General features: G+C 38.9%; 1 protein-coding gene across 1 annotated transcript; it reads left to right on the top strand.

Moving 5' to 3' along the window:
• Window positions 1–2,145: 2,145 nt before the first annotated feature.
• On the top strand, window positions 2,146–97,946 carry HOMER1 (homer scaffold protein 1). The gene is made up of 9 exons (XM_074813238.1): window positions 2,146–2,176; window positions 28,145–28,301; window positions 36,231–36,362; window positions 40,875–40,967; window positions 50,335–50,477; window positions 74,442–74,598; window positions 88,070–88,180; window positions 89,881–89,961; window positions 95,341–97,946. The coding sequence occupies exons 1-9, from the start codon at window positions 2,172–2,174 to the stop codon at window positions 95,527–95,529; spliced, it is 1,068 nt and encodes a 355-aa protein (XP_074669339.1). The 5' UTR covers window positions 2,146–2,171; the 3' UTR covers window positions 95,530–97,946.
• Window positions 97,947–102,442: the final 4,496 nt, after the last annotated feature.

Raw genomic sequence — 102,442 nt, forward strand, 5'->3', positions numbered from 1 at the left:
ATTGACACCTAGTATCTTACTGATATCTCCCTCTTACGCTCATTATAGTTTAAGATGCCTCTGGTGGCTGCAGCATCGCTTAAGCAGGAAAATACCACGAAAATATTGAAATGGGTCCTAGAAGAGGCAAGGAGCTAGGATGCATGCTGCACCTGGGGTATCCCAATGCCAGTGGCATTGTCTAGAAGCAGTTACATCTAACGTTTATAAACTCAGGAAATCTTGGAGAGTTAATGGAAGGGTTTGCTGAACCTAAGATGAGGTAGGTGCCCAACAAGGTGGTAAGTGGTGCTGGAGCTTGAGCTACTCTGTTGAGTTAGAAGGAGCAACACATGCTATCTGTTTGCACGGCACCACTGAGGGACCGAGCCCAAAATAGGGTGTGGCAAGCTCGCGGTGCTGGCAGTTTGTCTGCGATAGTACTAGCACGGATGTGCTGGAATCTACTTTTCTGGGGCAGTTTTGGAATGGCTGCCGTGCTTCCTTCCCGCATAGCCGGTAACGCTGTCGGGCTTGAAGCGTTTGCAAAGCAGAGGTTGCAGGCATGCGTTTCGGACAGGGGACCGGCTGCTTTTGGCGCGGGGCGCCCTGCCGCTCCCACCGCCGGGGCAGAACGCTCGGAAGTTGCCGCGGCCGCGTTCCGGAGCGGGCTCCGCACCGACTGCCGCCCGTGGCGCACGGCGCCGGCTCTCGCGGCTGGGCCGCATCACCGGGGGAGGGCGCGGGGCGCGTCCGGCGGGCGCGCGCGGCGTTGCCGTGGAGACGGCGCCGCAGGGGGCGGGGGCGGGAGGAGGCGATCCGGCCGCCGCCAGCGCCCCGCGGAGGCGCACGGAGGCGGCCGCGGCGCGGCGGTGCCCCAGCCCGAGCCCCCCCGCCCGCACCCGCTCTCCCCCCGCCGCCATTCCCTATTATAGAAGAGCTTCCGGCGGCCTGGACCACTCTGACATCATCCCCCGCACCCCGGTGACGTCAGCGCCGGGAGCGGTGCGTGACGTCGGTGCGTAGGGGAGCGCGGTGACGTATGGTATTTAAAGCTCTCCGGGCGGAGGATGGAGGCAGAGCGACCAGGTGCCGCGGCGGGCAGGAGCGGGCTAGCCGCGTGCGGCGGCGTGTGCGGGGCACCGTAGGGTCCGGCCCGGCCCGGCCCGGCCCGGCCCTTCCCTTCCCGCCCCTTCCCCCGGGAGGAGCGGGACGGAGGTGCGGGCTGCGCGCGGCGGCTGCGCCTGCCCACCGCGAGGGGACGGGCGGGCGGTGGCGGAGGTGTGAGGCGGGGGATGCGAGTGGGCAGAGGCAGCGTCTCGGGAGCGCTGGAGCAGCCGGGCACCGCGTGACGCGGCGATCGCTCCCTCCGTCCCACCGGCGGGGCTGAGCCCGCGGCCCCCGCCGCAGAGGAGCGTGGGCTCGGCGGCGGCAGCCCCTCCCGCCGCCCGCCGGCAGTGACCGACCCGCCGCGCCCCAGGACGATGGCCGCCCGCTCGCCGCAGAAGAAGGCGTGACGGCGAGGAGCGGACCCGCCGCCGCGGGAAGGAGGAGCGGCGCCCCGTATCTCCGCAGCCGGGGGTGGGCGGGCGGATCGGGGGAGCGCGGCGCCAGCCTGCCTCTAGCCGCCGCACGCCGGGAGCCCGATGCCAGCGCCGGTGCTGCGGCTCGCTCTGCCTCCTTGGGAAAATGCATCGGTGTCCGCCGCGCTGCCGGCGGGGGTGCTAGGGGGAGCGGCGGCGTGGAGCCCTGCGCGCACCGCCTGCCCCATCCCGCTCCGCCTCTGAGGCGCACGGAGCCCTCGGCGGCCGCTCACGTCCCGGCGACAAGCGCCGCAGCCGCCGCCAGCCCCTCGTGGAGAAGGCGAGCACCGCCGCGCCCGCCCGCAGGAGGGGACCCGTCTGCCTCCGGAGCCGCCGCCGCCCGCCTGGAGGCCGGAGCCGCTGCCTGCGGGCGCCTGGCACGGCCGGCGGCCATGGGAGCCCGGCCCGCGGGGGGCGCTCCCTAGGGCGCGGGCGGCCCGGCGAGCTGCGAGCCGGCGCGTGTGTGTGTCCCCCCCCCCCTCCCTCCGCCCCGGGCCTGCGCGGCGAGCCCAGAGCAGCGGCCCGCCGCCACGGGGCTGCGGAGCTGCCGGCGCGGCGAGGAGCGCCCCGGGGACGCGGCACCGCCGGTGCCCGGCGCCGCCGGCCGCCATGGGGTAAGGATCTCGCGGGGGCCGCCGAGGCGGGGGGCGGGAGCGGCTGTCGCGGAGCTGCCATTGCTCCCGCGGGCGCTGCCGGCCGCGCACGGGGGAGGGGGGCGGTACGGGCGGGGGTCCGGCCGCGACCGATGCCGAGCGTCAGCCCGGCGCGCCCCACCGGGGGCACCGCCGTCTGCGGAGGTTCGCCTCCGCCGCAGCCGCGTCGGGCGGCGGGAAGAGCCGTCCTGGCTGCCGGATCCCGTCGTGAGGACCTCCCCGGGGTCGTGAAGGGGTGGTCTGCCCTGAAGACGGCTGTTTTAAGCTCAGGGTAACTAGGTGAAACTTCAGAGCAGCGGAGGCTCGTTTTGGCTCGTCGGGAGTCGTGAAGAAGGCTCCAAGGAGATCTGCTTTACAGCAGGTGCCTAGTAAACTGGGACATCCACTAGAGGTTTTAAGGAAACGAGAAGCAATAAAATCTTTAAAGTGAATCCCATCGCATCTAATTAGTAGGTAAAAAAGTGACATAGGTACCTGTGAAAACTTTCCACAGCTGTATCCTTAGTAATTTGTATAGTGAGATGAAAAAATAATCCCTACTACTGGGCTTCTCTGATAGTGGAATGGGAACTCATCCATGTTCAAGAGCAACAGAAACCTGCAATGATTTGGTTAACTGCAAGGTGGAGGCAGATTTATAATGCATTAACAAGTTTTCTTGGTTTTATGAGACTTTATGATATAGTTCAGAGTACAGAAGTTACAAATCATGTCCTCTTGTCATTCAGGAATTTGAATGTGAAATTGGTATATTAATGTGGAAGTTAAAAGCACCTCTTTCCTCAAGCTGTTAAGGACACTTCGAATTCTCCAATCTATTAACTTCCTTGCATGCAGTGTGTTAACAACTGAGTCCTTGGCTCTGTCCTAGTCACTGGTGTTCATGGTTAAAGATGTAGGAAGGAATGACTTCTTAGGCTAGCTTTTATTTTCCTGTTGTCTTCTCTTACATTAAAAAAAGAAAATCCCAAACAGAATAAACCCAAGCTTGCAGCTATCTACATATTCAAGAAAGTGATAACATATTTCAAAAACCTGCCAAATGGCTAAATGATAGTGTAATGATATATTCTTAAAACTGCTAAGCAGACACAATTATGCAGCTTTTTGAATTCAAATAATGGAAAACCTCTTATTTAAAATCAGTATTGCGTTTGTAGATACATTAGTTAAGTGTATCATATTACAAATACAGAGAACTGTTGAAGAGGAGTAAATGTGCTTTCTTCAGAATTAAACAGAGCATTTCTGAAAACAGAAACCTGATTTAAGAAAAGACACTCCCCCATTTCATCAGCTCCAGTACTGCTGGTGTTTTAGTGTCGTAGCTTCTTAATGAACAGTTCAAATCCATATCTGCAGAGGGAGTTGAAATAATCCTAAGTACTAAGTAATGTTGTTGGTGTGATAACTCAAGTAGTACCTTGTCACATTGAGGTCAAGAAGGCAAAACTTGCTGGCAGATATTTTGAAGACTCTTTACGCATTGGGGTATTGCAGTATAGAGTTCCTTTGCAGACAACTTCTAACAAGGTGGACAAAATCAGAAATATAGTTATGTGTTGCTGGTAAGCTCCCTGCTCTCTAAAAGCGAGCAGGCGCATCAGAGCCAGGGCCAGCACCAACTCTGTGGATCTGCAGTTAAGTATCAAGACGTTTGCTAGTGTTCAGAGCAAAGGTCTTGATTCAGCAGCTGTTTTGTATTAATGTCTAAATGCAGTTGCCTGTGGATTCTGGAGTATTTCTAGACCAAGGTGTACTGGACTCTTAACACTGCTGTTGTAAAAATAGTCTTCTGATACTCTACTAAGGTCTTAAAATGGAGTGCTCTAGAAGCAAGTTGTAAAATGGTAGATAATCCATGTACCTGGCCACATGAGGGTCTACGTGCTATATTCAGTATTTAATGGATACTGCTATTCTGCGTAAGCTTGTACAGTGAGCTTGTAGTACCTGGCTGGTGGAGAGTTTACCTGTTCCAATGGTCAGAACACAGAAAACTTGAGATGGGGGAGAGGAATTGGCTTGCCAAACCAGCAGTGGCTTTCTAAGTCTCATTCGTTACAGTGAGGAATTCACTGTTCTGGCAGTGTAGTTCAGTCAGCTTGGTGCACTGAATGCCATCAGGCAAGACAGGTAATTAGGTATATGTGGTGGGTACCAAGCTGTGAGTGACTGGTCTCTGGACCAGTGCTGCTATTAAATACTTGTGTTGACAAACCTGAAACTAGAGAATAGTCTCTAGGGTGCAGTGCTTCAGGAGATACTCTTCTTAGTGCTGTATCCCGTATGTCTGTGGGTGTCTCTCATCTTATAGAAGGTAAACAAATCAAGCCCTGGGGATTGTATAGGCCAGGCACATAGGATGTCCTCTCTTGATTTTCTGATAGTGGCACTACCTGCCACTCTGTACCTCCTCTCCTATTTCTCCATCCCTGTTGCATGAAGACAAGTTCTTATCAATAGTCAGTACTGAGGGATATAACCATTTATTTGTGCAGGCTCTTCTTTTGGGTTGGACCACACAGAATATAGCATTTTCTAATAGGAAAACATGGGTTTTTATGTAAATAAGATGACCTCAGTATGTTGTGTCCTAGTTCATAACACATCTCTCTTGTATTCCCAGTATTGAGAAATACAGAATATGTCAGTATTGTGCAGTCAGTCTTCGAGCAGAGGTTTGATTACATTAAATGCCCTCAAGAAATAGATCTTAAGTAAACATACTCAGGATGTAAATTGGTAGCCTAGATTATTGTATACATTGACCAGGTAAATTCTGTGTTAAAGCTGCAGATTTTACTGGTCCTTGGTATTGCTTTTACTTTTAGCTGTGGGCAGGGGAGTTAGAGATTTGTATTTGTGAACTGTGATACAGTCATTGCTTAGGCTGAAACGAACATACTTCATGCTAGATATGGAAGCTGCACAGCCATGAAGTCTGGTGGAGTTGAGAAGTTGGTGTCCTGTTAAATTTAAATGATGAGTTAATCCAAGAGATTATTAGTGGGTAATCTCTCCATAACTACTGTATTGCCTTCTGTTTTGTGGACAAGCACCCAAATTTTTTACTAGCTTTCCCTTCGTCCTTGCTGAATGATAAGGAATGCAAGGTAAAAGCTTCTGTAACGTGTGCTTGTCTCTGTCATGTCATGTTAATCAAGGTGTCTTTATAAAGACTTAAACTTCTCTTTTGTTGGACTATGTTTAGTATGTTATCTTCATAAAGGTGGTTATGATATATGTCAGTTGGAGATGACAGAATTAGAATACTAGGGTTCTTAAACTGGATGGAGAATATTGTGGAAAATGAGCATTTTAGGATATAGTTATTAGCACTGTAGTTGCCTAGAAATAAGTATTGAATTTTAATTTTTGGCAGTCAACAAAAAGTCTGTTGCTGGTTGATCCACTCCTAGCTCTTACACTTTTTGAAGGATGGGGAGTTAGTCAAATTCATTTCTTTAAAGCACTCAGGATGCAGGGTCCCATTTTGAAGAGAGAATACGAGAATTATAGGGGAATTGACAAATTATGCAGATTCTAGACTGTAGGATGTATTCATTTTTACAGATCCTGTTTGACGCTTTAAAATCTAAAAAATATGTGAAAGTCTATACTGTTTGAACATATGGGATAGACAAACCTTGCTGTGGAAATTGGTTTTGGTTGACTGCATGTTGACTTGCTTTTTCAGGTGTTTCCAAAGCATGGTCTTGCCATTAAACTTTTCAGTTTCCTTTCTCTAGCTGTGTAGCAAGACGTGAATACTGTAAAGCTGTTAGGAGCCAGAAGCATTGTTGACCACTGAATTTGACCTGACTCAAGTTCTTTAACCTTTTACCCCCCCACAAGGGTTAACAATAGCTTTCCCAAAACTTTGTCTTAGCAACAGTTCCATCAGCTGTGCTTCTCTGACACAGAAATATTGCATGCAATAAAGCAGAAGGTACAGCTTCTTGGCAGTAGTTCCGTGTTACTGCAATTCCTGGCCATCTTGCTGTCTCAGGGTAAAATGAGAATGCTTATTGTGTGAAAGCAATGGCAGCAAAATAGTTTATACTATCTTTGGTAGCAGCATGGAGAGTGTAACAGAAACAGATCAGCATCACTTATTATAGATAACACCCACAAAACTTGATTATCTGAAAAAAATTAATAAGGTATAAATACACAAACAGATGGACAGTATGTAAATCAGCTTGAAATGGTTAATGAACTACTTTGTCAGGCAGCAGTGTGTGGAGACCTCTACCATGCTTAAATTATCTTCTGTCACAGTAGTTTTATGACCATGAAATAAGCATGAGATCTAAACCAGTTCTGGCCTGGCAACACATAAACAAGTGTCCTGAACACTGTAGGGGATGATTTCCATGCTGATCTAGTGAAGGTATTTGTAATGCCTTAAGGTTACGATTGATCTGTTTCAGTTATTTATATGCATTGTAAAGATTATATAGACCATCTCTTTGGGTGAAATCTTGGTTCTACTGAAAATAAACATTTAAGTCCCTCACATTCATCATGCTGAGATTATTTTTATTCTCACAGAATCACAGAATCGTCTAGGTTGGAAAAGACCTTGAAGATCATCCAGTCCAACCATTAACCTAGCACTGACAGTTCCCAACTATACCATATCCCTAAACGCTATGTCAACCCTACTCTTAAACACCTCTAGGGATGGGGTCTCCACCACCTCCCTGGGCAGCCCATTCCAATGCCTAACAACCCGTTCTGTAAAGAAATGCTTCCTAGTACCTAGTCTAAACTTTCCCTGGTGCAACTTGAGGCCATTATCTCTTGTCCTAAACTTGAGACACTTCTCAGTGTCTCAAGGCAAACATCAGATGAACGCTTGTGTGTGTGTGTTTTTGTGATTTCTCTCTCCCAAACACTGCCCTACCACAATTCTCGTTATCTTTGCAGGACTCATAACCAGATGTCAAGCCAATGCTTGAGGATATGCAGTCTCGAAGCCATAGAGATTGCAATAGCTTGAAATACTGCAGCAGTGCACCGTTTCTAATTGGGGGAGGCAGTGACACCTAACTGTCATTAGAGTGTTTCTGCCTGCTAGTTAGTAAAAGTAGTAAGTAGAATTCGGATATCGCTTTTATGGGAATTTTGTTGGAAAACATTTATTCTTTATGATTGTCTCTCAAGGCTGTAATTTGATTTCAAGCCCTTAGCTGATCAGTCTTTAAATCACAGCTTTCCAAATCTATGTCTATGCATTAGCATACTACAAAGAGAAGAGCATTATCTTGTAATGTAACACTGATTTACTAGTAGTTTCTCAGTAGTATATGTGCCTGGAACATCATTTTAGCTGAGCCTATGGTTTTCCAGTGTATTCCAGATCAGTGACCATCTAAACAGTGCAAATACTTCATACAGGTTAGAAACTTAGTTCTTCTGCTCTTTTAGATGTCTCTAATTTTGAAGCTGTTGAGTCCTAAAGTAATTACTAAGAGTTGATATGCCTTCTTGTCCAGAAGTTACAGTGAAAGAGGCCCTTAGCAAGGGAGCAAGTGTGGTGTAGAGATACCCAATGAGACTGAGACCAGAACTGGGACAGAACTCATGTGAGTATATGTATATATATGCACACAGGAATTAAGTGTGCGTGTGTTTTAGCAGTGCGCCTTTTGTATCTGAGACAGTCCTGCACTCGAGAAAAATCTCAGGCTTCCCCATGTGTGTGGTTATAGTCTTGGTAAAAGGAAACTGTAACAATGAGCAAAGGGTCAAGGTATTCCGTATTATTTAAAGTAAAAACAAAGATTGGAGTTCTCAGTCCATCTCTTTTTTTTTTTTAAGGATACTGTGTTAGGTTGAAATGTGTATTTAGAAGCCCTACTTAGGTGAAAGCCTTCTGTAGAAAAGATTGCAAGAGCATGCTTTCTAGTTCAGGGTTTCATGCTGTTCTCCCTGCGAGGCTTTTTCAGGTGTATTGAGTCTTAAAGGTAAGGTGCAATGGGTGTGGAAGCATTGCACTATGAAGAACCTGCTTTTAGATACAATTTTGACAATAGGTTTCTTTTCCCCATTCTGTTGCAAGTGTTTAGTTTTTATGTTTTCCAAAGCTAAGCTGTGTGAGATCCACCAAAATTAGTACTGTGTTCAGGACAGTGAGGTTAGAGGGCAGACGAGGCTAGAGGGAGCTGTGGTTTTATTCCACCTGGACCTTGCACCCCGTGGTGTTGGGCTCTGTTGTATCTACACAGAGCCCTAGTGGTTGTATTAATGTCATCAGCTCCATTCTGCAAACTAATGGAACTGTGTTTGAATGCTGTGTTGATTTTCTGGAACTGCATCACAAATATGCTTCTGGCAACACACTGCATTCTGACACACTTCTCTGGTGGCAAGTAGTGTTGAATGCCAGTCATCATTAAAAAAATTAGTCTAGAGAGACAGCATTTAAACATGCAATAGAAGATGCTGGATTGTCAGATGCAAGCATACATTTCCACTATCTAGTCATGATTTAATTTTCTTTTCAGCCAAAGATATAAAATTAGCTAACTTAAGCAGTTCGTATCACTCGTTTTGACTAACAGCTTTTACCTGAATAAAGAGGGAAGAACTTGAAATACATGGTTCCTCTTAGGCTTTTCTTCTTCCTCCATATGCATGCAAATGATTCAGAGGCACAGTTCTGTCGATCTTTGTGGTTGTATTCTTTGTCAGCGTCTTGATTGTTAAGTTTTCACTGAGCTTGCCACCAAAAAGTGGGAACAACAGAAGACAGGGGTGCTTTTTCCTGTTGTCTACTGCAGCACAAACATTTATGCAGTGAGCCACATCAGTGCTGTGACCGAGCTGACTGTATAGCTGTACAAATACAGGGGTTGGCACAAGGAAGGTAACATTACAGATAGGGATAGACATACCTTTTGCTACAGCAGTGTCTGTTTATTCTGGCAGGAAGTGTTCACAAAGATCCAAACTCAGGGCTATGCCCATCTGAGTTTGCTCCTCAGTTTTGAAGCTCAAGTCTGGAAAGGTTTTTTTGAGATTGTCCGCTAGGTCGAGTCTCAGCTTGTTGAGAATGGCATTTTTTCCCCTTTCCATAGTGTCTTTCATAGTGAAAAACATAATAGGTAATATTGCTGGGCTTCAGAATTTGTGCTTTTTAAATGCTTCTAAATTACTTGTTTTGTAAATAGTATGCTGTAGTTTTGAATCCATAGTTAATCTTGAAGCTATTCCTGTAACAGGACATATAATGAGATCTTCGTTCAGTTTTGAAAACTGAAGAATGAGCTTTTAAATGGTCAACACTTTACAGTGAAGTGTTGGTGAAATAAATCATCTTTGACATGTATTCTTGCAATTCCTACTTCTTGTGCCTGTTCGTTTCCAACAGTCTGCTAGCCCTGGCTTGTTTGTACAAAAAGGTAAAATAATGTACTGTCTGATACTGGAGAATGCAGTGTTTTCTCCAACACATAAGTTACTGTGGAGTGTGCAGCCATGTCAGGGCTTCTTGGGGTATGAAGTGTTTTCCATGCCAACAAAAATAAGCATATGGAATAATATATGCTGTGTAGCTCTGTTGTCAAATCATTGGATGCAGTAACTGAAGTCCTAAGCAGCTATTTGGCCAATTGACTGGAACACCTGTGTTTTTGCACCTGTATTTTTCACTGACTTGTGTCTGACTAAAAGAGTTAACCTGCAGTTAGACAAGAACAATTTCTCTTGGATTAATTTACTTTCAGCTTCTGGATATTGATTTCCAAGTGCTTTTTCAACATCAAAGTATATGTCCCTCCCATGTCAATATATGTTCTTTTACAAAACATAGAAGGATTTCCTGTGTCTGCTTTACCAAGCCTACTTACTACCCAGGCATCCTGAGCTGTCTGCATCTAGATGTACATAGGAACAGGGTTCCTACCAGGAAGTGGTTGGCAGTGCTTGGGAATCGGTGGTGTCCTGCTGATTTGAGTCTAGGTAGACTTGGTGCTTCAGAAGCACTGCACAGCTCAGATGGCACCATGTCTGGCTATACACAATAGTAAAACTCCCAGGATCTTTGGGAAGTTTTCTGGAAAAAGACACAGGCACTGAAGCACGTGGTTAAGTTATGATCCATTTTGATGGGATATCTGTGTAATGTGAGTACTAAACTCTAGATGCCCCTAAGTTACCTCACATCTGAGTGCAAATACTGCCCATGTCTCCTACAACAGATCTTAATGGGCCACTCAAGATCTGAGATAACTTTTACTGATAATTATATATTTGGTGACCTTAAATGTGAGATAGATCTTTTAATGAAATCCTTTTTGTCCACATTAATTATGAATTTTTAAAATCAAGTTGGAGCAAAGCTGGAATAGTTCTATTACTGGCATGGATTGAAGGGCATTATAGGGGCCTGTAACATCTGTGACTACTTTTATAGTTAGCAGGATTTGGAAATTAATACTATTCTGGAGTGAAGAAGTTCTTAGACAAAGGAAAACAAGCTGCTACTTCCCCGGTTCTTACAAAGAACAATTTTACTTAGCATGAAAATATATTTAAAGAGTCCTCTTCTGCTTCTTAGTAACAACCTTAAATTTTAGATTTAAAGAATACTGCTGCTCTTGAGTGCTCATATGGACATGGTAATCTTCAAATCACTTGCACTAACTCAGCCTTTACAGGTAGGACCCAAGTCTAGATCTTGCAAAGGTTACCTTCTCTTCCACCTGGCTTGTCTTGTTGTCTCGCTACTTCTGCCACTGGCTATTGTTTTTATAAAACTCAAGACTTTGCTGATTCAGAGGACTTTGTTGTCACTCAGAGCAACATGTGTAGCATGTTGCATATGTCTCTGGAATAATTTGGAAAAGAATAGTTGAACACCCTGGTGGGAGGATTCTGTCAAGGAAGAATATTAGCTGTCAATACCATGTTCAAGTTCAAGGCGGTTTTACAAAATCCAACCATCCAAACAGTTCTGCAACCTTGGAAAATGCTATTTATTTAGTGGGAACCTGGAACAGTGGTTTGATTTGATGTCCTATATGGCTCTGGACAAATCCTAATGAGTCTGTTTAGACTCTAAAAATTGCTGGCTTAATGATCGGGCAGCTTGCATATGACAGTAGTTTTCTGAAGTCCCTCGGGAAGAATATGGGTGGAATTTACCCAATTATTTATATATATACTTTTGTCTTCACCCTGTACAAGTCTGGCTAGTTTCCTCATTGTAGAGGAGAAATATTGGGAGGGATAGAATGATGATTTCAGACTGTTGGTACGTTAACTGATTTTTGGCAAACCAGATCATTGAATGCTGCCTCATATGAATATCAGTTTTGCAGCAAAGTACATGACTGTGTGCTGCTATTAAGAACTTTATGATAACACACAGTTTATGATTAGCATTGCTGATTGTGATCACAAAGTGAAATTTCATCTTTCACATTTGAATAATGCAGCTAGTATTTTTCTATGAGAAGCTTGTATTGAGCAAGAAATATCCCTAATCAGGGTGGTACAATAGCAGTTCACCTTCTTCATTGAAACTTGACAGTCATGGTGACCTGCTTATGTCACCTGGCACATTAATGAAGGCCATTAGAAAAAATACAAGGATTCTGGTTTCAGATACCAAGCCCATAATTTAAACTAATATGCTTGTATGCTAGAGGTTTGGGAAATTAGTGGTCATGATCAAACTTCACACAGAGCCAATTATGTAATGATTGAAACTGATGCTTTAAGTTTTAACTGGCAGATACAAGATTTTGCTCTAAATCATCTTGTTTTATATGTACGCTGTTCATCTTCCTGAAGAACCGTTCTTTTTCCTTTGCTTGTAAACACAGATTTTTTTGCAGTTCAGTATTAGTACTTCCTACTCATAGCATTCTATTTATTAGGTTAAACAATCCTATATCATAGTACGTATTCTGTTTCTAAATTCAAAACCTGTTAGAGTGGGAAATGGCAGTTTCTGCTACATGGACTTGTATTTGATGCTTCAGATAAGCCTCTTTCGGAAGGAAACTTGAGCACGTAAGTGCTTCAGTTTGGGACACTATACCAGGTTCAGCATACATGAGTAAAATGTTTTTAAATACAGCTTTCTTTAAAACTGACTTTACAATGCAAGCATTCTGTAAGTAGCTAATAAACCTGCTTGTTTCTGGCCACTTTATTTCATGGATACAGAAATACTAGGACTTGGCTGCTTACATTCAGTGTCTATTCTGATATTTATGCAAAGGAGTGGTGAGGGGGGCTTTTCTAGTTCTTGGTTCGTACATAGGTTTTGAATGCATTGAACTCTACCAGTTCACTCAGGTACCATGTAAGGAAAACCACTCCTGTTCATAAAAAAAGGTCATACTGAAATAACTGACTAGCTCTTAACAAGCACTGGATCCTGGTCTGTGATTACACGCTTCCTAACTGTGGTAGCATGTATTTATTGCTTGAATATTTTTATTGGACTATTAAGCATAGGTCTCGTAACGTAGGCAATTCCAATTCCATGTGAAATAGGTAAGAAAATTCCAGTTTTATCTGTCGCAGGCACTTGAGCCAACACTTCTGCACAAACTGTATGGTGTGCATTTTGTTGCTCAGTTTGTAAAAGTGCCGAGTAGTTTCCCGAGATCTGATTTTTTTTTCCTATAATTACACTTCCAACAAGTAAAGTAACTTCCATCTGGATAAAGCCCTGATACCTATGTGCTATCTTTGTCTTAGAACTACTGTCGTAGGTGCCTTTCTGAAGTATAGATATATTTTGAAGTATGCTTTGCAAAGTAGTTAATAATGTAGTTCCAGTACAACTTTGTCTTTACCAGCCTCCACCAGCACAATCAAAGCAAGCACATGAGCTGTCAGTGAAGAAATGTTTCTTTACATTATTTAGATAGCAATACACAAGGGTAGTGCTGATGCTGGCATTGTGTTTCCAGCATGGTTGTCTTCCCTATGAGTGAGACAGTTGAGACATCAGTTTATCAGTGAGACAGCCTAGTCCAGGTATGGCCATTCCTCTCCAGCTGTTGGGGCTCATCCCTGCAGCACAGCACTTGGCACAGTCCCTTGGCTGACATTTACTGTGCAGACCAGTGTACCTGTTCCTATGTCAGCCTCTGTAGCAGGCTGTGCAGGGCACCGTTTGCTCCATGCACAGTGTGTGGTCATACTGGTATATTTAAAAACAGCTTGTGCCCTGTATGCTTGTTGTGAATTTCACGATTATGATGGGAAGTTGCCTGACAATGCAAGGTATGTCACTGGGGGAAACAGGATTTGGAGCCATCCTAGGAATGCCTTCAGTGATCTGACAAGCAAACTGCTCTGGAGGCCTGTCAGCAGCAGTATTTGGGTGTCCTACCTTAGGAGGAGTCTCAGAACTTAGCATATGTGTGGTGTGAACGGTCAGGTAAACAGATCTGTCACTTCCAGTTACAGCTCAATATAGATGCAACCACTGCTTCCAAATTTCAATAATGTTTACTAGGCTGTAAGTTATCAGAAGGGAGGGACTTGCTGGCATAGTAATGGCATGCTCAAAGTGAATTAAAGAAGCTTTATAGTTCCTGCAGTGCTCAGTGGGATGATTCAAATTGATTTGTTACTTATGAATATAAAATTAATTTGTTTACCTTTCTAGGAGTCTAACTCAGTTCCTTGATACAGATGGAATAATCCAATTCTCATCTTGTGATGTGGACCAGTGATTCTTTTTGAAATTTAGCATGCAGCTGTAGCAGTCTGGATGGGCTTGCAAATTGTTTGAAGATCAGTTGATGGTGATTAAATGCATGTTTATTCAGCCTGGTTTGTTCTGTTCACTCCATATGGAAGTTCTGATACTGGTGCTGGTGAAAGCATGACTTCAGCTTTGAGGTGTCTGTGGTCAACATGCAGGTTGTGCTAATGATTTATTTCAAGGTGTTTATTTCAGAGGGTTAAGTATAAAAACTCTCAAAACTTAGTGTTAGCTGACAACTTCTTAATGTTAAATAAGGGGTTTGTGGGTTTTAAGATGGAAATGAAAGGAATGACAAGTGCCAGGCCCACTAAAATAAAAAGTATTTTCACGTGTAGAAGGCATGTCAAAATTAGTAACTTGGACATGTGGAAAAAGGTGAGGTGGATGTGGTTGATGGGGTGGAAAGTGATAAGGAGGTGTGATCATTTCTGTATGAAGACCTACAAACCAAGGAGGTGTGATCATTTCTGTATGAAGACCTACAAGGAAGCAAAATGGAAATTTAAAGTCAATATGGAGGGTGATGAAGACTGGAAAGAAACATTACAAGGAGGGGTTGATAAAGATTGTGGTGCCAAGTGAGGAAACCTTATTTTGCTACAGAAGTATGTTTGAGAGAAATTCTAAGTGTCTTACAATAAACAAAGAAGATAAGTATTCCTTGGTTTTTCTGTTATGAACAGGTTGCTGAGAGATCTAGTCTTCAGTATAGCAAAATTATGACTAGTGTTAGTTGAGTGTTCTCTCTCAAAGTCAAAGACAATTGGAAAAACGGCAGTTAAGCTTAACAATATCTCAAAATACTAATTTTTAAATACTGTCTCTATTTACCATATAATTGCTGATTGTCTTGGTGGAAACACATGGTGAATGGATTCTATGATTTTGTCCTCATTCTATTCCTCTTTAGGTGGCAAAATTCTCATCTGTCTCTATTGTCTAATGCTCCAGCTTTGTCTCTATTGCTTCATACCTGTGAAATACACCTATCAGAACAAATTCTTGTCATAGGCAATGATGAGACTTGGAGTGCACAAAATCACACTGAACATAAAATTAGAAAATACTGCATTTACATTATTGAACTCTGCCATGTTTTATGAAAGTTAAGCTAATGTAGGATTGCCACCGTGTTATTTCAGTGCTCTGCATGACTCTATGTACTAGTGCCAATCATCTGTTCTCAGTTCCTTCTTGCTGTGCTAGTTGTGCACAGTGACGCTTGTCAATGCTGCTGAAGGATTTCATTAAGCAGTTAAATTCATCTAATAGAGGTTGCTGATTTTTTGGAAAGTCTTGTGCTTTCATGTCAGGTCAAAGCAAGGAGTTTCAGTCTGTCAGTTGTTTGAATGTGCTTATCTGAGTGGTACTTTTACCAGTACTGTATTACGACCCTTATATCCCACCAAATAGTATGATTAACATCAGAGAGTCTTTATGCGCTTTCAGGGTGCTGTGTTTCCTCATCTGTGCCTCAGCAACAGCACCTAAGTGACCCCATCTAATTTGTCTTAATTCTCACCTTGTTTAGACAGCATCAATCAGTTTAGTTATTGTGAGTGAGTGGCATTAACAGCCCTCTCCCAAACTGAAAATTGTTTTGCAAAGAAAACTGCTGAATTTAGATCTCAAAGGGTCCATAAACTAATTTGAGGGTGTCTCTGAAATGTGGCAAGGAAAACATGCTGGATGGGAATAGGTTTGCCTTCTGGAGATTGCAGTAGATTGAAAATCGTGTCCCATCTGGAGCCTTCCTCATCCTCCTCCTCCTCCATGCCCCTGGAAGAGAAAGTGCTCCTGGGCCTGCTTGTAAAGCAGAGCATGGAGTCCTGGCTCACCAGCAGCACCTCTGGATCCCAAAGCAACTTTGTGCTGTCACCCTCTCTGCTTCTGTATTTGGAGAGCTGTGCTTGTTCTGCTGGTATAGGGGTTTTCTTCCTGACTTTTATCTTCTTTTTTTTCCTTAAAACTGTAAGTCTTGTAATGGTTCTGAAGACTATAGGTATTGTCCCTGAGGACCATGTCTAGAAAGTCTGTTTAAACTCTAGAAAACTGGTGGTGCAGAGGGCAGGAAACTGTAACTTACTCATTATATGACTGTGTTAAAGTGCTGTGCTAAGTAGCAGTAGAAGTTCAAGTTGAACAGTTAAGCTGCTTTATGTTCTCCTTAAAATATCTGCATGAGTTCTGTAAGAGTAATTTGACTGACACACAACTCAATTGCATGGAAGATTTTATGTGTAGATTTCAAAGGAAAGATTGCTTCTGTACAGAGATTATCAAGGAACGGGGGAATTAAAAAGAAAACCTGGTTATCAATTGCTTTGGACCTTTCTAAACTTTTTTTCCTAACAGGTGTGAATGACATTATTTCTTCCTTCACTACGCTGTGCTGTGTAGGCTTCATTCCTCTAATTTCTGTTTGTGTTGCAAGTGTGGGAAAGTTGCTTTTCCATGCTGTAGAATGAAGGGAAATGAGTGTTTCATTACCTGTTTCTTTTCCAGATGCAGCTTAGTTTAGTTTACTGCATGTAAGGGCTGTTGCAGGAATGTTAACATCTAGACTACTTCCAGAAATGCCTAGTTAGCCTAATTCCAGGGTTCTTTGTTCACAGAATAGAACCTGACATTAGGTTGTTTTTCTGTTTGCTTCTGGTTAACACTTTCAGTGACTAGGTGTGGAAGATAGCTATACATCTTGAACTTAACTGATGAGTTGGAAAGATAGAACAACTCCTCTCTTGATTTCCTTGACAAGAATTTTTGTACAGAGTAAAATCCAGGAATAAAATACAGCTTTGGATCAATTTTTGCTATCATGATTACTTAGTATTTTCACTATAGGTAAATATCTATCCTAAAATTCAACCTAACGTACTTTAGCTGCTCTTAAGTCACTAGAAGCTGATGATTAGTTTGCTCCAATCTTGTAATTTAAAAACAAATTTAAGATAAAAGTTAATTCAGAGGTACCTTTGTCCACATGCATGATTTAGAGGAATAATTGCTTAGGTACCTATAAAAATTTGGAATATGCCTATATCCCTGAAATAATTTAATAAAATGAAGTGAAAAGCATGAAGATAAAACTGAGTACTTGTCCATGGTAATAAACTTTCTGTTATCTCATCTGACTTTCAAAGCTCTCATTTGATTCATGGTGTGAAAATGAGCTTTTGAAGGTTGTGTGGAAGGACAACAAAAGGAAAACCTTAGAGATGGACCTTCATGCAGCTGTTGGAGGAACTTTCATAGTCAGTGATGAATTCTTGGTGTGGATGTTTTCTGTAACACTTCAGCTGGTTCCATACCTGCAGAACTTGAGTAGCATATGATAGCTGGGGGCATGGGAGAACAAGCGTTTCTTAAAAACCCACAGAATTATAGGAGTGGAAGAAAATTCAATGTTTATCTATTTTTCTTCCTTATTTTTAAAATCACATTGACACTACACTGTACCTATCCTTCAGGTACCTTTTTTTTACTCTAGCGCAAGCAGCTCCATGTTCACTGACATTATACCAAAAATTTAAGAGTTTCGTTTTTTTTTCCTTTCTCTAGAATATAAACCTTAATTTCAAGTAGTATGCATTTTATTCCAAATATAAGAATTTTCATCTTAACTGGTGAATGTAATTCAGTGTGTTTTGTTTTGATCAGGACTTTGTGGGCATGTTGATTCTGATTGTTAGCTCAGCAGGAACGTTCTTACCATCTTGGTGTTGTCCAAAAAGCGGATTCGTTGCCCAGTGTGCAATCAGTCAATAATCACACACTCAGGAGAGACATTGCTTATTTATTTTAGGGTTACACAAGCCTAGGTGCTCAGTGGTTTCCCACAAATCAAGCACGCCAACAAGACTTTTCGCTGTTTATACACAAAACTTGCAGAGTTAGTAATTTTCCAAGTCAATCCTCTCTATGATGATTGGTTAGTAATTTACGTACAATTATAATACTACTGACACAATACTTCTACTACACATGCTCAGGGGAAGGGTCTTCACCTGTAGGCATGATTTTTAGTATTATAATGAGGGTAGTTCAGCTAAGGATACATGGACCTTGAGTTTGCTTGCCAAGTTGGCAGTGTATCCTCTTCAAGGTCTGATGGCTCCAGGATGTCCTTGCTCAAAGAAGGCTACCTACTTGTTCTTCTGATTAGGGATGCCTTTGGCTTTAAGGTATACAAAGAACATCTTTCTTGACCTAAGTATAATATTGCTACATTCTTCTAAAAGCTTAGCCTTCAACATTGGGAGACCCAGAAAACAGCAGTGCTAGACTGCAAGCTCTTCTGTGCAATTAGGAGGCAGACTTCTAGGAGAGGTTCAGCATGGCGTGGACAAGCAACTAGTGAGATATTACCTAGATGAAATGCCAGAGCTACAGGTGTAATTGCGACTCACATCTAAGTAAGATGATTTTTACTGCAGAATCCTGTGCTCTGTGTCCTGTTCTTTCTCTGAAGAATGTGTGTACATTTTCATGTTTCAGTTTTTGCTTTCTCCAGTTTGTGAGATAGCAAAACATGAGTTCTTGCTATTGATCTGGACATTGAGCATATTTAGTAAGACCCATCTGATTTCACTGTAGCATGGATGAATGTGATCCTTTGCTTGTTTGAAGGAAAATTAGCTGACACTGTCATTCAGATTTTCACTGTATTCTGAGAAATAGTAATGCAACTAGAGAATTCACTTAAGTCTTCTCTACTGATATCTCAAATTTATTCTGGAAATTAAGAAAAAATTTTAAATATCTGCCATGCAGTGAAGTTAACACTGACCTACCCAAATAATTCATTCCATCAATCTCATGAATTTTCAGTTAATCTATTAAAACCTTCCCCACGTGATGATAGGCATCTGAAGATGGGATGAGACAAAAGACAATTCTTAGCTTCTGAGTGCTTTTGCATTTTCCATCCCTTTCAATATGGGGAGGGCCAGGGAGGGCTGCAAGGGGGTTGTTCCTAATGCAAGATGTTGAGGGCAGAATCTGTTTGCTTGGTGTGCTCAAAGTATGCTGACTGAATTACCGACCAACTTTACTATTAACACACTTTGTGGTATCTTTGAAGTGGATATATGTGAGTGTGTATGTAAAAAAACACTGATCAGACCACGCAAAAATGAATGTGATGTTAAGGCCATGAAGGCAAGCGGGACAAAGAAGCATATCGGAGAGAAATATTGAGGGGACAGCTGTTTAAGGGACCCTTGTTCCTGATGCTTTGTAGGGTTTCACAGTCACTGAGATGCCTGAGCAGAATTGCTGGTGAAATAGATTGGGAAAGTGTATTTTCTAACAGGGAGGGTGCCAAGGAAGAGTAGGTCAGATCAAATGAATGACTTGAAATGAGGCAAGAAGGTAAGTCTGAGAGATGGGTCAAAGCCAGGACACTTGGGTCCTGGTCTAAGACTCGCTCCATTCTCATGTGCTTGGGTCTGCCAGCACAGACAGCGTACTGTCCTGCCACCACCACTGTCCTGACAGTAAACTCACTCTGCTTGGCTTTTCTTGTCCTCTGCGGAGAGTGGGAACCTGGGCACTGATTTGTCCTGTGTTTTCCAACTCTGCCAGCTTCCATGCTGTTGATGTTATTAAATTTGTGAGACTATAATATCTCTGCTGTGCTACAGTTAATTTTAAACCTGTGCTGTGAAAGAAGCTCTTCACTATTCTAAAGTTTACCAGTAACTACTATCCTTCGCTGGTCTCTTGCAAATGGGAAGCTCACACAGAAGAGGAATTAATTTAAGTGGACTTTCTCATTGCTCTTCATAATTACATTTTTTGGGTTTGGGGAGACTTTTTTTGTTTTGTTTAATAGAAAGAGTGTTATTTTCCAATGTATGATAATCCTAGCTCTTGCAATTTTGTATGATAACTATAAATTTTAAGTGCTGTCTGCAGTTGTCTCACAGTGCCTGCTTGTATGGTACTCCACTGCCTTTCTTCTTTCTCTTCCTCCTCTGGAAGGTCTTATGTATGGGCTTCCTGAGCATGTTTAGTTGAGATTGACTCATACAGAGTGGTTCACTTTTTTTCCCAGATGGACTGTTTTACAGGATTACATGCTCATAAAGGTGCCATCCACATCAGTAGATGTGCCACAATGTTATTGGAAGGAATGGATTTCAGGAACGTTTTCTGCCCTGCATATTGAAGTTACCTGCTTTCCTGACCTGCCTCCTGTGTCATAGAGAAACTTTTATTAATTGATACAAATAATCATAAGTAGACAGTTTTTCTACTAATGAAAGTCCATAATTACGGACTTCATTAGAGTTCGTGTACTCATAGGTGTCAAATTTAGCCTAGCTTGTATATAACAATATTATTTGCACCTAGCTGTATGCATGAGTTTTGCATATACTTCTTAGCCCATAGTAAAATGTGAGTTCATTTTTTTTTGTTTTTTTATTTTTTTTAAGCCTAGGGTTTTAAGGTATGCAAATATAGTGCAACTCTTCTCCTTTCTGCCTGAATAGCTCTCAAATTTCAGCTGGTCTTTACAGGGACATTAATATTTAAAAGATAATAGATTTCTGAGAATTTTATAAAAACAAAGAGCCAGGGTGAAAAGGCTGCTGGTTGAGAGCAAGAGCTCAGCTCAGAATCTCTTGGGTCAGATGTTCTGCCCCAAAATGCAGGAAGGTTTGGTTTAGACCATTTTTTATTAATTCTGCTATTTGTACAAATACTTCAAAAAAACCCAAATGAAAATTTGATAAAGAAAAGGGGTTGCCATCATCACCAACAGCTCCTTATTGAATGAACAGAGCGTGAGACTGGGTGATACGCTGTCTCTTTAGGATGATACAAAATGTTGCAGGTGTAAAATTTTATGAAGTTCTGTCACATTTTCACTGGGATGAGTACTGTGTTGTTTCTGTTAACATCTAATTGTCTGCCTTCACTATAAGTACTACCAGGTCTGGAGTCTTTTCCTGTAGGCCGTTTTCCAGGGACTCGTTTTCCAGGGACTTTTATATGAACCTGTCACAGAATCATTTCCTGTAGTAAACTAAGCTTTTGCAACTTGGACAGTATCTTAGAGCATGTTGTGATTTCCCATTCACTGGACTAAAGCTACTAAGTGAATTGGAATTCTAATACCAGCTATGACTCAGTCTGTTTAACATTAGTGTCACCATTGTGCAATGCAGTTTAAGAGGGGAGTCCAGCAATGCTTTTACTTTATATACCTTTTGATGTTAGAAACTGTTTCATTGATTCAGTGGTGGGGGTTTGCCATTATCTTCTAGAGTTATCTGTCATCTAAGGAACTTCAAAAATCTAATGTTTTCATATTTTTCAGTATGAATATGCTTCAGTATTTTCAAAGTCTGATCTGTAATTTCATAGGATTGGAATTACTTTAAAACATGTTCTGTATTTCTACCATCTTTGAAACTCCTTTCTTCACATTTAAGACTAGAGCTAATGAGCGAAGAACATGGATGAAGAAGCATAGATGCTGTAGTGTGGGCAAAGGTGGAGCGGAAGGGGCAGAGTTTATGAGCTGGGGTTTGAACCTTTCCTTCTGAAAAACAGGCAACACTGGACATCAAAATATCTATTGTAGAATTATAAAAATAAATATTAAAAACATAGGCTACAACATAACCTTGGAAAACCGAAGTATTGGAGCTGACCAAGCTGATTAAGCCAGCAGGCCTGGCAGCCATCTTGTGGCATATCAGCAAAGCTTTTTCTCCTCGTCACCCATGACAATACACTAATTTAAATATGAGCAGGTCACTAAATTATTTTCTTCTGATTTCCTGTATTTCATATCCATTAAGTACTGTGTGATATCTGATTTTAAGCTGAAACACTTCAGTTGGTCAAAACATTGGATCCTTGAAAATCTGACGTACAGTATGTAATGATGTTTCTGGCAAAAGTAAATGCATTTTTTACTTTATAGGTTTAATGAAAGGTTCTGGATAATTTTTCTCTTCAAATCCTGAAAAATTGCTGGTATGCTAACTCAGAAGTGGTTAAAGGTCTAATACTAAAAGCTGATTGTTAAATGCAAACAAAACAGTTTAGAAAAAATCTGGAAGGCACTGCTCTGTGCAGTGTTATATAGCTATAGAACATATTCTGTAGAGTAAGACATTGAACTTTATAGGTTAAAAAGATGCGTATATGTATTAACTTCTAACTGAATACAGAAAACTTACCAAGCTTTTTAGGAACAACTTCCTAACCTTTTGCTGACCTTGAGTAAACCTGACTCAAACCCGAAACATAACAGCAAAAGCAAGTCTAAGAATCTTAAGTGTAGAACTGGATAAACTGCTGATGGTATAGGAGGGATTTCGATCTAGTTGCTTGGTTGTAACTTCCATTTCTTTCACTATCTCAAAGCTTGTTTTGAGACACTAAAGTTGTTATTGTATGTGCGTAATACAGAAAGCAAAATCTTAAGATGTACTTGTTTCATAAGTATGCTGACTATGGTTTGTTCAAGTACTTCATAATTTTGATTTTTATTTCAAGATGGCAGTTGTCAGTCACTTTCTGTCCAGAGAAAGATTTTATTTCCGAATGGTTTCCATGCAACAGGGAGTCAATGTTATGCAATACTGTCCCACAAGCTACCATATACAGTATTTATCAGACTTCAGAGCATTTTTAGGAATAAGGAATATTCTGTTTTTTTCTGTTGATTTGAATTGTATTCTGTAGAGCTTGTTGACTCAGGCTCCTGAGGAACCGTTGGCTGTTTGGATGCCATAGCTGACAAATTAGTCTTGAGTATAGCTGCACTTCTAATCACTCTCTTCATTTCTTTTCAGGGATCTCTCCTCAAGCAGCTTAGAGTAATAAAAACTTGGTGCAGCTTTAAAAACAAGCTAGGGAGAGTATTTTTTTTAAGACTATAGCAGGGCACTGGGAGAAAGCTGTAGTCTTGGTATGCGGTCATTTTGAAAGAGCATAAAGGTCTTTGTCATATCCTAAATCTGAGGGTATTGAGCAAATGCCTGAGAGATCATGCAGGGGATTCATGTTGTTTGGTATGGGGAGAAATTACCTTGTATGACAGATATATAGAGGCTCAGAACTCACTGTGTGCAAAATTACCACCTGCAGAAACGTGTGCTATGCCTAGTGAGAGAGTTTGCAGTCCTTAGGACGGCCAGAGTGTGTGTGCTGAGCCTGCAGGCTGCCATGTGGCAGGGTCTGCTGTGCCTGTGGCTGTAATGGGCGGGGGGGCAGCACACTTTTTGTCCAGTGTGGATAGGGAACTTAAAGTGTGGTTGTACTCCAGTTCTGAGCATAGGGATGTTGTCCTGGTTTTGGATGCACAAGGTATTGTCTTCCTCTGAAACTCTTGAGACTGAAGTCCTAAGGGTAGGATCCTGCTCTGTTTGCAACTTTGAAATGTGATGAAAAGGACTTCCAAGGCACATTTTGTTGGATTTGTCTTGAAAGCAGTCTTGTATGTGGACTCTATGTGCATCAAAAACAGTAAGTCTAGATAATGCACTTTGGAGTTTATAAGATCCATATTAGGGAAATAGAAATTGCTGAAATGATTGATGTGAATGTTCATTCTCATGGACTTTAGAGCTATCAAAGCTGAGTTTAGTAGGTGGACCCCATCACACTGGACCTGCTTATTCATCCCCTTTTGTCCTACTGCTTGGAGAAAATAGCTCTGCTGAGAGATTTAAAACTTCTAGTGTATTTGAATGCTTTGGGAATCCAAGAAGCTGTTGTATAAAGTTTTAGATCTGTTTTTTGTGTTTGCAGCAGGGAGGGAATGTCATGTGCAACAAACCCATTTTGATTCAGGAAATTGAATTCAAATTAGTTTATTTCCGATGAAGATGAAGACAAACAATTAAACACAGAAAACATACCTCATCTTCCCTGCAGACACCTCTCTAACTCCTTCCTGGTCTCCCATCTTGTCACCACAAGTGGTACTCAGAAGATGGCAGTCAGTGCCTGTGGTGGCGCTTTTTTTTAAAACTCAATTCCTCCATGGGCCACAGTCCCCTCAGTGTTACACCTGCTCCTGCATCTGCTGTCTGCTCCTGCTTGGGCAGCTTGTTGCTCTGGTCCATGCTCAGGTGTCATCTCCTGTGTGTCTTGTTTTTCTCCAGCCCCAGTCCTGGTCTGTTCTTGTGTCTGCACAGAGCAGTCCCTGACCTTGTCCTCGACGGTGTAGCACCCTCCCTACCAAAACCTTGTCAAGTTAGCCCAGTATGGAGGGGAAAGGGAGATGGGTGTGTAATTTAGAAAAAAATTTTTGACATCATTAACACACCGTAAGGGGAGGCAAGTAGGACATCAAGTAAAGTTGTAGAAGTTCATACCTTCTTTTCAGTGGCCTTATTGTTTTTATAATAACTAAGACAACAGAAACCCAGCCTTGAGAAGTTGTAGATACTATGGCAATGAAAATAATTTTGGAGTTACGGTAAACAGTGTGGGGAAAGAAGTAAGAGGAAGGTGATCTTCAGCACTAGTGCTGACACAATATGGAAGTACCAGACAGATAAAAGAATAGATATTTTTATGGATTAGCAAGTAAAGTTCTTGCTAACCTTCTGTACTAATTTAAGCTTTTTTTTGTGAAAGCTTTAATTAGTCTTAACATACGGAGAAATGAAACCTTAGGTTCTTATATTCAGTAGTCTGCATTTTTTTGAAAAGGATGTGTTAAGATGTCAGAATGGAAAGAGTGGTTGAAAACACTGTTCATTCAACTGTTAGGACACTGACTTTTTCTCCTAAACCTAGCCTAGCACTGATCACATATCAATGAATGGATTTCTGATCAATGGTGAAAAAAACTGGTGTGACTCTTAACCTCCTTAAGTAGTACCTCTCATGCTGCTTTCCTTAGTCCTCACATTGCCACTCAAGTCCAAGAGGACTTGGCACTTATTTTAGTCTCTGTTTGACCATTGTAATGTTGCAGTCTAAGCCAATTAAGAACAACACCATATTTGCCTTGATGTTTTTGCCATGCCTGAGCGGACATTTCTAACAGTCAAACTGTGTTACTATGGCATTCTTGTTAGTTTCTTTTCTTTTTGTTCAGCATCAGGATATTTCTGGAAAAATGAATGACTTGTCTTTGTAATTAGTGTTGAGTTCTTGTCTTAGTTCCTATTACTGTCTTTAACAAATACTAAATACTTTCTGATAGTGAAAGAATGACAAGAGAAAACTGAAAGAGGAGGAAAAGAGACGGAAGAGTAAGGAACCGATAGGGTTCTTTTACAGGATTTTTTTTTCTTACTTAAAGCTGTTCTCATCTTCCTAGCTCAACTCTATATAGGCAAAAGTAGATTTTAATATTTATAGATATATAAATATATTATAAAATATAATTTTTGTATGCATTAATTGTCTGAGCACTTAGCAAGGGAAAAAGGAAACTGTTCTCCTATTTGAGTAATACTAATACTCCTATAACTAATATCACTTAACTGGATTAATTGAAACTTCCAGATTGGGAGGGCATCATGGTCCTGTGTGGATAATGGAAGAACAAAAATTTTGATTAAAGACTGATTAGCTGAAATTACAAATCTTGTCTATTTTTTATATATATTGCCTCTGTTTCTGAATGTTTTAGCAAATCTAAAATTTAAGTAACTCTATAGTATATTGCTACAGACAGATACAGTTGACTTAATTGTACCGCAGTTTAGAAGGACTTAAGTGGCATGTCAGTGACTGATTCTATAACATATTTAGTCCTGTAGACATAGGTGTATAACTTTCATTTGTTTGAAGAAATAATCATTATAAATGTTCATCATCAAGTGTCAAAACATTGGTCTAATTCTACAGGCATCTGAAGTTTAGTGTCTTTGTCAGAAAAAAATCCTAATTACCCCAGTAATCTGGCAAAATTATGATTTATCCAACTAGTTTAATGGAGCTATGCTTTTTCCACAGAGTGTAGACAGCTTGTCATTCAGCAAAGCTGTAGTTTCGGTTAAAACATGGAAAGAAAAGACTGTAACTCTAGTTTTATCAGAAGCGATTGAATAGTGTATGTAAGCTTCATTTCTGCTGTTCCATACCTAATTGTTATGTCTATGCCCGATTCTCATGTGCCCTTCAGAGTGCTCTGATTTGGCTTTGAGCAACACTGCTGAGCAATCAGCAGGAATATGCAGGCCACCTCATCAAACAAATTGAGGATATTTAGGTGGGGCAGTGGAAGACTTTTGTGCTGACAGTGCAGGAGAGCAACGAGTCAGGGCTGAACAATCGAACTTTTACTGACACTCCAACTTGCTTTAGTCATATAGTTTTTGCCTACCTTTTACATATTAAAATCCTGACCTGTGGTATGTTGAAAGTTCCAATTGTGTGATATACTGTACTGTGACAGTTCTGGTCAAATGTGTATTCATTAACCACACATCTACACTTTGGATTCAGCTCTTCTTTCGTCTTTATAGTTAATGTGGTCAGAGCCTTTATTTTCTCTTTTCAATGTCAGTCTTCATCCAAATAATTGTCAGTCTTCTGAGATTTTTGTTTTGATGGAATCTGACTTTCCAGAGTTAAAAACCTGGTTGCATTATGGTAATATGCATCACATTACATTTGGGTATGCTTAATTGTAGAGGTAAATGCAAAACGTATCTAATATTGAAGACAAAGCTAAAGTTTTAAGTATGATTGAAGAAGTAATTGTGGATATTTGAAAGAGTGATAAGAATTCGTGTAAAGATTCTGTTAAACAAAAGGGCTATAAAAGTTACCTTTGCATAATCTTTGTTTGTGTGCAAGGGATTAGGATCAGGAAAACAGCTACCCAACCTCCTATAGCTTGGAGATTTACAAGAGAATGAGTTGGTGCTGAGGGTACAGTGACGTTTGTGTGGAGAACTAGCATGTGCATTGGTCTTCCTGGCCTGCCTGCCTTCCCCTTTAGCTTTTGCTGAAACTCTGTTTCACTGTCTTTGGTTCTGTTCTGTATCCTTTCTGTCACTTCAACACCCGATATAGGAGTATACCACATCTTCTGGCAGATGAACTTCAAGGAGCTTTACCTCCCAGCTGAGTACTAAGATTCTGCTGCTGAAAGTAGCTGGTCTCAGTTGCCCTTGCTGCCAAGCAGTAGAGATATTTCTGAGGGGTCACATGTACCCCTTTGTAATGAGGCTAAATTAAAACCCTTTGACTAAGAGTACACAAAATCCTGATTTTTTTCTTTTGTTTTTGTTTTGGGCTGGAAAATGTATTAAAAAGTTACCTCTTAAAGGGAAATGAGGACAGGAACAAAGGATATGTTTCTTCACATCTCTGGAAATGGGAGAAAATGAGAGAGTCCAGAAGCTAGAAAGTTAAATCCATCTTAAAATTTTGGTACTTAATATCTTTGGGATTTGATGGCAACATTCCCTGAAGAATACAGCAGTCTTATTTGTCACTAAAATGTAGCTAAATTTAAACTGACAACCATCTTAGTGATACTAAAATATTTTTCGATTTCTGTGCAATACTATATGATCATGGGGACAGTAAGTTGTAAATTCTAAAGTACAGTAGGATTTTTAATTTATATGATTTTATTTGCTAAGCAGTTAACTTTGAACCTTGTATGTTATACATATTTAGTGTTGCTATGAAAATGTTCAGGTGTGAAGCTCCCAAGAGTGATGGTTTCACAACGCATGTTCCTGGCCTTAATTAATGTTAGTTTTAGAGTAATTGCATTGAATCAGCCTGTTCAGTTCCAGATTATGGCCGGAAATTGATAAGAATAATCAGAGTATTAAAATATTTTTTGAGAAGATGGGGTTTTGAAGTCATACACATTCTTCAGTGTGCAGTGTAATGAGATGAAGTTGCACAAGTATTAATGCCTGTTAATTTAAAGGGACAGATGGAGGGTGAGGGCTGTGGAGATGATGGTACAGTGTTGGATCTATATTAGAGATGTCTGTCTCTATCTGACTGTACAACTGAGTGCTGATTTTTGCCTTAGAAGGCTTGCATTTTGCTTGCATATGTATATTAATGCACTTAGCAGCTCTACACACCAACACATACAGAACTTCTTAGGAAAAAATTATCATGCAAAGTGGAATGTGTACATCCCAGTGGGCACAACTGGCAGATAACTTGTGTGCAACAATATTATGTACAAATGCGATTCATGACTTTTACTTCATACCTTTCAGGGAACAACCCATCTTCAGCACCCGAGCTCACGTCTTCCAGATTGACCCAAACACTAAGAAGAACTGGGTTCCCACCAGCAAGCATGCTGTTACTGTGTCCTACTTCTATGACAGCACAAGAAATGTCTACAGGATAATCAGTTTGGATGGCTCAAAGGTAAGTTTTATTGCTTGCTTCATCAATTTTTGTATTTCTTTTCTAGTCGTCCTTCAAGTATCTTCTTAGATGCTTTTGCCATTATCTGAGTAGCAGATTACTGACATGTTAAAATAGTAATACTGCTTCATTACATGTTTTAAGTGTTTATTAGAAAATGCTATTTTCCATGCATTTATATTTACTTTGATAAATCCATTGCTAAATTTAAGTGATGACCTGTTACTTAGTTAATATTATGAGCAGACTAAGAAGACATTCCCTGTGAGATGCACTAAAAAGTAGAAATAGGGTTAAAATAACCTGTTTTCATCTCCACATTCAATGATCTATCAATATCATTGGCTTCAGCATTATGAAGGACATCTGTTCAGTGCCCATAATCACTTAGTAAATCCCTTGTTATGTAATCCTCCAATTTTTGCTGTAGAGAATTTGAGGATTCCCCCCTAATATAGCTCTCCATGGTAAGCTTTTATCAAAACTCAGTTTGTTTGGGTTTTTTAAAGGTGATTTTTTTTTTTTTTTTTTTTAATTAGGAAGGATAGTGTGTTGAGCTGCTGTTGTAAGAAACCTTGCCTAAAAAATTAATTTGACATGGATTAAAAACTTGACAGTTCCTTATGTTCTACCCTAAGTGGGTATAAAAACATTAACTTTACAAACAGCATATCAGAAAACTCTGCAGTAAGGACATTAAAGGTACACAGAGTGTTATCAAAAGTTGCAATCCTTTCAAGATAATTTAATATGCAACTTCTGGAGATGCATCAGTTCATGATGGTTGGAACTGAAATACTCTGTATAGCAGTATTCAGAGAGATTTTGTGGCTATTTATTGAAAGCTGAAAAATAGTACCCTTCATTTTTTAAAATATCCAGAGTATTGCTATTTTAAATGAGGAAGGATAATTTCTGTATAAAGAAGAATATAGAAATAGATCTCATAGTCAAAGATCTCTGTATGATATTACTTGCCCATGCATCGCTGCAGGCTTGGGGAGGTGTGGCTGGAGAGCTGTCTGGAAGAGAAGGATCTGGGGGTTCTCACTGACAAGCAGCTGAACATGAGCCAGCAGTGTGCTCAGGTGGCCAAGAAAGCCAACAGCATCCTGGCTTGTATTAGAAATAGTGTGACCAGCAGAAGTAGGGAGGTGATAGTCCCCCTGTACTCTGCACTGGTGAGGCCACACCTGGAGTATTGTGTCCAGTTTTGGGCACCTCAATACGAGGGGGATATCGAGGTGCTGGAGCGAGTGCAGAGGAGGGCAATGAAGCTGGTGAAGGACCTGGAGAAGAAATCCTGTGAGGAGTGATTGAAGGAGCTGGGACTGTTTAGTTTGAGGGAGAAAAGGCTGAGGGGAGACCTCATCACTCTCTACAACTACCTGAAAGGACATTGTAGAGAGGTTGGTGCTGGTCTCTTCTAACAGGTAATTAGTGACAGAACAAGGGGGAATGGCTTTAAACTGCAACAGGGGAGATTTAGACTGGACATTAGGAAAAAATCTTTCCCAGAAAGAGTGGTCAGACAGTGGAATAGGCTGCCCAGGGAGGTGGTGGAGTCACCATCCCTGGATGTGTTTAAGGGTCGTTTAGATGAGATGTTGGGGGATATGGTGTAGGGGAGAACTTTGTAGAGTAGGGCTGATGGTTGGACTCGATGATCCCAAGGGTCTTTTCCAACCTGAATGATTCTATGAATTGTTCTATGAATTCTGCTTTAAGTGACTGAAACTCTGATATCAAAGCCGACCAGAATTTTCCAAGTTTAAGTCTTACTTTGTTTCTTTCTTCTCTTTCCAGCCTTCCTTCAAATTACTCTTTTAGTTCTGGCAAATAATTAAAATGCCTGTTGTGTGATTGTTTATAAATAAAGACTTGGAACTGAAACTAGGTGCTCTATGAAGTTAAGACTCTGAGTTGTAGTCTGTAGCACCTTAACTGATCTGCAGTTTACAAAATCCTTGTTCTGGTATCCGCTGGGGTTCCTCTGGCTTTGTCTAAAGCTGCAACTCCTGCAAAGTGGCTGCTGAGTGAAATTGTCAAGCAGTTTTTCACTACTTACTTGTTCTTTTGTCTACTGCAGCATTTCCTTTACATTTGCATTGTTATTGGCAAGGTATATTGATAATGCAGTCTATCACTCTGATCACTCTCTCTGTGATTGCTGCAATCCTCATAATTTTTTCATCCAAGTGTTAGATGTCTGAATAAGATCTATGATCCCAGTCATGATTAAGAAAGACCCGGTGTTTTAGACATCACAGCACTGCTTTGAAACATACACAGGTGAATAGTAAGGGGAACCACAGAATAATTTTAAGGAGGTTTTTATCATAATTCTGAGAGAATTTTTTTATTTTTAATTAAAGCCTCATCTTTTTTAACATGGCTGCACATATGCAATGTAGTATGTAAAAAGTGATAAATATAAAACATTCTTAAGTTTGGAGTACATCCAGATAGTGTCTCTGCTATATGGCATACATCTGGGAGTCAGTAACACTACTGGCATCTCAGCTTGCAATGCCTTATATTGTTGATTGGTCAGACAGAAGTGTTAAATTTGGAAAGGAGAAAAACCTGTGCAATTTATTTCTGCCATTTTAAGTTTTGAAATGAAACTGAATAAAGATGATTTTGGGTTGTAGGTTTTTTGTTTTTTTTAAAAAAACCCCAAATTTTACACTGAAAATGTTTAAAATACACATGTTGCCAGCAGCCAGAAACACTTGTTGAACCATACTGGTTTTGAAGCTGTCATGCCCCTCCCTCAGAGGCAATAGTTCCAACCAGGTTTTATTGTATACCTTGGTGCTGGTTGGGTTTACAGCACCCTGTGGGTTTGTAAGGTGAAGAGAATGATGTGCACGTGACTGCTCAGTTACACTGGCTCAGTCAGTAAGTGATGGCAACTCACATGTATATTCACTTAGACTGCAGTAAGGAAAGTTTGAGAGAAATATACTTCAGATTTGAGTGCTAATCCTATTCCTGTCTCACACCCTTCCCTCTCTTTAGGTCAGTGGGTTTCAGTAGGATTCCTGAATAAAATTTAACTTCTGTACAGATTGTCTGAAAGTCATTAAATCTTTCTTCTTGAAAACAAAAGGACATTTTTAAGACATGATCTTCACTCACCTCTGAAGAATGCTATTGTACATTGCAGACTCTCACTTGAATTAGCTTGTTGGGGGTGTCTGGTGTAATTTGAGAGAGTGGGTTTTTGCTTATTGCATGTCATTGGGTCTATGAGCCAGATTCAGCTGGGAAAGGTCCTACAGAAGCAAGTGCTGCTTATTTTTAATGCATTCTGTACAATATTTTCTGAAGCTACAGTCTCCTCTTAAAATACCTTGCACAAGAAATGATGCATCTCCCTCTAACTTGATGCCAGGAAATGGTCTAGGACCATAAGGTGTTCAGTGTGTAGGCAATACTTTATAGTCATGTACAGGATCTGGATCCGTGTTGCCCATGGCAGGGAGATCCTGATGCAAATAATCTGATAGAACTTGAGGCTGGTTTCTGTGACCTCTTGAGAAAATATCTTTTATGTGACATTTTTCTCCTACTTCTCTTAAGAATCAAGAGAAACCCTGAAAAATAAATTTTCTTATGCAATATGACATGACAACATTGAGAAGTTGTTGCTAAGGCCTTCAGTTGTCATTAATTATATAGTCATTTCATAGCTCCTTGGAAAAATGTGGTTTAGTACTTCTTTCTCCTGGGTGATGGAAGGAAGCCTCCATTATTTCTCCAGTAACACTGCAGACAGACACTAGGATTATTCCCAGAATCCTGCTGTCTTTTCCATTCAATCTCTGGCAGTCACTGAGAAAAGAAAGGAGATCAAGTAATGTGGTTCCTGCAGTACTAGTTAACTCTCTGATAATTTTTTCACAGACGCAAGGTAGGAAAAAAGTTCCTAATAATTTGTGCTCATCTAAAACAAGAGAAGACTCTGGAAAAGAGTGATTTTCCAGTCTGTAGGCTCCATGAGCCTTGTATAAAATATTTCTGAGTCACGTCTTCCATTGGTGTTACTGCAGTAGAGGATCTTAATGTTTTAATGACTGTTGATAAACTATAAATAAACTAGTCACACATTAGTGATAACCTGTTTAATGCTAAATATGGATTTCAAGTAAGGCCTGTAAGCACAGGTCTTCAGTGATCTTCCTTTGAAGAAGTTAAAAAATACTGTGTCTTAATTATTATTGCCATCAATTTTAACATGAGATAAAATCATATTTGACCACTGCTGTATATCTTGCAGCTGTTGGATTTGTAGTCAGTAAAATGAACAGCTGACACATGCCCTATTTTCTCATATCTAAACTAATATAAAAGGAAAACATGAAAGCTGTATTTTTATTCAAAAAAACCCTAAAGATAACAAAATCAGTTTTCTTCAAAAGCTAGATGTCTGCCTGTCAGATTGACTCTGTTCTGTTTTTAAGATAATATTGTACATTTATACTAACAACATTTTAAAAAGTTGATAAAATATTTGACACTTGTTATACTGGTAACTCTACAGTGAAATCTGGTGTAGAGGAGATCAGTTAAAGCAGTACCTATTTGAGTAGACAAGACAGACTTAATTATAAATTCCAATTTAAAAAATATTTTTTTTTCACACTGAAGATATGAAGGATTCATATCTAGTATTTTTCAGAAGTAGCTGACACCGACTGTATCAGTAGTATGCTCTAGCCTTGCACTTTTTAAAAGCATAGTTAATTTAGCACATGAGATCTAGCATACCAATGCTTTTAATTCAGGGAGGTTCGAAAGCCTTGATTTCTTTGTAAAACTGGTAAATCTAATGAAAGAACTCTTTTTTTTTTTTTTTTTTTTTTTTTTTTTTCCTTTGGTGTCACTGGAATCTGATTGTAGTCTTCCCAGTGAGAAACTTGCTGTCTTTGGACTAATACGGTCCACTGGAGTGAAGCCTCTTTATTTTTTTCTGCTGGAAAATAAAGGGAAGAATCACAGCAACTCTTGCTCAATACAATTATTTTTTTAAAGTTTTCTTCCTACCTTTCTCCCTTTCAGAGAAGCAATTTCACAGTCACTGTAACTAAACCTAAATGCAGACAGGCTGGTCCAGGCAGCCTGTTCTGGGTTCTGTCTTGTGCAGCCAGCGACATGGTCAGCTGAAGCAGTGAGCAGTATCAGCTAAAAACTGGTTGGTTTCTCCAAGGTTTTTTACTGGGTTAATTTGTAACCAGGTATGCCACTGTCACTACAGCAAATGCCAGTTCTTCAGACTTTAAACCTGCCTGTTGCTTGGAGCTCATAAGTCCCTGTCCTCAGAGTCATCTTCTGCATTGAGGAAGTTACATCCATAACATAATATGCACACTCTCAAATCTATGAAGTAAGTTCAAATTAATTAGGCAGTGGATGGAACTAGGACTTAAGCAAGCTAGATGACATAACTAGAGCTTGAGTTGGGAGGAAGACTCTTTTCTACACTGTTCCCAGGATACTTAATTTCAAAGATAGTACTGTTGACAGCTTCCACAGCAAGAGAGAATGAGCATTAAGTGAACTTGCATGGCTCTGTTCTGGGTCTCCACCAAGTTATTTCAAAAGTGGGCTCCAAGCACTAACAGTGCACAAGAAGACAAGAAGCATACAAGAAAAAAAGATCTCCAGAACACCTCCTTTCCGAGAAGCCCACCTCCCTGTCTCACATTATCAGAGGTCAGTTGGAGGCCATAGTGCAAGTGCAAGCCTGCTGGCTTTATTTGGGCTTTGAACCTTATGCCTAAAGAAAGGAGAATGATGTTTGAACTACCAGTGACTTCACTGACCAGTTAATCCTGTATGAAGATCTAAGGAGACATTTTGTGGACAGTTAATGCTGGAGATGGTTCTCCAGTCTCTGATCACACAGCAAGTCTTGTTCTTGACCTGATGAAGCTTGTTGGTTCAAATGTAAGCTTTCAGGCATTCTAGAATTTTCCAGGAGTTGTTCACAATGGTAGCCAAAACTTGCGTTTTGAGGAAAAAGTTATCAGAGGACTGCCTGTTTGATATCCTCAGCTACATCCAGGTTTGCTCTTCTAATTTAATGTGAGTGTAGTGGAGCTGCCAAAGCCATTGCAGAAGATGCCAGTTTTGTTCATGTGTGCTTCAGTATCTTTGTCTTTCTACATGTTGCAATACAATATGTTCTTTTCAACTTTCTTGCAATACTCCCCTCCACCACTTCATCTGAGAATCACCATATACATGTGGGAGCTGTTTGTGAGCTTAGCTGGGCCCCTCAGCTGTAAATTTGTCAGGCTTGCCCTGCAGAATTCAGAGAAAATTTTTTGTTGATGGTAGCTGTGCTCCAGTGCCATCCAAATCACAGCAAAAGCAAAGGGTGCTAGGTAAATTTCATAACTACTCATTTTATATCCACCCAGAAGGCCATCTCACACAAGTAGTATGTACTGATTTTGACTTCTAGATGATCTTGGGCTTGGAAGAGCAGTACTTGGTCTCTCTGATGTTGAAGTTTCTATCACTGTCCTGAGAAGATGCTGTTATTCTCTACACATCTGTACAGTTCCTGCTATTCAAAGAATAAAAGAAAGATATCATTATTTATGACAGAGAAGATGGTTTGGACCCTGTGGATTTTGTTGCTGCTCTAGGACTGGGGTTATGGTTTCATGGAAGCAGGAAACATGCACACTGATGTTCAAAAGATTCCCAGCTCAATACTGTAAGACAGTTGCAGTAGGACACATACTGACAATAACTTTTGGAGCACAGTAACTGACATGTAAGAAAAATTCTTGCTGAATTGTTCTGCTTGCAGTATGTGCTGTTTTCTGGGAAGTTTTAAGGATGTTCTCTTTCAGTGGGTGTTAAAAAGCACCAGTGATTCATGAAAAGGGCTGTGAATTACTAAACAAATGTGGCTGAAACTCTTAGCACCAGAGCATCAGAGACATGAGAAGGTATGCCAACATTTCACCTCAAATGCACATATCTTTGGGTTTATGGCTAGTGTTTCTTGTTCTTGTTGACTGGTTGTAAACTGTATGAACAATCAGTTTTTTAGTTAGATGGAACCCATTGGTGTCGCTGTAAGACTTTATCCTGACATGCTTCCAGTCAGCTGGACAGTTCCACATTGCAGATTTAGAGTATGTTACACAAACTTTAATGTGGTGGAAATACTGTTGAAATCTATGGTGAAACTTCAGCTGCTTGGATAGGAATCAGCCTATCATCTAATAGTTGCATTTTTTGTTTACATTAGCAGAAGTTGTATGCTGGAGGATGTGCTTCTTCCATCCTGTGTATAGCAAGAACTAGAGAAGAAAAATGATTCTAAGAGTAGTTCTTCTTCTGTAGTTGATGTATGACCCTGTCAGGCATGCTTCTGTGGGTATAAAGGAAAAACAAATTCTTGTAAAACAGAAACTTAAAAAGAAATTGTGCTTCTTGTTTTATTGTGTGTTTTCCAGTGAGAATCGGATATGCAGCGGGGGTGGGGGGAATGCAACAGTGAAGCTTACAGTGGAGCTTAAGACTCGTTGCCTTAAGGGACAAAGAAATACACTTGTAAGACAAATAAGGACTTTACTAGTTCTTCTTTTCTGATCTCATTAGCCTATGCAGATAAGTTAAAAGACTTTTTTTAGACTTGTTAACTACTAAATGACTGCTTGCAATTGCAAACAGGTGCTCCCCCACAGCTTTTGCTCCTTTTACAGAATGTATGCAAAAATACGCTTTTGTAATTTTAGCTGTGATTCAATTAGAAAACTGTTCCCTAGTTCCCTGTGTGTCTCATTCAGTGTACACAGATACCTGATGACAATATTGGCATTTTCAATTATGAGTAGTCTTTAAAAAAAAAAAAACCCCAAACCACAAAAGCCCGTTTTTACAACTATTACTTTTTTTCAGGCAATAATAAATAGCACTATCACCCCCAACATGACATTTACTAAAACATCCCAGAAGTTTGGCCAGTGGGCAGACAGCAGGGCGAATACGGTCTATGGCTTGGGATTTTCATCTGAACATCATCTTTCAAAAGTAAGTATGATCAGTGGCAGCTGTTCAGCTAGTCAAACGGTTTAAGAATATTTGATTCCTGCTTGTTTTTTCGTGACTCGGTGCTCATTACTGTTGTTATTTAAAAATAATTTACAGAAACAGTTCTGTGTCTATTCTTACAATGTAAAAAGACAAAGCGTGATACCTGCAAATTTTCTTTTAACTGATGAAGGGGGTAGATTTATGCTATCACAGTGTATGTTGTTAATGCTTTCTAATTACTCATTTGTTAGGTTTCTCTTATTTTAAAGTTGTTCTTCCATTACGGATTTTCATGATAGAATTTAAAGGAGTACACAATTTAGTATTTCTTCTGTATTTAGATCTCTTAGAAAAAAAATTGTTGGTGGTCTTCAGATGCATTTTTGACTTCTAAGCCACATTAATTTGCCCTTTTCTACTATGTCGTACATCAAAGTTTAAAGTAAAGCTAGTGGGAAATATATTCAGTGAAAAGAAAACTACACTTTTTTGTTGGAATACAAAAGTTGAAATATTTACTAAAGAAATTCTGCATCATATATGAGGTTTTTCTTCCAGTCTGCTTGTGCAGGAGGGAGGTACATCTTATTCCAACGAAAGCAGTAACCCCTGTTTCTCAAACTGATGGTACAGTTCCTCTGAACACCCTTTCTACAATACCTATTGCTATTGATAGTACTCTGATAGATGAATCCACTGTACAAGCCGGTGTAATTTTTCTCCACATGAGGAATTTCAGTTCAGTTTAAGAACATGTGTCTATGTTAAGCAGAGAATTTTTGTCTTTGAAGTATACAAAAGATCTGGAAACCCAAGTGCAATAAAAGGAATGTATAGTACATGTTTAAGGAATAATGATTGTCTTGTTATTTAAAAAAAGAAAAATCATAACAGCCTTTTTGAGAAAGTAATTGTCACTATCCAAGGATAAGCATGGACCTGTTAGAAAATCACTGAAATAAGAACCAGTACACCTGCTTTATTTGAACAAGTGTTAAACTTCTAAGATTTCTTCCCTTCATAATTACATAGCTTTCATTTCCATGAAGCAACACAAAGGAAATTCTAAATGATACTAATATTGCGTGTGTGTTCATGCACCTATCATTGCTTCAGTGAACTTGAAAACTTTGTCGACTTAAATAGGTGTGCATGTCCTAGAGGCACTTGCTTACCAACGTGATAATAACTTTTGTTAATATTTCAATGGGTTTAGCATAAATGCTAATTCATTTACCTCTCTCATAGACTAACTTGTTTTCCTTAATCACAGAATGGTTCTTTGGAGGCAAAGTATCATGCTGTAGTCATGCACACTCTGTGTTTGCCTGACTTTAAACACTGGGTTATCCATGCCAGTGAAAATATTTTGTGGTTTTTATCTGTCCTATTCTTGACTCTTTTTTTGCTGTCTCCATGTGGTACTTACTGCCTTCTTAATTACAGTTGTTTCAGTCCCATTCTTTCACTGCCCTTAAACAGATGTCAAAGAGTTTTAAGAATGTCCGTGGCTGAAAACTATATTACTAATGAAAAATAATCTGAAAAACTACAGCACGTATTTTCTCTTAAGTACAAGTTTGATTAGCAGTTACTCAGATAGCTGTGTTTTATGAAGAACATGCAAATCTGTTGAGAAAAATACCAAGTCACCGAAGCTTATGGTGATGAATCTTGAGGAATTTTAAAGCAAACTGCTCCTTTTGTATTATATCTTAATCGTCAAACTGATATTCATGTGAGTTGAAATTGCTGATTGTTGCTACTAAAATTCATACAGGTAAATCTTTCTGTGTTATTTCAAAATTAATAAACATACCTGATGAGGAAAAGGAGACTTTTCTTTAGATTACAGTCTGTTCAGCCACTGGCATTGGTAGATATGTTGGTCTTGGAATCAGAAAATCTGAATTAGAAACCCAGGATCTGCTGTGTAGCTCTGGAGAAATCACATCTATATTCTCTTTCTTGTCATGTCTCTCTGCTCAGATTACTAACTCTCACTTCTGTGCACTGGTTTTGTAGTCAGGTTTACCAGAGCACTCTTTTGTACACCTAGCACTGTAGGACACGAAATCTAATTTAGCGCTCAAGGTACTACTGGATATTAGTAACAGGGCTAACAAACTGTATTAATAGGTTTGTTTAGAAAGAGGTTGATTCCAGAAGTTGTCTTAACAATTACAGAATCACAGAATCGTCTAGGTTGGAAAAGACCTTGAATTGATTCTGGAGCTTTTTTCCTCTGTTTGGTTTATTGAAGTCCTTAAGTGAACAGCCCTGTTGTATGTAATTTGCTTTGCACTAGTGTCTCTGGGCCCCAATGAGATATTTCAAGTTCCAGGGAGCAAAAGACAGCCTGCAACCACGCAAAGCTTAGTCTAGTCTGACTGATCTCAACAGGTTAATGAAGTAAATAATCAGAACAGGTAGAATAAACTGTTTATTCTCAGATAATTTTCTGCTTAGCTTATAGTAGATGTTAGATGTTTGGACTATTTGGTTTTGGTTCATGTACCTTTGTCCTCCTAAACTAATTACTAGGGGAGAGTCCCTCTTGCTGCTGCAGTAGCAGGAACAGAATGTCCCATGATTTTTAGAAAAAGCTGAGACTACTTTCTCATTTGGAATATAAGTATGTGCTTTTGACAGTATCCTGATGTATGAGAAGAAGTACTCCTTTTCAGGTTTGCTGTCTGTTTTACCCCTTTGAATTAGTTGACCTGATTTATTCCATATAACTTAAAGAGTATGTTAAATAGCCAAAGTGCTACTGCAGATACTTGTAAGAGCCTCTTGTAAACTCCCTGCACAATTTTTTCATCTTTTCCTTAAAATACTGATCCTCCAGATAACCTTTCCTTTCATACCATGAGCTCTCATCTTTGTTATTCAGGAATTTTATCAAGAGATTGCTATTATCCCTCACCTATCTATCTCAAAGAATTCTAGTAAATCTGTGAAAATTTCCACTATATTAGCCTTGCGAGCTCTTTGTTAGAATGTTTTCTATTTATCTGTCTATCATGTATTTTTTTACAGTTTTTACCACTATGATACAGAGGATGATACTTAACTGCCTTCTATGTCTTCAGCCATTTATTCTAAACCTCAGCATCATGTTTTTGAATTTACCAATCTTCTGGTCTTATAGTTAATATGTTACCCATCAGGTACAAGTATTGTGTAGCTGATACTGAAGACTCTGTACAAGTCTTGAATAAGTATCATCTAGTTCTGGTGATCTGTTGCCAGTTTTATCAGCAATTTATTGATGCTGGATTAGACTTTCAGGATAGTATCTTTTGTCTCCTTCTATATTCAGGAAACATATGCTTTTAAATAACCTGACAGGTGAAATATAGGGTATTTATAGTGGAGAGGAATTATATTTCCTTAAATACTAATAGCCTACCCAGAGGAGGCATTTAAAGACAATGAGGTTTCTTAGGTCTTGCTTAGCAAGTGAAGTTCTGATTGAAAATAGTTGAGGAGGTTGTGTCACAAAAAGGTAGTCTTCGTCCCTTCTAAATACATGCCGTGAAAAGCAATTTCTTTGTATGCTGCTGCTGGAGATATTTAGAAGCTGTTGGTGAAGCTTCCAATGTTTTTGCAGATTCATTTCATCTTAAGCTGATCATAATGAGATAGTGTTCTGTATAAAAGCAGTAGGAAACAAAAACAAATGCTTGGCTACTATAGCAATTAGTGTAGTGTCAGGCTGAGATCTATGAAGCCAAATTTTTCTCTAGCCAGAGAAACTGGGCCCTGTTTTTAATAAATTGCTTTAATCTCTCCAGTTTAAGGGTGTGTGTATTTCTAAATTGCTGCTTAAGCTATTTTTTGGAAGAGGTACATGTAGCATAGAAATCAAGCTTCATATGGCAGTTCAATGTGCAATTCTTGAATTTAGTGTTCAGTATATGCAAGTGTTCAGTGAATTTGTTCTTTAACTTGATTGATGTCAGTGAACACTCAAGAAATGAACTTGACTCAGTATTCCCACTGCTGCTTTCCTAATTAACTGTTGAAATTATAAATGCTGTTAAAATTTGGAAAGAAATCAGTATTGTTTCAGTCATGAAAAAATGAAGCCCAATGAAATCTCTAGGCTAATAGTGACCACAGTAGGCTTTGGAGCTAGATCATTTGTTGTCAGAAGGAGAGTAAAACCTGAACCTGAAAGCACCCGTGTAAGGCAACTTGTCACTATTATTAGCCATCTCTGACCTGAGGTTTTTTTTAACACTATCAGTAACAGAGCAAACTTCACTGCATCATAATTTTCCTGACATAAACAGTGTACATTATGTCTGAAAGGTACTGAATGGTATTATCACTGTGTAACTCACTTAAATGAGTATCTAATAAGGAGAAAAATTTAAAAATTCTACTGACAGAATTTGACTTTGTAAAATGTTAAGTACATCATTCTGTTCTGCATGTAATGTACTACTTGACGCCTACTCTTTCTCTTTTTCCTTTTTTTTTAAACATATGTACCTTCAGTTTGCTGAAAAATTTCAGGAATTCAAAGAAGCTGCACGACTAGCAAAGGAAAAATCCCAAGAAAAGATGGAGCTAACAAGTACACCCTCTCAAGTGAGTCTTATTGCCTGATTCAAGCTTAGTACTTCGTATCTGTGCTACTTAGTGTATTCTATCTTACACACACATGTTGTATTAAAAATGGGTACTTCCCAGTTACCCCTCAACAGTCAGCTAGAAATGTCAAGAATTCTAAGAATACATTTAACATACACTACAGAAGTGTCGAATGGACTGCTTTAAAATAAAATTGGCATTTTATTTATTCCCATTCCTTTCTTTGAGCTTTCCCTAGAAAATGAGTAAACATGGTCAGCAGTTATGTAAGTAAATCTATAGTAAACACCTTTTGTGTTTTTCCTTATTGTATCTATGAAACTTCAGGTGGCACACTCTAAATTACTTTTATAGAAGAATCATTACAACATAAATCAAAGTTAAAACAGCAAACTATTTTTACTTATTTCCTACTGTGTAGTATTCACTTGTGAAATGTGTTGAAGGAAGATGACAGAATCGCATGCTGGTTCTGGAGTTTTATTACAGTTAGCCATGATGTAAAAGAAGAGTTTATAAAAGGTATCTCAAAACATGAACTGGGTTAATATAGGCCTAACAGGAGGATAAATTAATATAGTCACATTTACATTAGTCATGCCTAAAATTAATTCGCTTAAAAACGAGTACTTTGAATTTGCTTTGAAAAAAGAAATTGCATGAGGCTTTTATGCCCCTCCACTCCCACACCCCCCATCCAGTGTTTCTGGCTCTGTGTGTAGCTATTTGCTTTGTTTTTAGCAATAGTGAAGACAAAAGCAATTCCTTCTCTTGGAGGATGAAGCAGCTTTAAAACTACAGCAGGGGTTTCTCTGTTGAGTAGGATTTATGCAGCCAAGTCTTTTTTCTGGGGAGTCTTCATTCATTGAATCAGTGCATCTCTTCGGTGCTTTGACTGTAATATGCTTCTGATCTTTGATGAAACAAGGATGGCAGGCATTCTGCAACATGCTGTACACATAGTTTTATTGCCACCAGAAAGCTACATCTGGTGTCCTTCCAAGGGAAGTCAGTGGAAACCACAAGAATAATCACAATGAACCAAACTCATGTTGTCTTCCCAGTAGGCATTTTGCCCAAGTGCTAGGTTGGCTTTTGGTATTAACAGGAAACTGCTTGCTCTACTGTAAGGCAGTCTTTTAAAATTAGTTTTCTTGACTGTCTCTAAATTTCTGATAAATTCTATAAATAAGCACAGAGCTAATGGAAGTAGGTATTTCAATATTATAACCTAATATACACTTAGCTTTTGAAGTGCTTCTGCAAGGTTACTCAGTATTATAGGCAGAACAGTTACGCTGTTTCTCTTTTGACATGTTGATTAATAGTCTGGACTCAGAAGTTAAATCTGACACTGTCAAATGGGGTGACTTCTTATTTGGTTTGGACATAAATTTGAACTACTCACTCAGAGACAAGATACTTTCGTCGAGGAGCTGCCCAGAGTTAAAGCTTTTTCTTAAACTATATGAGCTATTAATATTGTTCATATTCCTGTACAGATTTCCTTTTATACTTGGAACCTAACATTTTATACCGTAGGCAGTTACAGAAATGTTACCTTGAGCAATTCTATAATGCAGGCTGAGAGCTGCAATTTAATTACTGCACACTTAGGAATAATTTCATATTTAGGCCTTACCTTTCATCTCTTGGCTTTTCGCAGTGTTGATAAGTTAGCATATTATTCTGAAAGATACAGTTAGTGCAAGTGCTGACACATCAGCATAATAGTCTTCACATACTTCATGCTTCTCGTTAGCTCCCCAGAGAGAAGGGAGTTGCATTAGTAACTTCGAAGTTTGGAGCATATGAGAAGTGGTGGCTTCATGGCAAACTGCAGCGCTTCCATTGGTGCTGAAGCTCGTTCAAGGAGATTTATGACCAGGAGGAAGATGGGTGCTTGGTAGTGGAGAAGTAAGGTGGGACCCTAGAGAAACTTGGAGGAACACTTACTGTCATTTTGATCATCTGCCAAAAAGTGGCTATAGGCAAATAATTCAAGTGTTGCCTTTCTCAGTCATTTTACAGCTCTTCTTTCCCTTTAGCATAGTGATCCTCAGCAGATAGGGAGAGTAAAAGAAGAAGGAGATATTTTCAGTGGCCAGTCAAGACTTTGCAGGAAACTGGCTTTTTTAGGAAGCTTTGACAGGAAAGGCATTGGAAGGTAGTGTGTGAGTAGTGAGCTCTGTAACAGTAGCCCAGTTAAGTGTCAATCCCTCTGCTGCCTTGGACTTGCAGATATCCTTCTGCATTAAATTAATAATAGGTAGGAAGATACTGCATATCAAAACTGGAAAATACACGTCAAACTTAAATAAAATTATATATTTCTCTTGCTACTGCTTAAAAAAATGCCCTTACTATGTACCAGTTAATTAAAGTACCAGATATGGTACACTGACCACCCTCTCTGCATAATTCTAAAAGAGAAAAAGTACGTGTGCTTTTATCTGCATTGAGTATGTCCCTATAGACTGAATCTTTATTAAAATATGTCTGCAACTAGTGTGCCAAAACCCTGCGCAAGGTATTTGCTCTTCACTTGTTTGATGTAACCATGCAAATACTGCTGGTATGTGTGAGTTTCAATTCTGAATGTCCTGCAAAAACTTGTGAAACTAAGGAGAAATAGAAAACAAAAGATAACAACAGAAATATCTCGGAAATAGAATATGTATTTGTAGTTCAAGTACTTACCAGAGTTAGTCATGTTAAAACGTGAGAATAATCTTATCTAAAGTCCACTGAAGTTAGGCTGTTTCTCTAAGGCGTTATGAGCTTCATCAGAGTGTTGGTGCTATTTGGCTATATATTTCCACCAGACAAGTGCCTCAGTGGCTGGGAAGTAGTAGTTCCATGGAGTATTTTTTGGATACAGTATTTCATCTGATGGCATGTACTCCTTCTCTTTGTGTTTGTGTGAAACACATAGTAGAAAGAAAACAAGACATAGCCCAATTTGCAGGTACTTAATAGCAGGAGTTCCTTTTCCCCTAAGTTATGCTGCTGCTGATTTTAAACTCAGCATTCTTACTGTTTCTTCAGTACTGCCTGTTCTCCTCCTATTTGCCAACAGGTTCTGCTTTAATTTCCCAGAATATCAGATAATATATAAAATCTCAATTTACTTTGACTTAACTTGTCCAGAGAAACACAGTGGCCTGAACCAACAAATTCAAGAGAGATGCTGCTTTGTTATGTGTAATCCCACCAAGTGCATGTTGCTTTCTTGAAATGAAGAGGAAAACCTTATTTCTGTCAGAGAACTTGTGCTTTTGACCCATCTGTATTAAGATGGATTCATATAATAATACACACTTTTATCTATAGTTGGTATGTTTGGAGGCTTCAGCCTGGAAAGAAGTTGTATATTTTGGTACTTCTAAGACCACCTATGCACATTAGGTATCCCGTCTGGTGTCCCATTGGCTCAGCCTTAAGTAATAAAGCTTTGCAATGCTCTTATCTCGTTTATATAAAACTAAAATACTGGCTTCCCTGCTGTGCTATGTCCTGTTTCCCAGACCCATCTTTTAATATAGGGAATTACTTTGCTCATGTTATAAACTCATGGATCTTACCGTGACAAGCCACCCATGGTCTGTTTTCAGTTACAAGCTTGCCAGTGTGCTGAAAGAGCAGCACTTCAATCTGGAGTTCGCTGAGCTGCATGAAACAATAACCTGAAAACTGTGTCATCACTCTCATCCCCCCTTTTTTTTTTCTTTTTTAAGCTAACCTTAATTAGGTTCAAGTACAGAACCAAATAGGGCAGTTTGTGCAGTTTGTGGCCTCACCCAATCAGTCTTATAACCAACTGGAGTCTGAACCTCAGTACTTTTTCTATAAGCAAGAATCTGTCCTCAGATACTTCTTTTTACTCCAGTCATTTCAGATTAAGACCTATGTTAATTTCTGAAATTGTGTGGTGAGATGAGTAATTTACTCAAAATAGTCTTGTCTGTCATTCTGAGCCCCTCCAATGCAGACTAGTAGGAATAGCTATTGCCTGGAAAGTTTTAGAATCACAGCATTTTTAGTGCAAGGAATGGGTTGCTTTTGGCAAAATGGTCATGGTTCGTCACCTGTTGGTGGCTTCTTTGTAGAAGTACAAAATTTACTTATAAAGCTTGTGGGAAAAGTAACTTTTTAGGATGTTGTGTGAATTTCTGTACTGGAACAAATGTTTCACATGTGTTATGGTATCTGAATCAGTAGCTGGCAGACATGCCATTGCCAGTCAGTACTGAAGCACTATGAAGAACAGCAATATCCAGGAAGTGTATGGAATTCTTAATGAGAAAACAAGGATAATACTTAATAAGAAAAGCTGGAATTGCTTTGGTTTGTTCATGAGTTTAGAACCACCTATTCCTCCTTTTCTTCTGTATTTAGTCACCATTAAAAGGTGCCTTCATCTGTGCTGTGAAGTCTGCTTGTTTTACTTCAAGGACTCTTTGTGAGTGTATGCGTTTTGTTTATGAGATTTGGAAATTTAAGGCATCTTTAGATGAATTCTCCTCTGTCATGTTTAGTTTACATACTGTAGGCACTGTCGCTTTTATATTGCTTGGCATCACTGGAGTCCTGCATACTCATTAGTAGGGCCAGAGCCCCTTTAGACAGTGCAGATCTCTGACAAACTCTTAAATAACAAAATATACCTGAGTCAGACTCACATTTACTTGTCATGTAGAAAAATATTAATCCTCAGTCCCTATATATCTGGGATGGTTGAGTGACTTAAAGTTCAATATCTTTCAGAAACCTGTATATGATATGATAGTGGTTTTACACTACAGGAGAGCTGTTAATCCTTTCTTCTCAAATGCATGAAATACCTATTTGTAGCTGTCTTGAATGGGAAATATATCGTTGATTTACAGGAACGCTTGTCATTTTCAATTTAAGCACTGTTTTTTCCATACAGTGTCTATGTAACTGAATGTTAGAATGGTGAAAACCTCTTTTTAAGCTAACCGCAATTTCTTCCCCCAACTCTGTAAAGTCTGGAGTGGATGTGTGAAGCTATAATGGTATGGAATAAAAACTTCATTATGGGTGAACATCTCATAAAAATGTTTCTAAAATTCTTTTACTTGCTCTAATTAACCATAGAATCATAGAATGCTTTCGGTTGGAAGGGACCTTAAAGACCATCCAGTTCCAACCCCCCCATGCTATGGGCAGGGACACCTTCCACCAGACCGGGTTGCTCTAAGCCCCGTCCAACCTGGCCTCGAACACTTCCAGGGAGGGGGCAACCACAGCTTCTTGGGCAACCTGTTCCAGTGTCTCACCCACCTTCACAGTGAAGAATTAATTCCGGATATCTAACATAAATCTACCCTCTTTCAGTTTAAAACCATTACCCCTCATCCTATCACTGTGCTCCATGGTAAAGAGTCCGTCCCCATCTTTCCTATAGGCCCTCTTGAAGTACTGGAAGGCTTCTGTAAGGTCTCCCCAGAGCCTCTCTTCTCTAGGCTAAAAAACTCCAACTCTCTCAGCCTGTCCTCATGAAGGAGGTGTTCCAGCCCCCGATCATCTTTGTGGCCCTCCTCTAGACCCACTTGAGCAGGTTCATGTCTTTCTTATGCTGGGGGCCCCAGAGCTGGACACAGTACTCCAGGTGAGGTCTCATGAGAGCAGAATAGAGGGGCAGAATCATCTCCCCTGACCTGCTGACCTCACTTCCCTTGGTTCAGCCGAGGATACAGTTGGCTCTCTGGACTGCACATTGTTGACTGTCAGTTTTCCATCCACTAACACCCCCAAGTCCTTCTCTGCAGGGCTGCTCTCAATCTACTCATTGCCTCAACCCGTGTGCTTGGCCTTGTTGAACTTAATGAGGTTTTCATGGGCCCATCTCTGGCCATCTCTGGCCCCTCTGGATGCCATCCCTTCCCTCCAGCAAACTTGCCAAGGGTGCATTCGATCCCACTGTCCATGTCACCAGCAAAGATGGTAAATGGCACTAGTCCCAATACTGACCACTGAGGAACTCCGCTCATCACTGCTCTCCACTTGGACATCAAGCTGTTGACTGTCGGGGTCACCATTAGCCGGGGTCCTTATTTCTCCAAGCGGGAACAGAAACGACGCAACACCAATGTGATGATCAGGTCGTCCATCTTTTTTTATTTTTCCTTTTCTGGTTACATTTATATTCTACTAAGTTCCGTACACGCACTCATCTATCTTCTAATAGGCTACAGGTCATCTACACGCGCTGTTCACGCGCCTCTACAAGCATTTGCATTGGTTAATTGCAATTAGCACGTAAAGCCCAAAACTTGCCAAAACTCCCTTATCTCATACCCTGTTTTGCTCAGACTTGTGTGCTTTTGCTGACCACAGGTGTTTCTCACTTATCTGCTATCTTGTGTGTTTTTGCCAGCCTTATTTTGCTTGCCTTGTCTTCGTCCTTGCATTATTCTGTCTGCACTAACTTTCTCCCAGCGCGGCCCAGACTCCTACAGTTGACCACAACTCTTTGAGTGCAACCATCAAGCCAATTCCTTATTGAGTGCAACCATCAAGCCAATTCCTTACTGAGTGTTCCATCCATCAAATCCATGTCTCTCCAATTTAGAGACAAGGATATCATGCAGGACAGTGTCAGATGCTTTGCACAAGTCTGGGTAGATGACATCAGTTGCTCAATATAATATAAAATGGGAACATATTGTTTGTAAACATATGTAAAAATTTTGTTCAGCCTAAGTGCCTTTTTCTGTTGTCTTCGTGCTTTATTCATAGCCAGCTTCATTGTAGTTGGCTGCAAATAAGTTATTTATGAGGCAGGGATAATTGTGGTTGTGTGAGAGCACCGATTAACCTGTATTATTGATGGAAGAAATACATACTAGAGTCTGATGTTTCTCTTGTACATACAAAATCAGCCCCTCATGAGTTTGCAGGCAGTGAACCTTAAGGTATTACATAACCTGTGATGTTTTGTCTGCATTAATTTTTGTCACTTGAATTTCATTCATATTAGAAGTCTATGAAAGTGCTTTACTGAAAAATAAGCCTAGATGGAACGTGCATATTTGTTTTTCTTCTGTTGAAATAGTTTTTATGCATTTACACTTGAAACATTTTAATAAGTAGGCTCTGGCTTTATGTATCTAATAATAGCATTGTAGGAATTTTAGCTTAAAGATACAAGCCATCCAGGTTTTGTAGCATGTGGTATGTATTTTTTAGAATATCTAGTGTAGTTTGGGAAGAGGAACAATTAAAAGAGAAGCTCTTGGGTCCATAAAGGCTTTCATCTAATGTCAGTAGAAACTGTTTATCAAATCAGAGGATAATAAACAAAACCATAGAATACGTATAAAATAATTCATTTGCCTGATTATCTTGACACCTCTGCTCTCATTTCACACTTAATTTTAATTCAGTTTCAGTTCAGTAAAATTGTTCTGTAAAAATTGATTTAATTTTGACTTTTAAAGTGTTAACACTTAAGATAATAGTTTTGAGTATAAACTAACAAGATTCTGCCTGAAAGTAGGTAACAGTTTGCATTCATAGAATAAAAAAATTAGTTGTAAATAACACTTTATATCTGTGGAATTAAATCAGCTAGTTATTTCTGCTTTCTAATCAGCAGGAATTTAATAAGGTGCAGAATGGAGACACTGGTGCATGTGCATTGTATTACCTGATGAGTACTAAATATAATAGAACTTCAAGTCGGTGTTAAAATGTTGTATCATCCGCTAATGAAAGTTGTGGTAAGATACATATCTCTCACTAAGTGAGAAATATGACAGAATAAAAGCAAAATCATGACACTTGTGTTGCAAATGCTTAATGTAATTTAAAGTGCAAAAAAACTGTTGAACAATGTTTTTGGTTAAGGGACACCAGAAAGATGTGGAAGGTGGTCATGACAGCCAGACCTTACTTTCTTTAAAAGAACTGAGTTTTTCCATCTAGTTAAATCTCAGACTCAAGGACAACATTTCCTATAGATGAAGGATCAGATTCGATACTGGCTTTCAGAAAGCCTTATCCTTGTAAACTAATTGAAGGCTACAACTGGAAGCTCAAAATTAAACCCTGATCTTGTAAGATCATGACCATTTTCAGCTACTTCGCAATTCCTTCTAAGGTTGCTGTTCTTCAGCTTCCTATACAGAGTGTCAAAGAGCTGGGAAGAGGACCTGCTGGCCTTCCAGAGACTCTGCTTGTACTTCAATTTTATAATACTATACAGCAGTTCTATCTGTTGCTGATGCAGATGGTATAAGGCTGTGTGGCCATAGGAGATGCTTAGCTTTTGGTAATACTGTAATACAGCTGGCCCTCTGCTGTATAGACACCACTCCATGACATTCATTGAACTTTATTCATGAAACTCTTCTATCTTAGAGTAAAATGTTACCACTTGATTACTAAAAGCCTACTAAGACATTTTAAAATTGAGGTGAGCTACTTAGCTTACATGACTCGCTTGTCTCCTGCAATAATGTATATAGGAGAGAAAATACTAAAATTAAACCACATACAGGGGCTGAAAAGCCTGTAATGTTCTAACTTAGGATGTGGGCTACAAGGGTGTACTTTGTATAAAGAAGAAGTACTTTTTGGTGACTAGAAATCAGCAAATGGTGTTTGTTGGCCAAGACACAAATGTACATGTTGGCGTGATAAAGGATGATTAAAACTGCATCAGTGCCTTCTGCTGGGAGGAAGCCATTAAGTTTTTCAGGTGTCCTGTTACACAGGCATAGTGGAAGCTGCCTGGGTATAGCTGGAGTATTCTCCTTCCTAGATAATACCATGACCAGCAAGAGTTAGGCCAGGCTTAACATGCCTACAAAAGTTTTGCAAGGACTCTGATGAAAAAGTGTCCTTTACAGATGGCTCATAGGTGAAATTGTGAACGCACCACCAATAGCCCTTCCACTGTTCACTTTGGTTAATAAACAATGTGAAAGCTAGATTCTGAAACAAATATCAGAACTGTTTTTTTACCGTGCTAGAATATAAAGTAAGAGACAAGAATCCTGGGTGTCAGTGGTCACCTATTATGTAGCAGAATGAGGGCTGAATGTAATACAGGTAAGAGAGGAGAGAGAGAGGTCTGTAATAAGCAGGAGGCTGGATACTTGCAAATAATCCATGGGTCAGTTGTGTTTTGTACAAGATAATGTGAATCTTATGGTAATATACTTCTGAATTAAATTCACATGATGAAATACGAGGGATGCTGGAAATCTGAGCCTAACGTTAGTATTACCTACAATTTGTGTATCATTTAAAAATTAGTGCTAGTGCTCATATGCACATAGCCTTCCTGAACAGGTCAGTTTGTAATTTTAATGTGTTGTTTGTTTTACTTAAGGAATCAGCCGGAGGGGATATTCAGTCTCCTTTAACACCGGAAAGTATTAACGGGACAGATGACGAGAGAGCTACACCGGAAGTGACGCAGAACTCAGAACCAAGGGCTGAACCAACCCAGAACGCATTGCCATTTACCCATAGGTACAGATTCCATTCCCACATCCTGATTAAGTGATACCTGTCTCCTTCCTTGTTAAAGGGACCTTCTTCCGTATTGTGTGAAAAAAAACCCAAACCCAACCCTCCCAAAAAACTGGACTTGCTTTCAGATTTGCAATATAATCTTTGTTTTAAGAAGAAAAACACATATGAGAAAATATCTTGGAATAAGATTTGGGGCAGTGTTATGTTATAGTTTAATCAGCTTAATGTGAGCCTTTGAACACTGGTTAGTGTAGGTGTCCCTTTAACAGGAAGCATTATTTCAGTGTCTGAGATCTTAGTAAAATTAACTGCTTCATAGAATATTCCAATTAAATTATCTTTGCACACATTCTTTAAATGACTGATAGGACTGGATGTCCACCTTTCATTGACGAGTTGTTGGAAGAAAAGGGACTCTTACAACACTTCTGGATTACGAAGTTTAAAGCAGCCTTTAATTGAACAGTTCTCTGACAGTTGAAAACATTTTTCAACTTTTTTTCGAAATATGGGAGAAGTGTAGTTCTGCTTCAGACTGAATTATAATACATTGCACTAGGGATGCTGTGCTCTATTGTTCTTTAAGAAAGCTAGGACTTTTTATTTAATGACATAAATAATGAGTTAAGATGGATATATCTCACCGGTTAGAAATTATTGTAAATGGGTCACTCTCAATAAAACATATAATATATTGAGACCATGGAGAGTAACTGAAACATTTAATAAACTTAGAACAGAGCTAGAAATACTAGATTTATTTTTTTAAACATTGTCTAATTCAGTTTAAAGAGTTTAAGAGCTCTTGATCAAAGGTAGGGGAATATAGGACATCAGATACATCATAATATTCAGCATGAGCAGAGATGGAATTGTGCAGGACTTCTTGATTTTTGTAAGAGAATAATACTATTAAAAGTCTTTGGAAAAAATAATATACATTTTTAAATGAGAAAAAAAATTATACTTTTGCACTAATTTTTTAACAGAGTGATTGTGTTTATTTTTATACTTCAACTGTCACCAGTGCATCTATTATGTTTTAGAAGAAATGGTGCTTTGTAAGAGTGCTATGTGCATGTTGAAAGAGTATTACAGATGTTGCACATCTATCAGTGTTCTGTAATGAGTTCATTTAAACTGTTTGTGTGTTGGAATTCTCTATCAATATTTTTGTGAAAAAGAGTTGTGATAAAGTCCACACATGAGCACTAGTGTGTGTTTTTCAAAGAATGATAGCTGTAAGATCTACCCTGTTGTTCTGCATATGTAAATATGTTTTATGGTATACCAGTTGTCCTTCTCCGTGGTGCTTAGTTGCTGGCTGGGATTAAGCCACGACTCCAATATAGTAACTATGCTTTGCTCTGCATTGAGCACGACTGAATGTATGTTTTGAAACTATCCAGTTGTAATTTTTGATGGTGTAAAATAGAGATTAGAAAACTTCTACGTGCTTTGCATTTTTCTATCTACTTCACATATGCAGTGTGTGCCGGGTTTTGTTTTTTTGTCCTGTTAAATACCACTAGCTAGAATTGGTCTTCTGACAATAACTCTGCATTTTGAGGGTCACTTCTCATGATGATTCTTGTAAGACCAGAGTTTTGTCTTGCTAATGGTAGCTTGAAGTTTGTTAGTGAGCTATTACTGAAGGAAATGCAAATTTTTAAATAAAATGCAAATTTTGAAATAAATTAAATTTTGGACTAGATAAGGTTTTTATGATAAATATATTTATATAATAATAGTATAATAGAGATGCATGAAACACATGCATGAAAAAGATGGAAAGTGAAGCCTCCACAATTGTGTTAGTCCTAGTTAAATGGTCATGTTTTTGTAGAGGCATTTCATCTACTAAAATGGTAACCAGGTAGACATACCTGGCTGCTTGTGCTGGTTGAAAGGATGCTCTCTGCAGGCAGTCTGCTTGCCCTGATTTAAAAGAAAAAAAAAAAAATTAAAAATTTACACCCAGATCATTGGAGACTCCTGGGCTTTTCATGTGGCAGGGGTACAGAAAGGTATTGTGTTCCTCCTTGTTCCCTGTCCTGATGATGATGTTGTGTGTTGGTGGCACATGTGCAATGGAGAGGAGTTGCGGAACTGAGCCCTTTTCTTGTGCACCCTGGTAACTCCTGCCAATCTGTGAGCCTCTTCCCCCTGCACCCTGTGTTTCAGCAAAGATAAAGTTTAGCTAGTGCTCTTGGTTGAGGACGGTAATGCTGGAAGGGCATTTGAGTGTTGTCTTGTTGGTAGCAATGCTCTTTTACATATTTGCCTTTGCTCCAGGAGCTGTTAATCAACTGCTAGGTGCTTTTCAAAAGAAAAGGAATTGTGGTCTTCCCTCCCATGAGTTCAGTTGTAGGTCACGTGAGAGTCACTGAGGCTGGCTATGCTTCACTGAAATAACAGTACCATAGCAAGTTAATTTCTTCCATAAATAGGAAAGCTATAGTCTGCTCTGGCATTGATAGTACATAGTTATCCTGTGAATAACCAGAAGGAGTCATCCTCAGTGTAGGCTGGAGCACAGGGAAGGCATGTGTGGAGCTGCATGGCAGGAGCCAGGGCAGCCATGGGACAAGCATTGGAGCTTTGTGGGCAGGATGAGGTGCCGTGGCACTGCACAGTGAGGGTGGCTGGTGAGGTGGGAAGTGCATTGCTGCTGAGAGGGTTGGCAGGCTCAGCCGAATGCAGAGTCTGTGGCAGAGGACATGGGGAAAGGCTTGAAGGGGGCTGCTGTCGGAACAGTGATATAGGTAAGGGGTTTTCATGTCTTTCTATAAACTGAAAGGACCTGGCAAGGGTTAACAAGGTCAGAAATCACAGATGTGGAGGTCATACTTTAGTCTACATCTTACTACTTATCATTTTTAATCTGCACACCTGAAAAATGTTCAATTTGATTTTGTTATAACACATCCTCACTGGCCAGATATGTCCTTTTCTGCAAGCATTCTTGCTGTTTTTTATGTCTTAGTGTAAGTAATTGAGGTCTGTTATTTCAGCAGTGTAAGTGTAGACTACATTGGCATTTATAGTTATTTTCTGACCACTTATACCCAAAAGCAGAAAACCAGCATTACTTAACTCACCAGAGTTTTGTTATTGGAACTCAAATTTTTTGTTGTTTCAGAAAATAGTTGTAAGTATTGAAATGAACATTCTCCAGTATATGTCTTAAAATCCCACTCATATCTCATGAGCATAACAGAGCAGAAGTCTAGTTCCTTTCATTTGTGCTCATCTGGAAAGTCCTAATGCTGTTCACAAGCAGTGTAACTCCAGTCAACTGCTTGAAGGATGAAGATATTAAACAGTTATGAGCCTTGCATGGAGGATAAACTGTTGTAATTAAACATCTTGCCCTTCTTTAAACTATCTGTGATGGTTAATGTTGAATTACGAAGTAATATTACTTGGGAACTTCCATATCCTATAATATACTATAGCCTGAGCCCTGGTTTAATGAGTAAATAATGTCAGAACAAATGAAAGCAAAATGTAGCCTAAGCCTGGCATTGGGATTTTTAAAAATCTTGGCTGAGACAGTGATGAATCCTTTTCTGAATGATAGCTAGTTCAGGAAGGCTTTTTTCTACCAGAAGCTAGTTAATCAAATCTAATATTTAAAATAATTAAGACTAAAAATAGTACGTATTTTTGTTCTTAAGTAAATCTTGGTTTCCTCAGACATTTTCCTTGTTTAAAAATATTTTCCACATTCTTTAAGTTGTGGTTTTTGGTTTTTTTCCAACTGAAAACTGATCATAAAATGGGGTTTAGAGAGAAAAAATAGTTGCTAAAAATTTTAACTATTTCTGATGTGACTGGCTTTTAAATAAAAGTTTTAATCTTGATGGTGCATAGTATACAATTCCTGGTCATCTGAATGAGCCCAAAGAAATACTATACTAGGCCTATTCAGCCTTAGATGTAATTCAGATACTAAAACTGAACAGTGTATCTGGTGAACTCTGCAACTGCTGCTTGGGGCTTTTTGATAACTGGTGAACTTGTTCTTTCACCCTTGGAGAGAATACATTTGTTTATAACAAGCTTTATTTAATTTTTGGCACATTATGAAGCTGATAAAACACACTTTCAGAAACAAAATGTAAGAGGATTCTTCTGGAACAAATCTTGAGAGTCTTCAATTCTCTGTCAACCATGACTTGAACCTGTTACCTCATTTTTTCTTGTAATACATAAACTTGGATTTTCTATTACATAATGTTTTGATCAGACAATATATATGTGTGTGTTTGTTGCTTGTTCGTTAAGATTCCTATTTTTGTATTCAAACAAGGTTTTAATAGGGAATTTTGACTCATTGGCTTAGTGAAAATGGACTTATTTCAAATGATGTTTATATCTTAGATATGTTACTGTCTAGATAGCTTACCATTTAATAATGCTGCATGTAAATCCAATGCTGTAAAACAAAGAAAAAACAAAAGTCTTGCTGCTAGCTCCTGTTCCTTCACTGAGTTTTCATTAAAAGTTGTATGCAGAAATCTGTTTAGTAGATTTTTCACTTTGTGTATTAAAAATATTCATTTCTACAAGCTTAAATATTTTAGTTATGTTACAGTAATGGTACTTGTGGATCATGCTGAACTGTTGAGTTGGCTTTAAGGAAAAGTTTTGAGTTAATAATTTTTGTGGTGTTTTGTAACTTGAATTTATACTCAAATCAAATTTGGATGTTCTTTATAGGGTTATGCATAGCTTCTTTACCAAGTAGTCCTGGGAGTGTGTATTACTTTTTTTTTTTTAATTCCTGTTTTTGAATATTATTTAACCTGATCATGGTATAATTTCTTGTTGTGAGGAAGCTCAGGATCTCTCAAATCCAAGCTCCTGCTCAAAGAACACTTGTGATATCAGACCAGGCTGCTCTAAGCTTTATCCAGTTGGGTTTTGAAAACCTTCTAGAGTGGAGACTGATAAAGCCAGGCTTTTAAAAAAGATTTCTCTATAACATAAAAGGCAGTAACTTGTCTTCACATTGCACAGTACTGTAATGAACTGTGACATTTTAGGGCACACTGGAGGAACTCTGGTAAATTCAATTACCCTGTTAAGAAAAGATTATTATTTCTTGAGGTACACTCAGAGAAGAAACTCAAAGGTGATATGTTCCTGCTGTCAGTGTAAGCAAAGAACTGGTTAATATAGCAACTTAGACATAGGTCTTGATTTCACTTCTGGCCCCTTGTGCTCCACCGGCAAGAGCCTGGTGGTCTCTGAAAGAAGCACACAGGGAGGGATTGCTCTCCCCTCCGACCCAATTCCTGCTGCTTCCCAAAGTCCTACACTTCTGCTGAAGGTGCTGGGATCTAACTCAAGTAGGCTATCCTTCAAAATAAAAGTTCTTGCTAGGAAATTACTAATTTGAAAGGAAGATCTTACCTTGTGTTCATGTAATTTTTTTTCATGTCCCTGACTTTCCTGATTGTGACAATTTCTGAAGATTCATTAAGGTATCTTTGGAATACATGGTAAACTATTACATGGTTTTAAACCAGTAACATGTCAAACACAGCATAATAGAGCTCATCTTGTAACATTTTCGTAAGATACCTCTAGTAATGGAAGGAGAGGTGTAGAGGACTTGTATCTGCTATTGGAAGACTGGTCATGGTTTATGTGTTGCTTAGCTCTTCAAAATGAAGAAATTCTGCAACTAATAGAGTTAATTTTAATGACTGGGGGAATGGATGACAGCCAAAACTAAAAATAGCCTAACACTTAAGAGAGTAATTTCACCATCTCCCTTGTGCACCTAAGCACTACTTCGGAGCATGTGAATTCCTGGTGTTTATTTAGAGAGAGCTCCAAGGGGTGATTCAGACAATGTGAGCTGGGTGTTTGAAATTAGATGATATAAGTTACAAGTGAGTACACTTGATACATATCTGTCAAGTATGTTCTTAAAGAGGAATATAATCCTTATGCAGTTTATATTAAAAAAAAAGGCAAACAAAACCAAACCAAAAACATACCACTTGTACAATGTAATTTTTTTCCCCCTTTAACCACATACATAAGAAAAAAAAGCCCAGTAAAAATAAAATTTTAAAAAAACCACAAAAAACCCTGTCTTTCTTAAGGAATGAACTTTCAGTTTCCAAAATGCATCCATTGTGTTGGAACCTATTCAAAGTATGGATGACATTAAAAGATTGTTAATACTTCAGCAACTGTAAACATTGACTCTGTGAATTGAGATATATGAAACTTAACAGTAAATCAGATTCTGTAGGGTGAGTTGGTTTGGGTTTTTTTTTGCTTGTGTTCATTAGTTCATAATCATTGATATTGTTAGGTATTTTCAAGAATACAATTTTCTGAAATGTGTTATTCATTTTAGGAGTCTACTCTTAGCACACAGTGTCTTTTTTGTAATTTTTAGGCATTGGTGGAGAAGTTAGTTTGTTTATTCTAGATTTTCCTAGTAATTTACTTGAATAATGAACAACAACTGTTGTGCATTTTGATACCAGTGTGTATGCTTGTTTAAATTTGTGAGCAGTGTCTGTGAGGCTTGTTTTATTGTATGATTTGTACACATATTACTCAGAATCTGCTTGTTTGTGAGTTGTAAGCTCAAACATGCAATCATCTTTTCAAGAAGAATTAAAATGATAGTTACGGAAGATCTTATGTAGACAGTTGATACCACATGTTTTCTTTACTCGTACTTCATCAGTGTTTGTGATATTGTGTAGTGAGATCATAGGAAACTGTTCAACCAGTAAGTAAGGATAAGCTGCAAACTGAACTTGCCCCAGACACCATGAAGGAGTCCGAGGTATTGTCTTTAATACACCAGAGATCTCTCTGGGTAAATTTTGCTGAAGTTAGGTCAGCATTTTCAGCTATAACCAGTATCTTTTCAGACATTTTTTTTTGAAAAGAGTATCAAAGAGAACAGACACCAAAGAAATACAGCAGGTCTCATGCACTGTTCTTCAGAAAAAACACAGTGAAAAATTTTGAGCGGAAATAGCCACATTGTAGAATTGCTTTTTATTTTAAAATCAACTGTGGAAAGACTTAATAGTTTGAAAGTACAAATGTCATGCCTTGTTTGAATTGGAAGCCTCAATGCATATTTATCATTTTTCAGCCACCCATTAAAGAAACAGAAAGCCAGTAACACCTAAAGTTACCAGGGAAAAAAAACCAACCTCACATAGCTATTGATCCTCCGGGTCTCAAATGAATTTTCTTAACAGTCTTAACCCTTGAAAAGAGAAGCCTTTCGTGAAAAACAAAGGCGGGGGGGTGTTTTTCAGGACAAACTATATTTTTCACAAAGTTTGATCACTCAAACTTCACTGCCTCCTCCTCGTTGGTTAAGAAAGTTGATGCATGAAAGTATTTCACAACCAAGGTAACGTGAACCATTCATGCACATACCTTCAGCCTGGGATTAATTCTTGATGAGGAGGTGGGGGGGGCTTTCTTCAGAGCCTGGAATTTTGACTGTTTGTAACAAGCCTTTCCTATGGCAGTCTGTTCTGCAGGTAAGAGTTATCACACAGTTCTCACCCTTCTGCACACACACGTACTTTGCCTCTCCAAAGAGAGCTCTTCAAATTATGCTCCAACAGCCACTCAAAAGTATACTTTAGAAGATAAAGGCTCCTTGTGGCTAGCGTGTAGCTGCTTCATTTCAAGTGCAAGATTTAGTCCACTTACCTTTACTAACATAAAATACAATGCTTATGCAACTATCTATGTGAGCAGACAAAAGCTAAAGAAACTTTTCCAGACTTGTTCATTTACTGTTTTCTGTCTCTAAATGGACTCTCTAGCTATAATGTGGCTCTATGAAACTGGAGAATAGTCTAGACTTGGGTTTCAGGGTACATATTCCCATCCACATAGAAATTATTGAAAAGGTTACACAGTTTTAGAGAAAGGAAATTAAAGATCATTAAAGATTTGTGGCCTTTGGGTCACTCTTAAGTATGCTACAGAACAATCTGCATCGCTATCTTATTTTTATTTTTCTGCATTTTACTCATCTCAAGGTTCACTTGTCAATTTTGGATTATTTTGTAAAATCAATACACAGAATATGGGTGAACTTGTGTAATTTGTGGTCATAGTAGAATGCCTCTGTCATATTCCCTAGAAGTAAAGGAAATTACAGTGTTGCTGAATAGTTTTGGGTTCAAAGTCCATAAGCTAAAAAACAGCTTTAAAAAACCCTCAGAAAGTAAGGGAAAACTTGGCTTTTTTTCAGTTTTGATATATTAAAATATGTTACAGGTCATAGCAATAGTATATTCTCAAAATACAGCCTTACTCTTCTAAAGCCCGTATAAGCCTGCCCCCCCGCCACAAGCCATACTTTCTTGAATGTTTGTGAAGTGTGTGTTTTTAAAGAAGGAACATCCACAGTTGAGTACTTGAATATCTTCATCCAGATTTTTTACAGTGAGGGTGACGAAACACCAGAACATGTTGCTCAGAGAAGTTGTAGATTCCCTGTCATTGGAAGTGTTCAAGGTCAAGTTGGATGGTGCTTTGAGCAGCCTCTTGTAGTGAAAGATGTCCCTGCCCATGGCAGGGAGGTTGGAGTAGATGATCTTTAAAGGTTCCTTCCAACCCAAACTATTCTGTGATTCTGTACCAGGAATTAGTTTTCTGCTTTACTGAGAAGACAGGAGCTAAGATTAAATCACCTGAAAGAAAAAAAAAAAAAGCCCAGCTCCATCAAAACAAGAAAAAAAAGGCCTAAACCTTTCAGTTAGTGGCTCTTTTCAAATGTAGGCTCTTTGTGTTTACAAATCACTTTGGTCCCTCTACACTGCACCAGGTGTAATATCTGTTTTGCCTGCTCCTCTACTCTTCTGAGATCTCTGTGTGGCTGTACCTCATCTGTCTGCTTTATTCTAAAGGAAAGGATATATGTTAAGTTTTTTAGACGGGAGGGTAACCAGCGGAATACTCAAGGGAATATTTTTAAAAAGGGGTTAAAAAAAAAAAAAAGTCTATAACTGAGTACATTTTAGTGAAGGTCAAGCTCCATTGAATGCATTTGATTGATACCAGTTTAGTTCTTTCTCTTACTGATACTGTTGAGTTGCTCTGCCTTCTGTGTTATCTCAGGTGTAGTGGTAGATCATGAGATACATGGGTTTCTCATATGAGAAGCTGCATAGATAGATAGATAGATATGCAGTTCTGCGATTTTACATATTCTGTGTGGTTATGGTTTCACTGCCATCTGCAAAGCTTGATGATAAATATACAACTATGATGACAGTATTAATGGCTGAACAATTACTATTCTTTAAACAGTGTAGAACTCATTTTTCTGAAACTTCCAAGCGGAATATAAGTAAATGTATCTTCATCCTTTAACAACTCACATTGGAGATGAAATGATCAATTTACTTCATGGATTTTTATATTCCTTTTAGTCTTTTCTGTATTACTCCATTCTTAACTGCTCCATCTCCTTGGAGCCGAGGTACACTGTGGAAACAGAAATCAGTCTGGCTAGCACCATCTTCTGCAGCTTAAGAGCTTGTCTTTCATTTTATTCTTACTGTCATTTACAAGGATACTATTAGATATGGTGTAGGGGAATTTACATTATACCTGACCTGAGTTACAAGATGCCAAGCATCTTAAGTCATGGAGCGTTTCCACTTTAAATCTTGGTGAATTATTAATTGTGGATTAATCTAAAATGCACTACATGGATCATTGGATCCATCAGTTTTGCCATTTATAAAGTGCTTAGATGGTGTATATAAAGCCCGTATGTCCTTAAGAATTAGCTAATTTTTAATCAATTAGATAACTTTCTCCTAGGGGATTGACCACAAAAGTCAAAGCCAGTGATAGCTGGCAACAAATAAATACTTGTTATGGATTCTTTTCCTGTTGAAGATAAGAGATAGATGTGCTGCTGTGCCAGATTCTGCTTGGATTAAAAGGAAGCAGAGATGGAGCATGAGTTTAGGAGGTGGCTGCAGCTCCTATTCCTTTGCTACCTCTCTGATGCCATAGTTAAAGCTTCAGCATTAGCAGCCGTACCTTGAGCAGCTGGTACGGGTTCTTCCAGCAATTTCACAGAAAGGAGGGTTGGGTAAATCTGTGCGAACGTTTCTGTCCCTTGGAATATTTTTCACTCCCAGGCACATGTGGCTTAGGTACTAACTGTGCTGTGTCTGTTGATTTCTCCAGTTCAGAGCCAACATACACTTGTCTGCATGGTGCAGAGAAATCATGGTCAACTTGAAGCCACTTGCTGGTCTTAGATATTTATTGCTAGGATTCAGCCAAATGGATTACCTCTGCCCACTTCTTGAAGGAATGCATATTTAAAGTTTGACAAAGCAGAGAAAAGCAATTTAGAAAACTCTCTGTATTAAAAATACATAACATGAGTATTATCTTAGTGTATTATTTTAAAAAAATTGTTTCATATTTAAATTAATCCCTTCTACAAAAAATAGCTTTTATCAAAGTTATGTTTTTCTAGAATTTATCTGGAATAGACCTGACTGAAATTCATAAGCTGTGTATTCTTTGAGGGATCATTTTGCATCCCTGCAACAGATGTAGGACCAAGGACCAGGAGCTCTTAATTTTCACATGAAGTAAGAAGGTTGGTTTCAAGTCTAATCCGAAAGACCCATGCTGTTTTACTAACTCTTTGGAGTGTGTTGTCTTTGTCGGATGAATTAAGATTGCTAAAGATCTCTCCCTTATTTAGAGATAGGCTTTACAAGTAAACCTAGTTAAGGTAGTAATTCCTTTGGAGAATGCTGTGGCCTGGGTCCTCTGTGGGAGAACCAGCAAATTCCACGTGACATTGGGGTCAAAAAACTGTGCCTGAGGGCCTTTCATAGCACGTGATGCATTTCCTCCCAGATAGGCACCTAAGACCGGTCAGATAAAGTGCCATCTGAGGATGCTTAACTTCTCTTAGCTTTTAGACATCTAAACCTGAGAAAGATGGTTCATCCACTAAGCCCTCTTTACCAGGTCCTCCCTTAAATTGTACCTGCTACCAACATGATGATCCAGAGTTGTGCTTCTTATTTTCTATGGAGGCAACACAGTGTCCTGTAATGCGGCATTGCTGTCACTCTGACGTGGCTCCCTGGTGGGCTGTTTCATTCACTCTCCCTGCTCTTCAGGTCATGGTTCCTGTCCAGATAGCGTAAGTCCCCGAAAGACTAGAGTAAAAGCTTGTTGATAAAGTAAAAGTCCAAAGTTGCTTTATTGTAAGCCATTTCAGAATGTGTCTGAATGCACAAACAGAATTCAGGCTCCACCTGAACAAGTTGTGTTACTGAACATAATTGCATCGTGTTGATTATTTTCTGTCACATTGCAGTTGGCAGACCCCTTGACCCCAGTTGAACTTTGATAACATTGGCCTACTTTCTGCAGACTCAGGTAGAGTTTAGGGACAGGCACGCATAAACAACAGAAGTGGAATATTTTGTCTGTCAAAATATGAAGTACTTAATATTTTCTCTTGCGGCAAGAGTTAGCTTGAAAAACAAAATGGGGAATACAGCTAAATGAAGATCAACATTTCCTGTAGTTTTTCGTCAGCTGTATGCTTTAGGGAAGCTTTCTGTACCTAAAGAGTCTCATCTTTTGAGTTCCTTTAATATCACTGTGGATGCCAGTGACATTTTGTAGTATAGGCAGAAAGCGGTTTGTTTTGATCATATAACAGGGGGCTCTGCTGAGATGAATTTAAGCTGTTGAATAGCACTTTGGTGAGATGCAGACAACTGTCAATTCATAAGCATCATCAAAGTATGTCACAATGACACCGAACAGCCATCAAGTTTTGTCTGTAATGAATTGGGTTGGCAAAAATCAGCAATGAACTAGAATGTAAGAGGGCTTTTTTAAAATCAGCTTTTAAGCCATTTAGCAAATGAAGGAAGCTGGAGCTGGGTGAAGGTGCTGAAATAAAATGTCCAGAATGTCTAGGACTCTTTTCTCAAGTACAAAATAATAAAACATCACATGTGGTCCATTTGTGGTAATGAACTTTGATTGTAGGGTTGTTGCCTTTGCAGATTTTACTCTGTGACACTGTGGTGTAATGATGTTCTGTCTTCCTGTCATGAAATGCGAAGGGTTTGGTTTCAAAATTAAAGTTAGAATAGTGGAAATGATTCTTCTGGGAGACTGCAACCACACAGGAAGTTAAGAAGTAATTTTATTTAAACATGTCTCAGTCAAAAAAAGCAAAACAAATCAAAACCCTGAAACTGAATTGACTGAATTGTAGTAAGTTATCCAACTGTGTAGTTTGCCAAAGGACAAAAAATAATTTTTTTTTCCCCTCACTATAGTGAAAATAGGTATAGAAATAAGATAGGGCTTCCTTGTCTGAAGTCAGATGCTTTTTTCATATAGTCAATATATTCAGATTAAGTCAGCCTGAATTTTAAGAGGATAGCTAAAACAGTTTCCTACATGCCCGAACTGTGATCTAACTGATCTCTGTGTATGACTCAGTGATTTAGCTGTTCACTTTATTTAGGAAATACTCTGAAATTTAAAACTGATTTAGTTACATTATAACACCGATTGTGTATCACCTTCTTTCTGAACTCTCCAGAGATTTTAGTATTCTTGTTTAATTCTACTTTAGCACTCTAGGGATCATTTGTGCTGGGCTTATGTTCAGTACAGCGGGTGGCTCAGGAGAGACGGCTTTTAAATGTCTTCACATCATGCTGTTTGCCCTATCCTTTTCCTAGTCTAGGTGCCTTATCAGAGAAAGTGAAATAGAGGTCGCAATACTAGAAAACAAACGTGCTGAAACAATGCTGTGGCACATAGGGTGAGAGCTCTGCATCTGTTTTGCTGTCTGTGAATTCACAACCACCAAAATCTATGTGCAACTTCGTACTCTTGGCATCCCTGTTGTCTTTGTGATGAGTTAAGTAAGATGTAGTGGGGAGAGAAGTGGGGAGTCAAGCTTTGTATTCTTACTTGAAATTGTTGTGTCAATTAAGTGTTGAATTGGGAAGAACAGGTCTATAAACTATATTTTTAACTTCCAGCTGAGGTTTTGAGCCAAATCATCAGCTCTATGCATTATTCTGAAGAGAAGCTGAAGGAAACCCAAGATCACTTAGTCTAGACTGAGTAAATAAGAACAAGCAACTACCAGTGAATTAAGGAAGGTGCCATGTTAGTTTTTTCTTAAAAACTGGAATTTTTTACAATAGGGGAGAGAGAGAAGCTTACATAGGGGCTGCTTCTGAGTGTTAACCTGTAATTCATACAAAACGTGTCAGTATCAGAGATTTTCCATGTATTAAATTTAATCTTCTTTTAATCCATGTAATCTCTTTTTAGTAAATTTGACTCTAGGATAAACATAGTGCAAGAAATTTAGTCTTTTGTTGGATTGATCCAGTTTAAACAAGGCAAATTTAATATTTTCATGCCCCTAAGAAGCTGGGATGGAAAAAACTATGAGTTACAGTATCCACTTACAAGTGTTGCAACTCACTTGCAAGTTGTTTTGTTCAAACCTATATAGTCAATAAATGTTTTACTCTGATCATGCAACTAACTTACTGCTTGTTCTTCAAAGTACTTCTGACAGCTCCATAGATGGTTTAGTTTGAGCTTTATATATAGGCTATTGACTCTTAAGTAATTGTATGACTATCACAGGAGATAAATGGAACTTAATTAAATTTGCCATTCTTTCACATAACTTTTGTTCCCTTAATAGAATAAAATTATTTTGTTGGCAGCATGTAAACTAGCAGTTCATCTCCTGTGCTGTGTGTTTAATGCATGTCATTGTATTTACTGGGATAAGCAAACTGTCAATTGTAATGCAAAAATGAATTGCACCAGTAGTTATTATTTGATATTGTAAAATAATCTAATGTATTAGCTGGGTGGAGGCCAAATAGTCAAAATTCAGAATCTTTATGCAACTGCCTAATCACAAACAAATATTTCTATAGAATGTCTTTCTGTAGCTGGTAGTGGAGTTGTGAGGCCCTACAGCTATAATGTTTGTTCTGCTGAGTTCAGTGTTTGCTATGAAAGTAAGACAGCAACCAGCATTAAGAGGTCTTAGACGCCGAGCTATCCTGTGGTATCACTAACAGAAGGTTCAATTAAGATCTAAAAGCTGCACTTGAAGTCTTTCAGAGTCAGCGGCTGGTAACAGCTGCTGTCTTCAGCAGAGCCATAACACACTCCAGTTAAAGCTGTGACAGTACCTAGAAATGCAGGCTTGTGCTGAGGATCTCCACGCCTTGCATGTGGTGTGTGGCAGATTTACAGGGTTTGGAGAGGTCCCTTTAGTCACCTCACTGCTCTACATGTGAGTGCAGTTGCTCAGAGGATAGGCCTTCCTGTCTTCACTCTCGTTGCAAAGCTGAGAATCTCTGCTGAGCTCCATAGAATTGACCTGTAGCTGCAACAGCCTCATAGGTCACATCTTTAAGGCTAAATAAAAATAAAACAGGCCTTGGTACTGAGGGCTGTGGACTGAACCTTTTCCACACATTATAGCAGTGATGCTGGACCTCTTCTGCACCCATGCAGTGTCCTTTTGAATGTAAGACACAATTACCGTTTTGTATGGTGCCCTTTTCCAGTTCCATCTGCAATGATGTGAGGGCTGCATTGCCACCCACCAGTGTGGCATTCTCCTTGCACAAAAGCACGGATGTGCATTCCATGCCCAGAAGTGTTTCAGATGGGCATGGGAGGGTTGCAGTTCACATAAAGTCTTGGAAGACTGTAGAGATGAAAGGGCACTAAACCTGACTATATGCAAATTGTGCTTGGGATCTGTCTGGCCAGCAGATGTGGATCAGGGCGGTTTGCATAGAGTGTGAATTCCCCAGCCCACATGACCTTCAGAAGCTCGGGGGTTTTTGGCCCTGTGGCACTTAGTGGCAGAGGTATGGTCACTGGGAAAAGAGTTGTTCTTTGTCCTTATTACCACAGTGGTGGTGTGGTGAAGCTAGGGAAGTCTCTCAAACTCACCAAGATGTAATTGAGAGCACAGTTCAGTGAAATTGTTCAAATCAGAATAACACTCACACATCAGAATGAAAGCCCTCTGTTACATTGCTGACAGAGTGCGGATTGGTTCAATGCAGACACAAATTGTTGTTATAGGTGGGGTTTTTGAAGGAAACATGGGGTTTTGTCTATCCAGGGGCCTCAGCAAAATTAATCTGTACTAATTCAAAGTGTGAATTTACAGCTAAACTGCTTTAAATTCTTGTATGTACAAATGAGTTCCAGAATGAAAGTGGTTGTAATTCAGATCATTTTAGTGTCAGGGTCACCATGTCCTGGTATGTGACTTGACAATAACCACATAATCTAGTTGCTTTCATCAAGTGATTAAGTGCCATAGGAGCCCAAGTCAATTTGACTTTTTCTGCAGCCAAATACCTAGTAATTTTAGAAAATAGGACATAAGTTCCTAAATAGGTTGCTTTTGAAAATGTAGTTTTGTGGGAATATTTGAAGTATTCAGCACTACAGCAACAGCAAGGAATTATGCCTAGTGTTAATGCACTAAGAAAACTTACTGGGTATCAGTTGTGAAAAATATGAGATACATTACAGACACGAGAATAAACCACTTCCAGTGATACCAATAAGCAATTTCTAAAGGAATAAGGGCATATATTTTTTTACTTTTTCAGAGTATGTGGTAAAATTTTAGGTCTGCAAGGTCTCCCAGGTGTGAGAATAAACTCCTTCCAGTGATACCAATAAGCAATTTCGGTAAGGGAGCAAGGGCAAATATTTTTTTAATTTTTCAGACTATGTGATAAATGTTAGGTCTACAAGGTTTTACTGTTTAGTGCAAAAAAAGCTAGAAATTAATTAGCTGTGCTTGCTCTTTCAAAGGGCTGAATGTTACAAGACAGAGTTGCTGATTTTGGTTAATGCTCTGTGGCCTTCATGATGAGATAACCTAGTGTCTCTTTACTATATAAAATCAAATGACTAAGACAAAGTGAAATCTTTTTAAAAGAATAAAACTAAAATAAAAGTTGACCCTCTTCAGAGAAATCTGATTCAGGTTAAATACAAGTCTTTTGTATTGTGATACAGTGTACAAAAGACGTGCATAGAACTGTTCTTAGCAGTGTAAGTTTAATGAGAAACAGAGTTTAAATGTCACCTATGTAAACATACCCAGAGTACACTAGCAGACAATACAAGAAGCTTGGAAACTTCATTGTTTCTTGTGGAGAAGAGTGATTCCTCTTTGTCCCCCACTTTAACTTGGATTAGTAACTGGGATCTAAGTCCCTGATTGATAAGGATCACAGCTGATGCATTAATTTTGTGTTAATGCCCAATCTTCTGCATTTCATGCAGTGTCTTTCAGGAGCTCTTCTGTTGCTATTCTCTCTTAGTGTTTCAATAAGCAGTGAACATCACCACACTTGGGCATTTTTTTCCTCTGGCTTTGTTGTCTTCTGCAGGAACACCTTGCTGGGTTACCATAGAGAATATTTCTGTGAATTTTTCCTTCCTTAGAAAGAATTTAATATCCAGTCTATTCCTCCCTGATAAACATCCATATTGAAAGGTGGTCAATGTCATGGTGGTTTCTATGGGCCCTGTGATGAATGAAGGCTGTATTAGAAAATACAGAACATGTATTTAGGTGGTGGATCTAAATAGGGTATAGCCACTAATTTGCACTGCATAGTGGTTTGTTATATAGTAGAAAGAGTCTGTACCATTACTCAACCTCTTCAGTCATCTTCATCGTTCAAGTCTGCAAAGATACTGACCCTTCCCTAGTGAGTTGATAAAGCATAGCACAAGAGATGCCTAAGAACAGGACTGCCTGTAACAGAACTGGAAAGGAAACTCTTCTTCTGTCCATGGGCTGCACAGGTACTTTAGAAGATTCAGAATCTGAGCGCATGGTCAAACTGAAAGGCTAAACAGAAGTGAAAGATCATATATGAAACACCTTGAAAGAGAAATCTGTAATAGCTCCACAAGCACTCCTCTGCCCAAATTTGCAGAAAAAGCTTCTGCATTTCTGTCTTCTACACTGACATATAAATTGGGAGTTCAAGCATATTGTAGCTCTGAGTTGAGCAAAGGGGTGTGCAAAACAATAAATCCTGGATTGGATAAACCTTCAACATTTGTAGAGAATGACAGACTCTCAGAAAAGTCATGCTCTCACCTGTTGATTTCAGCCATTCAGCTGCTTTTCTCACTTTCCAGTAGGTGTTTGTGGCTTTGTTATTAGTCACCTCATTTAAAGTACCATGTGCTTCAAAGGCCCTCTTCATCTTTTTTGCTATGATCGAATTTTTCATTTAAACAGTCTAAAGAGCTTATTCACAACTATGTTTACCTGGTTTTGTGCTGATGTAACTCCATTGAGATCATGTAGATAGTCCTTACCCAAAGGGAAGAACAGATCTTTCATGCTCCGTTAATGTTCCTGCTTCTCTCCCTGGGGAAGCTTTCCTCCTTTGCTAAAAATTCTTTTGAATACTCTAATTAAGGATAAGGATCTCTTTGAATATTAGTTTTTCATTGGCCTCACTCAAAATATTTAACTCAAAGCAATTTCCTGGTAATTACCTCTTGATTATAACTTTGAGAGGATTTACCTTTTTTTTAATAAATTCCAGTTTATCAAGACTTCCTTTTATATGTGTCCAGTTAATCACAACTATAGATAAGACAATAAGCAGTAACTGTAAAGAGACAATTTTGGTTTGTTTCTTACGTTTTCTTCTTACAAAAGCTGTCATTCTTACTGTAACTTTCTGCCTTTTGCTGGTCTTTAATTATTTACCTATACTGTAGATAACTGTATCTCTCATGCATGTAAGTTCAGTCTTTTGAGTGGCTGAATCTACTGGGCCTGTACAAGCAGACAGCTTTGTACAAAGACTAAAATGGCAGAACAACACTTTTCTTTCTTGCCTCTACCTGGAATGGTGAGATAGGACCTGATCCACTTCACTGCTCTTTCCTCAGCTTTCCACTCATTCTAGGACTCCTAACTAGGTATAATTAAATAAATGACAAAGCCCCTTTCTGTTTCCAATTTTGCTTTAAGTGTTCAAGAGAGAGGGAGAAATTTCTATATTGTTACTGACGGCATATGGTACTCTGGACTAGCAGCAGGGCAAACTAATACCATCATGTTTAAACCTTTCTGTCATGAAGTAATTTTACACATTTAATAGATGGCCACAGAAGATGCCTTTTAAAATCTCTGAAAAGGGGTGAAATTCCCAAAATGCCTGTTTAAAATTTCTTCTAAATCAGGACATGAAGTGAGGAGCTTAACTCTCAGCGTGAGTGGGAGGACGATTTTTGTGAGCTTTTAGGAATACTCTGAGGGGTGCTATACTCATCCTCTGTGCCAGCAGAGTCAACATCTCTATCTAATCGAACAGTCACATCATTCCAGTGGAGGTAGTAGCAAGCGTAGCCCATTGCAGAAGCCTCACCCTTCCAGCCTGAGATCTCAGCATTGTCTGAAGCTTATTTCATATGGAGGATTTAATAAGGACCTTGTGCAGGATTCCTTCCTAAATGCACCAAGGAGTTTTACATAAGTCCAAACATTTGCCTTACACTTCCAGAGAGAAGAAACTACATCTACTTGAGTTCACTAGAGCTCTCAGATACTACTGTAACAGAACCAGATCATTCACAGTCCTCCTTTGCTTCCTTAAGCATGAAGAGCTGATCCGTAAGGCTCACCAGCGAGGCTGTCAGAAGGGGTCACCCATTGCTGCCAGCACAGCTAATGGAGTTACTAGCTGGTTGACATACCTCTCCCGCTGATTGGTGATGCTCACTCCACATGGGTTGCTTCCAACGCATGCCACTATTTATAATCTGGGCAGTAGCTACAGAGACTCTGCTCTGTTCATATTTGTCAAGTCTTATGGATATAGTTACTATACCAGATGCCAGATTTTGTAGTGAAAGTACTCCATTCTCTACTCAGCTGAATTCTTCCTCATTTCTGCTATCCGCAGACAGTACTGCTCACCATACACACCTGCATTGCAGATCATAGTGACACCTGAAGAAAAGAATTTACGTGCTCTTGAGTAACTGCAGTTCTTTGAAACCATGACTACGCTATAGTAAGAATTCCAATTTTTAAATTAATTCATTTTATGCAATGAATCCAATATTAAAACCCATAAAATATTAATAAAGCGGAATTCTGCACATATTTCTGTAAATCTGAAATAAAACATAAACCATGTTTTGTACAGCATACAACTTGGCAAACAATGAATAAGCAATACTGAGTCAAAAAGCAGAAAACATCTCTTGATGTTGTTTCTTTGTTTCATGAAGATATCTCAAAATAACTTAATTCTGAATGCAACTCATTGATGTGTGCTACTTGCTCCCTGCCTTCACAAGCCTTTTCCATCTGGCTTAATGTGGTGACTGGAGCTTTTTGGATTAATTTTCCTTAAGTGACCTACTTTGCAGAGAAAGATAATCATACATTTATAGCCTCTGGCACTCTATTCAGGTCACAGATGGACAGATAGCAAAGCTATTCCTCAGTGACTTACTGGGGTTGTAACTAATCCCCAATGAGAAAAGAGATCAGCCCAATGTTAATTGGTCAGAATGCCTAAAAGTATTGAAGATCATTGACTCCTACTTTAATTATCAGGGGTGTCACAGTTAGGTTGTATGACACCAGCCAGCAGTTGTTCCAAGAGTATTTTGTGGTAGTGATCAAATTAAGGGATGCTGTAGATGTTAAATATCTAACTTTGAATCCTTTGCCTTGACAGTAGAGCACCATGCAGTGTTCTGACTGTGGACATGTCTGATGTTACACACGTACCAGATACCATGGCCATCACCAACGATCAGAGATTTGGGAGAGTTTTGACCTTTTCTTGTTAACAAGTGCGTACAATCCCATGAACAGTTGTCACTGTAAAGATAACTTTCTGTGCAGTCAGACCTAAACCTTTGTTAGGAAAGCTTTATTTTATATAGCATTATTAGTTGAGCCAATAAAGCTCGTATTTTGCTATTACCCATTAAAGGCCCATTCTCCCTCTAATATTTGGCTCTAATGTAGTGATGTGTACAAAACAGGTTGTTCTCTTATTTGCAGATTTTCAGAAGGGAAATGACTAGTCTTTATTCTCTGATAGAGTATTTTTAAAAGATTGGTGGAGCTTTTCACACTGAGATACAGACAACAAGCAGGAGTGTTAAGGACGTCTCTTTTGTTGAAGGACTGTCTTGAAACTTTGAGTGTGCCAGGCAGTCAGTGATGTTAATTCTGACAGATCTGAAGAAATAACTTAAAATTGTGACACTGCCAGCAAAGTGATGGATGGCTTTCAGAACAGAACAAAACATGTATGCGGGCTGAATTCCTGCACCACAGGACTGCAAATGTGTATGCCTCTGTCCCTAGTGTATACATATAGCTTTGCTCTTTGCACCGCAGTGCAAAACTGAAAGGTGTTCTGGTAGAAGTTGCATTGCAGTTTGGATCACTTTGATCACTGAGTAAGTGTTCATATTTCATTTGCTTCCTAGAGCAAATACTCTCAGAACACATGAGAAATGATTTGGGTTTGGTTAGATATTTACAGTTGTTAAGATAACCTGACAGAGCTCTGTGTGTATTTTCTATGACAGAATATAATGCATCGAGGGCAAAATCAATTCCTTTTAGCAAAAAGTCTTTCAGAGATGAATTAAGTAAACGGTTTTAGAGAGAAAGAGTATGTGCAGCCCTCACATACCTATCCAGAGGGACTGTAGTGCATCTGTTCCACCATCAAAATTCTGGCCGTGGGCTCTAGCAGTTGTTGGGAGCCCTTTGAATTTTCCACACATGTCCTTCAGCTTCTGCATCTGTGTGTCCTCTCTCCTGGGTGTTAGCCCCAGTATCTTCTCTTCCAGGGGAGAATTCTCAGTGTGTCTGAACTGTGTATTTCTCAGCTTTTCCTCGGAAAGTGTTGATAAATTTGAACCAATGTGGACCTACAGATGCAGATACTCTTAGTCTAGCTTAAGAACAGCCTGCTGTAGGTACGCTTTTATCTGGTCCTAAAATAATTAAGCTAAATCCAAATAAATCCCGTTTTAATCAAAGTCATCCACAAAGCATAATTTTAATTACCTTTTTTTTTTTTAGTTTGTGAAGAAAGTGTTTGAGAAAAGTAAGTCAGCACTGCCAGGATTGATTATGGGCTATTTTAATCAAATTACAACTTTATGAAATAAAAAATTCGTATCTTTGGTTCTGTGTTTCCTGGTGTGATGTCCATCTCGTGGTTGTGTTTATGTCAGAGAATGTGGAGATTTGTAAGAAGAAACAGGATAAGTCTAAATAGTTGGGAAGTCGTGTATTATCCAATACAAAACTAGACTAATTTAAGTAATATGTTTCCATTTTATAGAGCCGTAGTACAGTATGTAGAAGATATAGGTGAAATTACTTGTAGAAAAAACAGTATATGCTACAAACAAATAACATCTGCATTACAATAGACATGTTCATGCCTACTATATAGATCTCTTAGGGATAAAAAGTACGATTGAGAAATTATACTGTTGCATTCCTATTGAAAACAACCAATTTAAAAATAACCAGCTCCACAGAAACCTTTTAACTTTTGAACCAGGGTAACCATAGCAGTAATAGAAAAATACATGCTTCATTTTTAATGCTGACATTCCAGTATACAAGCAATAACTTAGGAGGTCCTGACTATTTTTTTGGCAGGGTGGTAAGGACAAAGGTGAAGGTGAAACACACACGAATCCCTGTCGCGTTATTACTCAGCACTATCTGAGAGTCTGTGTTCTGGGATCTTCATGGCTTAGATAAGTCTACCTTGTATCGCTGTGGGTATACACATTATTACATTGAAAAAACCCCCATTCACTTCCCTATTTGCATATTAAATTAGATATTAAGTGATCAAACAGTTCTCATCCTGTAACCGTCCCAAATACAAAGCTTTTAATCTGCTGTATTACATCAATATGAAATCTTGTGTGTACATTTCTTCTGTGGGGAAAGATGAGTAGGAGGGCACATTTTGTAAACATGTGTAGGTGTCACACACACACAGTTTGCTACTATTCCTGCCATAGCAGGGCTACTAAATGGAACTACTCACTTGCATGAAATGGCTAGAATGGATATTTGTTTGCCAGATCAGAACATCAAGGAGGAGTTATGAATATGATAATGAACTAGATATTTTACCATTTTTTTACAGAATTTGTTGATCAGCTGTGCTACCAGAAGTGAAAAGTAAATCTGATTAGAGAAACAGAAGAGTAGACATTGTACAGGAATTTGTTTTCATCTTCTTTAATATGTGAGTCAGTGTACCCTGATGAAGTCGGATTATCATTATTTTAGTTTAGTCATTTAAGATTTAAAGTTTCCAGTGGTGAACTTCTAATTAGTTGAATAGATCATGAAATGCTAGGGCAATTTGAAAGAACCCATATTCCTCTTCTAAAGGAACTTGTATTCCTGTTTGAGGGGATGAAGCAGTGTATTTGGAAGGAAACACTGGAGCATGGAAGAACCAGACATCATGTTTTAGTGAAACAGTAGATGTGATCTGAATTGGTAATGAATGTTCCTTGGTGGCTGGTTGATTTTGAACACCTAAGGGGCATTTATAGGAGTCGTAATGTTTTTGAAATATGTTTTGGTGGGTTGGTCTATGCATAAGCAGGAAGTGGAAAAAAGAAATTTGGTGGACAAAATGGTGGCAGAATATTTCATTGTTTGTAGTACAAAGTTCAAATAAACCTATAAATTTAACATGCAAAATAATAAATTAAGCATATTAAAATATATTTATTGCAATAAATAATTAGATTATAATAATTTATCATCATTCATCACAAACCTGTATACAGAATCACTTTGGCCAGTTACAGATCTTTGGTCTTCAGCGATGCCTTTAATAGTAAGCTAATTAGAGAAAATTAATTATTTTCTGTATGTATTGTTGTATGTCTGTATGTTCTGTATATTTTCCATGTAGGTGTGCACCTCACATGCTGTTAGCATTATACAAGTAAATGTTAATGAGCTATTTGCATGCTCCTTAGGCTTTAGTTTATGTCTGAGACATTTTTCCTTTGCATACTCAGTGCAAAGATAGGGTCTGTGGATGATGGCAAACTAATTACCTGTAAAAATTAAAGCTCTATGTTTGCTCAGAGAATAACTAAATTGTGGGCAAGGATTGTTTGTCCATAGGCTACTTCAGTAAACCCCAACATTGGCTTCCTCTTTGCAATAAAGCACTAATATGTCCATGCTGCTTGATCTTTAGTCTCTTTGCTGATATTACTGAGGAAGGGCATATTAATAGCGTTATGGTGTTGAAATTCAAGATCTTTTGAGTTTGCAAATACAAATTAAATATGGTATTTAATATATTTCAGGGATAGAAGGCTTGCACTAAGACAACTAAGCTGTAGTTCCAAAGCACTACCTTAGCTCTTTTTAATCAAGTTGGTGACAAATCTTTTTCTACAATATATTTCATAAAGTAGTCAACTAAAAAAGCACTTTCACTCCATACGTACTAAAATAGTGACTAATCATATACATATTCTAGAATTACACGCTGTTGCTTTTGGGAAGCTGATGTGGATTCATCATCCTTAACATTTTATCAAAAAAAACATACCCTGTTGAACTGGGAGTGTAGAGTTTTCCAATAACGATATACCTATATTTCCTGAATTTATAGCTTTGATGATTTGAGCATTTGGATTCTCATTTGGACATTCAGTCATATGATTTTTGCGTAATTCTATTTTTCTTGGATATTCTGAAAAAAAATTATAAGACATTAGAAAAAAATAATGTATTTGGGGGCTCTGACCATTCTCACTCTGTCTGTGCAGTTCGACAATCAGCAAGCATTGGGAGGCAGAACTGGCCACGCTCAAGGGTAATAACGCTAAGCTCACAGCAGCCCTGCTGGAGTCCACTGCCAACGTAAAACAATGGAAACAACAACTTGCTGCGTATCAGGAGGAAGCAGAACGTCTTCATAAGCGGGTAAGTCAAGGCAAATGGCCAGGATCCTTACTGATGGCAGTATTCTCCTGTTTTCAAGTAAAACAAATAAGTTTATTGTTGGGGCTTTAGATTAATCTTTGAGACAGAATGATTAATTTAAAGCGCACAGGGTTCCTCTGTTGGGAAATTCTTTCCTTTGTAGCAGTTCTTTTTCTGCAAGGGAAATTGTTGCAGGAAGAGTCATCTAACCTTACGACATGTTTGCCAGCTTTCATTCTTCATGTGATGACATCACATCTGTTTCAGGACCTTCTCCATAGCATTACACTTCATGCCTCTCGCATTTAAGCCCACAGAAATTTAACATCAAATCTGTAACTTAAAGAAACCCTGTTGTAGTTTCCACATATAACAAAGATGAACAGCTTGCTCTCATGCTTGCACCTGAAGAAAACTGAACATAGATTCAAGATCATTATATGCAATTAGAGATCTGCTCCCACTTTCACACAGGAGGGTCTGGGTCCTGTTTCCTTCACTGTAAGTTTTGCAGAGGTCATTTGGCAAACCAGAAATTAGTGCACAGTGGGGGAGGGAATGACAGTGTTTGAAGGAGGAATAAAGCATACAAGGTTGAAGGCTGCGTTATGAAAACAAATATACAGCATTTTAATTTCTCTCCTCTTTTCACATGTACCTCTTTATGTATTGTATAATCTATTCACCTTTTTCCATATGAATTTGTCATCATAACTTAGGACACATTTTTGTGCAAAGCAAAGGCAAAATTAGCACATGTATGGAGGGCAGAAATTCAGCAGGCTACATCTAACCTGGGGGTGTGGAAGAGTAGCAAGAACTCCCTTGAGCCTGAGAAACTTGGGGAAATGGCAGGTTGTTGAGGCTGTCCTATACATAGACTGACTTCCAGACAAGGATCCTGAAGTCCCCGCCAAATGATTTGATAGGGAAGAACAACAATTTCCGATGGACTGTAACTCTGTGTGCCACAGCTGGCTGGACGAAATGCATGAAGTGTAATTAAAATTGGTGCTTTTTGCAAAGTGCTTTCTGTTCAAGAAATTGGCAGTTACTGATAAAACTGTTTTGTTTCAGAAATTTTCCAGTCAGGAAAGCTTGTCGTGTGTGTTTGTAGAGAGAGAGACTTTCACTTTGTCTGTCATCTCATTTAAGTTTCTCCTTTGGAAGGGTGGGAGTTCTAAACTGTGCCTTAGGTTTGTGAATAGATGATAATAATCTTTGTTGATAAGATCACTTAAATTACAACCTTGTATTAAAATTACTATAGTGGGAGACATTCAGGTGGATCTGACCACCAGATAAGCTTTATAGTGAAGAACTCATCGATAAAATGTGGACATATTGAGGTAGCATTCTTCCTAATAAAATGCATTAACAGCTTTTGTTGCAAAGGTGAGACAATACAGTCCTTACCTAAGAAAGAAAAGTAACACACAAGAACAGCAGCTGCATTTGCTGTGAGGAGACCCAACCAGACAAGACAGGCAAAGATCCCTTTTTCTTGATGTTATTCTCACTCTTAGTCAAATCTTATTTAAAATTTATTATTGGAAAATACAGTTAATGAATACAGGAATTTTTAGCGTGTCACTTTGTTTTTATGTCATACTACAGTTAACAGAAGTAGTAACCAAGTCTTTGTAGCTACATTCGTTAATGAATTTTTCATAACCTTTGCCCAGCAAATTCCCTGCAAGTATTTTGTATTTCTGAGGGAACGCAAAATCTTATAACATGGGATCATCTACACTATACTCTTTTGATCACTGTTTACATGCCTTTATTAAATGTTTCTGTAATCTGTGACCGTGGGTCTTGTTGACATCTCATGTAGAATATAGGAACACTCTGTGCCTATGTCTCTGTGGGCTTGCCTGTAAATTACAACTGGATAGTTTATCAAGAGTACCGCCCTGTTGGAATTGCTTTTAGAAAAATACAGATTTGGCTAACCCAGTAAATCGAACTCTCTAGGCAAAAGCATGCAGATCATGTAAAAAAAAAAAAATCAATCTCAATCTGTTATCCATACAGTGTGAGACAAGAGCACTTCTAGCCTGCATGCTGGGGACTAATCTTTCAAATTGAGATAGCCCCATTTCAGAAACAAACTGCAAGTCAGGTGCTTCTCTCTTACACACATTGAAAATGTGTTGCTGAAATGGCAGATCTGGAGACTGTTGGTTATGGTATATGTGGTAGCAAGCAGTGTTAAGTCACCATGTTGTGTTATCTTTCTGTTCAATTTATCCGTTATGCTCAGTATAAACATGTAGCTGCAGTTGATCCAAAAAATATTTCTCAGACTGGAATCTGTCTCGCCTGAGATTGTGTAGAAGTTATGTATCAAGACTAAGATGATCATCTTTTTTTCTTATTCTTGGAGAGACAAAAGCATGAAGAGAAAGTGTCCCAGTCTTAAGAAAATGGACTAAGGTGTCATGTTGAATATGCTTCAGTAAGTGCTTGTCTTTCTCCATAGGGTGATCAACTAGATAGTTCTATAGACATACTTTTAGTCAAATAAAATGAGCTCCATCCTTAGTTCATAGAATAATTTAGCGTGGAAGGGAACTTTGGAGGTTATCTGGTCCAGTTCTCCACTGAAAGCAGGGCCAGCTTTAAAGTTAGGTACAACTCAGGATCAGGTTACTCAGGGCTGTCCATCAAGTATCAAAAAATGGAGATCCCACAGCCTCTCTGGGCAGCCTGTTCCAGTGTTTGACCACTCTTGTCAAATTATTTTTCCTAATATCTTATCTAACTGAAATTTGCTGCGCTGCAGCTCACATCTGTTGCTAGTCCAGAAGAAAAGTGGGGTTTGATCCAAAAGAAACTTTGGTGAGAAAACTTGAGTAGACTGGATTTTTAGAAATACTTGTAGAAAAGTTGATTTCAAGGAGAAAGAAAAACTTGGAAATTAATTTGCATGTTCAGCTGTAATATAGTTGTTGTTTTATTTGGAATAGTTGGCTGTCACAGCATCTTGCCCACTGGAGAAGAATGTGTGTAGATACATATGCATTGGAGGGATACGCTCACTTACAAGATCATAGCTTTGTATAAAATAGACCAGCCTCCAAAATCAAGAATGGTACGGCTGACGTCAGCTGCTATGTTTAGTACAATTTAATAATATATTATGTGGTTTATATATAATGTAATTGTGGTATTCACTCCTTACGTGCTTTAGGTTTATATACAGGTTTTGGTGCCTGACTCATCTGTCTGCAGGCTACAGCAAACTCATATCCTCTGTCAAGTGTGGTGTGGGGGGGGAAGTAATGCATATTGATTAGTAAACTTGGTATTATTTTTTCCATCTTTGGTTTCATCTTTATATAAATAGTCTTACAAATAGCCTTATTTACCTAAATAGTTTCTTTATATTAAGAAAAACCCATTATTGCTAAAACTGTGTTACTAGTTGACTTCTTATGGTACCTTTTTCCACAGTTTGAACTTTGTCATTTTTTATTTATAAACATCCTTTGATTTTACATTGTATCTCATTCTTTTATCTTCTATATTTTTTCATTCACTGTGGTAAACTGGGTCTTTCATCTTGTGTGGTATTTGTTGTAAACTTTGCTTTTTAAGTTGTTTTTAATTATTTTAAACCCAACATTCTTTATTCAGTAATTGTTTTCAAATTTGACTGAAATAGTTTTTTGTGTATCACATTGCTTACATTCTGTATTTTAAAACACAGAAACAAAGCTAAAATGTCCCTTTCTTTGATTTTGATTGCATTTTAAAAAATTAATTTCATTTATTATTGGCCATTTCTGATTAAATATAAGATTTACTCATCTATCAGTTCAGTTTTTCGTATTAACCTACATTTATTTGCTTTCTCTGAGGCCTTTATCTTCCTTCTTCTATTTGTTCTCTGCATTAATAATGCCTAGAGCTGAGACAAAACAGAATACAGATTCAGTGTGGCTGAATGCAAAGTTCTCCATAAATTAAAGTTTTGTGCTCTCTTCTGATATATTGTGAGCTTAAGCCAGAAATAAATACTGTACTTTGATATTTTGTCAGACATTATATTTTTCAGGAGTTTGCTAAATGAGTGTATGGATTTTTCCCTCTCAAATACAAAGAGATAATAATCCTGGAAAGATGTGATGCCCAGTCAAGAGCTTGTCTTGGAGCTCTCAGCCTTCTCTCCTCTAATCTGCTCAGAAGCAATTTAACAACAAGAATTTCCCTTAAACGGACATAGCTTTTTGAAGTCAAAAGGGATTCATGAGTTTAGAATAGTTCATTAACAGAAAGAAAAACCCTGAAGTGAGCTACTTTAGACAAATAGAATAGCATTAGTACCAACATTAATACTGATACCACAAAAAAGAAAGGATTGAATGGTGATATGAATTATGGAAAGTAACCCAAAGTTCTGTCTTTGTCATGTTAAAAATGAAGATTTTTTTTTTTGTGCATGCTAATGCTAAAATAAATCATCCTATGACACTGGGCAATAGCACAGAGTAATAACACCAGTGCATAATAATAAGAGCTGCAGTCCTTAACGATCATTCATTTGCAGGAAAAGAAATGTAAGGTAAAAAGAGATGAAGGGAAGTGGTCAAGCTCTTGGGTATTCCTGAAAGAACAGAGAGGTAAACACTTGAATTCTAGCTTGTTATTTTACCAGGATTTCTGATAAAATTAGCCTATTCTGTTCTGGTTCTTTTATTCAGTGAATGAAATAAGTATGAAGACATCTTATGTAGTCATCAAAACCACCTCGCAAATAATGGACCCTGATTTCACTAGTGTTAAAAGAAATTTTAAAGTGGATATTAAAAAATTGCGTGAGCACACAGAAGTAAAACCATGGTCATTTTACTGGGCTATTTCTGTGCTACTTAAAGAAAACAACAATCTATAAAAGCAGTTATTAAAGTCCACAAGAAATACGGAATGCTATATAAGCCGTCTGCTCAGATTATCTATAGAAAATCTTTGCAGACCTTTTAGCAGTCACCTCCACATTTCCACCAGTTGCATTAAAAATTGAATAATCAAAAGTAAATTTTGAACATGCAGGTGTGATAAAGTTGCTTGCTGAATCAGAGACCATATTGTGGGCTTCATACTTGCTGAAAAGTCTTAGTAGCACTACTATGGGACTATCATGAATAATCGGTTTTATGTGGCTGAGGAAGGGCATTATCAAAAAGTGGAAAAGCGAAAGAAGGCGACAGGAAGTGTGGTAACAAGAAATTTATGAAGTTTTGATCCAAAAATTTATTGGCGATGCACCTTTTTTCTGTGAGGCCTATCTCTTTTCATCCTCCCTTTAAGACTGTGTCCCTCCTACCTGCACTGAACAATCCAAACTTGTGTTATATTTAAATTTGGTTTGATTGGTTAAAGAAAAAAGTTATCCAAGTATGACTTCCTTCTTAAGATATTGTAATTAGCTTGTGGCTAGATAGCAGGTTGATACCATTTGTTTATAATGAAAATAGATATGCATTTTGCAGGGTAGATATAGGCAGCTTGGCAATTTAATCAAAACAATGGGATTATCCTTTTATTAGTATTTGTCTATGCATTTATTTAAAAGAAATGTGTGTGCAGATGGACCAATTCTGAGTGCATAAAAAATGGACAAGTCTATATATTTACATATGCAGTCCTTTCATCTGGAATTGCAAGCAAACTCTTATTGCACTAGAAACTCCTGAAGAGGCAAAAAGAAGGGACAGCTCTTGCCCAAGTGAGGTCATAATGTTAAATGTTGACGAGATGTTCAAGAGAGATGTTCTGGGGAGTTTTCTATGAAACAGTAAGATCTGGAAAGGCTAATTGTTCTGTGATAGTTGGGTTTTTAGAAGACATATGGGAATATAGTGACTGTTTTTTATTTTTGAAATTACAGTCTTGCCTTAAAAGAGTTTGTGTTTCAGAGCAGGCTGTAATTATCTGTGTAAGGTCAGTTGCCTTTCTCGCAGTGGAATTAGTTTCTAATAAAAAGAAATCCAGAGTTATATTTTAAAAATCCTTAAGAAACCATTGCAGGGGCTGACCACCTTCTTTGCATGGCACTAGGGGATACCAAAGGAAAAATACAAGCATTTTATTTCAGGGAATATGTATTTTTTTCTCAGATGTACATTTTTGCGCCTCCAATATCCATTTCAGCTATCATAAGTTCCATGTTATTTTTGAAACGGTATATGTTGTCAGTCTTGTCATTAGACTATCAGAGCATTTCCTAGAACAGGATGTCTGAAATCCAGCATGTACTCTCAGCTCCCTTTCTGTGCATGATTCCTAATACAAATAATTCACATCTAGCCTTTATCAAATTAAATCCTTGGTTAATAATTACACTTTATTAAAAAGACAGTCTCTTTTCAGACAGAGCAGTTGAATCAGGTTATGTTCCTGAAATCAAAGTGTGAATTCGGGTTTTTTTAATGTATGGTGAACTGAAGGCAGGCCTTTTCTGTCTTCTTACATTTGTCTTGATTTGTTTTCAGAGCAGATTTACATTTAGGACTCAAGTCTATTTCATTCATTTTTTTTCTGGGAATTCACTTTCACTGAATGTGTTGTATATGAGCTTATACTTTGAAAAAGAAACAAGTCACCAACTAAACTACTGTCACTCTGGGGAAGGGAAAAAAAGCGTTTTTACAGAAGGGTCTCTCATCCCCATCTTCATCTTTCTAAAAAATCTAAGAAAACTACTAAGATCCATTTATCTGCAAGTTATGAAAAAGCATGCTTTGTGGAGGCATGCTACAAAGTTTTTATGTCGTCAGAACTTTGTAGAATGAAATATATCCTGTAATTCCAAAAATCCACTGGAGAGTGAGGAAATTGTTGGTTTTAAATCCTCAGGATTAAAGGATGACATACCTGTACTGTGTTCACTATTGCATGTGTTTTGTAAGCTGGCCAGATAGCTGGGAAAAGTATTTGTTAATTAGATTGCAAAGGAAGAGATGACCCCTGAAGTTAGTATTAGCATTATCAGTTGCAAGTAATAATGCATGGCTGAAGCTCAAAGCATCGATTTTAGTAAACTTATTATATTTTCAAATATTCCTACTTAAATTTCATTACTTTCTTCAGAAAAATCAAGCAGATGATGGATTATTCCTCTTTCATCTCTGTAGAAATGAGTAACTGTGGAAAACATTATGATGTTTCCATGTCTTGAGGCATCAGTGCCCACAGAGAAAAATGTGTCCTTGTCAGCAAAATCTTTAATTGTTTTCTCTGTTGAAAAAAGTAATATATTGTTGGTAATGATGAAACTCCCCACTGCTCCCAGGTTGTCATTTTATCTACAGGTAAATCTTGGAAAACTACAATAGTGAATTTGCTGTCAGAAGTGATGTATATGAATAATACTATGGTGTGCTTTTTGTTCTTTCAGCAGCAGCCTTGAAAAGCAATTTTCCTTGTTTTCTGCATTTTCACATTTCTTAGCACCAAAAATCTTTCTGGAGTTTTCTATTCTTGAAAGCTAACTGGAATTATTTTTATGATTGGCTTGTTGCATGCTGTCTCGCATCTTACTGTCCACCATGAAGAATTGAGAAGCACCTTCTGCATAAATTATGTGAAAGTTCATGCAGTTATTCCTAGTTTTGCTGAGCCATGCAACATCATTTCTCTTCTCCTTGTGGAAAGCAAAGGGCTCTTTTTTCTTTGCAGGAGGCTCATCTTGAATTATTGATGTAATAATGTTGTCACAGTTATGATCTATTTAGGAATATAACTCAACTAGCTAAGAATACATAATTAATATCTAAATTCAGTCTTACATGTGAGCACTCCCCCTGTTCTATACTGTAGCCTGGACTAGTAGACCCTGGATGTTGCATTCCACAGTAAATAGAAGACATAAAAATAGCTTTAGGAAACAATGAGTTAATAGTGTCAGGTATATAAAATAGGCTACAGCTACACTGAAAATATGTTGGTAATATGGGTAAAAAACTGGCTGGGTGGCTGGGCCCAAAGAGTTGTGGTGAATGGAATTAAATCCAGTTGGTGGCCGGTCACAAGCGGTGTTCCCCAGAGCTCAGTATTGGGGCTAATTCTGTTTAACATCTCAATAATGACCTGGAGGAGGGGATCGAGTGCACCCTCAGTAAGTTTGCAGATGACACCAAGTTGGGTGGGAGTGTTGATCTGCTTGAGAGTAGAAGAGCTCTACAGAGTGATCTGGACAGGCTGGATCAGTGGGCTGAGGCCAATTGTGTGAGGTTCAACAAGGTGGAGTGCCGGGTCCTGCAACCCCACACAACGCTACAGGCTTGGGGAAGAGTGGCTGGGGAAGGCTGCCCAACAGAAAAGGACCTGGGGGTGTTAGTCAACAGCCAGCTGAATATGGCCAGGTGGCCAAGAAGGCCAATGGTATCTTGGCTTGTATCAGAAATAGCGTGGCCAGCAGGGACAGGGAAGTGATTGTCCCCCTGTACTCAGCACTGGTGAGGCTGCACCTCAAACACTGTTCAGTTTTTGGCCCCTCCCTATAAGAAAGACACTGAGGTACTACTGGAGTGTGTTCAAAGAGGAGCAACGAAGCTGGTGAGGGGGTCTGGAGAACAAGTCTTATGAGGAGCAGCTGAGGGAACTGGGGTTGTTTAGTCTGGAGAAAAGGAGGCTGAGGGGAGACCTCATCGCCCTCTACAACTACCTGAAAGGAGGTTGTAGCGAGATCAGTGTTAGTCTCTTCTCGCAAGCAGCAAATGATAGGACAAGAGGAAACAGCCTCAGGTTGCACCAGGGGAGGTTTAGATTGGATATTAGGAGAAATATTTTCACCAAAAGGGTTATCAAGGATTGAAACAGGCTGCTCAGGAAAGTGGTTGAGTCACCATGCCTGGAGGTATTTTAAAGAAGTGTAGATGTGGTGCTTAGGGGACATGGCTTAGTGGTGGACTTGGCAGTGCTGGGTAAATGGTTGGACTTGATCTTAAAGGTCTTTTCCAACCTAAACCTATGATTCTAATATGTCCTTCTTTGCACTTCCGTAGCACTTGAATTAATTTCTGTATGAAGTGTAGAAGGAATTTCGTGATCTGTTGGTACTGAATTTAAGATGCTGAATAAAAACTATTGTTGTTTGGGATTAGAAGTGTACAAATTTATCTCAGGAAAGTGGTTTGGAAAAATGAATCAACCTGCAGCAAACTTAGCGCAGATTCATTCAGTCAGTAATTGCTTGGGGAAGATGAGCACTCGAAATACTTTTGTCATTCCCACTTCTTCACCCCTGTCTAACTGAAGTCTTTACTTGTGAAGTAGTTGTCTGTGTTGGGATTTGATGCAGTCTCCTCTCTTGGTTTCTTTGTGGTTTGGTTTGGTTTGGTTTGGTTTGGTTTGGTTTGGTTTGGTTTGGTTTGGTTGAGAGCTTCTTCAGTCTTCTGAACCTTTGGGTAGTCACTGTCTTAAGCTCACATCAAGGCTGTTACTTGTGTTATGTGGCCCAAAGCCTCACTCCTCCAGTCTTCCCAGCAGCCCAGTGTGTGCTAGCAGTCTGCTGCAATGAGTACTTCTGCCTGGCATCTTCCGCTATTTATAGGCTGTTGATCCTAGATTAAAATTTCCAGAAAACTCTAGAATGGCCTCTGCTGAGAAGGTCTAGGCTCTGCCAGAACAAGTTGCCTTGCTGTCTCATTTCAGCTGATGTATTTTTCACTGAAGTATGCAGTTAAGTGTAGTGCCAGCCATTTACTAAAGGAGTTAGCTCATTAAATGGTCACTAAAAAGCCCTGTCAGAATTTTTTTTTCCCTACGTGCAGTCCTTACTTGGATGATAAGTGCAAAATAAAGAAGCAGAGGCTAAGAACAGTACTTTTTTTCTTTTTTAGTCTCAAATATGAAAATGCAGTATTGGCTTTTTTCATGTATGCAAGTCAGTGCAGTCTTACAATAGCGCTATAGAAGAACCTTGTTTAATCAATTATTTTTCAAAGACTGTTTTTCAGTCTGAATTCTGTACTGGAAACAAGGCTTAATCACAGGTACATTGTTCAGTGTTGCTGTGCAAAGACTTGAATGATTGATTAAGCCTTGCTCTTAAACATGAAACAATGAATGAGGAGATATCTCTGAAAATAGCACATGGGAGGGTCAGACTAAAGCATTTTATTTTCCTTTTCCTTCTGTGCATAATGCGTAAACAGTTATTTTTAATAATTTTTGGACCACTGGTCATGAGAAAAATAAATCCAATTTGAAACAAGAAAATAGAGCAAGTAAATGCTATCCACATTTTTGCCTAGAGCTTTATCTTTCGTTACTTCTGTTTTCAATTGCATATTCTTCATATTGCATCATTTTCCAGCCCATCTTACTCTACAGATTTTTTCGAAAGGGTCACAATATGATTTTCTTTTTTATAGATACATTCAAGAAGATATAAAGTTATTTGACATCTTTTCAGATCTCTACAGGAATGGGCATATAAATAAGACTGCGATTAAAGTAACCCCATTTTTTAAATTGAATTTGTTCTTTTTTTCCAGCTTACCAATTTTTCAACAAACAATAAACTAAAGAGTTGAAAAATGCATTATTTTTTTGCATAAGCAGTAAGAGATGGACATTTGCCCAGAGAAAAGCTGGACCAGAGTAAGACATCAGAGCCCTTTTAATGTTCGTAATTAATTGCCTTTTTGACAGCAGTTGCCTCTGTTGGCAGGAAGGTTTGTGAGAGCACTCCCTGCTCTGCTCAAGCAAAATTACCTGTGTTTGCTTAAGCAATTTCAATAGGTGTCTTGAGTTAGTATGAACCAGAGCATACTTGGGAGCATTTATGTGAGCCATGCAGCTGACAGGACTTCATGGAAGGTGTTTACTGCCAGCGACAATAAACGCAGCCAAGAATAGTAATATTTCATCCACCACAGTTCAATCCACCAGCCTCGCTGGATTCCAAGCTTGCACCAACACGTGCATCCTCTCTGTGTGTACCACCCCAGAGGAAACCATGTGGGGAACAGTGGGGATCCCAGCGCTTCCTTAGTCACAGGATGAGATACCTCTGCACACTTGCTTCCAAGTCACTAGGTGCTAGAACAGAGGTGATTTGGGGACTGTGTTTTCTTCAGTCTCTCCTGTTGAGTCTCTTACACTTCATGTAAATGAGTATTCACTGTGCTAGTGCTTGGTAAGAGACAGTGGGTATTGCTGAGTGCGACAGCTTTAAAAGAGAGACTGACCTTCTTGGAGGTTACCATACAATGTTCCAGTCTTTCACAACAGGTGGGAGAGGGCCTGGCCAGGGGCTCCCCTAACAACCCTAGCCCTGGGTTCACAGAGGCTTCCACCTCCACTTCAAGACTCAGTTCAGCAGAAGAGCTTGGAAGTGGTTAAGTAGTTAAACATCAGAAGGGGTGAAGGTGGGCGAGATGAGTGAGTTTGGCAGTTCCAGCAAAACTTAGGAATGAGCTAGAGCTCTTCATAAACCCGCAATGTCAGAAATACAGGAACCTGCGTAAAACTGTGGCAGCTCTGCTAGATAGTGAAGGGCAAGACCCTGACCAACCAAATGTGACATCAAAATTGTCCCTATTTTGAGCAGGAGGCCTTGACCAGATGACCACCAGCGTCTTCTTCCAGCCCAAATTACTCCGTGCCTCTCTGATTATTGCTGCATCTAGATGTTAGTTCAGACACTGTGTAGACATAGATTTATCCCTGTTGGTCTGTTCTAATTCTGTGTGTTTGTGTAATTGTAGTGTTGAATACTGTAACAGTCACAATTGGTAGCAGTCCCAAGGAATCTAAATAGATATATTTTTGTGTAATTGAAGCAATTTAAAAAAATTATCTAAGACTTCAGTTGTAATGCTCAGTGGCATATAAAACTGAGCAAACTGCTATTACTTTTTGCCATGAGCACTGATACTTCTTTGGGGACAATTCCAGCAAATAAGATAGTTCTTTGCAGTGGGGTGGGGGATGTTGTGTTACCAAGCTATATCCTCATCCCTCATTCCTCTACCCCTCCCAAGAATTTGCTGTAATCTCAGCTCTCTCCATTTATAAACCTGATGTGCAAAAATTAATCACAGTTTTCCAGCAAAAGAAGCTGGGCTCGTCATGGCTGTTACAGAGGGGAAGTTCATGCCCTGTGACTCATAAAGGAGAAGTTGACAGGGATTTTGTTTTAATTTTCCTGTATTTCATCTTGGCTTTCCTTTGACTTCTCTCTGCACTTAGTAATCTAACTTTTGAGCCTACAGATAGTTCAGAGTCTGAAATTACTGGCATCACAGTGCCTTCACTAGCTAGACTATGTTAGTGTTGGAGGGCACCAACCTTGATTCCTCAAGATGTTCTTTTATCTAAGAAATAAATTTGTCCTGGAGAATGCCTGCCCTCTGTCTAAGGGGCTACTTCTCCAGAAAAGTTAAATGAAGGCCTAATGGTTTTTGTTGCAGAATTGCATAGCACTTTGTTCAAAGGAGTTTTTGGGCCAGATTTGTTAGTTACTGTAAATAGATGGTGCAGCTCTGTTGTAGACTGTATACTAAGATTGACAGACTCATATCGTCTGGAAAAAAAAAAGAGTTATTAGGCTTTAATTAGTTTTTTTAATATTTTAACAGTTTGTTATTAACCAAAAAGGTTTTAGTGCACACATCCACGCAGACATACAGTGTGAGAGTTCTCTAATATTTTGATCTATCATTTGAGAGGGACATGAACAAAGACTTTCTGCATAGACTCTAGCTGCTGGTTTTATTTCTTTGGTGCAGAAGCTATTTTTTGGCAACTGTTTATCTGTGAATGGCAGGATATTAACATCTCTTGAATTAAAAAATAAAATAAAAAGGGCATACCACTGCCAGGTATCTTAACTTATCCAAGGGCAGATGGACAGTGTTTGCTGTCTGCTAATAAAGAGGAACTTTGCAAATCCAAATTGTGCTATTAGCTGTTGGCTTTGTGACTGAGAGATGAGATCTGAAACTGGAGGAAGTAAGAAGTTGGCAGCTGTACATTGGTGGCTGAGTGTCTGCTATTACACTGTTGATGCCGAGTCAGAAATTGAGGCTGTGAAATGTTAATTGGCTTGCTAGGAAGTGGCTTAGTTGATCAAGATGGTGCAACATTAAAAAGTGTCGGAGAGGTTAGTTAGTCTGTGTTTAATCGTCTAGCCGTTACTGTTTCTGAAATGTTAATTCAGCTTCTTTCATAAAATTTTCAATAATTAGTAAGTATAAGTTTTAATTAATGTTCTTTTCAGCCTGCAACATATTAAACTTATTGTTTCGAAGAGGTAATAGCAACCATTTTATGCTAAAGAATTTGTTAAGGAATTTTATGCTAATATCGTAAGAATACCTTCACAAATTTAATCAACATAAGTCACCCAGAACTAAGGCTATATTTCAAATGCAGCTATTGATGCAAAGAAGTAGTAACTCCTTGAATTTGTTGAAATTAATTCTCTATGTGTTGCTTCTACTTAATTCAACAGGTGACTGAGCTAGAGTGTGTGAGCAGTCAAGCCAATGCAGTCCACACACATAAAACAGAGTTAAACCAGACAATACAAGAGTTAGAGTCTACGCTGAAGAAAAAAGAAGAGGTATTTGCTAACATTTATTCTTGGCTTTTCTGTTATGTAATTTCTAAAAGCTTTCAATATTAAGCTTGTGATGGCTGATAAATGCTGTATTATTTCCTATAGATGTTACAAAGTAAAATTTTTTTCAGCTTCTTTGAAATGATTAATATTTTTCTGTGTATATAGTTACATCAGTCAAGCATAGAGCTGGATATCTGAACAACAACAGAAAAGTATCATGTTTTCCTGTTTGGTTTTACTAAGCATCTCTGTTTGCAAAAGTCAGTCATAAGTGGTTTCCACAGAGCAGTCACCACACTGATGCAGTCCAAATTCACTAAGAAGGGAAGCTGTTGTAAGCATACTTTCATTTTTCTGAAGAGTAGGGTTTGGAACAAGTAATAGATCAATGCCTTTTCCAGACCAATCTGCTTTTCAGGCTATGTTAATATAGCTGACTTTTATGATCCTGAAGATCAGCCCTTTCCTTAAATGTAGGCCAAGCCCCTGGCCTGAAACTTGATGGTGTTTATTGTGCCATCTGCCTTGGGCTGGACCAACAGCAAGAAAAGAAAAGGAATTGGAGTAACACCTCCACTGGCACAGGTCCTAGAGGAGAGCAGATTTGTGCAACAGAATGATCGAGAACTGACCCTTTATGGATGGGAAAAAGGAGGGTGGAAGGAGCCACCTATGAAGGATTATTTGCCCTGTGTAAGATCAGATCCCTTGAGTCCTCCATGACAGAAGCAGTGGGCACTGGGGGTGTGTGTGTGTGTGTGTGTGTGTGTGGAGATGCAGAATGTGTCTTACAGGGTCTTCCCTCCAGTGGGGCAGTTGTTCAGTGTTTCCAAGGATGGTGAAGGAGAGGCACAGTGGTTAAGAGTGGTCCTCCCGAAATGGAACAATGCCTTTTCCAAACTCCCTCATAACTTATGAGATTAGTCTCAGGTTGATAATGGTTCCCATTTTGGTGCCTGTTCACTTTTGAATTATGCCAAGCTGTTGACTGCACAGAGATCTTTCCGAAAGGAGTTCTGGGAGGTGAATATGCCCTTCTGGGGAAACTGTACTTAATAGTTTTAAGTTTGATAGCTTTTAGTTTTATTAACTGTTTCTATTCTTGTCTCCTGAAAGTAAACTAAGAAAAGGTTTCTCTTCCGTTCATTATTTTATCTATATTTGTTATTTTTATACTAATACTTGCTAATTTCTTCTTGCTAAATTAAAGATACAGTTTCTTTTAGATGCTCTTTTTACAGAAGTCAATGGTCAAAGCAGGCAATTTTTTGATGCTTAGCCCTTCTGCTAGTGACATAAGAAGATCAGAGATGAAAATTGGATTTTTCTCTTGAAAAAATGCAGGATAGATTCAAATAGAATTTAAAGTATATAATTGTTTCTCTAATTACAAGGACCCTTAATCTTCCAGGAAAAAATTATTTCAGATCTTTTGTGTGGAGAGGAAAACTTGCACTTTTGTAAAAGAAAATGCTTATCTGTATTGTTGTTTATTCACAGTGGAATTGCTGTTCTGGGACTGTGATTCAGGGGTATTGAGAGCAGGGCTTAAACTTTGTGTGTTGTTATGGACAGTAGCCAACTGCCAGTTCAGATATCATTGCAATGGCTTGGTCAGGAGAAGAAGCGGTAGCCAGTTTACCTGCACTGAGGCCAAGCCAGGTAACATGTTGCTAGCAAGGTTGTTTCTTCTCCCTTAGGAAATAGAAGGATTGAAACAAGAAATCAACAATGCCAGAGAGCTCCAGGCACAGAGGGATTCTCTGACCCAGAAGTTACAGGTGAGCTATAGTGCATCATCTTAATTTAGAGAGAAGGGAAAAATGATCATCAAGTGAGCAGTTCACATGAGCAACTTGTGCTGTATTCACTGAAGGTCCCAGATAAATATGTTTAGACTCATTGCAGAGTGGTGGGTTGGGATGATCCTTAGGAATTTGTATCAAAATTTCCACCTACTGTACGTTCCTACTTTTACCCAAGGGAACAGACCAAATTTCATTTACAAGTCCGTAGAGTACTCTCAAGTTAGCAGATGTCCTTCATCAATACATATCTAGGCAGTTCAGGTCTCATTTTCACTGCAGTGTCTTCCCGTAGGTCTTGTGTGCCACTGAAACTGTCAGACTGTGTATCATCAGGCTCGGATGAGTTTGTATTCAGCTTTTAAACACGCCCTGAGAAAGTAAGGGTTAAAGCATTCTTGTGTAGTACAGACTTTAAAAACACACTTTGATATTTTCTTGGAATTATTTATAATCACTGTGTTTTTATTGTTTTATCTGGGTTGTGTCTTTACTGTGTGTAAAGCCAGATACCTCAGCCTACTGGAATCAGTATGCCCTCAGTATATACCCTCCCTTGCTACATCTGAGCTCCTGCCTGTCATTCGCTGGGCTGACCAGCCAGCGTGTACGCACGTTCCCTTGTGAAACCTGCCTTTAGAATGAGGCTGACCCAAAGCTTAGGTGGGTTAAACTCTGAATTCAGACTTCAGGGTTTTGATAGGACTGGAAACTCAGGCATTAAATGGCTCCAAATCTGAAGTGCTGGAAGGTGACCCTCTTGCTGTTCTGTGTGTGGCTCAACCTAAATCACGCTGAAAGTAAGCCCCATCAGACTAGCCACAGCTTAAAAATCGTTAAGCAGGTATTCTTTGAAATGCATTACATGAATTGGAACTTCCTTGAATCTCATTTTTACCTACAGAATAAATCACATAAGAACAAAATGAGTTTGTTCATTTTTCCCCATTCTTAAGTCAAATTATTTAGAAAAAGTATGTTATTACTTCAAACAATCTTTAAATATTGTCTTGAATACACCTGAGCTTGCCTGTTCCACTATTCCAAAAATTGTTACTGGCTTTAGGGTAAAAATTGAAGTTTTCAGCTGAAAAGGCACTTACCTGAGAGACTTAAAAGAGATATTATAATGAAAGTTGAAAATTCTTTTAGCAGTAGCATATGTGATAATTTCAGTGTAAGATCATATGAAAAGTAATAGTGAGCCAGGAATTAGCTATCCTTAGCAAGCAGAATTCTGAGAGACTGGTAAGAGAGGAAAGATTAGAAAATGCTACATTTTTATTAAAATTTGACCTTATAAAGTCAGTAGCTTCCTTTCGGTATATTTATATCTTTAGTAACCAAATGGATATATTGCGTATGTATGTCCATACGTCACATTGTAGGCGACCAGTTTCTTAAAATACTTCTATATGGTTCTATTCAAGTAAATTTAAAGCTTATTTAGGATCTGAGTTAAAAGTTGCCTTTCTTAAGCTTAAAGGTTATTACTGACTTGATGCAGCCCATCTAGAAGACCTTGAGTCTTTGCTGTGCTATAATCATGCTGCTTTGATTATACTGGCCTTCTCTGAGCCACTTCACCCTACGTCTGTGACGTCAGTGAAATGGTGTTTTCTTCTGTCGCTCCAGACTAACCATCTCACATCTGTTCACTTAGTTGACTCACCGTCTGTTTTCAGGGTGATTGTCTCCAGGGTCCATATCTGTTCGTCTCACTCTTTTGTCTGCTTTGTTTTTGCCCTCTTGTGCTTGCAAATGGATTATGTAACTCTAAAATATTTTGGAATATAGCCTGTATGAAAAATGGTATACAAAGATATTACTATTTCAAGGTGTATTGCGTTTCTGACCCATTTATATCAGGGAATGAGTTAGAAATCCATCACTGGCAAATTCCAGTGAAGAGTAATATGTTATCACTGCGAAGGGTAAGTATGGGGGCCCTTGATACTTAATAATTTCATTAGCAATGTAGAGAAGACCTATCAATGAGTCATGATCAGTGTGACTCTCAGAATAAGTCAGGATATCTTTATTACTATGACCGATTCCTAAATTTAGCTGTTGTGTATGGTTCGAATATTTTATTTGGATCCTTGCACTGTATTCCACAAAAGATTATTACAGTGCAAACATCAAACATAACTTGTTAATAATTATTTATTTTCTAAAATAAAACAATGTATGAGAAATAATTGTGTCCACTGTGAGAAGAGCTTGAAAAAAACAGTGTAAAATACATCTTGCAAAAGACCTGAATGTATCAGAAGAGTCAGTTTATTGTAAGATGAGATAAACTGCAAATACAGTGAAATGACACAACTAGGGGATTATATTACATTTCATGGATACCACTTCTTCCAGTCAAGAAGCAACAGGTTTGAGGTAAACTAATTTGTAATAGAAAACTGCATATGAGCTGGACATGAACATGTAATGCAATATTATTGCAAAAATCATTAATACTAATCTAGGGTAAATATGTGTAATGATCAAATGTTAAATTTTGGAAGAAGCATTTTCCAAAAATTAAAAGGAAGAGCTCCTGGCATGTTTCAGTTAGTTCTACTTCCCATATGTCATTAAATATGTTAAGCGTAAGTCAGGGGAAATAAAACAGGAGGAAGTATGGGAGGAAGTGTATCCGAGGAAATGTTTGGGAGGCTGAATGTATATGGACTAGGAAATATGTGTCAAGAATGGAATGTAAATAAAATATGCAAGCTGGAAGTTTAAACAAAAGAAGGGAGCTCTTCTGATTTGAAGAGATACAGGGCAAGGACTAGCAAGAGAGAGAGTTAGCCTTTTCCTGTATATGGATGGAAGCTCCTACATCTAACATAAAGCTGTTGGTTTTACCTGGGTGCTTCCACCCTAACAGCTCACAGTGGAACAATTTCTCAGTTTAAGAGCATCTGAGGAGGGCCTGAAAGATGATCTTCAGTGCTAGATACAGGCCAATAGGATGCTCTTTAAGATCAGATATCATGAAGTAAAACCATATATGTATCCATGGATTTATTCCAAAGTGGTCCCTTTCATCACTGGCTTGCCTACTTACAGAAATTAATTATCTCTGGGGTAAGAACAGTGGCAAGGAGACTTCCTAGAGCACACACATTTGGTGAGTAGAAGAGGAGCAGTGACAGGAGAAGCAGGACACATGAGCAAACATGGAAAAACAGCAGTTGATTTTGTATGAGCTGAAGAAAGGACTGTGTCATTTCTGCAGAGCTGAGAGTACCTTGAATTTCCCTCTTCGTCCTGTACTGCAGTCACTTGGCCTCAAAGGGTCTTGAACCCATGCAGTCGCTACACCAGGTTGTACTTGTCAGTACTTACTTTGGAGGGCAGGAACAGGCTCAATGAAGGAGAGCTTTTCAGAGGGTATGGCTGGGTTATAATCAGTTAGCTTGTTTGTTTAAAGCAGCGGTGGGGTAGCTAATCACTACATAAGCATGTATGTATTTTAATTGTTTCTACAAATACTCATTTCAGTTAGCTTCCTTTAGTACTTTGGCAACTATATTGTTCAGTGTTAAACAGATTCAACTAATTCTTCTCTTGGTCCTGGCAGCAAGGGGTAGTTCCTGTTCTCAGCTGTGCTGTTCAAGACCAGTTCCAAAACTCTGTACTTTTTAACTTGCCCATTTACAAACAAGAAGTAAGGGAGGTATTCCAGTTCAGCTTGGACATAACCCTTGGCTGCCCAACCAGCCACAAGTATAAGGAGGTCAGGTTCCTGAGGCCCTGCCTTCTCCACCTGCACCACTGCCAGGGGTCCCAGAGCTCTCCCCACTGCAGAGGCTGGGAGCCGCAACTGAGCACTGGCCACATCATCCCATCCCTCCTCTGGCCAGGGATGCAGCGACTGATCGATGCTGCTGTCAGACCCTTCATGGGCAGAAGGGTGTCTTGGGCCGTGGACTTTGACACAAGCCTGCTGTTTTATACCTGTTGCTCTTGACTGCCCAAATACATATTCTGTATGGGTCGGGTTGTTTCTTATGGTTAGCTGAGATCTCTCCAATGTAAACTTGAATATATTTGTTAGCTTTGAGAGAGACAGAAGAATCATAACAAAAACAGTGGGAGAGTGGGAGGGCAGAAGGAGGAGTCACTCCTGCTGGGAGCAGTGACTGCTGCCAAATCTCCCTCCCTTATGGCAGTGTGAAAGTAGTTGTTGAAAAAACTCAGAGCAGGCCCATTGAAGCTTTGTGACACAAAGCCCCTGTAAAGGGAAGTGGTGTTGAAAAAATGTTAATGTATGTAAATACAAATTCACTATGCACATTTCCAGAGAATAGCTGCACAGGGTGTACTAAATACACTGTCCCTATGCTGCCTTAGAAAATGTTTTTCATAACTGTAATTATGAAATTTATCATGAATTTACGAGACATGCAATGAATGGGACAAATAACAATATACTATTCCAGACCCACGTGACTGCTGCATTAGTAATTTGGTAGAAGAGAGGGTGCCCAGTCTGCACAAAGCCGAGCAGCTGTGACGTCCCTCCCCTGTCAGGCACAAGCCAGAGCTGTGAGGGGTTCCAGCAGGCTGGCGCCAGGGGCCTTCTCTTCCTTGTGAACGAGAGCTGAGCTTGCTCAGGGTCAGATCCCATTAGCTGTGAGTAACATGCCGTCGCTTCGTCTTTCCACCCGCTGGATGGCAGCGGCTCATCCATACAGCGCTGGTGACTTGCATGGCTGCGCTACTGTGGGGCTTGCAGGTGGGTGATCTGGGGCTGTGTAGCAAGACAAGGCATTCAGCTTGCACTTGCTGGTTTAAATTTGTTACCATCAACGTCACCTTGACATCAATCTTGCCAGTTTATGTTTCTGTCTTAATTTTCAGGGTGAAAAAACCTATAATGTGGGACAGGAGTAAGGTAGTACTCCTCCATCCATAAAGCAGTATTCTGGATGGGTTTCTGTATGAGTCCACTTAATGGGAATTATGTCTTTGAGCAATTCATGTTATCTAAATCAGGGAATACTTAAGTTCAAGTAAACCTTTGAGAAGCTGTTTTCAGTTGGTGGCACATTTCTGAATGCTAGAACTTACTGACCCAAGTATATCCCATCAGTTTTTCACTGACTAGATTTTATCCCTCTCCAGAAGTTTCTGTCCTTCAGGTGAATTACTGAAAAAATGGCAGAAGTGGTAGTACATGCACAATCATAATAACAGTTTGCGTTTGGGCTTTGGCTTAGTGGAAACTGTAAAGGGTCACAAATTGTATTTAAAATGAGTTGACAAAAATAGCACACAAATACCAGCAGAAGGTTAGACTGCTTTCTGTTTGCAGACAACACATTAACATGTTATGTATTTTCTCTGAAGGAAGTAGAAATTCGAAACAAAGACCTGGAAGGCCAGCTGTCTGATCTAGAGCAACGTCTGGAGAAAAGTCAGAATGAGCAAGAAGCTTTTCGCAATAACTTGAAGACACTTTTAGAAATTCTTGATGGAAAAATATTTGAACTAACAGAGTTACGAGATAACTTGGCCAAGCTAATAGAATGCAGCTAAAGAAAATGGGATTTCAGTGCCAATCAGCTTAAAGATGCACTGTCTCTCTTCATAGGACTGTGTTGGGCTCTGCATCAAAGTTGCACAAAATTAGAAAACGCTCCTCTGAGAGGGCTTGTTTTAAATTTGAGTCGTATTTCCATGTAAAATTTAGAACTCAGCTTGTAGCTAGTTGAAGAAAAAAACAACAAACGAAAAAACTTGAATTACAAATTACCTCCTTGTACATTGGCCACAGATAACTTGAAAGATATTAACAGTAATTGAATGCAATCCTTTTCTAATTATCAGTGACAGAAGAATTAGCAGTGTCCCAGGTCACATCCCCTTTTTGTGATAGACACAGTATAGGTTATCTGCTGTTTTATTTATTTAAGATATTTAATTGCTGTGTTTTGTGCAAGAAGTTAGTGATGACAGCCCTGTGTTTTGTTGTTCTTAATAATTTCTCAGGATACTTTGCACTGTGGAGAAGCAGTGCCATTACCAATTTATTCTTGCCAGGAGTGAGAGAGAGTTGCATCTTTAATTGAAACAAAGTTATGATTACTGCTTGTATAAAATTCTTCCTTCTGGGGTTTTTTGGTTGGTTGGTTGGTTGTTTTTTGGTTTTTTTATATATATATATACATATATATATATACTGGAAGATACCGTATTTCTTTTATGGAGCTTACTCTGGTGTTCTACAATATTGTCCAATGTAAGGTTTACTTTTTCATATGAATTCCATGTAATTACAGTGAGATACTATCTTCCACTTAATTATATTTTGAAGCCAACCAATGATGGAAGGTGAGTCCCCCGGGAAAAAAAAAAAAAAGGCAACAAGTCCCTGAGAATTTTAAATGTAAAATTTGAAATGCACAGATAACAAGGAATAGCCAGTCGTTTGTTTTCTGGCCTTGATACATATATTGAATATGTATGTTCAATTAACTGTTAACCTGTTCTGCAGGAGACTTTTTCAGAATGTCACATGAATTTCAGGTTTTCTGAATAATGGCTTATGGGGAGCACTGTTTTATTACAGATTGCATTAAGGGCATAGAGCTATTGCAAGGGATTACTTGTACACTGAACTTGTCCAGCCAAGAAAGCTGTTTCTAGAAGTTTTGTTGTCATAGCAAATTGAAATGGAGACATGTTTACTCTTTTATGGGTCTTCATATCACATCTTTATTGAAACTACACCAGGCAATATTCTGAACTGTTAACTAAACATTTAAAAACAGGAAATTGAATTCAATTATCCTCAGTGAGCAGGTTTTAAAGTTGTTTTGATGTAATTTTAACAGACTTTTGGCAAACACACATTTCTTTATATAATAGATTTATTTAAAAAAAAAAAACCTCTTTGAAAGGTAAGCCAAGTGTCATGTGTCTTGCATCAAAGTACATTCTTGCCATAAATTGCTTGTAATGTTGAAGAGGGCTTTTTTAAAATGTATGAATGAGTGTCAGACTTCAGAGTCGAAAGATGCACGGACCTTTGTTTGCTCCCCAAATTAGTTTGAATGTTAAACATGAAATCTAGCTGCTTATTAAATTTGTACAACACAACACTTAGAGACTGCTATTCAAAACTAGAAAGGATAAGTTTGTATTCATGTGTGTACTGTGTGTATAGACCATATAATACACACAGGTTCTCATTTATATTAGAAATACATGCTTTATTTCTAAAATACCGTTTTTTTTATTTACCAGTGATTTATCAGGTCTCCCCTGACTAGTCAGGAAAATGGTTTAGGTCAAATTCTAAACCGTCATGTATTATACAATATGTAATGTACACAATGTTTAAGTTTTCTCCATATTTTTAGGTATTTTCTCACTTATTTATTAAAGGGGTGGGGGGAGCTTGGTTCAGTGTGCTACTGGTTGAAAACTTTGTGGTGAGCTACATGTTTTTCATTCGGTGGATTTTAGACGGTGGTGTGTATATCTTCATCAGGTCCAGATGAGCAGATACAACTAATTTTTAATTTACCTGGGGATGTTTGGGCCTGATTCTCCTGTCGCTTGAATTGCTGTAAGCCAGATGTGTCCTTGATGTGATGTCAGCAACATTCAGTTGGCATAACATGTGTGAAAGTGCAAGGAGAATCTGGCCTGTTAATGCTCAGTGGACATAATAAGGATGAAGAAAGAATAAAAACACAGAAAGTTGATGATGGAATAAATGTAATATTATTTTTAATGATATTATTATTGACATTTTTAAAGATATTATGTCATTTACATGTGGGAAAATAGTGGACAGAAATATTTCCACTTAAATTTTGTGAATATGTGTGGTACATGAGTATTTCTATGTATACGTACACACACATATGTATATACAGAACATGGAAAAATTTAGATGTGCACATTTTTAATATTTTCTTATTGAAATTAAATTTAAAATTGGAAATTGATATTTGATAATTTCTTTTCTCATAGAGTAGATATGCTTCATTTCTTTTTTTTAAATAATTACTGAGGGCTGCACCTTTGAATTCCCAAATAGTTGCCAAACATAAATATGGGATAAGGTGGACATACGTGCACATATAAATAAAATCCTATTGCTAAGACTATTTTTAACGTTTATGTACAGTAGGTGAGTGTTTAGAAGTTGTGACCTGAAGTTCATACTTAGGTGGCTATTCCTACTGCAGCCTCTCCACTTCTGTTTTAAGATAAGTTTGCCTGTTTGAAACATTACTTTCCCAGAGGCAGGTATTACACATTGTATCTATCTTTGCTGAAACTATGGGAATATGTATGTCAAAAAACAGTGTTGAGTACTGTAGCCTGAAAACATGAACTTGCACTGGAGGGGAGAGCAGTCATAACTCGTATAACTTGTTATATGGCAACTACAGTCTTGTAAAAAAAAAAAAAAAAAAAAAAAGGCAAAAAGAACTACCAAAAACCTAACAGAAATATCCAACAAAAAGAAATCAAAAATACAGTTTTTTATTTTGAAATACACTTGCTGTTCTCTGGAGAATGTACTTTTCCTCTTTATTTTTTTCTTAAATCTTTTTCAAGTGTGTGCAGGTGATAGCAGCAGCTACCTTAATCTTTCAGGTGCTACTGGATTTTGCATTAGTGTGTTATGTTGTGAAATCCTGACCTTGGCATAAAAGATTTTAGTAAGTATATCCCCGTCTGGATAGTTAGTTTTTGGAGTGTCTTGTTCATAATCCATATGCCTCAATGGTCCAGAAATTGCATTTTTCTATGTGGACAAAGTAAAACATGTGAATTAATCTCTCTGTTACAGACTGGGAATTCCTTTTCCTGGCCAATATATCCAGGAAAGAGGAGAACAAAATGAACTGATAATGCAGAAATGCTGTTATAAGGTCTCTAAGAAAATACATTTTCAGGTAAAATACGAATAAATAAAGGGCTAAACCAGATGTAATGCAAATAAGTATCGTTTAATGCTATCAGTGGCATTCCCAAGTTAATTCCTTTAAAGAAAACCCTACAAGAATGAACAGTGCATCAATTAAAGATGAATATTTTGGGATGTGTCTTTTCAGTTGTCAGTTGTGAAAGGTTTCTGATTTCTGCTAATTTTTCTACCAGTTAGGGATTAACTTCAGGTTTACCTTCAATAAGAGTCTAAACCTTAATTCATTCTATCATCTTTTATATTCTGTACTGAAGTGGCTACTGAACAGCGCTCTGTGAACACCGCATTCAAAAGTCAAAAGCAAAACCTTTTTCAGAAATACCGCACGGAGAGAGGAGTGGAAAACTGTTGCAGACCTCAATTCTCTGCAGACCTGTGGATTTCAGTAAAAGCACTGAATTTGGCTGATTGCAGAAATCATGGATCTGGAGGCCAAAGATAAATATGATTAGAGATTAGGTCTGGATGTCAAAAGACAATTTAAAAAAAGGACCATCAAGAAACTCCATCCAAATGCATGTAGTTCAGTCTCAGTAACTGGACATGCCAGTTAAGTGGACAGCTATACACTGATTTTTTTCAGGAGATGGACCTGGCTCTGCAAAGCAATGTTCAAATTGTCTTGTTTACATTTTCTTAGTAATGCTGCATATGTGCACTACCTCTGAATGGTGCTAAGCAGAGAACATATATCATGGAGTAACATATTTTTTTAAATCTGTATTTTTGCTTAGTGGCATTAGTTCCTTGTTTTACTCCACTTAGTTCAGACAAGTAGGATTAATTTTCCCCATTACGTTAAATGTTTGGGAACAGTGAACAGAGTTTTGTGTTAGATCCTGGAGTCAGTTCAGCTCATGTCCACTCTTCTGGCTGTGCAACGCAGCCAGAAAGCAGGTGCAACTGTTTATATCACAATACCTCTAGATACTATAGACAGAAGTGGGTTTTACACCATATGGGGTCTCGTAGCTTGCCCACCACAACCTCTCAGGGACCTGTAGATGCCAGTACTGCCTCTGCACTGCTGGCAGCTCATCCTAGGACCAAAGAAACACAAGCGTAATTTATACCCACTTTCTCGCTCATTGATGGGTCTTGCACAAGTAAAGCTGAGCTGCAACAATGTATCTGGCAGTTTGTGTCATTGTCAGATACAAGTATGGGAAGGAGAAGTAACTATCAAAGATGGTTTACATTTGGGAGGGGGTAGCCCGGGAAATGCTAAGTTGTCAGAAAGATTCCCTTACATGGACCTGGTAGCTGTGAAATAGACAAGAATGGTTTGCATTGCAAAGGACAGACCACCTGCACTGCGCAGTAGCAACAAAAAGTTTGTCAGAAAGGATCTTGCTTTCCTTAGGTATTCACATCATGCTAATACTGAGCACACCTCGCTTTCCCCAAAACTCTGCTTTGATTGCTATAGGCTTCTCAAGGTCAGCATTAGGTGTGTGTTTCATGAATGCAGCCAAAGTCCTAACAGTCTGTAAACCTCACGTCCTTTCAGTCTTTTATCTTCACAACTCTAGAGGTTTGGTGGTGTTACTAGTCATCAGTAGCGGTTGACAACACTCTTACTTTTTCCTGCCATCACCTGCGGTGTTTGTGTAACAAAGTTCTGAGCTGGGTTTTGGGGTTTTTCTTTAACTTTGAAGTAGTTTCCGATCTTGTCCATCCCTGCTCTGGGGATTCTCATCTGCTCTCATCTGAGTCTCATCTCACTGCGTGGATCCAGCAGTATGTCAGCTGCTTTTGCTTCAGCTAGATTGAGAACAGCAACCTAGAAGTTTTCTTGGAAGACAGTTTGCATTTCTGTGACTGGTAATTCTTGAAGAGGAAGAATTTTTCCCCAGTAGATCAAGAAGGAGACAGAACCCAGGACCTTCACAAACTGTACATGTATCCAGCTGCTAAGGGGAGAGGAAGAGCTACACTGACAAGGTATGTTTAAGTATAATCTGTGTGTATGAATTTCCCCTTTTGAGTTAATCATGGTTATGCAGATATTTGCAAGCTTAAGATCTTCAGAGAGGGAACAAGACCTTTGGAATTCTCTGAGTCTGGATTGTATTTTATTAAATGATGATGGGAAATTTCTCTAAACAAAAGAGATGGGAAGCAAAAGGATCTTGTACTTCCCTGCAAGAGAGACATCACAGCCCTTACCTGTGGATGGAAATGTAAAAGTTAAATCTACTTTCTCTGCATCTGAATATACTGTTATTTTTACAATTACAGCAGTGTTTCTCAGAAATCTGCAGCAATGAGAATGAGAAATCTATCAGTGAAAGGCACCGCTCTCTCTTTGACTTTCACTTAGTGAGAGGAGCCAGGCTAGTAATGTGTAGTTGAGCAACTCAGGTCGTATCTAGTGTGACCACCCTGCACCAAGTCCCTACTGCTTAGCCTCACTGCTACACCCTGCTAGCTGTGTAGAAGCTAGCCCAAATGTGGCTTCACTCACTATCTGTCTCAGAAGCAACCCTAGAGGGTCATTGTCCTTTGTTCAGAAGCTGCTGGTTTGAACTGTAGCCCCATCATTACCAGTCAAGCCTTTTTGCTCCAGAGTATTCTGCATATTTGGAGATTTGCTTGCAGGGGGCGTAAACAGAGGGTACATTTCATTCTGCAGAGCTTAAAAAAGCAGAGTAATGTGCTGGTTTGATGCAGGCATCATTTCCCCACCTCTTTGAAAGAAAAACTATGAAGGCTTTATTTGGGGTGGTTATTGTTAGCATTTGAACCTACAAGTCAAAAGTTTTCTATCCTGTATTTCTTGTATTTTTCCTTTTTTTCTGTCTTATGTTCTTTTCTCCTGCATAACACGGAGCAGCCAAGCACGTTTACAATAAATGTAAGAAAGTCTTAAACTGCTTACGGAATGAGATACATAAATATCCAGTGTCCTGCTCACCAGACAGGCACATCAACTACCAAAACAAAAAAACCACATAAAAGATACCTGTAGGTATGGGTTACTGTCAGTTGTGTATGAACATTTCTTAGCCTCAGCGAAGAAGACGGCCAGCCAAAGCCAAGAGGCCATGAGGAAGCATCGGGGATGTTCTCAAGCATTACTGAAGCATGAGGAAGTACTTTGAATCAAAACTGGCTAAAACAGAGAGCAATGCAAGTATTTTCAGAAGGCAGGAGTTTGTATGCTCTTTATTGATGATGACTGCATTGCAGAAATAGAAAATTCCTGTAAGGCGTGTATAACTCCTCAAGTCAAAATACAGTAATGTGTCAGGCTGTTTTCAGAAGAAGCTGAGCTGATTTGCCTGCTAAGACAAAGGGATCATATACCTGGCAACAAAAATTCCCGTCAAGTCAGAGGACTTCTGTCATCAGCTAGGATAGGAGACAGATCTTTTGCAAAGGAATTAAAGCAACATTTGGAAACTTCCCTGAGAGAACCAGTACACAGATGAGAGCACATTTCTGTGCAACTGCTGCAACATGTCTGAGTCAGACTGGGAAATCTAGCTATGAGACTGG

Source organism: Strix aluco, chromosome Z (genome assembly GCF_031877795.1).
Source record: "Strix aluco isolate bStrAlu1 chromosome Z, bStrAlu1.hap1, whole genome shotgun sequence".
Taxonomy (NCBI): domain Eukaryota; kingdom Metazoa; phylum Chordata; class Aves; order Strigiformes; family Strigidae; genus Strix; species Strix aluco.

Excerpts from the sequence above, each read along its gene's own strand:
- HOMER1 (XM_074813238.1), top strand. Across the intron at positions 28,302-36,230 it reads TCAGTTTGGATGGCTCAAAG|GCAATAATAAATAGCACTAT; the intron begins GTAAGTTTTATT and ends ACTTTTTTTCAG. Across the intron at positions 50,478-74,441 it reads GCATTGCCATTTACCCATAG|TTCGACAATCAGCAAGCATT; the intron begins GTACAGATTCCA and ends CTGTCTGTGCAG.